At 37.8% G+C, this 144179-nt stretch overlaps 1 protein-coding gene across 1 annotated transcript; it reads left to right on the forward strand.

Moving 5' to 3' along the window:
- The first annotated feature begins 680 nt into the window (after positions 1-680).
- Positions 681-89771, forward strand: PLPP3 (phospholipid phosphatase 3). The gene is made up of 6 exons (XM_039319830.1): positions 681-1534; positions 50198-50355; positions 64273-64556; positions 65723-65780; positions 77988-78164; positions 87809-89771. Exons 1-6 carry the CDS (start codon positions 1396-1398, stop codon positions 87929-87931), a joined length of 939 nt encoding a protein of 312 aa, XP_039175764.1. The 5' UTR covers positions 681-1395; the 3' UTR covers positions 87932-89771.
- Positions 89772-144179: the final 54408 nt, after the last annotated feature.

Raw genomic sequence — 144179 nt, forward strand, 5'->3', positions numbered from 1 at the left:
CCCTTGTTGCTAAATTGCATTTTAATCGGAAGAAAAATGTTATAATCCATTTTTAAAGTTATCGATAGTTTTCAGCCTTCTGCCCCAAAGGCCTTGCTTGGCCCTGATCAGAGACTTTTGATTCTATTAAATTTCCATATAATTTGGGGATGGGAACAGTTTGGGAAGGAGAACATTTAAAATCAAGCAAAGAGGCGTTTCTGAAGATTTGACCCCAGTTTCTTTAGCTTTTTACGAAATAGTGATTCTGAACTCAGTATCCACCAAATATGATGGAACGTATAGGAGCCCCTTACAAACCCAGCCCACGTGTTCCCTGCTGTAAAGTGATCTCCGTCTCCCTCTGGCTGTGGATAATGGGATTTGAAGTCCATTATCTATCCTTCTCGAAGGAACCAGGCTGGGAAAGGCTGCTTTCATAAATGTACGAGATCTCCCCCATTGTTTTTGCCGCTGAGACTTTTACCGAGCGGCGGGACATCCATCAAACTGCGAGAACTTATATCCATTTAGCCGCAGGAGGGTTGCGGGTAAACAGTCCGCTTTAAACCGGCGTGCTGTTACTTTCCGAGTCACCGCTGGGGGCGCTCGCACGCCGGTTTTCTGGGTGGTTTTCGCCTCTTTTCGCTTCGCTTCGAGTGGGGACGGGACGGGGAGGGGGGGACGACCGCGTAGTTAATTATCATATCTGCCCGTTTAAGGAAGGGGGTTGTACTTGGAGAGCGCACAGTGGAAAAGGACCTGACGAAATAAAAGTAGCGATACAACCAGCTCGATCCCACAGTACCGGTGGCGGCGCTAGCAGCAGCAAGCGCAGCTTCGGCATATTTGGGGAAGTTGAGCTCGGCTTGCGGGCGAGGTCCTCCTGGACGCTCGCCCTTCTCTCTCTGCCCGGCCCCCCAGCTCCATTCATTAGCAAACCAGCCTCCTGGCTGAGAAGGACTAAGCTAGTAAACCGAGCTCTGGTCGCCTCTGGTCGGGAATAGCCGGATCACGTAACACGCTGTGTGTGCAAAACTTTTTTTTTTCCTTCCCAACTTTTGGAGACTCATCCTTTCCAAGGAGTTTTCATTAGTTTTCATCAGGACTTCATAAAGATCGAGAGGAGGGGAAGGGAGAGCACCCTTCCTGCGGTCTGGAAACTTAATTCTAAGCAGCAAGTCGACCCAAACAAAGCTTGCGACCCTCTCGCCTCCTCCTCCTCCACCACCATCACCACCACCAAGCGAAGATCCGGACGCAAAAAACCAGCCAGCCAGCAGCATCGTTTCTAACGCCTGGATTTTCCTGCTGTTTTCTTTTTTGCTTTTTCCATCTGCTTCCCGTCTCCATCAGCTCGCCCGAAGACGTTGTTGCTTGGAAAGGCGATTTCGGTTCCCCTCCGCCCACCAAAACATGCAGAATTACAAGTACGACAAGGCGATCGTTCCGGAAAGCAAGAACGGGGGCAGCACTGCCTTGAATAACAATCCGACCAAAAGCTCCAGCAAAAAAGCTTTGTTGGTTTGCCTCGACCTCTTCTGCCTCTTTATGGGTGAGATTTGAAACCAAGCAGATCCTTTCTCCTGGTTTAATTCTCTTTTTTTCCCCCGGATATCTTTCCAAAAAAAAAAAAAAAAAGCCAATCCCAAACTTACAACGTCGGTCTTTTCCACAAACTTTTCTCCTCCTTCCACAACCTCCTTGTGAATACTAACCATTTCTCCTGTTCTCACTCTTCGATCGTTCTGCCTTTTTTTGCAAACTTTCCTCCCACCCCTTTTTCCTGCAGACTTGATGGCTGAACTTTCTCGCGCTGATTTTCTGCAAGAATATCGTTGTTTGAGGCTTGTTTGCACCCTGTTCTCATTGACCCTAGGAGCGGCTCCGCGGGTGGGGGGGGGGGGAATCTCAAACTCTCCATTGTCTTGCCTCAGGTGACTGTGTAAATTATTGGCAAAAGCCCTTCTTCGATTTGAGGCACAAGTCCCTTCTTTGCTCCTCCCCCTTAATGGGCTTGATTTTAACGTAGGAAAACACCTAGCTTAGAGATTGACTCGAAATAAAAATGGATGTCCTACCACTGAGCTGAGCCTCGTGTAAACAAAGCATCACTTCCCGACTCGCAACTTTAAAGGCAACTAAGAAAATGAGGCGCCGTTTCTGTGGGCTAAATTCATTTGGTTGCTCCTGATTGAGTTTCTAAAGTTTTCTGGGGCGAGAGCGGCTGCTTTTCGTGTGTTCCAAATCTGAAGTGTGTGAGTCTGTGTGTCTGTGTGCCTGTGTTTTAATCTCAAGGAAGGATCCTATTTGCAGCCGCTGGAACAAACAAAGGTTGTTAAAGGGGTTGGGGGGTGGGGTATATATACACACACACACCATTATAAATCCACACCGAATGGTGATGCAACAAAGCCATAGTAATCGGTGAGTTGAAAGTTTGTTTTGTGAACTTTTGAGGAAATTGAGAACTTTGAAGTTAGCAATATCCCTTTTAAATAAGAGTTGTCTTCTGCAACATGTGGGAAGGGGCTAACAGTAAATAATCCCCTTCCCCCCTGCAAAGCTCCACTGCTTTAAGCAACTGTGTGACATGCCACAATCTAATAGAAAGCCTGCCTTTGTGCACCTAAAAGTTACACCTTTAGAATTTCATACTACTCAGTAGCTTTTAACGGGACACAGGGACCCTCCCAGACAATATATTGGATCATCATAGTAGGACTCATTATGCTTTATATTTGGTAGCTTCAGTTTTCATGAATGACAGACAAAGTGGTAAATGGACATAAATGCAAGGGAGAGGATGAGACTTGCTCAATACATAAGCAGATATTAAGGGATGTTTAGAAGTTCTGTCTGCCCCTGGTAAACATTGATCCTCATCATTAACACTGCACACTATATGGGATTGAAAGGTGCATCTAACTTCTTTACTAAAAAAAATAGGTAATCCTGCTGATGCTGCAAAGAAATTGAACATATCATGAATGCTATATGACACAAGTACCTAGGCGTTTGTTCAAATAACCCACTGGCGAAAAGAGCAAGAATGCTCTCCAGATTTGTTATGATAACATGATGTAAAAGGTTATTCCTTTCAAACTCCTCCAGCTTCTCCATTTCCAATATATAAGATGTATGGGTGATTTCTTCTTCATTTTGGGGTGTGTGGGTGGAAGGGATTTTACAGCTAGTAAAATAATCAAATCTGTACTGAGATGGGATTATAGTAAGGTCATTTCTAAGTTTATCACTTACCAAGGAGCAGCAACTAATCTTGCCTCTTTTCCCAAAAACTTTATTAAATTTCAAAAAGGTATAAAATACAAAACAAAGAAAAGGTTTAAAAGGAAAAGGGATAGGAAAAAAGTAAATGTCTGCTGTGATCAATTATATGATTTGCTTACATATTCTTATTATGTTGAAAAGATCCCATAAGTGTATTAGCTGTAAACCACAGGAAATTTAGTCATTTATTCTAAGTAAGAATCTGGCTTTGTTGCCCTCTGTAATTGCAGCTGTCCAGCTTACACAGTCTGATGGGTTTATAATAATGATGTATACATATCAGATGGTTGGTTTGAACAATTAAACTTTAATTGGAGAATACTTTGGTGTCCTATGACTTGACACCTTTTAAATGGGATAAGACTATGATTCTAGAATTTCTAGTATTGTGATTGGAAGTTCTGGGATTTGAAAGGCCAGCCCACCAAACTTTTGGGGAACAAATGAAAATGGTCCATTTGAAATGTAACATTGATATGATATCACTCAAAGTATTGCAGTTAAATAAAACTGGCACGAATGTGGCCTTATTCTGTGAAAATAAGACAATATATCATATTGTTAAGTATATTACAATCTACATTAAGCAAGAATTAATGTCTCTAACAGTCTTCATGATTGGTGTTTATATTAAATGCAATGTTAATTCTGTGGTCAGCAAATCAGTGGCCATCTGCTCCTGCATCACTCAATTATAAGGGATTCTGAACATAAATGCCTTTTTTTATTCAAATGGTTTTTATATTCAAATGATTATATATTATTTTCTCATTAACTTCAGAAAATACAGATACACTTAGACTTCTGACATACAAAAATGATGACATTTTGAAGCAAAAGTTTACAATAGTGTGTTTATACATGTGAATTCCTTAGTCTCTTTAAAGTTAAACAAATCTCAGACAAACTTATTTTCCTCTTAGAGTTTGAGGAGAAAACATTGTTTTCCCCTCATCTTCCTTATGCATAATAATCTATGGAGGCTAATACAAACAGGAAAAAGAACATATATGTAAATGAAGACTCAAGGGCACTGTTGTGGCCTGTTGAATAAGGTGCTGTTAAAGGTCTCATCCTGTTTCTTAAACCTAAAATAGACATATATTTTGGGATTACAACTTCCACAGTACTCCACTATTGATACAGGGGAAGCAAATTGATTTTGGCTACTGGATTACACAATTTCCTGTCAGTGGGTAACATTCCTGGAAAAAGTCACAGATTCATGATGCTACCCTTTATATTTCATGAAAGGCACTTTATGTAACTTTATAATTTTACAAAATGTTTTATAATGAAACAAATCTAGAGTAGCATTTAATATGGCACAGATGTTTTATAGGCAATGTTTTCTTATGTCATTCTGCTATTGCACTCTTCCAACCCAAGGAGATTAGAGGCTGATTCTCTTCAGATAAGCACCCTATTATTATTCAGTAATGTGATATGCAGAAATCCTTCTACAAATGATTGCTCAACTCATTATTCTGTACACTTTTCACCAAGTTAGCATTAGATGCAATCCTTTAATGTTTTGCACACTATTAGATTACTAAGCAGGTAAACATACACTTATATTTCTGAAAACTGCAAGACAGTGAACCCTTGCTTTTAACATACTCCTGGAAGTATGTTAAATAAAAAAAATATGTCATCTGGGTGATTTATATCATTTGAGTAGTTAAGTCATTACACAGATTTGTCATGAAATTAAGCTAGATGTAGCTGCCCTGTCTCTTGGTCTTTGGACCCAGTGGATTTCTCTGTTATTTTACTGGGATGTCTGGACACACATTTGGTCCATTGGAGCCACTACATGTAGGTCTGTGAAACTGAGGTTTCACTTTAGCCATTTAATCATAGTTTTCTCTCCTAATACTTCCTTCATTACACTGACATGGTTCATACATCAAACTAAGCCATAATGTGGTTTATTTAACTTTTCCTTGGCATGTTCTGGGAACCCAGCTGCTATGGATTGTAAATTGTAGTCTAATTAACATATATGGACCCAGCCACTTGTGATTTATTTCAGTCCTTCCTAGGAATAATTTCCATTGAATTTCTGATAGTTTCCTTATGAATGAAGTTACATTGTCATTTTAAGCACAGAGTACAGTACAGCTTCTCTGCTTTAGAAAAGACACTTGTAGTGGGAGCTCTTTGGCCAATAAATCAACACTTGTTTAAGAACAGTAATTATCTGCCACTGTGTTCTCTAATGAAACCTCCAGCTAGACACTGTAATATCATTTGCATATTTCCTAAGGTACTTCTTTAAAAAATGGCTTAGCTATTGAAAAATGTAGCAGTTACAATTTTTATTATGATGTTATGGAAACATTAAAAATGCTTTACTTATTCCTCTATATTGCAACTATCAGCTTTCACATAAAAATACAGTACAATAGCATGTCACCTTAATAACCACATTCATAACATAGATGGTTTCTGCTTTGAGCATATTTTTCTTCATTATAACAGTTTGGACTAATTTCTGAAGACTTCTCTTTATCTGGTTCCTATTACTAGGCACTAATATATTAGGCAAAGATAATAGATTCTATCTTTTTTTTGTTATCCCCTACAAATATGGACCTCAAGGAAGAAATAAACTCATAGGTATGCACACACAATTTTTTTAAAGTAGGAACATACAAATACTACACATTAATGAGCTTTTCTAAACTGAAAATTAAATTCCCTACTTTTATCAGCATTTAGAACATTTATATTGTAGAAAATGTGATTCTAAATTCACTTAATGGGAGTAGTTCTCATTGAACAACTTATTATTTTACTTCTGCATAAATATTCATGAGGTTGGTTTATAAGTGTAGTAAAAAGTCCATTTTAATTCTTGAACATCCTTATGATTACCAGCCATCAAACACTTAGATCAGTGTTTCTCAACCTTGACAATTTTAAGGCATGTGGACTTCAACTCCCAGAATTCCACAGCCAGCAATGCTGGCTGTGGAATTCTGGGAGTTGAAGTCCACATGCCTTAAAATTGTCAAGGTTGAGAAACATTGACTTAGATGCTCCATTAAATATATTGGGGCTTGTAAATAGACATGGATAAGATTATTGGGGGGGGGTTCAGTTTTATCCTCCCTTTTTTATTTTTATAAATAACACAAGATGGCAAACATATCTAATGCTGCTTCCTCCAGCTAATTTCCCCATTACAGCAACCCTGTTGATAAGATGGACTAAGTGAGAGTGACTAGCCCAAAGCCACCTAGCCAGTTTTCATGCCTAATATGGGACTAGAACTCAAAGTCTCCTGGATACTCCTGGTGCCTCAATCACTAGACCAGACTGTTTGGTGATTCTGGTAATGACTGGCTAAATACATTATCATAGGATCAGTGACATAACATAATTAACAAAAAGCCTTTGTGTTCCTAGAAGGCCTTTCTGTTTAGTGTCATTTAACATATTGGAATGAAAAGCCACTGCTTAATGTTAGCCATGTCTACTACTGTAAGAAATAAATCCCATTGATTTTAGCGGGACCTACTTAATTCCATTAAATAACCACTTCAGAGTATTATGACACAGCACTACTCATGTACCCTTGGAAACAGTAAGGCTTCTTTCAAGGTAAATATGAATGATCTTAAGATTTATGAGCTGACCTCAGCATGAACTAGCTTCTTGATAAAGGGACAATAGGATTATTGAGTTATCAAGCATCAGTTGAATTTACATCTTCAATGATCTTTATAAATGTAGGAAGAGCAAATGAATGACCTTTTCCTGTGCACACTCAATTAAGGACACTTAAAAGTGGGCTTCTGTGTATCTTACCACATATCCACGGGCTGTCCTTTGCTTGGCTGTGGGCCAGTGTTTTCACTCCATGATGACAATTAAGGAAACAGGTGGTTTTATTGTTATTGGCTTTCCTTTTCTTGTACAGAATATGTAGATTCAGATTATCAGTCCAATTACTGCCAGTTGCTGATTTTCAAGTCACTTTTTGTAAGGGTGTAAATATAAATGTTAATTTTAAATTCATTTCAGATATCTATTCTAAGGCCAAAAATGTTTCTGTAATTAACAATGCAATTATACTCATTAGGATTTCAGTAGAACTTACTGTGCTAAAGATTTACAAATTTACCAACAGGTTAAGTACAAATTAGTGTTTTGCTGAGATATTGGCCCAAGTTTTTTCTTTCCTCCGATGGGTATAAATTAGATGAATCTTCAACCATATTCCTGTGGGATTTTAATTCAATGATAGCTTAACATGGTTTTCAAAACAAGGAAGCTGTAGCTTGTTGGAGAAGAAAGCTTACTTTAAAAGAGTTCTGTTTATTTGTTTCATTTTATTTCTATTCTGCTTTTATTTTTATTACAAATAATTCAAGACAGTGAACATAATCCAACACCCCTTCCTCTACCTGTTTTTCCCAAAACAACAACAACAATCCTGTGAGGTGGGTTAAGTTAACAGCCAGGTTAAGTTAACAGCCAGTGACTGACTCATACTTGCCCAGCTGGTTTCATAGCTAAAGCAGAACTTGAAGTCATGGTTCCCTGCTTTCTAGCCTGGTGCCTTAACACTAGACCAAACTGGGTCTCAAAAAACGGTTCATAAAGAAAACACATATATTAGCTTAGATTCTGTGGACAGTGAAGAGGTTTATTGACATTACAACTGAGTTACAGATGGAGTGGCCTTGGGCAGATTGTTATTTCTCTGGCCTGATTTCTCCAGTCTCCAGATGTGAAGGCAAATGAGGTAGGAATCATAAAATACTTTGAACAGTGGTATGATGCTTTTTATTACTTTCTCTAGAACACATTCTAGTTTTATAATAATAGATGTTGTATAGTATTTAAAGATATTAAAATGCATTTTTGAAATCCCTTCTTATATAAATATATTTAGAATCCTGGACTTAGGTAGCTTCTAGTGAAGTTGTCATGCCAACCCACTGGAAATGGAAACTTGTTTATTTTATTTTTACTGTACAGCAATAGTTTTCTGGGCATTAGGAAACCACCTGAGTACTCCATTTTTTGTTCTTTAAAAATATGAAACAAATCTGTACATAAAAACACATCTGGTATTGGAATAGTAGTAGTTTGCTTAATGTACCAAGTAATAGGAGGAAAAATGATAAATAATTGTCTTAATTGGATGCCAAAAAGAAATACATTTAATTAGTATGTATGAATTCTTCCTTCATCCAGTGTAAATTGTTATGATTCTTTTCATATTCTCACTGCTTAGCATATAGGTGGAAGAATAATAATTAACACTAGAGTTAAATATCTTCTACATTAGAGCAGTTGGCACTGAATTCAGTGGGACTTACTCCTAAAAAGGGGAAGGAGATTGCATATTTAATCAATAAAGATGAATTGAAGCAAAAAAAAGCAATTGGGATCAAAGATATTAATAAACTGTCAGGCAAGGATATTTACCTCGTTTTTGTTGCTTACAAATTATGCAGCCTTTATTTCTGAATGCTATGTTTCCTGCCAGGATTATTCATTAAATAGACTGCATTTTATCTGTTTACTTATTATTTTTGTGAGAATGTACATTCATCATAGATCCTATTTAGAAGTTATTTAGGAAGTGTGATCCAGCTAATGGTTGAAGTTTATAGTTTCAGTACAGTATCCTTCGTAAAATCCTGTACCTGTATTAAATTACTCTAGATATGAAAAATGGCCCTGGAGCAGGAATGAATAACTTCTAGTCTCCCCAGTTGCAATACTGTGCACCTCCAGACAATCAGCAACAACATTATCTGCAATTGCTCAGTTTCAGCTTCCACCAGCTCTAATTTGCATGACAAATGGAAAGATATGATCTTAGGTCCAATCAGTATCAGTTGAAGATCTCCTTTGTGCCTTTTATAACGCTGATCCATGAAATGTTTTAAAATGTTCTGCATCTGCTAGCAAAAAAGCATTAAAACTTGTTTCTCTCTGGAGGATACTATGGATTGGCAGATCAGAACAAGTTCTTATGTTTATGTTGCAACTGATGCCTATATTCAGCTGCCGAAGATCTTTCTATTGCATCAGTCAGTTACTTAAGACCAAGCAGGAGCTGATGAACTGATAATGCCTTTATCACCTCCTTATACTCTGTAAAGTTGATGCAAGTAGGTGGATCCTGTGAACCATTTTTGAGATGGAATTCAAGCACCGTAGTGCTAAAAATAAAAAAGACACTTATTCTATCTGAGAGATTTTTCCAGGGTAAGGGATATTTTAAAAAGATAAGCAAAGTCTAGAAGTATTACTTTGAAATACTCAAAACAATGAAGGTTGCAATTTTAAGAATGTTATTCTGGAATTGAGTCTCATTCAATCAAGAGAAAGGTTGTTTAGCTTATTCAATACTATAAAGCTTAGATAATGGGAAACAAATGCATTTTTTATCAATCAGGAGCAAAGGGTCACTTCTATATTCTATTATTAAATACATTTTCAATAAGAGATTATTTTGTATTAAATATGATCAAAGCTGTTGGGAAATCAACAGCATGCTTTATTCCTAATCTATTAGATTTGAAATACTACTCAGATTTGTTAAGATTGCAGATTACATAATTCCCAACTAGTATTGCTTAAAGTTGTTCATCATTTTTTTTTTCTGCTCCTTCTACATGTTTCACTGAATAATGCATTGCAGGTAAAATCTGTAGCTAGTCCCAAATGCATGTGGTCCAATTTTCCAAGTTCCATCTAAGATACAAAATCATGAGATATGGCATGTAAATGCCCGATTTGAAATACTAATTCCATAACTAGCTCTGATAGAATTTTTACAGGCTAAGTGTTATTAAAGTTTCTCTTTTAAAGACTGGAAGCAGAAACTAAAGAGACAGTTGATAACATTGTATATAAATATACAGTATAGCAAGGTTTAAACCTGGTCGATCTGACTAAACCAGTGGTTCTCAACCTGTGGGTCGAGACCCCATTTGGGGTCGAACGACCATTTCACGGGGGTCGCCAAACAACGCAGTCCGCCATTTTTTCCCCTTTTCCTTAGCTGTGCTACTCCCTTTTATTCTATTGGCTTTTGAAAACCAACAATAGAATAGACTCTCTTGAATAGAGTCTAATTCTATTGGCTTTCAAAAGCCAATAGGAATTGTCCAGGCTGTATCTGCCCTGCTGAACTCACCAAAAGTCCCATTCTGCAAACGGTGCTGCACCCGTTGAGTAGTCCTCGACTTACGACTGGTTGGGGGTCGCAGCATTAAAAAGGTTGAGAACCACTGGACTAAACAGTCTATAAAATTACTAGTTTTGAATCTTGAGCCCAAATCAACATGATTATCAGCATATAAAAATAATTTGCCAGAAAGTAGTTCCCACCATGCAGGAATGGTATTAAAAACTTGGGTTTGCTATCTAGCGTGAGGCCCTGGCAGTAGGAGTGAGCCCATTTCATGGATGTTATTAAAGTTCTTGGCAACTCTTTTATGCTTTTGATTTTTTTTAAAATATGAGCAATTTTATCTTGTTTTTGTTTTGTTTTTCATTATCAGTTTTCCAGAGTCACATATATGTGATGAGCATCCAGGCAAATGTATTAAATAAATATATTTATTTCTTTATGAAATTTATATGCTGCTTATCTCGTGATGCACAGTGACACTGAGTGCCCATACATACAGAGTATATTTCTTAGAAAGAGAATCAATTGCTCTAATGCGTAATATATTCTAGTACTAGACGAATACTAAACATTGATAGTTTCTACCTCCTTATCCAGAAGAACATTATTATCTATAGGTTTGGAGCCCACTTCCTCTTTGTAGAAAGGTCTGGGTTTGAAGCTAGTCTCAGATAATATTAATTAAACTAATCTACTTTGTAGGGATTGGGCAATTTTGTTGTTTTCTGCTTTCCATAAAAAATTGAAAGAATAATCAGTGAAGAACAGTGGGAATCCAAGGCCAGCATAAAATAGCTTTTATCCGCTTGTTTATTATATACATCTATAAACTTATCTACTTTGTAGACTTAAGGTGGTAGCAGGTGGTAAAAGTGAAATGCTAAAGATACAAAATGCTTTCCCACCAAAATAGAAATATACAAAGAAGGTTATAAAGTAATTTACTCCGGAGAATATGACCCTCTCTTCCCAGGTATTATCCATCAGAATTATTATAAGTGGATCCTACACATCTCAAAGGCAGTACATAACAGGAGAGATCAGAAGTCCGTGAATAAGGCTTCTGTATGTGCAGCTTATGTTTTGACAGCTGCTGTAAAATATTGGGAAGGTAGAGATTTTGCTGGATTGATGGTTGGTATAGCTAGTTACAATGTAATGTCTCTAATCAATAAAAGTAGCTTGTGAAATTACTAGGGGTTGTCATCACTTTGAGAAAGGCAGGCAGAGGACAAAATGGAGTGTTCAGCCAAGTTTGTATGGTTTGGGGTGGCAGTTTGCACACCTGTGGTCAAGTACAACATCACCAATTCAAGGCAGATTTATACACTGCTTTCTTAGCTGAACACCATCAAACCTCATCAGATGTCTAGTATGTTCTTAAAAAGTGCAGTATTTGTTGACTATTAAATTTAAATGTGAAAACAGGACAAAATAGCTATATCAGCCTTTACTTAAGGCTGTATTCTTTCTAGCCTTTTTCTTGTTTTTGCTGTTTCCAACTCAATTTGCTTAGTAAGAGGGCTTAGTCGGTGACCAGTGGACTAGATCAGGTCCTGTTTTGCCCTTCCTTGAATCAGTACCCATAGGCATCAAGCTGTTAAAATGTAACAACATCTGCAAAATCGATCATGGGTCTCATGACATTAGAAGTTCCAATACACTGAGGACTATTTTTCGGATTTTTTAAGATGATGGTTTCAGCATCCCAAATCCAGATTTACTGTTTTTTTCCTAGGATTAGGATGTCAATTATTAGGGTCTAATTCCTGTTGGATGACTCTTGCAACTATACACAAATGAAGATAGCACTTTGGGGAAAGCTGCATTTACCTGTCCATCAAACATTCTACTTACATATGCCAAGGAAGGAATTAATTCATTACCAAGTGACACCCTCCTATCTACTACAGGGGCTTCTTCTCTACAGAAGGAAACAGGTCTTTTCAAGGTCTGAGGATCTTCTGCCATGTACTATGACAATAAGTGCTTCTTTTAGATTCCTATCCAGTGTATAGAAAGTTCAGGTTTTCCCCCTGTTTAAAACATTTTGATCTTCCCTGTGATCCACAACCATAATGATAAGTACAGTACTACATAGCTTTTATTCCAGATTTAGATTAGTGGCTGTTATATTCTGGGCAAAAATGGGATCAAGAAATTAAGGCAGATAACCTAGTCCTCTTTTTATCAATCAAACCTTAGGAAAGGCAGATAATTCCTTACTGAGTATTATATTGTATAGATGATATATATTGGATTTGTAAAACACATTTTAATTTGCCCCATTGTCCCAACCTGCTAGAGAAAACCTGCTGCCTTGTGTATTCTTATAGTGTTATGGCATTTACTGCAGTTTAGAAATCAGTAAATTGTTTGTCTCTGCATTTGTTTGTAACAGATTGGTGATAAGGTTAGGTCTGAAAGTAGAATCTTTAGTTGGGAAGAAAAACTTCAGAAAAAGATGGAGAGAAACTAGTAATGGTGGATCCCCTGTTCAATTCAGATTATTTGTGGTTCCTTTTTCCCAATCCTAGAATTTATTGAATGTTCTGAGTAGTTTCATTGTTTTCTTAGAAACAACAGCTTCAGGTGCTAATTCATTAATCACAGAGCTAAGATTCTATGAATGCTACTTTGAATAACTTTTTACTTTTTAACACACTGACTTTTTTAAACAGGCTACTGCAGCTTCCATCAGTTCCTTTTCATGAAAAATGGTAGCAGCATTGCATCCAACCACAAATCCAATGTCTTTTATTTTAAAATGGGCTTCAGGCAATTGTTTTAAATAAACTTTTCTTTAAAAAAGAAGTTAGACTCTGCACAGGTTTGATTGGGAACAAAATAACATCTTCAAAATGGGTATTAATTCCCTTCCCAGAATTCTTTCCTCCCCCCCCCCCCATTGTAGGCTTCCCCAGAGTTTAGACATTCTGCTATAGAGGCAGGCCCACCCTTTCTTTTCATGGGTTTGCTGAAGCATTACATTCAAAAAAGGGGAGAAAAGGAAGAGAACGTGAAGTATGTGTGTCCCAGCTCTTTGAAATCTTTGTCAGCTGTTTCAATTCTTCTGTGTGGGGAAAAGAACAAGGGAGGTAGGGAGGCATTTTCCTGCTAGTTTTTTTTTTTCTTTTTCAGTGCTAAAGCTGCTAGCAGAGGTTAGTTCCTGTGGCACATAATTTGCACAGAAACCTGACTGAGCTGTCTTTCCCACTCTTAGGCTCAGTGTAGGCATTGTACAAGCCTGGTCTCCATGGCAACTGGCCAAGAACACCAAGCTAAAGTCTTCTTAGCAAAAGAGACCCAGTTGCCATGGTTTTGAGGCAAGAATAACACCATCCTAGAAGCCTTTTGAGGTAAACTGGTAATTTTAATGCAGTTAATTGTATTTCTCACCCAAGCAATCTCAAACAGACTCCCAGTGAAAAATTCTTTCTTCCTTGCAAGTCATCGCCTCCCATTGCCCAGGATCTTAATTAGAGACCACTAAGACATCTTACTAAAATTCTTCAGAGTCAATACTTAGCTGATAAATATGACCTTGTTCAGAGTTGAAGTAGCCTTTTTTGTTTCCTGGGACTTTCTTGGCCTTGTTTTCTGGGAATTTTCGGCAACATTTCTAAACATTTTGAAAAGTGAAGTCTCTACATATCTAGAAGAAGACTGCTTTGAACCAAACATTTGACTTTGTAGCCCACCATGGACCCTTCATCTTTCTTCATCTCCTCTACTCATTATTAGAAAGGCTGAATTGTCTCCCTATATCTTATATACCGTAACTTAATCCATATCAAGATACTAAGTGAGAATGCATCTGCATTTACTATTTTAAGCAACAACGCTGCTTTCATCTGAGCATACTAGACTACTCCTTAAGTGGCAAAAAAAGGAGGAAGGCCTAAATTGTGTTTAACCCCTCCTCCCCACTTCTGATTTCTATTTTGCCATGTTGATAAACAAGAAAAAAAAACAGTTTTGTTTCCTGTCCTATTAAGTTTCACTTACTGGCAGGACAATTACCACCAGTCTTTTTCCTTAACAAAGGATGGGTGGCATAGGCCAGGTTTACTCAGATGCTTAGAATGGTGGGTCACTCAACTAAGAAGTAGCACGCACTAAGAGGAATGGTCAGTTCTGCTGTCTGATGGAATTAGTGCTCCCAATATTGCTGCTCAGTACCGGTTTGTCATTTTGAGTGTTTTTTTAACAGGAATGAAGTGCTTCCTAAAGAACAAAAAATTGCTTTTCAGAATTAGTCCAGCTGGCAGGTAACAGAGAGGGTTTGGAGTTGACTGGTAGGTAATATCAGTGATAAGTAGAGCAATGCTTCAAGGGAATGATAGTGCCTGGCACTGAGACCCAAGGTAATTTTGTAGCTAGCCAGATCCAGAAGTAATAACCAAGGAGCATCCATGAATAACAGATGCACAGAATAGACATCTAGAATTGTTACTGCCAAGGCAAAATAGAGCCCCTCTCCTCACCAAGGAAAGTAAAAGTGACTGTGATGTGTTGTACAAGCTATGCAGTTGCCTGGGGCTTGTCCCAGGCATATTGAAGTCAGGGCATAGTCTTGTACGAATCCTCAGCAATAATAAAATATAACAAGTATAGTAAAAAATATAATCACATGAAGCCTCTGATTCATAGTAGGAGCAGAAAACTCATAATGTACCCAGAAATGACATGATAATATGCACCTAGAAGAACTCAGTTTTCTTTGCTGGTTTGAATCAGCTTTGTGTGCAGTGTAGGACTCTCACTGTTTTTAAAAGACTGTTGAATATGCTGAAAACAATACACATATAGGACCTGATAAGCATTACAGAAAACACTAGTTACAAACTATATGCGTAGATGCTTCAACAAAAATCAGATCTGGTGTTTCCTGCAACCTAGGATAAAGTGGTCACAGAAGGCAATTCCCAGTGATCAGATGGAAAAGATATTCCGGCAGCAGTTCAACATGGCCTGTAAGAGCTGGGCTGATGGCCATGGTGAATCAGCCAGCAGATGACCATTGATCATAGCCACAGTGAAAATTTTGCCAGGTGAAGAAGAAGGCTACTTTAAAGCTGGGACAGTTAAAGATGACTTTAAACTGACCCACAAGTGATAGGGGATGAAACAAGGGCAAGATCATGAGGTCATGACAGGAAAATTGATTGCTGGACTATGTTTGTGTCCTGGTTAGGGTAAGCGAGGAGGATCAGAAGAAAACTCATTCAAAGATTAAGTAGATGGGTTATTAAAGGAGAATGATGAATCACAGACACACAGCCTTCTCCTGTGCACCCAAGAATTGTTTATTCAGATAAGGCAAAGAAATAAACCAATGTTATCAAACTTTATCTTCAGAGGGAGATGGATCTTGAATTCTATTTTTATCAGAGGAATAGAGGAACTGAGGTTTTCTGGGGTTCTAAAATTGCCTTTTTCAGATGTCACCAGTTGCTCAGAAAAGGAACACATGACAGCTCTTTTAGTCAAGATTAGTTGATATTAACAAGTCTGTCTCCCATTTTGATGTAATTATTTGACTGTAGCTCATTTATCAGCAGCAATTGTCTGCTCCTGGAATTCCATTGTGTCTCTTTCTGTTTGATTATATCAGTAGTCTGCCTGGTGCTTTGCTTGCATTTTTAAAGGCTTAGATTGTATTGCCAATGGCATATTTATACAAATAAGCTATTTATAGTTTGGGGCAAAAACGAATCAGAAGCAGGTGGGAATCTGAGTTTCATACTAGGATCCCTAAGGCTTTTACCAAATGGGCGTATTCCTTGCATTTATTTTATTGAGATCTTTACGCTGCTGTCAAAGTGGCAGCACTTTTCAGATGCTGGAAAACTGATGCCTAATTACGGAAATCTTGTGAAGTTTACAAGTTCTGGTTTGTTTCTGATACTTGGGTTTCCTTCAAGCAGGTGGAGAAAGGCCCCTAAGACATCAGGCTAATGTTCTCATTAAATGGCTGGGTTGTGAAATCCAAAACCAGAGAGCAAGGGCCAAGTTAGACATGACTAAACATGACATCTCTTGCATCTGCGTAGAGTGGAGCTGAGGCTGATTTTGAGAGCAGGAGGGGCTGGTCGATGAAGAATGGAGAACAATTCCTTGTCCATATTTTTTTCTAGAGCCAACTTTTCAGATCTGTTGCATTATAAATCCTATTATCCCATCAACATATCTCTAATAACCAGGGATGATAGGAATTGTCATTATTGTACAAATCTGACCAGCAGGTAAAAAAGAAAGCTATTGAACCTCTCTTTTTATCCTATGCTACAATCAAAAGGAAACTAATAAAAAGGAATTATACAGTCGTGCAGGATAGCAGCACCTATTCTTCTTTAGACACACTTTTATAAACTTTCACTTTTTGCAGTAAGGCTATATAGGTAGTCCTCAGCTTACACCGTTCATTTAGTTACAGCGGCATTGAAAAAAATGACTTGTGGCCATTTTTCACACGGCGTTTGCAGCATCCCCTTGGTCACGTGATCGAAACTCAGATGCTTGGCAACTGGATAGTATTTATGACAGTTGCAGTGTTCCAGGGTTATGTGATCAGCTTTGGTGACCTTCTGACAAGCAAAATCAATGGAAGCCAGATTCACTTAATAACAATGTTAACAGCTGCAATGATTCACTTAACAACTGTGGCAAGAAAAATGATAAAATGGGGCAAAACTCACTTAACAAATGTTTCACTTAGCAACATAATTTTAGGGTTGGTTGTATTTGTAAATTGAGGACAACCTATATATATAAATAAAATCATATAACCTCATTCATGACCAAAGGTCCATTTTTTCCCCAATAGATTTGTTAAGGAAGAAAATGATGGAATAATCACACATTTTTTCTTCTCATCTATTATCATTAAGCAACTATCTTCTAGGAAACATTCTGTATATTGTACATCTATTCTGTACATCCATTCTGCAGTTTTTCTCAAATCCTCAAAAGGCTTATCCTGATATTTGCATACATGTGGGGCTAAAAGAGGGCATTGCTGCACACAAATTCTGTTCCAATGTCTCATGCATATCTGTCTGAAAAGGTCTTGGACCCCTATTATAGGGAACTCTTTCATATCAGTGTCCCTAGTCACATTTAGGACTGCAAAAGGGTTAAGTCCTATCTATTATATAGCCTCCTTTTGTAGGAGTATCTATGAACAGCTGGGTAAATGCAATTACTTGAAATTGAAGCTTTTGTGCATGCCCATATCTCTCCACCTCTATTTTGCTCCTATTTCATGCTGAGTCTTTCTTGGCCTGGGTCTTTGTGGTAATGTCATTCAAGGTTGCATTAGTTTGTGAGTGAGCTTTTAGAAAATAATACTTTCCAATAGCTTCTGTTCTCCTATAGGACAAGGTTTTTAACACTGTCAATCTTTTCCTTTTTTTTTTTTTTTTAACTTGGCATGAATTATTCATAAACAAATCCATGGAAAAGTCAAATGGAAACGGCCCATTTAAGGGAAGAGAAAGAAACATCCTCACATGCTTAAAGTTACAAAGAAGTTTCCTGAAGGTTTGGCTCTGTCCTTCCTTGGAAAAACATTTCCCACATCTTTCATTTTGCATACACATTGTATACCAGCAACCATAGGCTTTGGCCGATTCTCTGGAGTGGACTTTGCTTGGAATTTAAAAAGTGAACAAACTATGGCTATGTTTGGGATGGTGTTAAATGACTTCTTGCAATCGGTGTGTAATCAAGTCTTTTCTCTGAAACTCCAATTTTCATCCGTGCTGTTTGGCTTGGTCAAAATCCCCCAGTGCCAGTGAGTGAATCCTAACACACATACAAAACTTCATCTAGTGCTAGATATGCCTCTGATGCTCCTACAGTGCTAGCTGTGGCAGAGCATTGGAAGCAGCCAAAAAAGCCTGGTTGCCCAGAACATCTTCAAATTATTATTATTTTTCTCCTGGAGAAAATGTATTTTAAGGAGCATGTCTCCCAATCTTTGCTTCTTGATTACGAAGCTGTCTCCATGCCATCCATTGTCTCTCAGTAATGTGAAACAAAAGTGTCTGGCTTACATTCCATAGAAGACAATTTAGCAGCAATCTAATTGGAAAATCATTTGCTTGTTCTCCCATGAAATAAATGCCAGCATTGGAAGAGATATTTTCCTTAAAACAGAACAATACTGATCCAAATAATTATGAAATTGACCACCATTAGATAGATACTCTACATCAGAGTAGATGTACATTGTATCGGGCTGGTTTTGCCATTGCTGGCAGTGGGATGGGCGCGGTTCTGGATGACACCTCCGGCCCGTGGGCCAGCAGTTTGACACCCCTGCTCTACATTATTAATATTTATTTATATTTGGCCTTTATTATTGTTACAAGTAATTCAAGGCAGCAGGTATATTCAACACACTTTCCTCCTATTTTCCCCATAACAACCTCCCTGTGAGGTAGATTGGATTAAAGAGGAGTGACTGGCTCAAAGTCACCCAAGCTGGCTTTCATGGCTAAGGTGTGACTTGAACTCACAGTTTCCTGCTTTCTAGCCTGGTGCCTTAACCACTAGACCAGGGGTAGGCAACCTTGGCTCTTTTATGACTTGTGGACCAACTCCCAGAATTCCTGAGCCAGCATGGCTCAGCTTGGAGACCTCTCCCTTTCCCCTCAGCATGGCTGGCTCAGGAATTCTAGGAGTTGAAGCCCACAAGTCATAAAAGCCAAGGTTGCCTACCTCTGCACTAGACCAAACTGGCTTTCCAGTCTGACTCTGCTTTGTCCTTGAGGCAAAACCTTTCTGCTGATTTGGATATCACAGTATTAGAAGAGCCTTGCCATCTGCTTCCAAAGTTGTCTTAAACAGAAATAGAACTAAAAGCGCTGTGTGAGAATCAAATTATTTCATACCACTGATTTGGATTTCAGATGCGTTCCACATTGAAAGGTAATGTTCCAACTTTGGGTTTCAAGCAGAGAATCATTGATAGCATGGAAAATAATGGCTCTGCCACCTGCAGTTTTAGAGCAGCGAGATTAGTGTAGGTCGGGGGGGGAGACTATATAAATTTATTCAGGTTGCAATTTGGTATTAATGTAAAGTGCATACTAACTCTTAATACTGTTTTGAGTGACAGAACGGGAGTTTTATGAATGCTTATGCTTAAACCTTTGATTGATCTTTCATAAGCTAACACCAGAGTATCTTAGTATCTTTGTTGGCAGTCAGTGAAAATGATGCATGTAAAATTTTACCTGCTGTAAAATCATATTGCCAAACCCAGCTGTCCTGCTATAAATATTCCTGATGTGAGTCTTCAATGTGTCTCTCTGGAATCTGAATTGAGACTGCCATTTCAGGACCAAGCTGTACGTCACCTTAACTTAATGGCTTTTGTTTGGGATGCATGATTTCTGATCCAGATTCAGGTGGGCAGGGGGGCCTTTTACCTGTTACTTTACATTGAAATCTTGATTCAGTTAACCTTCCCCCCAAATTATATGTTGTATGCCTTCAAGTCAGTGTTGACTCTTGGCGACTGCCTGGACTATGGGTCCCTGCAGTTTTCTTGGGAAAATTTTTCAGAAGTGGTTTGCCATTGCCTGCTTTCCAAGGCTGATAAAGAGTGATGAGCTCAAGAACACACAACTGACTTTATGCTTGATGTGGAGCTAGAATTCACAATCTCCCAGTTCCTAGCCTGATGCACCAAAGTGGCGCTTTCCCCACAAGTTACACAAGAGTTATTTTTTTCACATTCACAGAAACTGTAAATTGCAGGTACAGCAAGGAGATTCTTGATCTCATTTTTGAAAGGAGGGGGCAAAAGGTTAGAAGCCCTGACCTGAATCAGCAATTCCATGCTGGCAATTTGTGTGTGGATGTGGAGGAGGATCTGCACTCCAGGCTGGAGCATGGTGGTATGTATTGGTTCTCAAGTATTGGCTCTCAGTGATGCCAGCACTGAGCTTTCAAGTCTAACCATTGGTATTTATTTAGGAAAATAAATGTTTGGATTTTTCATAAGCATGGAATTGGCAGTTGCCTTTCTGTGTGCTGCCAGATAGTATTGGTTCAGCAGACTATTATGGAAAGAAGCAGATTCATAAATGTAACTTCGAAAAGATACAAGATGGAAATGTATGTTGAGGTCAGGCTTTAATATTAAAAATAAATTTCATACACGTGACCTTTTTTAGAACAAGCTAATAGTGAGAACATTTACATGGTAATTTCATCTACCGCTTTATTTTAAAAACGACAATCAAAAAAAGGGAAAGCGAGAAAAACAGCATCCTTTAGACTCACTTTATAACACAGCATTAAACTACTAAAGCAGTGGTTCTCAACCTGTGGGTGGGGACCCCATTTGGGGTCGAACGACCATTTCACGGGGGTCGCCAAACAACGCAGTCCGCCATTTTTTCCCCTTTTCCTTAGTTGTGCTACTCCCTTTTATTCTATTGGCTTTTGAAAGCCAATAGAATAGACTCTCTTGAATAGAGTCTAATTCTATTGGCTTTCAAAAGCCAATAGGAATTGTCCAGGCTGTCTCTGCCCTGCTGAGCCTGCCAAAAGTCCCATTCTGCAAACGGTGCTGCACCAGTTGAGTAGTCCTCGACTTACGACCGGTTGAGTAGTCCTCGACTTACGACCGATTGGGGGTCGCGGTATTAAAAAGGTTGAGGACCACTGTACTAAAGAATGAAAACAGCCCATTTCAAACTTTTATGATGCTTCTTACCTAGACTTTGCTGGAAAATGGTGCCTTTTCATGATTTAACCTGGAGTGGGATAATTCTAGATCTCTGGCAATAATTAAAGATAAAACTTGCACTTAAAATAATTCTTTGCTATTCTTTCCTTTGCTCGGTTGATTCCCCCATTTTTTTTTATTGGCACTAGAAAGAGCTTCTCGATAATAAATATGTCTTAACACCGATGCTTGAAAATCTGTTAAGGGGAACCATAGACCTGCTAGCAGATCCTTCCAATAGCTAAGGCCCACCAACCATACTACAGGATTAAGGGGTTCGCTTGCAGGGTCTGCTGAATTGGGAGGCGACAGCCAACAAAGAAGCTTTTCAGTGGTCAAGTTGAGGTTTGGCTTTGCTGAAAATTGTCTGGGGTTGGTGAAGCACCCAGAGCAATTGGTGAGGAGCAAAATATATTGGGTATATGCAGTGAAGTAGAAAAACACTCAGCAGAGCATGGTGTTTTTCTGTAAGCTGATGATCTCATTTCTCTACTTTGTTTCTCAGCTTCTCTTCACCCTCCAGGAACAATTCTTCCCTTATTCAAACCGTTCTTGAGTTAGCTACCTAGAACATTATTGATGCGGAGGATGTCTGAATACAGCCTAGTAAAAATCAGGAATTTCTACTGAAATCTTTCATTAAACATAGACTATTAATAATGAGGATTATTTTTCCTCTATGGAGGGAACTTGCTTAGCTTTCCAGTGTAAATTCCATTCTGTTTTTTTGTTCAGTGAGACATAATACACTAATTACTGCTATGTGTACCACATTTGTTCTTCTTTTGCTGACTTGAATCCACATTATAGAAAGTAATTGGAGGAAGATGAGTTGTGTTAGGAAGCAGGGAATAATTAAATTCTTCTGTTATATGACTAAAGCCAATTTACATTTCTATTTTTATTTATAGACACTATTGTTTTACAGGTTTTTTTTTAATATGAGGCAGAATGGTTTGCAGAATATTAATCATTCCGTCTCTCTATTCCACTGATATAGCTGTTCTCTTTCCCATTATGCTTGGCTTCTCCATTAATTTTTCCACTAAGAGACATGTGCTATTAAATGACTGTAATCATTCTGTTTAAAAAAATAAATAATACTGTAATGTAAATTGGAGGGATAGGGAGAAACCAACCATGTCCAAAGCTCAGCTGTGACGTGCCAAATTCATATTTCCCTATTGTTTTCCTAATTTATTTGAACAATTTCTAATGGAAAAAAATGTTTATGAATGGTTAAAACTTGCCACCTTTGACGCATGCTGAGATGTTTAAAACACAAGGGTGGGGGAAGGAAGATTTGGTTACACTAAAGACATTATGATTTCAGCAAACCACACATTACTTTTTCTAATCTGTTTGGTAACATTAAGAACACATGTGGATTTAACCTTATAGGGAGGTCCTTAAATCATTGAAGAGCATTCCAATTTTGTATCTAGTTTCTATCTCACTATTGTGAATATAAGGGACTGCTTCTAAAGAATTCCAGAAAGAGAATTAGGATTTCCTAGTAAGTAAAACATAAAACCTAGAACAAAGGGCAAGCATGTTTCCTGTGGTTTGTGAACCTGAAAACAAACCAACACTGTACCAGTCAAAGTACAAGAAGTCCTTGACTTGTGACCAAAACTGAGTCTAACATTTGCTCCATTTTACAAGTTGTTAAGTGAATCACTGCAGTTAAGTTACAGGTTGTTAAGTGAATCTGGTTTCCACATCAACTTTGTCAGAAAGTCGCAAAGGGTGATTTATATCAGAGGTTCCCAACCTCTGGTCTGTGGATCGGTACCGGCCCGCGGCATGTCAACAACCAGTCCAAACAAGCAAAGCCCCATCCACCCATCCATGGCATGCAGGCAGCATACAAACCCACACACTCTCCGATCCACGGAAAAACTTTTCTCCACGGAACCGGTCCCTGGTGCCCAAAAGGTTGGGGACCTCTGATTTACATGACCTTGGGACCATTATAAATATGAACCAGTTGCCAAGCATCCAGAGTTTGATCACTTGATCATGGGGAGATTGCAACGGTCGTAAGGGTGAAAAATGGTCATAAGTCACTTTTTCAGTGCCATTATAACTTTGAATGATCATTAAACAAATGGTTGCAAATTTTGAACTATCTGTAATCCCCAGTGCCGCCCAGATATTTGATGCCTTTCAAATACACTGTTAGCATCGCCAATAATTCTAATGGGTAGTTTTTTTTTTTATTGAAAAATTTTTAAAAACTTTTACAGAAACAGAAAAAAAACAATAACAACAACAAAAAAAGAAAAAAAAACCCAAACAATACAACCCTCCCCCAAGCCCTCCCAAATCACCCCCTCCCTCCCCCCCGAGCTTCCCAGAGCAGAATATAGGCTTAATTAAAAGAAATTAACGAAATTATAAAATAATTAAGAACGAAATATATATGAATACAGAATTATAAACCTTAAAAAGAAGAAGTATTTAAAAAATAAAAGCAAAGAAAAGAAAAAGAAAAAGTAGAGTTTTTATACAAATTATAAAAAGGCTAAATGGTATTTTTTCATATCCAATTTAAATTGTATAAAATTTATTCATTTTACCCATACAGCAAAAAATTTCTCTTGCGTTTGCTCTTTTAAGAAAGCCGAAATCTTTGCCATTTCCGCCAAATAAGATACTTTAAAAAACCACTCTTGCAAAGTCTAATGGGTAGTCTTGAAGGATTATGTAGAATGTATAACTCGAAATATCTCCACAGTTCCATATTATATATTTAATTAATTAATTAATATATTTTGATTGCCTGAGTCACTGCAGAAAGGCAGTAACTGCTTTAAACCAGATATGAAGAAATCAGTGGGGGAGGTACACTCAAGGTTTTGCGGGTCTGGGTGTAGTGTTGCAGATTGTGCTCTGCTAGTCTACAATATTAGCCTGAGGATTTCTTTTTGTCTTTTAAGTTTTTTTGTGGGACCCTAAATATGAATAGCATCTCTAATTACCAAGAATCCTCACCATTTCATAGAGATTCATAGTCTGGCTTCACTCAGCACACTAAAACCTAGGATAGGAATTGTTTAAAATGCCCAAATTGCCTGGGTTTGCACAGCATGTTGAACCAATGTTAAACCAATTGTATTATGCCTTAGCATGCTATCAGACATCAATTAACCTAGGTTAGCATCAACTACAGACTATTTTAAATAGGGTTAATTACAAGCAGTGTCTTTTAACTTTATAAGTAAATTTGGGGAGGCCAACTCTTATTTAGGATCTTCATCAACTTCTTTCAGAAGAGAGTGATAGAGATGCAGTCTGTACTATGGTATAATCATTTGGCTTCTGTTGCTTGTAGAATATAGAATAAAGGACTCCAGGGTTTGACCTGGATCAAAGACGCAATAGCAGTGCTGTAGGACTTAATATATATTTACCTGTAGTTTAATGGTTGTACATGCCTAGTGCAAGCCAATGGACTTAAGGCACATTTGAAGAAAACAAATCATTGCTATTTACCCAGCTCTGTAAGTATATACAATATGGGTATTACCTTTTGGTAAAATAAAAATATAATTTATTTTTTCTTCTGAAAAAAAAATAAACATGTTTCTTGACTATTTAATATTTGTCATTCCTTTAAAATTAATTGCCTGCCTTTCCAATTCCCTCATTCTGAATCATATGGCCTATTGTTTGAACTATTTGCTTGAGATTAAGGTTAGCAAACAATATAATCTATGTTGCCTGCTAGATGACATCCCAAGACCATTAAGCCCCCAGTCCATCCAAGCTCCTATCTATAGCAGGATCATGCCTTCATTTTCTGATCTCTTAATCTTCAAATGTACGTTTCATTTACAGGTAGTCCTCGACTTAGCGCAATTCGTTTAGCGAGTGTTCAGAGATACAGTGGCACTGAAAAAGTGACTTATGACTGTTTTTCACACAACCATTGCTGCATTCCCATGGTCACATGATCAAAATTAAGACGCTTGGCAACTGGCATGTATCTATTCCATGTGATCACCTTTTGCGAACTTCTGACAAGCAAAGTCAGTGAGGAAACTTAACATAACAACCATGTTACTAACTTAACAATTCACTTAACAACTCTCTTGCTTAGCAGCAGAAATTTTGGACTCGGTTATGGTTGTAAGCTGAGGACTACAGAGTTACAACTCAAAGTACAGATTTTGTGAATAGCTTGGCTCTGAAACAGGGCCATATCCAAGATACTGAAATCCATTGACTTTATTTTTATTTTATTTTTATGAGACTTAAGTGCAAGCACTCTCTAAGCGGTGTACACCAGTAAGCAATGTATATATATATTTACATTGCCCCCAACAATCTGGGTCCTCATTGCAATATTATTACTGATAATGTGCTGCCTACTTGTGTAGATACATACATATCCACACATTCCTTTGGAACATTACCAATTTGTTCCTGAAAGTTTTATATAATATGTTTGTTCTGCAGGCTACTTCATAAGTTTTTAACATTCATGAATCTCTGAATGAGCAGACTTGGCACCTTTTTGTAGATTTTAATCTAGCAACAGCAAAGATGCAGTCTGTTTATACATTCCTGTATAGAGAAATAGATTTTTGATTGGTGTAGTTTGACAAGCCTTTTCAAAGGCCTGTATAAGAAAAGTAGGAAAAGAGAGGAGGAGAGTTTGGACAGGTTTTTTTTTTAACAAAAGCTTCAATTTTTCTCAACACTTAAACCATCAGAACCATTTCTTTGCAGCTTTTAAGCATGCTGTTTCTAAGAAAGATTGGGAATACGGTTTTAATTTTTAAAACCAACCTTTCAAAGAATCTGTGTCATTTAATGGGGGACAGAAAGGAACTGAATTTTCCAGAATGAAATTCTGGGGGTTGAAGGATATACATCTTAAAGTTTCTAAGGTTAAGAAACACTCCACTGTTGTATTATATCTATTGTATAGGTTACATTCATCTTTGATATATTTTATGATTGTGCAAGCTACAACGACATTACAAAAAATGTTTGCTAATGTTGCTGTCTATATAGAGGTCTCCTCTATAGGCAGCAGGAGTGGCCTTACTTTATTAGACTATACTCAATAGAGTACTACCCAATTTAGTTGCTGTTTGGGGGCTGTGTGTGTCGCTCCCTCCTCCATTCCTTTGTGATTGTGGCATTTTCTCATAGCTTTGTTCCCAATCCCAATGATTAGATTTCATCTGGGTGCTTCTCCTTTTCTGCTTTTCCCTTTTCATGTCTAATTTGACAAAGGGGGTTGTTGAGCAAAAGGATTTTCCATGAAAAGCCTACGGTTTTCAGGCAATCATACCAGCCTGCTCTCATGGCAGTGCCATGGTGAAAGGGAATAGCATTATTTGGCACGGAGCCCTTAAGGGGAGGAGAAAGTGCTGAGAACAGAGAGGCCTTTGTCTAACATTTACCGCAATAAGATGCAAAAAAAAAAAAAAAAGTGAGAAAAAGAGGTTGCTATTCCCCAAGTTTTTTTTCCCATTTTTTTTCTCCTCCAATTTATTCACACATTGCCTGACTGCAGGGCACCGCATTGTTACAAGAAGTCTGAACAGGAAAGTTGGACATACATACATACATACATACATACATACATACATACATACAGTGACCCAAGAGGACAAGTGAATTGTAGCTCTGTTACTATTTGTTCCAGTGAGGCTTTAGGACAGTGTTTCTCAACCTTGACAATTTTAAGGCATGTGGACTTCAATTCCCAGAATTACACAGCCAGCAATGCTGGCTGTGGAATTCTGGGAGTTGAAGTCCACATGCCTTAAAATTGTCAAGGTTGAGAAACACTGCTTTAGGAAGAAGCTCCAGATTTTGACTGCAATATATGAGAAGCACATATACAGAATAATTTATTATCTGTGAAGCTGCTCAGCATGTTTTGAAGATTCAGAGCTATCAGTCTTTCCGTCTTCTGAATGCAAGATGTTCAGCAGAGTGAGAACTCAATTAAATCATGAAATCATGATTCTATGTGAAACCAGATTCTATAGTGATTCTATAAAAACCCTACCCTGGAAATACAAGTAGCAATAATTTCAATCTCATATTAATTAAGCTTGTTCTAAAAATCTGAATCAACTAAAAAAATTGCCATTATGCTGGAATCATTGGGGAAATTCCATTTAGACAAAGTTCTTGATCAATACGTTGTACAGGATAAAATGTAATGGCTGAAAGTCAAACCTAAACGTAGATATGAGAGTTGGAGGTTTTGATGTGTTCCAATCTCAGTTCCATCATTCCAGAATGAAAGAAATCCACCAAGAGGAAATGGCCTTTTTAACCATCTTTGTTCAAATGCAGCAAAAGGGATTCATACGTATTAAAAAATCTGGGCCTAATACACTGAATGTCATTGTGTGTCTGTGGATCTGATTCTGTTTAACTGGAAGGATTTTAATATCATAGGTATATCTGGATTTAATCTCAGTTGCTAGTTGCTTTGTAGGACAGTCAAGACTTACTAAGGCATTGTGCTACCAAAACTAAAGCCAAATTTTGCAAAAGGATGTGTTCTTCATTTCCTATACAGAAACTGACCGGTTTGGCAATTGAATCTTATTTTTAAACTCTTGGCAGTGGGTTAACGTTCATCACTGAATCCATGGCAGTAGATGGTTTGAGCAGTAGAACAAGCAATGTTTCCACCAGAAGGAATGACAGTAGGTTTCAAAGTGATCAGAGGATCCCACCTCTGTCACTTAGGGTGACTGCTTTCTTTTGCCTAATGAAGGGTTGGCCTTAATGAAAGCCCCTTGGACAGCTTTCTATACTTTCAGGGTAACAGCTTCCTACAATAAAAGCTAGCAAAACAAGAAAATTGTAATTGGCAGCAAACAGATTAGGGCACATTCCTAATCTAAATGAGCAACATATGCAGAAAACTTTTAATAAAAATGGAAATCTGCTAGAAGGGGAAGTGTGAAACAAGAGCAAAAAAAAAAAAAAAGTCATTTTAGACTTAGAGGGCATTAGAATATTATGTTTAATGAAAAAAAGCAAGAGTACACAAAGGCCTGGTATGTGACTTTTTCAGGCTCACAAGTTTTCATAATTAATTGTAGAATAATTGTAGCTGTCTAAAACCCCCAAAAAATGTAGTTATAAAAGGCAGATGAAGGACCAACATGAAACTATTGGGACTGTACAATATTGTGGATAGTGTGGCTAATGTAAAACCCTCCCAACCCAAAAAAGGCTCATACAGATTTATATAGGTAGTCCTCGACTTACAAACATTCATTTAGTAACTATTCAAGATTTTAGTGGCACGGAAAAAAGTGACATATGATTTGTTTTTACATGACCGTTGTAGCATCCCCATGCTCATGTGATCAAAATTCAGGCACTTGGCAACTGGCATGTACTTATGACGGTTGCAGCATCCTGGGGTCATGTGATCACCATTTGTAACCTTCCCAGCCAGCTTCCAAATAGCAAACTCAGTGGGGCAAGCCAGATTCACTTAAGAAGTGTAGCAAAGAAAGGTCATAAAATTGGGCACACTTAATAACTCTCTTGCTTAGCAACAGAAATGTTGGCCTCAATTTTGCTCATACATCGAGGACTACCTGTTTTAAGATTTACGGAGATATTTCAGATGCAAGTTTCAAGCAGTTCACAACCTACATTACTGCCAATGTTTTTAAAAAATGTGATTCTAAAGGGGGGGGGCGGGAAATCCTTCTATTCATTCGTCCTGGTGTTTAGAATTAGATATATTTTCCTTGTTTTGAATCAACACTAAACCAGAATTTCACAGTTTGGTTGCAATAGGCAGCCTGGTTCCTCCCTTAGATAGTGTGTGTGTGTGTGGAGGGGAGGAGTAGGACAAAACAACACAAGGAAGAGTGTGTGCCAAGTGTACTTTTCCACAGCTTCACAAACCACTGCATATAAATCTGTAGACAGTAATTCTTATGTGATTATTATGTAAGCTTCAATCAGTTAGAATTTCAGAATTATAACTTTCTCATCTCAGCCAGGTCAATCAAGGTCAGCCGCGTGTAATTTGCTTCTGGAGCTTTAGCAGTTTGAAATACTACAGCTTGCTATGGTATGTCTTTTTTTTGGAATTTGATGGAATAGCCCTGTTTTCTAAAATACCATATTTTGATCCCATTTCTTTTTTCTTTTGGCTTCTTCTGGATTGACTCCCTTTAACATACTTAATTATTTCATCAACTATAACATTTCTTATGTTACGCCTTAATGTTGAGTGGATGACAAACCTCATTGGTATGAGAGATACGGAGTTATGTGCTATTAGGAAGAAAGTGAGAAGTTCCTAACTGGCTCTTCCAAAAGGGGTTGTGGTGTTTTAGATTTCGCTCATTAAAATGAGAGTATTCTATAAGGTGAGATTTATTTATATTATTTATAGCCATTCAAAAGTAAGAATGTCTCAGGAGGATGTTAAAGAATCAAATTAGATTATTGAACCAGTTTACGGATAGTTCTCAATTTACAAACCGGTCATTTAGTGACTATTTGAAGTTATAATGGGCTTCCTGAAGGCTACTTGTGATCCAGATTTGAAGTATTGATGACTCTGCCTCCACGATCACATGATTAAATTTTGAGTGCTTGGCAACTAGCCTGCATTTGCAGCCATTTGCAGTATCCCACAATCATGTAACCTCAATTATTTTATTTTTTTTTTGCCAGAAATTGCTGTTTCCTTCCCATTTCCAGCTCAAAACACCCATTGTGGACAATAGATTCACTTCATGACTGTGGCATTCTCTTTATGAATTCCATGCTCCCTTAACAACCACCACAAAAAAGGTCAAAAAATCGGGTATGGTTACATGGTGACCCACTTAACAACCCGCATGATTTATTACTATAATTCCAGGTTGGATTGTGGTTGTAAATCAAGGACCTGTTCAATGTTTCTGCTGAAGCATCATATAAACTTTTGTGTTTGGTAGCTAGAGCAAGCTTTGATACAACAATCCATGTTAGTGAGGACTGTTAGAAGGCCAGTGTAGTTTTGAATAGCTCTTACTACACTGCGCTGCAACTTTTTTTGCTGTGATCCTGTTTCGCCTTTTGACGTAAAGGCTGAAGACAGATAGATAATATGTTCAATAGCAAAAACAACTATTTTCAATCTATGTACAGTAGTAGGGATGCTGAGTAAAGCTATGACACCAAATATATTTGCATGGCAGAAGGTTGCAGAAACCCCACTTTTGGAAATAAAGTACTTTATCCACAAGAATTGAATGATAAACTCATAATTTTATGACCTAAACAAAATTGCACATGTATGTTGGGGGAAAAAAAAGGAAATGTGCCCAATATTGAGAATGTTCTACACCAATAGTTCTCAACTTCTTCTTCACCACAGATCCCCTTTAAATACCTTATGTGGCCATAGACCATGGCTATGGACCCCCAAGACTTAATTCAAGATTTAAATCATAATATTTCTTCAAATCTTTTGGACCCCCTGTGACAACATTGTGTTCCTCCCCCCCCCCATTCTACACCAAATAGTGGTTGTTTCTATCAAACTCCTTGTCAAAATATGGAAATTCTTATAAAAAACAAGGGGAACAACTGTTAAAAGCCCTTTCCCCCCAAATGAATAATATCCAGTCTGAAAAAATATAAAGAAAACATAGTAAAATAAATCTGAGGGACTTCTAAAGTGTTTTGTTAAGTTTAACAGAATAACCCTTTAAAAATACCTGCCCAGTAAACAAATCTGGAAAAGTATGTCACATTTCGAAGAGCCAGTGCTACAGAAATACTTGAAACTGTGAATGTATTAGTGTCCCAATTATTTTTTTTTTCATTCTCCACTGCACCAAAGCATCAACTTGGAAGATCTTTTCTTACTCAACAACTTAACCATGCCACTGAAGTAGAATGATACTGTTGCATCTATTTTATAAAATATAGTGCTTTTCTTGCTTTGTTTATGCTGGACTGTAATTGTAATAAAGATTAATTTGAGGGCGCTGTAGTTAATACTGTACTTCATATTGAAATTGTAACAAGAATGGAATTTGAGATAGGTTCCACCAAATCTATCAGTTGAATCAGTTTGTGGATCTGTAGAGGAAAGAAAGATTCTTTGAAAGTGACTAGGGTAGTACGGAACTGAGAAAAGTTTATTTAATCTTTCTTGCTCTTTAAAATGCCAAGAAATGAAGATGAAAGGAAGGGAAGGTGTGCAATTGGATGAATGACCCAGGTTGCTGTCATTTTTATTTGGGATTTTCCCATCACAGACCAGTGAGAAAGAAATGTTAAATTTTAGCTTTATTTATTTAACAAATCCCAAAGTGGGATCCAGCTGTTCCCCTAAAATCAACATTTTTTTAAAACAAACAAACAAGGTAGAATGTCAAGGAGCCAGCTCCAAAAGCAGTATTATCATCTTTTTGTAATACAGGTAATCCTCAACTTACCACAGTTTATTTAGTGACTGTTCAAGGTTACAACACCACTGAAAAAAGTGACTTATGACCATTTTTCACACTTATGACTGTTGGAGCATCCCCATGGTCATGTGAACAAAATTTGGATGCTTGCAACTGGTTCATACTTACGATAGTTCAGTGTCCCAGGATCATGTGATCCTGTTTTGTGACCTTCTGACAAGCCAAGTCAATGGGGAAGCCAGATTCACTTAAGAGCCTTGTTCCTCATTTAACAACTGCAGTTATTCACTTAACAACTGTGGCAAGAAAGATCATAAAATGGGGCAAAATTCATTTAACAACTGTCGCTTAGCAATAGAAATTTTGGGCTCAATTGTGGTTGTAAGTCAAGGATTACCTGTATAGTATGGTTCTTATCCAATAGCATTTTACAATGACTAGATTAACAAATTGGTAGCTTGGTTTTGACCTAGTATGATGTCAGTGGTTCTCAACCTGTGGGTCGGGACCCCATTTGGGGTTGAACGACCATTTCACGGGGGTCGCCAAACAAGGCTGTCCGCCATTTTTTCCCCCTTTTCTTTGGCCATGCCCCTGGCACATGGTGATGTATAAGTGGTTGGGGGTCACGAGAGCCGAGGTGGCGCAGCAGTTAGAGTGCAGTACTGCAGGCCACTTTAGCTGACTGTGTTCAGCAGGTCAGCGGTTCAAATCTCACCGGCTCAAGGTTGACTCAGCCTTCCATCCTTCCGGGGTAGGTAAAATGAGGACCCAGATTGTTGGAGGCAATGTAAATATATATATACATTGCTTACTGGTGTACACCGCTTAGAGAGTGCTTGCACTTAAAGCGGTATATATATATATAAATAAATAAATAAATAAACAAACAAACAAACGAACATGGGGAACTGTATTATGGGGTCACGGCATTAGAAAGGTTGAGAACCACTGATCTAGATGTTAAAACTTGAAAATCAGAGTTCATTGACCCCACATACAACAGGTATACAAAACACTCCAAAAGATTTTGTTATTGACTTTTATCTTTATCTTGAGTCAAACATAGGAAGAATAGGAATTTTGGCTTCTTATCCCAACTTGAGAGATTTGATAGTGCAAATAAGAGGATTTGTGCAATTTCAGCTGTTTCGGGGTCTATAACTCTATTGGCTCTCTAGTCACTGTAAGCTAAAAACAGAAGGGGGAAATAGTTTTCTATTTTTTGTAGAACTCCTAATCTATTGATTTGTAAACCAAACATAAAACCCTAGTAAGACCACACCTGGAATACTGCAACCAATTTTAATAATAGTAAAGTTGGAAGGTACCTTGGAGGTCATCTAGTCCAACCCCCTGCTCAGGCAGGAAACCCTATACCATTTCAGACAAATGGCTGTCCAGTCTCTTCTTGAAAACTTCCAGTGTTGGACCATTCACTGCTTCTGGAGGCAGGTTGTTCCACTGGTTAATTGTTCTAACTGTCAGGAAGTTTCTCCTTAGTTCTAGATTGCTTTTCTCCTTGCTTAGTTTCCACCCGTTGCTTCTTGTCCTGCCTTCAGGTGCCTTGGAAAATAGCTTGACTTCCTCTTCTTTATGGCAGCCCCTGAGATATTGGAACACTGCTGTCATGTCCCCCCTCGTCCTTCTCTTCATTAAACTTTGTTGTTGTTAATTGCGAAGTCGTGTCCGACCCATCGCGACCCCATGGACAACGTTCCTCCAGGTCTTCCTGTCTTCTACCATCTTCTGGAGTCCATTTAAGTTCACACCTACTGCTTCAGTGACTCTATCCAGCCATCTCATTCTCTGTCGTCCCATTCTTCTATTGCCCTCAATCTTTTCCAGCATTAGGCCCTTCTACAGTGAGTCCTTCCTTCTCATTAGGTGGCCAAAGTATTTGAGTTTCAACTTCAGGATCTGGCCTTCTAAAGAGCAGTCGGGGTTGATCTCTTCTAGGACTGACCAGTTTGAACACCTTACAGTCCAAGGGACTCGCAGGAGTCTTCTACAGCACCACCAGCACCATAGTTCAAAGGCCTCAATTCTTTGGCGCTTCATTAAGCTTCATTAAATTAGACATACCCAATTCCAGCAACCGTTCCTTATATGCTTTAGCCTCCAGTCCCCTAATCATCTTTGTTGCTCTTCTGCATACTCTTTCTAGAGTCTCAGCATCTTTTTTGCATCGCGGTGACCCAAACTGGATGCAGTATTCCAAGTGTGCCCTTACCAAGGCATTGTAAAGTGGTATTAACACTTCACGTGATCTTGATTCTATCCCTCTGTTAATGCAGTCTAGTACTGTGTTGGCCTTTTTGCAGCTGCAGCACACTGCTGGCTCATATTTAGGTGATTGTTCACTAGGACTCCGAAGTCCCTCTCACAGTTACTGCTATTGAGCAAGATAACCCCTATACTATACCTGTGCATTTTTCTTGCCTAAATGTAGAACTTGCTTTTTTCACCATTGAATTTCTTTTTGTTAGATAGTGCCCAGTGTTCAAGTCTGTCCAGATCCTTCTGTATCTTAAGCCTGTCTTCTGGAGTGTTGGCTATTCCTGCCAACTTGGTGTCATCTGCAAATTTGATGAGTTCCCCATCTATCCCCTCGCCCAAATCGTTGATTAAGATGTTGAAGAGCACTGGACCCAGAACAGAGCCCTGGGGCACCCCACTACACACTTCCCTCCATGTAGATGTGGTTCCATTGAGGAGCACACGCTGAGAACGGCTGGTCAGCCAGTTATGGATCCATCTGGTGGTGATGCTGTCTATCCCACATTTTTCTACCTTGTCAAGTAGTCAGTTGTGATCTACTTTATCAAATGCCTTACTGAAGTCCAAGTAAATTATGTCCACAGCATTCCTCTGATCCATTAATTTTGTCACTTGGTCAAAGAATGCAATAAAATTTGTCTGGCATGATCTATTTTTGACAAACCCATATTGGCTTTTAGTAATGACTTTGTTTGCCTCTAGGTGTTCGGTGATTTGTTGTTTGATTATCTTTTCCAGGATCTTCCCAGGTATTGAAGTCAGGCTGATGGGTCTGTAATTTCCTGGGTCCATTTTTTTTCCTTTTTTGAAGATGGGAACTACATCAGCTCTTTTCCAGTCCTCTGGTAGTTCCCCTGTGCTCCAGGAACTTTGAAAAATATAGTTCAGTGGTTCTGAGATCACATCTGCCAGTTCCTTGAGAACCTTGGGGTGTAATCTATCTGGTCCTGGTGATTTGAACTCATCTAGGCTGGACAGGTGCTCACTTACCAGTTTCTTGACTATCTTAACTTGTGTTTCTATTCTGTTTTTTATGGCACTATTTTTGATAGGTTAGTCTGTTTTTTCCCTTTGTGTAAAGACAGATGCAAAAACTGAGTTAAATAGTTCTGCTTTCTCTCTGTTGCTTGTCACCTTCTTGCCACTTTCACCCACTAATGGACCAATCATTTCCTTCACTTTTTTCTTGTTTTTTACATGTTGAAAGAAGCTTTTTTTTTTTTTTTTGTTATCTTTGACTTTGGTCACAAGCCTTAGTTCATTTTGAGCCTTGGCTTTCCTCACTTCATCTTTGGAGGCTCGGGCTATTTTGCTGGTATTCTGCCTTAGTTATGTGCCCCTTGTTCCACTTTCTATACTTGTCCTTTTTATCTTTCAATTTGTCAGAGAGTTTTTTATGCCGCCATGCTGGTTTCTTTTGTGAGCTGTTATTTTTCCTCTTTGTTGGTATTATGCTAGACTGGGCCTTTATTATCTCATTTTTCAAAATTTCCCAAGCTTCTTGAGTTTTCCCCTGGAGGATTCTCATCCATGGAATCTTCCCAAGTCCTCTCTAAGTTTATTGAAATTAGCTATCTTGAAGTCCAAGACTCTAGTTTGACTGTGTTCTATTGCTTGTGCTTCCATAATGTTGAATTCCAATATTGCATGATCACTTCCTCCCAGAGTTCCTATGGCTTCAATACCTTCTATCATTTCATCTCTGTTAGTGAGAATTAGATCCAAAATGGCTAATCCCCTAGTTCCCTTTTCTACTTTTTGGGAGACAAAGTTGTCTGCTAGGTTTGCCAGGAACCTGTTTGATCTTCCACTTGGTGCAGAGCTTGTCTCCCAGTTGATGTCAGGGTAGTTAAAGTCCCCCATTACTATTGTGATGTGCTTCCTACATACCTTAGTTAGCTGACTAGCAAAAAGTTCATCTATTTCCTCTGTTTGGTTGGGTGGCCTGTAGTATACACCTATGGCAATGTCATTTTTTCCTCCTTTTATATTGACCCAAATGCATTCAAGACAGTTTTTATCATTGTTGTGCTCTATTTCTGTAGAGATGTAGTTATTTCTTAAATAGAGAGCAACTCCACCTCCTCTTTTATTTGATCTGTTTCTTTTAAATAATTTAAATCCCTCGAGCTGTGTGTTCCATTTGTGGGTTTCATCCCACCATGTTTCCGTAATGGGAACAATATCATATCTGCCCTCATTAACCTGAATTTCTAGTTCACCCTGTTTGCTGTTCATACTCTGTGCATTGGTGTATAGACATTTGAGTCCTTTATGACAGGCCCTGTGTTTATTTCTACATAACCTATGTGGTGCCTGAGTTCACCATACTACAATAAAGATGTTGAGACTTTGGAAAAAAAAAAGTTCAGAGAAGAGTAACTAAAATGATCAAAGGCCTGGAGACTAAAACATATGAAGAACAGCTGCAGGATTTGGTTTTGGCTAGCAGTATTCCAGTATTTGAGGGGCTGCCACAAAGAAGAGGGCATTAAACTATTCTCCAAAGCACCAGACAAGAAACAATGGTTGGAAACTGACCAAAGAGAGAAGCAACCTGGAATTAAGGAGAAACTTCCTAACAGTGAGGACAATTAACCAATGGAAATTGTGGGCGCTTCATCACTGGAGGTTTTTAAGAAGAGACTGGACCAGTGGTTCTCAACCTTTTTAATGCCGCGACCCCCAAACGGTCGTAAGTCGAGGACTACTCAACCGGTCATAAGTCAAGGACTACTCAACTGGTACAGCACCGTTTGCAGAATGGGACTTTGGGCGGGCTCAGCAGGGCAGAGACAGCCTGGACAATTCCTATTGGCTTTTGAAAGCCAATAGAATTAGACTCTATTCAAGAGAGTCTATTCTATTGGCTTTCAAAAGCCAATAGAATAAAAGGGAGTAGCACAGCTAAGGAAAAAGGGGGGGGGAAATGGCAGACTGCATTGTTTGGTGACCCCCGTGAAATGGTCATTCGACCCCAAATGGGGTCCCGACCCACAGGTTGAGAACCACTGGACTGGACAGTCACTTGTCTGAAATGGTGTAGGTTCTCCTGCTTGAGCAGGAGGCTGGACTAGAAGACTTCCAAGGTCCCTTCCAGCTTCTGCTCTGCTCTGCTCTATTCTATTCTATTCTAAACATAAGACAAAGTAAGGCATCACTATTGTAGATTAAATCATGAATAGGTTACCCAATGATCTCCAGATATTTTGCACAGTACTCAAATTTATTGTATAACTTGGTATGTAATCTCTTAAAGCTGCGGGTGTGGCTTAGCCTTCCAAACGTTGCCATCAAACTAAATTTTTAAAGAAACAGAATTTAAACACATGAGGAGTAATCATGCTAATTGTATTTCATTAATGCTGTTAAATCTGAGTGCATATTTGTATCAAATTTATTAGGCTTTGCCTGTATTTTCATTTTGGACTCCCCCAGCTGTTTGATTGTGGCTTTGTTGGCTACACAAAAACAAAAAATAAAACAATTCCATCTTCTTATCATATTTTCTTAATATTGGCCATATGGCTTAGATCCAATAGGAATTCTAGTCTCAAAGTCTGGAGGGCACAAGGTTGCCTATCCATGAATGAAATGCTTGAGTAAATAAAACTCAAGAGTTTTTAAAAGTATATTCATGGCCTTCTAGAAGATAGTAGGAATTTGATTGTGTATGTGTGCATGTGTGTAATGTATAAGATATCCACATACCATGTCTGTGTGTACTTTTCTTTGATGTTGTTGTTGAAGGTCTTAACATGTAATTTTATTCCTTTTATTCTTTTAATACCTGTAAACTGCCTAGAGTCCACGAAGATTGAGATAGGTTGGTAAGTTGCATGAATAAAAAAGAAATATACTGGACAATAAACTTTTGTAATAGTTACTGGAAATCAACTCACTTGCTTTACCAAACTGGGCTTCTTTCTTTCTTTCTTTCTTTCTTTCTTTCTTTCTTTCTTTCTTTCTTTCTTTCTTTCTTTCTTTCTTTCTTTCTTTCTTTCTTTCTTTCCTATAACATCAACAGGGAACTAATGAGGGTGGTATAAAAACAAAGCAAAGAATTTGAAAGGTGGGGAAAGCAACTGTGTTTAATTTAGTGTAAAGGTGAAATTTCAGCTGGGAAGATCAGAGCTTCCCAGTTGGGTCATCACAGAGAGCCCATCGATGGGGGGGCAGTGAAAGTTTATCCTCTCATGGCCCCCATCCCCTCCCAACCTGCCCAAGTGTTCAGTTTTCAAAGCATTGAATCCAACAGATGAGTCCTTTGATTTTCCTCCCCAGTGCGTGCTGTCCTAAAATGTCATGCTTTTTAAAAAGAAATCACCTCCTGTAGCTCTGAGGTTGTTAGCATTTTCAGAGGTAGAGTAAAAAAATTAATTGGTTGTGGAGCAAAATGTTGATAAAGGGATCCATTTAATGCCTCAAGCCCACCAGGATTCACTCAAACTCTAGTACTTGGTATTAAGAGGTAATATAGAAAGCAGCTTCAACTTTTTATTACTATTATTATTAAAGTCCCTTTGCAAATAGACAGCACCAGCAGAGAGGAGTCAAAAAGTCACTGTGACTTCCCTCCATGCAAAAGGGACATGGATTTTCTTTTTCTTTCATCCTTAATCATTGGAAAACCTCTTCCAGGTCTTAACTAGATCCATGAATGTTCACACTTGTTTCAACCAGCACTACAAGCAGAGAAGGTTCCATTGTATGACAAAAGAAAAATTGGTCTTAGTGATTTGTTATTTAATCATGTTATTTAATATTTTAGGGCCAAATCTCCAATTGAAGAAGGGAAGAATGAAAAATAGATTTCTTAAGCCAATATATTGTCATGAACTCTTGAATTCATGAATTCTTTTGAATTCAAGAGTCTCCCAATGAACTTTCATGGCAGAGGATGAAATAGAAGCTCAGTCTCTCTACTCAGAGTTCAACACCTCACAATGTGAAGATAAAGGGGAAGAACAAGAAAGTGATCTAGACAGTGACTAGCATTAATATTAGTGGCTGACTCAGATGTTGATGCCAAGTTACGTTTGCTGCTCTTTTTTTGCTCTTTCTCTTTCACAAACAGTTCATCAAGGAGTTGGATCTTCTCCAGTTTGGTTTTTTCTATAAATCAAAATTAACATCGTAACTGAGTAATTCAGCTCTTGTTAGTGGATTTCTTTAGCATTATGGAGGTTTAACAAGCCCGTCTCTGCATTGCCCCAGCATGTGGATGGGGCTACCTACCATTTTAGGGAGCAGAGGAACTGGTGATGTCATGTTCAGCACTTCCCCTAGCCTGCTGGAAAATGACCCCTACCTCAGGTACTACCCAGAGTAGTATTTTTTTTCATCTGCTAGTACAAGTTGACCTGCCATACTTCATTCCATTCTACATGAATGCCTCCATTCCTGTTGGTTAGGATGTGCTTTAGCTGGTGCCTCCCTTGTCCCCCATCCTGAAATTAGTTGTTGTGGTTATTCAGTTTTTGTTTGTTTATTTTTGGAAAGGGAAGTGATGGACTTTTCTTTATTTTGTTGTATTTTGTTTTGACTTGGTGAATTAACAAGAGTTCTATCAATTCAAGAGTTCTATTTCTTCTAGTCTAAGTGTCAGGATGAACTCTACAACAGCTGTTTTCTGCAAGTCAGAGAATGGAAAGCAATTGGTGATTGATACTCTGGAATAAGCAAGAAGGGGAAATAAGCAGGGGAGCCCACCAGTTAGGAGCCATATTAACCATGGTCCAAAGAAAATACTTAGCCATTACTGTGGGTAGGATTTCTGAAGCTGGCTTCATTTTAGCTAGTTCACACCCAGAAGACAATCAAGACTGCAGTTCAGGAAACCTTTAAAGTCCAACTGAAAGCCCCATGAATGGAGTCTATTTAGAACAGAGTAGAATATAGAAGTAGCAAAGCTGTTAAAACTCCTGGTTTAACTGAAAGCAGAGATTGGAAGCTTTCCTGTAAACATTCACACTCCAATGTCTTTGTGTTTTTTTTTTTTCTGCGATTTTCATCTGCGGCGACCCCACAATTGCCTCTCCCTAGGGCCCAGGGAGAGTTTCATCTGTACATTTATTTTCAGGGTGGCCTAAATCCATGCTGGAACCTCAATGTTAACTTTTCCCATAAGATGGGGTGGTTGCCAGACATTGTGGGTGGCGACTGACACCCAACTCTTCAAACAATCTGGGCTCCAAAAGATAATCTTTCGAAGCAAGATTACCTTTCCCAGCATATTGGCACTACTGTGTTCTTTCAGAGGGCAATGTGTGGCTAGGCCTAGATGTAACCTTTCTAAACATGGCTTCTGCCCAGGCCTCGGAGTCTGGGCATGTCATGGGTTCTGTGAGCAATATCCGTTCAGCTTCTGTGGGTGTGTTTATGTTTTTCATATGAAAATAGGGAATCTGAGGTTACTGTTGTGCTGGAAAAATGTCAAGACTCAATTGGCAATATCCCACCAAACCACAAGTTTGCAGGAGACAAAAAACAAAACCCTTGAATTTCTAAAACCATGCCTGTATACTTGTATGTATCTCTCTTTCTCTGTGTGTGTGTTTTTGTATATATGTGTATGTATCTGACTGAAAAGACTAAAACATATGAAGAGAATAAATCATATGAAGAATGGTTGCAGGATTTGGGTTTGGCCAGTCTAGAGAAAAGAAGGACTAGAGGTGATATGATAGCAGTATTCCAGTATTTGAGGAGTTGCTACAAAGAGGGGGGGGGGGGGCAAAGCTTATTTTCCAAAGCATCAAAAGGCAGGATAAGAAAGAATGGATGGAAACCAATCAAGGAGAGAAGCAACCTGGGATGAAGCAGAAACTTCTTAACAGTGAGGACAATTAACCAGTGGAACAGCTTGCTGTCAGAAGTTGTGGGTGCTTCATCATTGGAGATTTTTAAGAAGAGACTGGACAGTCATGTGCCTGAAATGGTATAGGTTCTCCTGCTTGAGCAGGGGGCTGGACTAGAAGATCTCCAAGGTCCCTTCCAACTCTATTCTGATTGATTGATTGATTGATTGATAAAGAACACCCCCAAAATTTTTTTCCCTGAATGAAGAGAAGACATAATATAGTGTCCAATATCCTTGAGAAGCTTCTTGCCCTTTTCTTAAAGCCTGGTTTAGCTCTCAGGTTTATTGTTTGATGGAACATATGTTTTACAGATCTGTCATGTGAAAACTATTAAAAAGAGGAATTAGAGCAATAACAATAAGCCACGTAACCATGGTGCATTTAATCCCTGAAGTTTGACTATTAAACTATTGCTTGTGCATATGAAGCCAGATCACATCATGCTGTGTTAGCTTTTCAGCAGTACATTTTCATTTCTTTTTTCTTTTAAAGATTATTAGTATCACATACTTTTGGCTCAGGAGCCCAACTCTGTCTCCACATTGGCTGTCTCCCAACATAATTTAGGTTGTGGAAAGGGGATGTCTGCATACACTAAGTTTTGGGTTGCAAAATGAAGGATCAATTAACAAGAATATTGCTGCTCAGTGATTATGAATGTGCTGTAAGATAGTTTAAAATAGTTAAAAACTGCTTGATTTAATTCCAGGTCAAAAATTACTTTCCTGATTGTAATTTCCACCATCGTTTTTAACATGTTCATTAAACTACAGTAAATCTTCCTGGCAACAAATCACAATTAAAGAGCAAGTACATATTCTTTCTATTTTCATAAACCAGTGGTTTCTCCTGTCCCCAAATTTAACCCAATTTCAGGAAGATAATTCTTCCTTTAAGCTATTTGATTTATATTCTTTGCTTTTGTTAGCCCTTGGGGCAGTTAACTAAATATAGAAGAAAAACAATTTATAAAATAGTGAAATGGTCATATTAAAATTACCGATAAAATAAAGGGATATGGTCATCTTTGTGTCTCAATAAATGATGGGTAACACACTGAAATCCTATTTCTATGGGAATTGGGGATTCAGATTCTACAGTTCTTTTAATCTCACAAGGGCTTTCTTCCAGACATGGGTACCTTCTTCCTGCTTGTATGAGATCACCAACTCTGTAGCCATAGGGCTCAGAAACGTTAAGGGTTAAGAGAATTGTGCCAAACACAAGCAGTGTGCAGCCATTAGAGCAAATCGGCAAAGGTCCATGGACAGTGTTGGCATCTAGAAGCACAGTTGAGAGGCTCTTCCACCAAGTTCATGAAAGAGCTACATGAAGCTGATAGTAAACTATGTAATGTGAGCAAGCTGTCTCCCATCAAAAGCCAAAAGTGTGGCTTTGAAAAAGACCAATTGTCCTGAGAAATCCACATACACACAACCAAGGTGACCAAGTGAGATCTTGGTAAATAAAAGGCCTTGAACTTTTGGTTCCCAAGTAGCCACGATGGCAGTATTCTACCTCTGACCCTATTTAATTCTCCAGCACTGGAGATGGATAATCCACGCAGTGGGTTGAGACTGTATTCCTGGCCAATCAGATCAGTCAGCCAAAGTTGCCACGCCCCGTCTTGGACCATGATCCTTTAGTCTTGACTGATCTGGCCATGCGAGACATCTACAACTTTTGGCTCCTGGGCAGGTATAGTTCCTTTCCATTAGGGGGGATTTTTTCTAGTAGCTGAAATTGCTTAGTTTAAAAGTTAATTAGAGATAATTTAATTCAATTTAATTGACCACTCAAAAATTTCCTTGCTAAATTGTTAAACTCAGGAAGTCAGATTCCTACAGGGGAAACCACCCCCACTTAAAAGGGGGAAATCCCTAACTCCCCTCCCTAACCAACCCCAGCCACCTTCCAGCAGCCGGCAGCCGCCTTAAACAAACGGGGAGGCTCGGGCAACCCCTCGCGTTTAAAACAAACAAACAAAAAAAAAAAAAAAAAGAAAGGCAAGCAGTTAGCAAGGGAAGCGGAGGACAAAGGGGACGCATGCTGGGAGGGAGATTGATTAAGGGAAACAGCTGGCGTGCGAAGGAGCAGTCTTTTCACTCCAGGCTGCTCAGGATTTTTTAAACGAGGCGCCATTGTCTGCACAGCTGGAAGCACGCGCAGCTCTTTGTTACAACCGCACGTGGCATAGGCAGCCTTGTTAACACATGCGCAGTAGTGTCCTGGCAGCGGCGGCCATATTTTTTGTCCAAACAGGGGAGTTAAAGTTCCTTAAGAAAGCTAGGTTCAGCCGCTGGAGTGAATTAATAGGCAAGCAGTACTGGGGTACTAAAGCATCTATTATTCATTCAGAGACAGTCAAATCAGACACATAGCTACTGGTTCCAGGACTTGGTGTCTTCTACCTAAAGTAAATAAGAACCTTTCATAACTAACTGTGTTTAGTTGCCTTTGGCTCCTCCCAGACTTCGGGTCCCCCATTAGTGGCCCGTACGCCTCTGGATTTAGTGGTGGGTTCCAGGCATCCCCAGTCGCGTGCCTGTCCTTACCCACCATAGTCAAGCCGGGTTCCAGGCATTCCCATTAGCGTGCCTGTTCTTATCCGTGCACAGTGACTAACTCTGACAATTTTGCAGAGTCTGCTCCTGAGTTTCAGACGCCCCCAGTAGTGCGCCTGTCCTTACTCAAAGTTGGAGCTCTCCTACTACCTGGGTCCCCCCTATCGCGGCCCAGCGTTAGTGGAGAATGGAGGAAGCAATCATTCCCTCCACGGGAGCCCCGCCTTCATCCTCTGGAGCACCTGCTTCAGAGGATTCGGAATCCTCTGCAGCCCCTAGAAAGGCTGCAAGGAAGTCATCAAAGAAGGCTGACAAACAGGCAATCAGAAGACACCAAGCCCTAAAAAAAGAGTTCGACAGAGCCCAGAAAAGGGCCAGAATTGAAAATAGGCAGAATGGGGGAATAGGTCCTGATCTACCGCTGGGTCTCCCTTCATCCCCACGGGCCATTTGGTCATTAGGGAGCTCATCACAGTCCCAAACAGAGGGTGGGATAGGCGAATTCTCATCGCTCTCCCGATCCCCCTCCCCACGGAGGTTACAGGAAACCCCGAGGACCATGCTAACCACAGCACCTGCAGGGTCGCAGGCAATGGTCACTCCTCCTGCATTGACAGGGGATCTGCTAGCTACCCTAATAGCACAGGCAGTGGACCGTGCATTTGAGGCCAGGGCTCAAACTTCAAAAGCCAAGCCTCTAGGACTTAGAACGAGGCATCGGGAGGAAACGGAGGACCATCAGGACCTCTCCTCCATCTCAGACTCGTCGGTCTCTGAGGAAGCTTACCTGGACCAGCCAGGTACGTCACAAGGGATTCAAATGTCTGAGGAGGTGGAGGACACCTCACCTCAAGGGCCGTCCTTCAGCGGCCTGTTTAACCCTTCTCTTTTTGTTACTATTCTGCGCAAGGCTGAGGCCACAGCCCATCTGGGGCATGGGACACCAGCGGAGCCTGTCACAGTTGACACGGAGGCTGAGCCGACGTTCGCCGAAAAGGTAACCACTCAACACCGCATACCATGCCCGACCATGTTCCTAAACACAATAAGGAACCAGTGGGCAGCGCCAACCTCCCTACCGCTTCCTAGCAATGCGGAGAGGAAGCTATTTAACGTAGCAAGGCAGCTAGAGGGAACATTGGAGGTACCGGTGGTGGACGAACCCATAGGTCCCCTGATATCGGACACGGCCATATCAGGAGATTTTGCTGAGGCTCTTAAAGCCGAGGACCGAAAGAGTGAGTCCAACTACAGGAGAACGCACCAGGCAATAGCTTGGGCTACCAGGGCGTCTACCTCTGCGTCCTTTTTCTCCAGAGCCACACTTTGTTGGCTCCGTGAGTTACAGGGCCGGGTTCCCATGGAGGATATACGCACTCACCAGGAACTCAGCAAAATGGTAGCGGCCACGGAATATGCGTCGGACGCAACACTTTTAGCGACCAAGTTTTCAGCCAAGGCAATAGCGGCAAACAACACGAGCAGGCGCATCCTCTGGCTAAAGAACTGGCAGGCGGATACCAAATCCAAGTGGAAATTGGCTTCGGCTCCGTACCAAGGGGCAAAGCTGTTTGGTGAGGCACTAACGCCATACCTGACAGAGAACAAGGACAAGCGCAAGGTCCTTAAAAACATGCTTAAAAGGCAGGACAAGAGACCCGGCTCCTGGGGAAGGAAACAATCCTTTCGTACGGAAGCCAGGGTCAACTACTTTCAAAATTCCCAACCCTTCCAAGCTAGACAGGATAGGGAAAGACATGGGGACAGACAGAACACAAGACATAGGCAAACACAGGGAAGACGGCCCTTTCGGGGGAACAACCGCCCCTTCCGCCGTACCAGATGACTCCCGCCCAGACCTTCCCATAGGGGGCAGACTAGCAGGGTTTGCTCCCCAGTGGGAAGAGACCACCACGGACGTATGGTCAGGAACACCATACGTCATGGTCTATCTCTAGAATTTCTCTCAAAGCCCCCGAACCGCTTCCGCCCGTGCCCCTGTCCCACAAACCCAACAAAGAGAAGGCTCATGAACGAGGCCGTTCAGCACCTTCTAAACATACGGGCCGTAGAGCCGGTGCCTATGAACCAGAGAGACCAGGGGTTTTATTCTATCCTCTTCGCGGTCCCAAAACCCTCAGGGGGTTGGAGAGCCGTTTTGGATTTGAAAAGGCTAAATTTCTACATAAAATACCGCAAATTCAAAATGCAGACACTACGCTCCATCCTTGGAAGCGTAAGGAAATGGGATTTTCTGGCATCGATCGACCTCACGGAGGCATACTTGCACATCCCTATCTCTCTGGCTCACCGCCGCTTTCTACGGTTTGCCTACAGGGGGCACCATTTTAAATACAGGGCACTTCCATTCGGCCTGTCATCAGCGCCCAGGGTGTTCACCAAGATTCTGGCGGTTCTGGCAGCACAACTAAGAAACGTACCAGTCAGAGTCCAGTGCTACCTGGACGATATTCTAATCCCGTCATCGTCCGCCCAGCAGTCTCGGGCGGACCTAAAGTTAGTGATAAAAATGCTGCAGGACCACGGCTTCTCGGTGAACTTTCCAAAGAGCCATCTAACCCCAACTACGAGAATACTCCACCTGGGAGCGGTCATAGACCCAAAGGAATGCAAGGTGTACCTATCACAGGAACGCCTCAGCAGCATAAAGAAAGCCGTAAAACAGGTAAGCCGCGGTCAGTCAGTGACGCTGGTCTGCCTCACCCAGCTGCTAGGGAAGATGATATCGACCATAGCAATAGTTCCTTGGGCAAGGCTGCACTCAAGAGAACTGCAATGGTTCTTGCTCCCGTTTCAGAGACAACAAATCAGTGCATCCCGGAAGAGGGTAGGCATACCTCTGAGAGCACGACACTCCCTCAGGTGGTGGCTATCTCCAGCTCTCCTCAGGGGTCCCCCTTCAGGGAACCAGACAGAGTAGTAGTCACAACAGATGCGAGCTTATTCGGCTGGGGAGGCCACTTGGGGACCAAGTGGACACAGGGCCGCTGGTCCGCGGTGGATCTCCGACACAACATAAACTGGCTCGAGCTGCGGGCTATTCACCTAGCGTTAAGGCATTTTCACAGCAGCATAAAAGGCAGGCACGTACTGGTCCTGACGGACAACGTGACAGCCAAGGCCCACATAAACCGTCAGAGGGGCACACACGCTCGCTCTCGGCCGAGGCCCTCCTACTGGGGGGCCTGGGCAGAACAAAATCTGGCCTCCATAAAGGCCGACCACATATCGGGGGAGGCAAACATCCAAGCAGATCTGTTGAGCAGATCAACAATAGATCACTCGGAGTGGCAACTACACCCGAGGATCTTCAGGGAGGTCTGTCACCGCTTCGGGCTTCCCCAGGTGGACCTTTTGCCTCTCCTTCCAATGCCCACCTAACTCGCTTCTTCTCCCGATTCCCATCCAAGGGAGCAGAGCAGACGGACGCGTTACGGAGCCCATGGCCAAGGGGGCTCCTGTACGCGTTTCCACCCTTACCTCTCCTTCCGGCGGTAGTACGCAAGATTCTGCGGGAAAGGGCCGAGGTAATCCTTGTGGCCCCTTATTGGCCAAGGAGACCTTGGTTCGCAGACTTGAGGAGTCTCTCCCGCACGAATCCATGGCGGATTCCTCCGGAGAGGATCTCCCTCAAGCAGGGGGAGATCTCCCACCCAGAGCCACAATGGCTACAACTAGCCGTCTGGCTCTTGAACGGTCAATTTTAGCCAAGGGGGCTTGCTCACAGGGTGTAATTAGGGTCATACAGGCATCAAGGCGCCCCTCCACGAACCGTATCTACGAGGCCACGTGGAGAAGCTTCCAATCATGGTGCTCTAAACAGGAATTGTTACTCGAAGGGATCACAATTCCCAAGATCCTAGAATTTTTACTAGATGGCCTAGAGAGGGACCTCTCGCCAAACACACTGCGCAGGCAAATCGCCGCCCTCTCAACTATACTTTCTGCCAGCCCCGGTGAATCCTTGGGCAAGCATCCCTTAATACGATCCTTCCTCAAGGGGGCTGCAAACATCAGACCGCCAACCGTGCACAGGTATCCATCGTGGGAACTACCACGAGTACTACAAGCTCTTACCAGAGCGCCCTTCGAACCACTCAAAACATGTGACTTTCGCTATCTGACCCATAAGGTAGCATTCTTGGTAGCCATCACGTCAGCTCGGCGGATATCCGAGTTAGCTTCTCTCTCAATGAGGAAGGACCTGTGCCATTTTCACAGGGACAAGGTAGTCCTAAGAATAGACCATTCATTCCAAAGGTCAACTCCCTTTTTCACAGATCACAGGAAATAGTCCTACCAGACTTCTGTCCAAACCCAGCTCATCCCCTGGAACAACAATGGCACACCTTGGACGTACGCAGGGCACTAAGACATTACATTTCACGCACAGCGGAATTCCGACGCTCGGAAGCGCTTTTCATATCCTTCCACCCTGCTACTAGGGGCCGGAAGGTCTCGTCCTCTACCATCGGTAGGTGGATTAGGGCATGCATCACGGGGGCATACCAGGCGGAGTCCTTGCAAGTCCCCAAGCATATCACAGCCCATTCCACAAGGAGTGCTGCCACCTCAGCAGCATGGGCCATGCAGGCTTCTATTGAAGAGGTATGCAGGGCAGCCACTTGGGCCTCGCCCTCTCCATTCATTCGTCATTACAAAATCGACAGGTACTCCTCTGCAGAGGCCTCCTTCGGTAGGAGGGTTCTCCAGCAGGTGCTAGACCAAAGTTGCACACGGGACCAGTCTATTCCCCAACCCAAGGGACAATAGGCTTTGGTATGTCCCACTGCGTGGATTATCCATCTCCAGTGCTGGAGAAGGGGCGTTGACTTACCTGAACGCCTTTTCTCAGCACGGAGATGGATAATCCACACCCACCCTTATAGACTAGAATAATAGGGTATATTTAGTGGAGCCAAAATGTCTTACTGTCAGTCAATGGCTGCGCTCGAGTCAAGACTAAAGGATCATGGTCCAAGACGGGGCGTGGCAACTTTGGCTGACTGATCTGATTGGCCAGGAATACAGTCTCAACCCACTGCGTGGATTATCCATCTCCGTGCTGAGAAAAGGCGTTCAGGTAAGTCAACCCCCCTTCTCTGTCGGTGTCAGTCTGGCTCACTGCAAGGTTCAGTAGATGTCAGAATATGTCCCAGTCATATTCCACAATATAGGTGAAATAAATAAGTTGGTAAAATGCTGAACTTGGCAATTGCTAGATCCACAGAGAAGCTGTACCTTTCTTAATGCCAGTTATGTTAGTGGTAGATCTCTCCTTTTGTATCACTCCCTAATGTTGGCCCTGACCCTGGCATGGTAATAGCACCAGCTGCAGCCATTAAGGCTTACCATTAGCAAGTTCCAGGATTATGGGAAGGTTTTTAATTTGCCAATTCTAAGGGAGAGGAGAATTGAGACAATAAATTGGCAAGGCCATTCGAGAGGATGCATATACACTTGCATATGTATAAATGGGATTTATATCCAAATTCGGAGCTGCCTTTCAGCAATTACTATAGTTTCACAATTGTGGACAACTGAACACTCCATGTATTCCCACTTTTCATCCAATAGACATAGTCTAAAAAACCAGAACTCAGTTAATGTTACTTTTAAAAGACAACATTTAACACACAGTCCTTTTGTATATACCTAGACAGTCATTTCCTTGAGGTGTGTGTGTGTGTGTGTGTGTAGTATGCTTGTCAAATCATTGAAATCCAGAGAAAATTCATTTGTGTCACAAGCAGAGACTATTGTGATATAATAGGCAACATGAGATTAGAATCAGGAAACCTGGATATAAATGCTCTCTCATTGTATCAGTACTTGTTAATGGAAGAGAGCTTGCTGGTAGGAAGCGTTGGTAGGAAAAATGACAGTGTCATACATGAATATATAAAAGCCTAAATGCTTTTTGTATATTTTTATTTATGGAGGGCGTTGTATTTTGAACACATTGGTACTCTATCTGCATACTGTTCCTGTTCATAAAACTAATTCTAAGAATAAAGAAATTATTTGAATGAGACTTCAGAGAGAAAACATGTCACTTATCCTGTAATTCTGGAACTATCCCTTTCAACAAGGATGGGTAACTACGATCCCTTTACATCTGTGGACTCCAACTCCCAAAATTCCTGAGCCAGCATGGAATTCTGGGAGTTCACGTCTACAGGTCATGAAGGGGCCATAGTTGCCAACCCCTGCTATTGAGGTTTCGTGTTTTTGAAGCAAAAGAGACAAAACTCTACCCTTTCCCATGAGTTAGAAAAAGTTAATGTTGGGGCACTTTGTATATTGGTTGGCTATCAAGTAAGCTGAAGACTTGTGGGCCCCTATGTTTTGTTAAAGGGGCATTTCCTAAGCACAATGGTTTCTTTCATCAAGCAATCTGTTGTTTATTTCATAGTAATCCATTATAGATGGAATAATAGAGACCATATTTCTGTTTGGCAACTTTCCATGTATGTTTTAGAGATGATTACATTTGTTATTGGTAATGTAAACGTTATTCAAGATCTTCATTTTAGTCTTGTGAACTCACCAAAAAGTTCATTTTGTTTATTTGTGATTGGACAGCACATAATTTCTGTAGCTTTTGCTGAGCAGAAAAAAAAATAATTATCTATGTCCATCTCACCTTTGTATTATTGTATTACTACATAATAGATGAGGCCTGAAATAAAATTGTTTTAAAGATGACAGTTCTGCTGGGCTGGATGACTGTGTTCTTATGGACCTGGCTTAAGATGAAGTTGCAGGTCTTCACTGAATTCTTAATAATGAAGATTTCTTGGTTATTTGGCTGAGTATTCTATGTTCCTTAATAACTTTTTCTTCTCTTGCTTTTCTCCTATTAGCTGGATTGCCGTTTTTGATCATTGAAACAAGCACAATCGCACCCTATCCACGGGGATTTTATTGTAATGATGAAAGCATCCGTTACCCTATGAAAAGTGGAGAGACCATCAATGATGCTGTGCTGTGTGCTGCAGGCATTCTTATTGCCATACTTGCCGTAAGTAAGACAAATACAGAAATCTGCATCTGGTGACCAAATTTGCAACAAAATGTTTTCTGTCTTTAAGCAGAATAATTGGCAAAGCCATAATGTTGGGTTTTTGGTTTGACATGCTTCATGATTTCAGCCATGGTTGGTTTTTTTAAACACCAGGGCTTAAATTAAACTCAGCCACTGGATCGTAAACAAAATACATGTACCTGTCTTTTGGTACTATTCATAAATAGCTAGTCATTAAACTATCTTTTTTGGGGGGGAAGGATGTGGAGTAACTGGCTTTCATATTACAGTTTCAACTGCAAAATATATTTGGCCACTATACAGATCAAAATAATGTAAATGAAGTTAGGGTATCCTATCTCTGAGAATGTGGTATTAGGCAATTAAGAATGTAGCACTTGGAAAACTTTATGAATCAAACCATATAGAAATAATCTCAAAGTAAGGACACGATGGCCTTTCAGAACCATGCAAACAAGATAAATCCCACAAAATTTAGTTCATACCATTTCCCAGTAATGTGCAGCTAAGAGTTTTGAAGGTTCTGGTGCATAGTATCCCTAGATTGATAGGGTTTTTGTATCAATCTATCTATATTTCATGATGAATCATGAAGTATATTCTTTCTTGGAATTAGCCATTATCTGTAAATATTTCTCACATGGTATTGGGTTCAAAGATAAAAAATAAAGAAGTATAATTTGAAACGAAATGTGAAATTGGAAAAATAAAGAGAAGTAGGGTCTATAATACTGTATATAGCAGGGGTCTTCAAACTTGGCCCTTTTATGACTTGTGGACTTCAACTCCCAGAATTCTTCAGCAAGAATGCTTGGCTGAGGAATTCTGGGAGTTGAAGTCCAGAAGTCATAAAAGGGCCAAGTTTGAAGACCCCTGGTATATAGGGTCTATGGGTCTATAAATCTCACCGGCTCAAGGTTGACTCAGCCTTCCATCCTTCCGGGGTAGGTAAAATGAGGACCCAGATTGTTGGGGGCAATGTAAATATATATATACATTGCTTACTGGTGTACACCGCTTAAAGAGTGCTTGCACTTAAAGCGGTATATAAGTCTCATAAATAAATAAATAAATAATTTGCTCGATACTCTTGCTTGGAGACATTTCTGCAAATATTTTTTCATTATCAAGTAAGATTTTTGATCTTGGAAGGAGTGAACTCTGTATATCATAGGCAGTAAAGGGACACTATTTTATGCACAGACACATAAATGGAAATGGTTTTATAATTGAATTTTCTAACCACCAAGAGCCTCAACCCAGATGGGATGTCAAAGTAATTACAATGTGCAAAAAGAATAAATCTTTGGCTATGTTTTTAAACCATAGTTTATTACATGTGATCCCATAAGCTATGATTTACATTTGCTCTGCAAAGTAGATGAAACTTTGGTTTGTTAAAATAAGTAGGAATTAATTCCTTGAATGCATAAAGGAAGAAGAAGGAGACACCCATGAAGTCAAGGGTGATTTTTACAGTAACAAATAATGGTTTGGTATGCTTATGAAGTAAGTTATTCTGATAAATGCTGGAAAGTTGGGTTATGTTTCTGATTAAACTAGGAGATTTACTGTAAGTGCAGGGCTGCACATGATCAGCTACACAAAACTACTGATTTGTAGACAAATGTAATGTCCATATTTCAGAACAATTTCAGTAACTATTTACATAAATAATCTTATGAGAAGAAATTTTTGTTCACATGAATGGCCAACTTTGTTATTTCCTCTCCCAGGCAATTCATTCATTTTTGAATGCCAGCATGATGACTGGACTGGTCGGTCAGATGCCATATTTTTAGTCTTCTCAGATGAGAGGCTGTCCTTTCCCCTCTTTTTCCTTTTTAATTGTTTTTTTTCCCTTCAGAAATAAGGGAAAAATATATATATATATTTAAAAATATGATCTAATTGTCATCAGGTCCCAGTTTTAACAGATTTGGATACCTTATTACCCCACTTGTTTCAGCAGTGGGATAGGGAAGAAAGTCAAAATGGCCACTGAGAAGCAGTGCGTAAAGAAACTCAATCATAAGAATCACAAGCTGATTCTCAGGTAGAAAGTTTGGGAGTAGAAATTGTTTTATGAGAAGTTAGTTTAATAAACTAAATAAGGGCTGCTTCTGATTTCTAGTATGCTTTACAGATAGTACTAGCTTAGCAACACTAACTGGGATTGGAAACTCCATTAAGTGACATGGTGATAAGTTGAAAAATCGCATGATTTAGTGACAGCAGTTTTGGTTGCTGTCATTAAGTAAGGACTGCATGGGTTATTAATATTAAACAAGGACCTTGCGTATCTTTGACTTCTGACTTCCTGCTAGCTTTTTGATTAACTTTATTTGTAGGAAGCCAACAGGGAAGGATGCCAATCATAATCATATGATCGTGGGATTTTGTGGCTGTTTGATTCCTATTGCAAGTTCGAACAATTGCTGAACAAATGCTCATTAAGCAAGGACCACCTGTGTTGTATTGGTCAGTGACGGAAATAAATATGATAAAGTGATAAAGTATGTATTAATAATACTCACGTAACTATTAATCAGCTTTCTTACAACAAAAATGGAAGATTAATTAAAAACTAAAAAGGAAGACACAACCAAACAATTTTAAAAAATGCTTTTGGGTTAGATTTACAGATTTTTAAAAAATTAAATTACAGTAACCAGTACTGGGAAATATAAATGAATTGATACTATTAACATTTTTAAAAAGTGAAGAAAGCTTTATTAGTTACAGTGAAATAGAGCAATACAATTTTGACTCTTCTTTAAAAAAATAGAGATGATAGAGGTAGAGAAGATACAAATAAAATAATTACTGCAAAATTTAAACACAGCATTTCTTATTGGGCACATTCTAGTTGATACAGCTATGTCTAAAGCTTAATGCTCCTTGTACTAGTCTTGTAACCACTTCAGCTAAATAAAGCGTTGCAACATTGCTATTGTGTACATAACCTGTTCATTAGAAAGGCAATGATTGATGAATAACCCAGTGACAGAAAGAAGATAATTGTTTAGATTACCATTTCTATTCTGTACTAATTTTATTTGTGTAATCGTGACCTACATAGCTGAAAGAGCCATAGCAGCTGTAATCCCTGCAGGTTGAAAAATTATATTTCATTGTTTCCAAAATCTTGTAGACTTGCAGATAGCTATCCAAAAAATAAATACATGCTTCCTTTGAAAGATATAATTTATGATCCAGAATTATTTGAAATCTTCAATAATATACAGCATTCCTATTCTTCTCTTATTCTTTTTGATTGTTTTCAAACAGCATAGAAACATTGGGGAAGATTAAGCATTCATTTTTATTGCTAGAACTTTTTAAGGGTGAGGGATTTTTTTTTTGTTGTTGTTATCAACAGAATATCTGTGAAAGGTCTAGGTCATTTTTATGAAGCTTCCAGGATTCACAAGTTCTTGTTAAATAAACTTAAGAGGTTATGACCTTTGTCTCCTATGGTGCATGACAGGATATGAATGCACAAGGCACTTCAGATACTAATTGCCTTAGGGACCATGTTTCCAGACCTCCCCTAAATAATCCCAGAGATTATCCCAGTGTGTATTTCTTTCACCTTAGAAGATGCAGCTTAATTTTTGAGGTTCTCATATTATGCACTAGTCCTGGTCATGATTTATAAAAGTTCCCCTTGCAGGCCAGCTAGTAAGTGTCTCAGTTGTAATAAAAGGCTTTCTCTTTCGTATTTGAGTAACAAGAGTTATTGGTCTTTTGACATCTGTGTCTTACCAGTTTAGAAGAGACACTTGATGTACATAGGTGAAGTAAAGATCAAATGCATACTTATATGGGAATAAATTTAATTGGGCACTGTAGCCTTTGTTTCTAAATAAACATACACAGACATAATTGCGTTGCACGTTCTTGAACAGGATTTAATTTCTGTTTTTATATAGTAGATTATACTGAAGTTCTTAGAGGATAGGGAAGTAGCTCCTCCAATAATTCATATGCTACCTATGTCAGTCATTTAGATATACCCACATTGAGCTACAAAGTCTGACAGAATATAGTATATTTTGGGGAGTAGGGTGAGAGAAACAGTTATGCTTACAAAAAGGTACCACTAAAAATAAGATAAATATGTATGCTGGTAGTCCTTGCTTGCCAACCGTTCAGTCAGTGATAGCTCAGAGTTACAACAGTACTGAAAAAACAGATGTAAGCCTGATCCCCCAACATTTCAGTAGTCCCAGCACTTGGCCCCTGGCTCACACTTATGATGTTTGCAGTATTCCACAGTCACGTGATTGCTATTTGTGACCTTCCCTAATGGCTCCCCACAAAAAAGTAAATGACAAAGTATAAATTGTTTGCACCCTCCCTTTCCCAGTAATAGCCAATCCTGACCCTGCCATGCTCTCATTATGCTTCTGACTTACCTATTTGCCAGTCTCCCTGTGAACTGCCAAGAATGTGCTTAATGACCCACGATTCTTGCTTAGTGATGGCAGTAGGGACTTCATCACTTAGCAACAGAGATTCTGGTCCCAATTATCATTGTCAACTGAGGACTGCTGTATTCAATTGAAATCTTAACAATTTTCCACTTGTTTGGATCCTTAAAAATACAGGTGGTCCTCGACTTACGACCACAGTTGGGATCAGAATTTCTGTTGCTAAGCAAGGAGGCTGTTAAATGAGTCGTGGCTTTTTTTGCTATGGTTGTTAAGCCAAATCCCTGCAGCTGCTAAGTGAATCCAGTTTCCTCCATTGATTTTGCTCATTGGAAACTGGCTGGGAAGGTTGCAAACAGTGATCACAGAACCTCAGGATGCTGCAGTCATCATAAATAAATGCCGGTTGCCAAACAGCTGCATTTTGAATTCATGATCATGTGGTTGCTGCGACCGTCATATGTGCGATGATCATGTATAAGCCTTTTTTTTCCGGTGCCATTGTAACTTTGAATGTTATAAGTTGAGGACTACCTGTACAGTAACTTGAAAATTAAAGAATTCCTATTTGGGAAGGGGCAATTGCAAGGATGACTTGGCAGATTCAGAGAGACAAGTTCTATTAGAGCAGGGATGTCAAACTGCCGGCCCACGGGCCGGTTTCATCATACCGGAGCCGCGTCCACCGCGACGTAATGTGATGTCACGAGTTTGACATGCCTGTATTAGAGGCTTTCCAAGTATTTGCTAAAAACAGTTTTCAGCCCTGTTTTCAGCATAGTGAAAAGCTGTTCCTAACATCACTATTCCCCTTTAAACATTTCCAGCAGCTCACACCGCATGGATCCTCTTTGCTGGAGACACAAGTCAGAAGAAGAGCTTAATATCTTTAAAACTTGTTTATTCAGGATGAAGTTTCAGCTTTTGCACATCTGTACTAAATTAGTTGCCAGAGCATTCTTTCTTTTTCTTCTTACTAAAAAAAAACCCAGGGTTCAGCATTTGCCAAAAGAACAAGATTCTCCTACTTCAACTTATTAAGGGTTTTGCCACAATTTTGGCTATAGGAGGATGGGTCATGGCTGTGTAATGGCATGCTGGTGGGAAGGCAAACTCTCCAGTTTTCAAACTGCTATATTTGTGCAATTATCAAGACCACCAGCAGTAAAAGAAAATATTAATCTTGTCAAATACTCACACATGTCCCTTAGGCAGGTTATTAGTAGTTTTTTAAATGGAGCTTATTTTTGTATATTCCAAAGATAAAATCATTCTGTAGTTTTTGTTGTTTTTTCCCCCTAATTTAGTTATAATCGTATTCCTGGTTACATGAGATTAAGTTTGATTGTGCCCAATCTGTGTTGTAAATTTAGATCTTACAGTGTTTCGCTAGATCAGGCAGAATTTATTCTGTATCTTTGATGGTGTATGCAAAATAATGAAAAATGAAGGTAGAAAGATTCAGTTACTGTTTGTGATTAGAAATTTGAAGGCATCAATATTTGATTTCAACTGATCTCAGAGTCAATTTGCTAAAAAAAAATTAGACCGTAGGCTAATGGAGGCATCAAAATTTCTGCAGCCGCTTTAATTTTTTGGGCAGAGTGAGTTGAAAACAGCAAACATAGAAGAGCTTTTTAATTTTAGAAATTTAAAGCTTAGATACTTTTCAAGGATTTGTTGAAATAATATTTGAACATTCTTCCTAAACCTCTTTTAAGGTAAAGATAGTATATATGAAGAACTGATAGCTCCTTAATTGTGCGGCAAAGGGCATATTAGAAAGTTTTCTTACCAATATAGAAAGTATCCTCCTTCACAATAAAAAATTTCAAAATCAAAACTTTTCCTAAAACTCTTCTACCTTCTAAATCAGGAGTGTCAAACTAAATTTCACTGAGGACCGCATCAGCATTGCGGTTGCCCTGGGGGGGCTGGGTGGGTGTGGCCAGAGTGGGTGCAGCCTACTGGGTGGGCATGGATAGAATGGGTGTGGTGTACTGGGTGGGCTTGGCCAGTTCTACATCATTTGTGTCAAGAGTGCCTACGGGGGCCTGGGCAGGAATGGGACAGGTCTGAGGGTCTCTGGCAGAAGGGAGTGGGACTGGGGCAAGTGCCAAGATGGCCACCATAAAATTGTACATTGGCTCCCGGCTGACCTGGGCCAGGGCCAAGGCAGCAGGGGCCTTTCCCTCACTATTTCCAGGATGGCTTCGTGGGCCACATGAAACCACTATTTCCAGGATGGCTTCGTGGGCCACATGAAACCACTTTGCGGGATGCATCCGGCCCCCGGGCCTTGTGTTTGACATGTCTGTTCTAAATGTTTACTTTTGCCGTGATTAATTGACAAGGTTAACTTTTGGACAGAACAATGTATTACATATACTTTGTGCAAACCTTAAAAATTGCAAATAATATCAGTACTGTTTATTATTATGAAATCTATAATATAAAAATAGTATAGTTCATATATTGTAGGTGAAACAGCAGCTAAGCAATCTCAACTCACTAATGCAGACAAAAAGATGGATTTATTTAATATAATCCAAGAGAAAAAAAGTTGCAGAATGGAAACAAAAATTACTTTTGTTTATTTTTGGAAGAGAGAGGGGGAGAGTAGAATGGAAACTTAGGAACTGCAAACAGTTTGGGCAAAGAGACCGAGATATAGTTTAAGAATTAAGGACAAATAAGCATGAAAGGATTTTCTTGGAGAAAAACGGAAGATGACAGAATAGATTTGGGGAAAGATAAAGTGTCACAAAAGAAAGAGAAGTTAAAAAAATCAAAAAATCTGAGTCCCTATTTCTCTCCTCTTTCCTCACCCACCATATATCAGAATAGTGAGTGTGACAGCAACAGAATGCTTCCATGAGCACTATGAAAAATCAGGTGTTGTGCAAAGATGACTAAATTCATTGGTTGGTGAACTCAACCATTCCTCCTCCTCCCACCCAAACCTGGGTAGAAACCAGCAATAATGTTTTGGATCCTGCCAACCAGAAAACCAATTGAATCTTGAAATTATCTTCAAATTCCTCTGAAGCTACTTGAAAGGTCCTGATTTGATCCAATGTCCTTAATTGATTTGATTATTTGACTAGAGGGGTTGATTCAGTCAGATTTTCTTCAAAGCAGATAACCCCTTCAAAGTTGTGCATAGGACAAGTGGACCTGTGTTAGATGTATTGGGATGGAATTATCAATCTCTGTAAAATCCAAAGAGATTTTTTTGTTTTTCTCTATCATGTTTTTATGCACTAACCATTCATCCATACCCCAGGAAAGGATTTGAAACAGTCAACATTTGAAACAGTCAGATTTGTATATTTTCCTTGTATTTAATCAAATATATTGAATGTAGGTTTACTACAGGCCATATTTGCCTATGCATATCTGGTGGAAATACATTCCAAAGTGTCCACAGAAACCACCGAGGATTTGTTCCAGTAAAGGAACAATATTTCAGTTGCCTGTAAATAACTCCAATAGACCATCTGGCAATTAATTGCATTCTTCCAAAGAAAAAGAGATTGAGACAGAGATGCCTTTATTCATGCCATATGCAAATCTAGTTCTTGGCTTTCTGTCTGCATTTGAACGTAATCCAACAAATAGACAAGCGATCAGCTGGGCAGCACTTGTATCTCAAGGATTTCCAGAAGATTTTGAAACAGGCCAGATCCTAAACCAGGGCTAGGCAACCTTGGCTCTTTTATGACTCGTGGACTTCAAATTCCAGAATTCCTGAGCCAGGAATTCCTGAGTTGAAGTCCATGAGTCATAAAAGAGCCAAGGTTGCCTACCCCTGTCCTAAACCTAGGTAGCTTTAGTGAAGCTCCAGAACTTTCATATCAATTTCCGTTTGAGAAAGTATTGCAATTTTGCAATCCAAATAATTCATGGAGCTTTATTTATAAACTAAAAATACCTTTATGTTTGTCTTAAATTTTATACCATGAAGTAACCACGAATGCTCCATTTTTAAATTAATTCATTTACCTGTCTTTTCCTTCACATCCTTATTCTGGAGTTTACATAATCCATCTCTTCATTCAGCTTCTGTTTTCCACAACCAAGTTTCTCAAACCAAGAAATCTAGATCTTACTTGCATTTTTTATATATATATTTTCATCTTCTCCCCTGCAATCTGGGCTTGCAGGGCAGAATAATCTTCTATGAATTATATCTGTGTATACTAACTGCTATCTTAGAAAGAATCTTCATGGGCTTTGACCCATGGTCGTTTCTTATTAGACACTCTTAACCAACTATCAGTAAGCTTAGTGCCTGCTCAAAACCAGCAATGAATGTTTGAAGCATCTGTAAACCATATTCACATTTTACATTTTTTCTCTTTCTTATGTGAATGTAGATGAAATGTGCTAAGCATTAAAAAGAAAATTTAAGGATTCTATTGAGCAATCTGATGTCCCCACCTGCAGTGATGTGTGTTTTGTGTGTTTATAAAGAAAGACCTTTATTGTGTTGACTCTTCAGCTCTGGACTAAGTCTCCAGTCAAGTTGTTTCCATTTGCCTAACATTTTACATTTGGTTTATTTCCTCTTGTTTCTTTTAGTTGTTTTATGGCTTTGGCATACTGACTTCTTATTTTATCATTCGATGCTACATTGATTTTTCAGATTCTTCTTTCGTGGTGGAATGCTTGGAATTCTGTTAGGATTAAAGACAACTTTAGAAATTAAGACATTGAAGACCAAATCATAGGTTTCCTTCAGAAATAACAGTAAACATAAATACAGTTTCCTAGAAGTAGTGTAATCCATTGATTCTCGCTTTGTATCTATAAAGTAGACTTAATTCTTGAAAAATATCTTTCTCTTTCGCTTGAGACATTGTAAAAGTTTTAGGTTTTTTTTGTTCTATGTTTTAGTTTCACTAGAAGTAATTAGTAAAATTGGAGTTCAGATCACCTATTTTGAAAATACGGCAAAAAGTAATTAAACTTATGTTTCCCTTTCATTGAGAATAAACATTTGGACTTGATTAAACTGTGTATTTTCATTAAACTGTCTTCAGTTTTTGAAATTAAAAGATGCTAGGCAAGCAGGTTTATACAGGCAATTACTACTATTACTATTAAGTCCAAGGCACTTCCTGTAGATGTGGAAATAACCTGGTTAAAGCTTGTGAATTGTGCTAATAAAAGCATGCTACCTATCGGAAGTAACAGAAAAATATGAGCAAGTATGAACTCATCCATGATCGTAAGGACCATTGTACTAATAATTGAATGTAAATACCATCAAGAGGTGAAAACCCTTATTCAAATATGCTTATGCTGATTGCATTTCAAGTTGTAATACAAGTTTATTGTATTATAAAATAAGATATTTTAGCATTGCTTCTAATGCACAATCATTTGCATTGATCATGTCATCTATCTTGAAGCACGTACCCTGACTTAAATATTCCCTTTTCTGTCTCATATACTTCCAATAAATTGCAGATTTGTGACCCTCTTTTCATTTCCAGTCCTCTATCCAAAACTATATAGCAACTGGATGACATAAGCATATAATTGGGAGGCAAGCTATAAATGCTGATTTATAGCGCTCCAAAAATGAAGCCCTTGCCTGATTAATTTCACTATGCTTTCTAAATAATACCACAAAACAAATTTCTTTTTGAAATGGCCTTTCTAAATGTCATGGCTCCATATAATGAGGCTTTTAGTAGAAAATTATTGTTGATGGTTTGAGTAAATACTCATACAGCCTTGCACATTACAGTGTAAGCAAAAGGTCACAGATATTTGACTATATCTTGTTTTAAATGTCCTTAATCTGGTACTCCCAAGACAGCTTGGTGCCTATCCTTTGGAACAAGGTTCTCTCCAAGATGCAGATGGCCTTCACTCTGCCGTTGTTTAGATGAGTTGTGAATACCTAGTTCTTCACCCAGCCCTTCGACGAGGGACAGTGAGATCCTTCAATCTATCATACTTTCCATTTTTTTCTTTATTTTTATGCTTTATTGTAATGTCTTTGATCGTTGGAATAGCCCTATGTTCATTCAGGCCTGAGTGCATACAAATTAGTGCTTATTATTAAATTATTATAATCCCATTATCTCAGCTGGCAGAAAATGATGGAATTTTAGTCCAATACATTAGAATTATAAGCAGAATCAGTATAAACAACACTATTAGTTAAGAACATTTTTAACGATTCAGGATTATTCCCCCTCACACACACACACACACACTATTATGTGGCCTGTGGTATAATAGAAATGAGACTCAACCTTGAAGTCTTTTTCAGGATAGTTTGCGGTTTTGCCTTAGAATAAGTTATATGATAAAATAATCAATTGAAACTAAACCTAAAGATATTTAGGAGCTATAAAGAAAGTGCTTCTTTAAACACTGTAAAATAAAACTGGAGATGAGAGGACAACCACCACTCGTAACAGTCTTAAACAGTCTTAAACCCTAACCCTAACCCTAAATAAGATTTGTTGTGGGCATACGTGGAAGATAAATCTCCCTATGGCTTAGACATGGCATACATTTGTTGTGGGCATACATAGAAGATAAATCTCCCTGTGGCTTAGACCAGCTTGGGTAACTATAGCAACTTTATGATCTGTGGACTTCAATTCCCAAAATTCCTGTGTCAACATGGATGTTTCAAGAATTCTGGGAAGTCCACAGGTCATAAAGTTGCCATAGTTGCCCACCTCTGACTTAGACTGTTGTTTTTCAACCTTGGCATTGTTGAGGAATTTTGGGAGTTGAAGTCCACACATCTTCAAACTGCCAAGGTTGAGAAACACTGGCTTAGACATTTGGGTGCAGTTATAATAGTAGCATTTTAAAAGCTCTCAATCCAGAAGGCAAGCTTGAACTCAGAGGATTAGTTTAGGAACTGTTGTGCCTGTGGAATTACTTGCAATTCTTGACTACACCTGAAGCTTATATTTTGCAATTTCTGAAAAGCAATTGTCCAATAAGTGGTGTAATGATGCCAGAAACGCCCACAGCTTTTTGATTTTATTTTATTTGGTTGCTTTCGGGTAATAGGCAGTACATGGCATGTTCAAATGAAACCAGCTGGACTAGTTTTTCTAATTATGTCTCTCCAGGGTTGTCATTGCCTGTAGGTTAAGACCTGGAACAAAGATATCAGGATAATCCTAAAGCTTGCAACTCTTAAAACAGTAACAAGGTCTTACAGAGCCTTCTGATTTAATATTAAACCCACATTATACTTATAGTTTGGGGATCAATAAATTGCTCTGAAGTATTGTCTGTTTCTATCCTGATATGTATGTTCTTTTTTCAAGATCAGATTCAGTGTCTGGGAAATAACCCAACCACATTTGTGTCATGTGAACTCTTTAATTCATATGTATAAAACACCTGAAATATGAGTATAAAAACAAAACAACACTCTCCCCCAACACACATTTGTAGGTTGCACAGAAATTCTGATTCAGCAAAATGAAATAGATGTAAGAATTCCAGCTATTGGGTGATGTGGACCACAAACCACAGCTGTAGCATCTTTAACCACACTGAGCAGAGTAGAGTTACAGAGGTAGAGTAAAGGATTTCATTTTATTCTTCAGAATAATCACATTGTCATACAGAAAAATGGGTTTAGTAAGTACGAACATGAAGAATATGGAGATTTGTCATTTCACTAGTCAATAGAGCACAGATTTGTTCTTCAAGATGATCTAAAACTAGCATGACAGTGACTCATTTAAGCAAATCTTTATTGCTTGTCCCATACAGACTCATCTGGAAAGCAATAAAATAAATACGTTTTATGAACTACAGTAGCCCCCTGTTAATTTGTTCAGATATATTGAAGCTGAAACAGGCAGCCCAAAGTACTATATACTAGTTCTACTGAATGAGTGGCTCTTTTTCTGATAAATAGAATTGTCTATATATGAGCAGTATTTACAGCAATGGAATTAGAAACAGTTTTTTGATAAATCACATCTTTTTGTCAATATACTGAAAAAGCCATATAAGTTCTTAGCGGGAGAAGCAGAGAGAAAATCTGATTCATAGAAGAGAAAAACAAAACACTGTGTTTATTCATAGAAAGGATGACGTGATAGCTTGGCAGTACATTAATAAACATAAGCTACCTGCTGCAACTAGTTAGATACTAGGGGCATTTAAGAGAAACTAATGCAGTCAAGGTTAACACACAAAATCAGAGGAGCAAACCCATGTGCCAGTAGACACTCCCATCTACAAATTAATATCTGAGAAGTAAACATAAGTATCTCTTAGCTTTCATCTTCTTCTAGGTCAGTACATCCATAACTGTTACTTCACTTCACATCATCTTCCCCTCAATATTAGTAGAAAACACTATCTATAATACACAGGGTGAAGGTCTGGATTTAATTTCAGATGGACTGGTGCTACTATTAGTTGGAATTGAATTGGTTGGTCAGTTAATCAGAATAGATGATTGTCTTATCTGCTGCTGTTCCAAACTACTGCCGAAAACAGCTGCTTCATTATGAAGTTGTAAAATAATGTGGTTAATTTGTTGCTCTGAATACCCTCTTATGTTAGCTGGTAGGCCAGCTGGAAAATTAGTAGTAAGTTCTTATGCCTGAGGCATTGAGTACTCTTGGGTTAGATTTGAGTATTTGGTATGTAAATGAAGATTTGCAAATCATTTCTAAAAATAAAAAGACCATATTAGAAAAACCATCAGATGTTCAGGCAAAGAGATCACTGTCCCACACACTGGCAAAAATATGAAATTGTTTGGTGCACAAGTAGATTTTTGGCCAACCAGTGTGAGTGTATGATTTCAATATCTGCAAGAATAAGGACTCAAAACCATACTGGGAGGCTTGATTGAATTCTGCATGGCTTTGATGGTATATTTCAAAAGCAAACCTATATGGAAAAAAGTGCCTGAGCACATTTAGCATTCTGAAATATACTGCTAGTTGTTAGATGAACAGTTCAAAACTCTTAATTTGAACTAATCTACTTTTACAATCTATTTTTCTGCCTGTAATGATTCTCACTTTATTGGCTATATTTTTCCACTGTTAAATGGAAAATCATGACTTAATAGAGGAGACAAATCATCTTAAAATTTCCTTCAAGTCAACTTCAGTACTGGTGAGGAAAGATAGTCTGTAGTTTTCTTGGCAACAATATGCCATTTCCTTTTTCTGGATGCTTTCTCAACTCCACAGCCTGCTATTTCCATGTGACCTCCCCAAAAATTTATTGAATCCAGTCCAGATTACCTTTTTGCTATCAGCCAAGTTCAACTAGTTGCTGCCAATAATTTGTTACTAACAAATCATTTGGTGAACAAATTTCAGCAGTTACACTGTAATCAGCTATTGTGTTAAAGCTATACAATCTTCAATAAGACTGAATATCCTTTCCAAATGATAGCTTTTTTTAAAAAAAGATACACCTTTCTTTTTTACAGATTATTATAGGAGAGTTCTATCGGATCCACTGCCTGAAGGAGAAATCTCGGTCTTTTATCCAGAACCCATACATTGCAGCATTATACAAGCAAGTGGGCTGCTTTGCATTTGGCTGTGCTATCAGTCAGTCCTTTACTGATATTGCCAAAGTGTCGGTGGGACGCCTGAGACCTAATTTCATTGCAGTGTGTATGCTAGATTTGACAAAAATCAACTGCTCCCTGGGTTATATACAAGAATATCAGTGCCTTAATCCTGATGAAAGCAAAGTCCAGGAAGCAAGGTAAGAGTCTTTTTTTTTTTCAACAGACATCTGTAACTCAACCAAAATTATGTCCTTTTGTCTATGTAGATTTCATAAATCTTGCTAAAAAAAAATAATATGTGGAAGAAGAACGCAAAAGGATATTAACATTGTTGGGAAATCAAAAGTAAAAGTAAAAGTAAAAAAGCAATTAAGAGGTGTGATTGATGTATTGAAAGAAGTTATTTTCATAAAAGCATAGAATATAATTGTCAAAGGTTAGCTTAAAGATCATCTGCCCTCAGTGAGAACACATGACTATATAGGTTTTTTTTTTTTGTTTATCTCTATTAATGCTGTACTGGAAACTGGAGAAAGGGAGTAGTCATACCATGCATAGTCAGGATTGTTTTTAACATTAGATAGGATTACAGATACCAGTTTAATTCAACTGTAAAAATGAATTGGACAGACTCTCTCAGGAAGAAACCATCTGTGAATCTACACAGCATACTAAATTCATATTATACTTTATAAGAGGAAGTGTGCTTCCTCGCACTGGGTACAACGATGATTGCATTGTTTCAATTTTCTACTTCTCAAGAGTACATGAATGGACTTCATAGGAAGACTGGATAGCAATTGCACTTAGACTTATATACCATCCCATTGTGTTTTGCTGCACTCTCTGGGCAGTTTACAGAGCCAGCGTATTTCCCCCAACAATCTGGGTCCTCATTTTACCAACCTTGGAAGGATGGAAGGCTAAGGCAATCTTGAGCCCTGTCAGGATCGAACTCCTGGCAGTGGGCAGTTAGCCTGCAATATTGCATTCTAATCACTGTGCCACCATGGCTCACAATAGTTGTTTAGTAAAACCAAACAGGGATATTCAATCAATTATTGAACGTTACCCAGAGTCACCTAGTTTGTGTGTGGGGGTGTATAAATGGTTGCAATGACAAGTATTTGATGATTAGTTGTCCTTTTGTTTTATACTACACATAAATCAGTTAACAAAATATTTCTGCTGTCTCTGTAACAATTATTCAATCTTGAATTAATAGTTACAAATGAATTTGGGTAGAATAAAGAGAAGTTTTATCTCTGTGGATTTTTCACCCTAAGAGATGATAAAGCAGAGTAACCGACCGTTTATTCAAATAACAGAGTAAATGCAATTCTTCATATCTTTTCCTTTTCAGGAAATCATTTTTCTCTGGACATGCTTCCTTCTCACTCTATACCATGCTTTATTTGGTGGTAAGTCTAAAGTTATTTTACTTAGCAAATCATGTGTAATCTCTCTTTCTCTCTCTCGGGTTTATAATGGGAAATGAATGAATATTATGAACAAGAAAAAGTTAAAAAAAAGTCTCTAGTATATATATTTCATGTAATAGAATCATAGATTAAGGCTTTATTTATTACAACCTAGGATATGACTTCAAAGGGTTGTCTCTTAATCCTAGTTTACATAGTCAAATTCCTAAATGGGGTTGTTTATTCAAGAATAAATCCATGTTTAAAAAAACCCATTATTTATGAAGAAGCATAGCCACAGTAATTCAGATTCTACTAGTTCATAGAATATACCGTATATTCTGGCGTATAAGACGACTTTTGAGAGCGTTGAAACAGCCTCCGAACTCAGGGGTCGTCTTATACGCCGAGTCGTCTTATACACCGGAAATAAGGTAGTTTCTGGCATATAAGACGACTTTCTAGGCATGCGACTCTGCGTCGATCGTCTTATACACTGGAAATACCGGTAGTTTCCGGTGTATAAGACGACTTTCTAGGCATGCGACTCTGCATCGATCGTCTTATACGCCGGAAATACGGGTAGTTTCCAGCATATAAGATGACTTTCTAGGCATGCGACTTGGCGTCGATCGTCTTGCGACTCGGCGTCGATCGTCTTGCGACCCAGCATCGAACTCGGGGGTCGTCTTATATGCCGGATCGCCCTATATGCCGGAATATACGGTATGATTGAAACTAACTTGACTTTTACAAGTTCATGTATCTGCATACAAAATTGCTTGGAAAATGCAGCAGTGTAAACATGAAGAAATGCAGTCATGTGAACAATGTGGCACGGATCCTGCAATATTGGTTTCTCTTTTTACATTTAAGAGTTTCTGATAGTTGTTTTGCATCCAGCCGATGTTAGATTCAAATAAGGGTCATAGAGGTTTTTAAAGTTGTAGGATAGTATTAGGAAGGATTGAAATATTGGAAGATCTCTGAATTTCAGTGATAGACTACCTCTAGTTTGATGATCCAAAAATAATGTTGTTTGTTGATGAATGTGGTACAAGTGCTTGCTGTCAAAGGGGGTAAAAGTGAAGTAGATAAATCACTATGTTTTGAAATTAAAAAATAGCAAAAGCTATATTAAGAATGTATTGGACAGAATGGAATAAGAGTTATCGAAGAAGAATTCAATAACCCTACATAGAATATATCAATTGATTAGCTGGTTGATGCACTTAAAAAAGAACACCACATATCTGTTCAGGAAGAATAATAAAACAAACCCATGTGGCAAAGGTGTATACTCCCTCCCCCATGTGTCAGCCTCACTAGATAGATCAGACCAGAAAATCAACTCCACTGGAAAGATGGCAGAGATTGAGATTAGCTATAGTAACAGGATTTTGTGAGATTGTGCTGCACTTCCTCTTCCTTATAGTCCAGTGAATTCGGAAGGCATCTGCCTGAGATACTTTCAAATGTTATCTCATTCTGGACTTAAAAATGTTTTACCCTTTGTTGCTTTAGCAGTGGTCATCTTCCTTAGGGTGTACAGCCTTGGCAACTTTAAGTTTTATGGACTTCAAGTCTTGGTTGTCTGGGGAATTCTGGGAGTAGAAGTCCACAAGTCTTAAAGTTGTCAGGGTTGGACACCTCTGCTCTATACCGTAACATCTTGGTTAAATGATCAGTAGTGACCTGATTAAAACAATAACTCTGATTAATGGTAAATATATTATTAAAACTTTACCCCCTCTTTCTCCCACCATGGTGTTCTATATAATAACAACATGTTCTCCTTCCCTATAGCTGCTGCAGGACCACTAACCACTTAGAAACAGATTGGCATTAGAACTGTAGTTAGGCCCAGAATCTTCTTCCCATGAGGAGATTAAATAAAAATCCACTCAAAATTGGCATGTTCCGCTTTGAGACCTAGAACTTGGTTAAGTCTCATGCACACCCAAAATTTCACTATGGAACACTATAGAAATTTGCCTTAGATATAAACAATTGTTTAGTAACGTTAGGAACACAAGAAAGGCTGTATGTTTTTTCCCTATACTGTAGAGGAGAATATTTGGATAGAATAAATGAATGAATGAATTTGTTTTCAATTAGAGTTCTCTTTCAATTCTAAAAGAGAGACTCTACTTTTTAATAATTTTAATATATTAACTGGATGCAAGAATGTAATACATTAACTAGATTCTGCTCCTAGTTAAACAGCCTAGTTGGCTATCTAGCCAGCATTAAATCAAATTCAGGTTAACTAATACTACCCATGAACTGTGGTTGGTCAATCTTGATTATCAACTGTCATTTATTAGCTCAGAACAATTGTTAAAGAAGTAGGGATAATTTCAAGCTTACAGGACAAGTAGGGACACTTTAGGGAATAAAAATAACAGCTCTTTATTTTAACTTTAAAAATATAGTTGTAGCCTAGAGGAGCAATTCAGCCTCTTGTCTGCATCAGACAAAATTTGAATCCTCTGAAAGATCACTAAAAATCCTTTGCTTCCAAGAGTGGCTGCACCCACATTTTGTGTCCAACATGGGCCAGAGTGTGAAATGGGTACAGAAGTACAATCCTTGAAATGGGTCCATTGCTTTGAATGTCATGCATTCCTCAGATTTAAAGAAGACTTGGAATGCTTGGAAATCCTTATCTGCCTGCCTATGGTTACAATAGCATCAAGAGCACAGAACACAGCCGGAGCAAAAAAAAAAAAAAAAGCGCAAAATGTACACCCTTGCACATACTTCATTTCATCAGAAAACATAATGAGATGTTAGGCTGCTTATCTGGCATTTGCATACATTGAATGAAAATTATAATTATCTCTCTCATTAGGCGAAAAGGGGGGGGGGAAATAAAAACCTTCCTTTACCCAGAAGCATTCCAGGAAGCAGGGCAGGTGGATTGACTTGCCCACATAGTTTCACTCAAAATTCCTGGGTCTGGCCTTATTTTTCTTTGTCAATGAAAAATGGCTCTGCCCTTCCTTTCCTCTGCTTGTTATGCGAAAGTGCTTCCTGGCTGGAAGTTAGCTGGGTAAAACTCCTGAAAGAAACCTTGCATAGGTCAATTATGGGTGGAGCAGCCCTAATCTCTTGGGAAGGAAGAGGGAGAGATTTAATGAGTGATTTGTGATTAAAATGTAACATGGGAAAGGCCCTTTTTCCCCCCCTTCTGAGACTTTCCAAAGATCTGTAGGCTCCATATCTGTCATATTCTTAGATATGAAATAGGAATGGGGGTACCAAGGAGAGATGCAGACTTGAAGGTATAAAAACATTAAATATTTCTATGTATAGGCCTTTCTTATTACATTTCCTTCTTGTTGCTGCCTGAAAAGATAAATTAAGACAACTCCCTGCTGTTTTTCCTCCTCCTTTCGCCTTTTCTCTTTAAGTTGGTAGTAATCTTGGAAATTTAATTACCATACATCCAGGCTGTTTGATAGTCTATGACTATGTGAATTTATTTGCTCACGTTTTCCTCTCACTTTTTTTCCCCCTGTAAGGATTTCAAAGTTACTCCATAAACATTTATCCCATTTCCTCTTTGCAGTGTTAAAATAACATGGCCAGTGAATTGGAGGGATGAGCATGCAACGCAAAAGCAGTGAAAACTTGATTTTATTCCCAGCAATGCATAGATGGAGTGTTTGTGTTTGGCTTTTAGTTATTAGCAATGAGGCTCATCTCTTGGACATTTGGATAAATGATTTATGTAACTCATCACCACTATCATTGCTGGGACAAGGTGGCACATTTTTTTTTCAACTTAAGATTTTAAAAGGCAGCCTTGCATGTAAAGAATGGTTGGAAGACAAATCTTTATTTAAAGACATTATTTCTTCAAGAAGTAAAGTCTATATTGACCCTCATTTCTAATTTTCTTAACTAGAGTAATGGAGAAGAATCCCGACAGCTTCTGCAATGCCACATTGTATTGAATACTTTTTGTTTAAAGGGTTAGACAATCCAACAGTAGGGTATGTAGAAAAGGCCACCTTAATGTGACATAGCAGAGGCACTCAGGTCACAATCTTCTAGTCAGGAGGGCATGGTGTTTTTCTATTCAAATCATAATAATCTCTGGACATAGATGTGCTGGGGTATGCAGATTTTATGAAAATATAAAATTTATCGTTTACAGTCTTCAGTCCCTTTTTAGTGCAACACTCTATCTTATCCTTAGAATATACTCAGAATTGTTTTGTTTGTTTATTTTTTTCCCACTTGTTTAATCAGAAGAATCTAATGGTCCTTCCTAGAACTGGAGTTTTAGAGAAGAGTTCTTAAAACTTGGCTTCGCGCATCAAATTAAATTATGATTTTTTAAAACAATGCTTTGCTTAAAAAAACCCCCAAAATATTTGGGTGCAAACACAACACTAAGTCATAAACCATGTTTGCAAACCACAGTGCCTAAGTCTAGACATTGTACAAAGTGAAAATCGGTCTATACCTGGTCTGCACAATTCATCAAGGTGAAAGAGCCACACTGATAAACTAAAAACCCTTAAGAGCCAGAAAGAAATACTGGAAATGTCAATCAGCTGTTCTGTGGCTAATGGAGGAGCAGGAACATTGAAGCTAGCAATGGTGGCTCTAAATTTATTACTAAAAAAAAAATTGGTGGGTCGCACAAGGTTGCTTGGCAAGCTGTGTGCAGCCTACAAGACATATGTTGTGAGGCCTCATCTATATTATGGATTGGCACATTGTAGGAACCAAATAACTGTACAGTGGCTATGTGACAATCTCACTGGGGGGAAAAGTCTGATAAAAGTTTAATAAGAGCAAATAGCTATTTGAAGAATTGCATTGGATTTATGAACGTGAGATTGCCATTGCTAGTATATAAAGGGTCCTAGGAGGATGAAGCTTTGATTTGAACTGGTATCAGGCTGTGTGTACCTGACAAGGTTGAAGATCTATAAATTCTTTCACACTGTACTGATCAGTCAAGACAATAGCACATTTCATGGAAGCGTAGCTGTTTGTGAAAAAATGTACCCCTTAATTTAATTCAGGAGTGGAAATCTCCAGAGCAAATCCTGGAATTTCTGCCAGTGGAAATAGATCGGTAAGAAAATAGATGCAAGGAAGTTTTAAGATTCACCTTTGGTTTAAATTGGTTGCTTTCGGTTTGAATTTTTTTTAAAAAAAATATTGGCATGCTCAAACAAGTATTCTTGCTGCTTTACTAGGGTCTGTCTTTGCATGTTTTGTCTCATACAAAAGTGTTGCTAAACGCTTTCCTCCTGCCTCCCTATTATAGTACATACTGTATAATCAAGGCCCTTGCTGGTTTTGAATCTGCTGAGAACTTTCTGGCCCAGCTGATCATACTGTATAATTAAATACAACCTGTTCTGCTACTTTCATTTGTTAGAATTTTGAAAAAAATAAAACTTGGAAGTGCTGATTAAAGGCAAACCTTCCCAAAAGATGCTAATTTTCCTTCATTCTCAAAGTGAGCCACTATTGAGGGCATTTTCTTTAAATAATTATTTTGTCTACATTCTAGACCTCCAGGGGATGGGTCAAGAAATTTGCTAAGGTTGCTGGTTGTGGCTGTTTTTTTTAAATTCCACTAAGTTTAAAACTGTGTTCCCTATAACCTTTGATACATTAGAATTTTTAAAGCTACGTTTATAAACTCATATTTGGTTCCTGTTAAATTTTAAAAATTCAAAGAAATGTTTGCATTTAGTTTGAGGATTCAGATTTTGCCTCTGCTATTCAATCCATGTTTAGAGCAGATGACATGTTATGTGATATATTACATATGTATATATAAAGGTTTAGAGAAAATATGACAGTGGTCTCTAATCCATACTTAATAATATAGAATATATGAAGTGGTCTCAAGAACACTGATTTTTAAAAAGATTTTCCAAATAGCGATGCCATTTTTTTAATAGATATAAGCAAATGTCTGTATATCTGAACACGGTTTGTTGTTGTTATAAGACAGTATCTCAGCATATTTTTAACATGTTGGTCTATTGTTATGTGGAAATAAATTAGCCTTTATTGTCTGTGAATATAGAACCAAGCCCTGATTAATTTATTCTCCTTTGAGCTGCACATCTCCTGACATCCATATGAAAAGAGTTGAGAAATAATGCAGACTAGCAGATAATTCATTCCTTTCTTTGATCAGTGGGGATTTTTTTTTAAAGATACAGTACTGTTGCTAAGGAGACACTGGCATCATGTACTTTTTGCACTTGAACCTTTAAAATACATTTTGGGTGCATGGATTTTGTATTATCATGGTAGAAAAACAATAGTCCAATACTAAAAGGAGACATTATCTGATAAAGTTAGCTATTTTTGCAGAAATTTCATGCCAGAATGTCTATATTAAACTTGTAAATAGGTGCACCAGAAATCTTTGGCTAATAGACTTCTATGTCTGGTGCTTTGAAATTGAAACTATATTTCTAAACTCAAGAGCAGAACAATGATTGAAGAAGCAGGTGTAGTGGTTCCCCATGATGGTTTCAATATAAGCCAACTTTGTTAACCTGATGCCCTTTAGCTCTGTTGGGAATTAGCTCCAGGTTGTAAGCCTTATACTTTTCTTACAGAGAATAATATCTAAATTTCATTTTCAGAGGCATCATTGAATAAATATGATAACTTTATTATGTGACTATTATTTATACACATGAAAGAATGTTACATTGTGCCTTTATATAAATCAGTAGTTCTGCAGTGAGTTCAAAATCTCAACTTCTGTAGATTTACCTCAGAAAGGAGGAAAAAAGTTAGAACAGGGTTGGGTAACCAGAAGTCCCAGGACCACATAACCCTTGATCCCCTCCCCTCTTTTTCACCACCAAGTTCCCCTTGCTGATAATTGCCCCACAGTTAAATGCCCTTTTTTAGTGGAGCAAAAAGAAGAAATTAATATAATCCCCAGTTGGATATAACATAGTTGATAAAATAAAGAGAAAAAAGAAAATCCCCTCAACATTTTAGGTTATGTCCATAGATATAATGAGATCCTACCATTGTGGTATTTAGCATGCTCAACAATTAGAATTGTGACAAATTATCAATAGGTTGCTTACCCCTATGATAGAATTTGTTGGACCAAAGTTTATTTTACTCTTAATGTCCTGCTTGTTCTGATACAACTATGCCAGTCTTCAAACACTACATATTCGCTTTGTCTTCCTTAACATCAATTATTGCCTTAATGTTTGCCAGAGTTTTACTATTTAGTATAACTCAAGTATATAATGTTGCCCACAGAGACCATGCATGCTCCAACAATTTGAAAATAGTCATTGGATTGCTTTCTTATGTAGTCCTGCTGACATATATTTAATTGTGCCATGATGAATTAGGAAATCAACTCTCATATACCTTTAATATTTAATAGTTGAATTTCTAGGATTGTTTGATATTTATTCTTAGCTACCAGAACAGACCTAAACTTATATTTCAGTAGGATAATGGCCAATGTATTATTAATTAGATAAACCTTGGTGACTGATTTCAAAGCACAAATTCAAAAAAGGAAATATTTTAGTCTTCCCCTCTTGCATTTTTCTGACTGATCTGAGCCTGGCCAAATTCCAGTACTCACTCATTTGTAAGATGTTAATCTTTGCTATGATTCATAAAAAGCTATGAATCAATTTTATAACCACATTTCAATTAATCAAGTAGTACTTGATATTTACAAAAACAACATTACCTTGTATGCTAAGCCACCCCATCAGCCTCATCACTAATTGTGTGTGTGTGTGTGTTGTGATGGGATGGTTTAGAATACAATGTAATGTTGTTTTGGGAGATAACTAAAAAGACATATAAAGTACTATTTGATTAACTGAAATGTTGTTATAAGATATATATATATATATATATATATATATATATATATATATATATATATATATATATATATATATATATATATATATTCAGTTATCAAATCAGAGGAGGATGTGCAGTTTGGGCCGAGTCCTTCCATCCCTCCATCCTTCTTAGCGATTCCAATAGCACAAAGTCATCTCCGTTTAGTGATATGAAGTATCTAAAAATGCTTTTGCTCAGCCAAGACAAATAAGCAAAAAGTTAATCTGACGTGCACAAGCTTCAGAACATATGTCTTCATTAATACTACTGTAAATAGCAAAAAATGACATTTAGGTAGTGAATTTAGAAACAGAGTTTGGGTTACAGCCTGGAATGAGCAGCATTTTTTATATACAATTATATTCCGAAAAGTACAAATATAAGGAACTATTAATAACTTGCTGAAGAAACACGGATACCTCATTTTTATTTGCTTAGGATCTTTGGCTGACTACAGTCTATTCCCGCTGACATCACTGGAAGTCCCCTGGCAGTGGTGGTACTGCATATTCCCCCAGAGCTATTGGTTATGTGGTGTTGCAGCTGTTGCCAGAATTTAATACTTATATGGTTTTTCAGCAACTCTTGCACCCGATGGTCACCGGGTCAATGCTTTCTTCCCTCCCTCTTTGGTTTTGTCATACTTTTCTAGTCCACGCTATTGGAGGCTGTTTTTCCCATGGCTGTCTATTGGTCTGTCGCTGTAGTTGTTCAATGTTTTGTTACTATCCAAACACCACCTTGGCGCCTCCATAAACCTCCTATGACTGAGTTGGAGACTTTACTAAAAAGAACATATATAATTCGCTATAAAAACAACTTTAGTATTTTTTTAAAAAAAATAAAGATTTGTTTTCTTTAGCTTGGTTTTACTTTATAATGAGAGCTTTTAAGAAATAATGATAGGATGGCAATGTCAAAATGGATCATGAATGAGATGGGGGAAGATTTGGTTAGCAGGAACCCAATTAATTAACCCTTCATGTTTAGTAAAAGCCTTGGAGAAACCTGCTGTTTTTACAGCATTTCATCACAAGAAAATTAGATACAGATTTTAGCCTGAATTCATCTTTGATAAACCCAGCTTCTGTTTCTGTTTTCCTAGGAGGGCTTTTTGCAAATTTGTTACCATGTCATATTTTAAGACATATCTGAAAAATGATTGGGAATTTGATTCTATGGGTAACCACTCCTATATAATATAACAAAAATATTGGTTACAAGCCAGACATTATCTTTTCATCAGAAAAGGATATGCATATACTTATTAAAATGTTAACATTCATCTTAAAGCTTAATTTTAAAAGACATGTCAAGGGTAAAATTTCACTGGCTTTAGTTTTCTATTTCAGAGCACTTCAGTAGCAAAATTGCCCTTATTGGTGGAATACTGTTGTTCTATTAATCTAAAAAGTAGGTAGGGCTTCCCACCTTAGAACACAATTCTGGGTGGCTCAAATAACAGTAAAACCAAGAATGAGTAAAAACCATTAAAAAAACTCATTTCGGCCATTCTCCTCTGATGCCTCCACCTTCAGTTTTCTATCTTACCCTATCCTAGTGCCAGGGGGCATATCCATCTTTTTACAGCCTTCTCAAAGGAGAAAAGGGTGAAGATCTGAGGGCTCCACAAGGAAAGGAATTTTCTAGCTGCTACAAAAAATCACGCTTCCTAGGTCCCACTAGACAGTAACGTTTCAGGGAAGGGCTTTTAATGAACTATTCCCATTTTCCAGCAATAGTAGGCTGCTCTTCTCTGCTCCAATGCCCCCCCCCCCAAACAGTTGTAACATATCAGGTAAGAATGGGTAAAAATAGGATTCAGACACTGGGCTTCTTCTCAGCCTGGTCAACCTGTCTGACTTTATCAGTCAGACATGTACATCTGATCTGGGTTATTGCTAGAAAAAGTTTCAAACATTTTCTTTATACTCACTTTCTTACAGTGATAATGCACTCGCAATCATACTAACATTATCAAAGAAGAACAAGATCTAATGTAGGGCTGTGCTTACCTTAAATAACTTTTCAGTTTGAGAATGCATGTTACTCATGGGATGCCACACAATTGGACCAATTGTGTTGATAGAAATAATTCAGGGGGAGAGTATTTGGGGGCAATTATGGGCAACTCTGCTCTAAAGATATGGAACACTTTCATTAATCTAGGACAATCCCCGGTCTGTGGACCAATACCGGCCCACGGCATGCCAGCAACTGGTCCGCACAAATAAGCAAAGCCCATGCATGGGATGCAGGCAGCACACAAAACCACGCCCCCTTGGTCCGCAGAAAAACCTCTCTCTCTACGGAACCGGTCCCTGTGGGTATAATTCTTGGGTGTGTGTGGAATTTAAAGCCTTCCCATCTAAGTTTATCTCCTAGATCAGAGGTCCCCAACCTTTTGGGCATCTCTGATCTAGGAGATAAACTTAGATGGAAAGGCTTTAAATTCCACACACACCCAAGAATTATACCCACTGTATTCAACCATAGATACTTTGATCAGGACTGGATATGAGCTAGATTTTACCCACAGAATACAGAAAATTGTATCAAATTAGCATTCTTCTAAGGAAAGTTTGAGAGGCTGGGTTTCAACACGTGTGCTTGGGATTCAGGGAAGGGATCCCTAGTCAAAAAAAGCAAGTGCATCCTCAAAATTTAACCATGCTGTTCAGTAATTATGTCTTGGCAAAGAATCTGATTGCATGTCATGTTTAGGGAATCAGAAACTATTGTTGGATATTTTCTTATTAATCTTAAGCTTCAGCAAATATGCAGGACTTTTTATGCACTCTTGTAAGTGTAATGTAACAGTTCAATTCCTTCAATCAATATTACAGCTCAGATTCTACACAGGACATTTCTGTGACCTTGTCACATCCCATTCCTTGCTTCCTATGCACAGGAAGGCAATAGTTGATGGGGTATTCAGTCAGGCCTACATTCTCCACACCCTGACTTTTGGGTTGGGTCAGCTACCAGCTTCTTTGATTTGTGAGTAGACGTCTATGTGTTTCCTGCAGCCTTTTTCCCTTTTTTTTGCCTCCCTGGTTCCCACAGGAACCTGAGAAATAGGCTGTGCCCTCAGCTTTTGAGAGGAAACTGGAGCAGGATAAGTGGGGAGGGACAAGTCAGGGGACAAGTGCCCATTTGACCTCATTCAGCTACTTCATCTCGGGTCACACCCTCAGTTTTCATCTGAGTATATGTCTGTACATATTTACAAGTTTCTGCTCCACCTCGGCAGCAAAAATGTCATTTTTCACTCTAAATTTTATGTTTAAGAAGCCTTAAAGTCGAATTCACAAAGCAACTCTACAGAACTTGAATTTCAGGCAAAACTAGAAAAGGGGTGAAAATCAAACATATGACTTCACAGTGTTAGAAACTACACAGTGGAAGTATTTTAAGATACCCAGCAGCCAGTTTTGAAAGAGCTTTCTTGATTTTAACAGAGCACAGAAAAAGGGAAGCCAAAAGGATTAGGGCACCTTTCTTATGAAGAAGTTCTTAAGTGTGGGATATTTAATCCAAGAGGAAAAATGACAAAAGGGAAATATTATAATCTGGGAAAAGTGAGATAGTATCCTTGTTAGAATGAGACTCAGGGTTAACCAGTAAAGTTTATTAGAATCGATCCAGGGAAGACAACATAATTTGCTATACACCGTTTGAACTTTCAGATTTTTAATCTAAATTGGAGGCAGATGAAATGTGGCTCTGGAAAACAATTCCCCCCTAAAGAGAAATTAACTTTCATAAAGATTGGGAGAGCCTGTCATCTTCCAGATATTGCTGACTACAGTTCCCAGCAACCATGGCTCACATAACCCAGAACTGAGAACTCCCTGAGTTAAAGAGTTGTTTGCCAGGTGATGTGATACTTAGTGGCATAGATACTCTCACACAGAAAATTAAATATATATATATATATATATATATATATATATATATATATATATATATATATATATATATATATATATATATCAGTCTTGTATTTTTGTTCATCTGTATTGGCTTTCTCCAATATTACACTTGCTGGGTTCAATGAGAGTTGTAGTCTAATATGGCCAAAATGCAATACTGCAGGTCGGGTAATGAAATCAGTAGCAAGATGAAATCAGTACCCCAGTATTTAGTATTAGCTTCTGTACAGAGAGAACTGGCTTAAGTTGAAGAGGGTTGTCCAGAAGTTGACTTGTCCACCGTCATTAGCGTAGCACTGAACCTGGGGAAGGTTGACAATGTCATTTGTTTTGAGAACAGTATCATTGTGCTTTTCTGTTGCTTTCTTTGTTATTACAGTTGTACCTGCAAGCCAGGTTTACTTGGAAAGGAGCCCGCCTGCTGCGCCCCTTGCTGCAGTTCACACTGATCATGATGGCATTTTACACAGGACTTTCTCGTGTGTCGGACCACAAACATCACCCCACAGATGTACTGGCAGGCTTTACACAAGGAGCCCTGGTGGCATATTGTATAGTAAGTGTTCTACATTACCAGCTTATTATTTCAATAAATATCTGTAAATGTTACTTGTAACAAAACTGTACTCTGTTCCATAGCAGAGACTGCAACAGGACTCCATTTAACTTAAAGCAAACATGAATTGTAATATGGCACATAAAACAAACATTACTATTTAAGCACCATATATAAGGATTTTATCTCCATCAACTGGAATATATATCCAACAGGGAGACACTGCTAGCGAGACACTTGGTTTGTTTGTGTATGTAGAAGATTTTTATACTACACTACATCTGAGAATCTCAGTAAAACACTAACAATCTAAGCAGTAAAATAAACTAAACAGTAATAACACTTAGAAACGGAATAGATTAAAATCTGCAAACAAGGAAATGACCAACAAGATTTCTTAAAATATGTCTAAGATAAATACACAAAGCTGGAAGAACTGGGACATTATAACAGGTTTTACATAATAATAAAGTTAGCTCTTGGCAAATGTTCCTAGACAGGATTTTTCCGTCTGCTAGATATTGTCTTTCTTATTTCTGATCATGATGGTACCTGGAAGCGAGCTACAGCATGTGAGCGTATCATTTGAGCATGCTTGTGTAAGGAAAAGTGTTCCTTTTGACACCTACACTGCAAGTTGTTTTATGTTTTTAAAAGTGTCTGCCACCATACACTTAAAGAGATCTTACAAAATAGGCTTTTGTAATATTGCTTTTCTCCGTGTAAATCAAGGATGCATTTTTAAAACATGAAATCTATTTAATTTAAATTAAATTTACTTTATTAATTAAATGCAATTAACATAATTACTTCCCATGAGTTTGACATTAAATTAAAATTGTAATTCCGTTGCAACTTTTGAAGGGCTCAGAGGCACTCTTGTGGCTTTTGGAAGCTTGAAGTGAATTCCAGGTACTACAGCCCTCCTATAAAGAAACTTGAAAGCCTTGAGTTCACATTCTTGCAAAGTGTTGATTAGTTTTTTGCAATTGGTTTACTTAAATTTGTTGAAATGTTATACGTATAGCAGAGTGCATCATTTAAAGTGATGAAATATTGAAATTGGATTTTGTTTTGTCCAGTCTAAATGTTATATGTTCGTGTTAATGTGGGATAAGCCTACTTGTATTATGAAATCAGTCATCATAAAGTATAGAACTTGTTACTGTAAGATGAAAAAAAGGGGCTATAGGATTTTAATACACTGGTTATAGTCTTGAGTGTCAGCCGAGAAGCAAAAGTGATGTTGTGTGCATCAGGATGACATGATGCAGATTATGTACTTACATCATGACACATCCAATGTCAGTTTGTTATTACCGCTTCTACCAGATATCTGTAGTTACAGGGCATTGATATCTGGGACACTGGCACTGCAATATGCTCAGAAATTGTTGTGGCCCACTGGCAGATTTCATACTAGATACCCCTGATTAATATTTCTGCCAACTAAATTTGGAATAATAAACAGCATCCCAGTCTTAGAAGCTCATGATGGATTGCATGGGGAGAGACATCTGGATACTATCAAACAGCAGTTATGTACGTGGAAGTGAAAGAGACTCCGAAGTTTAGCACAGACTGAAAAACAATATACTGTTTTTTGAAGATTGGTATAAATATCATTATAACAATATAACAGAATTGGAACGTCTACTAGTCCAAACCCTGCTCAAGCAGGAGGCCCTATATCATTTCAGGGAAATGGTTGTCCAGTCTCTTTTTCAAAGCCTTCAGTTAATGGAGCATTCACAACATCTGAAGGCAAGCATTGGTTAATTGCTCTCACCATTAGGAAATTTCTCCTTAGTTCTAGGTTGCTTCTCTCCTTGGTTAGTTTCCAGCCATTGTTTCTTGTCTTACCTTTTGGTGCTTTGTAAAATAGTTTGACCCCCTTGTCTTTGTAGAAGCCCTTCAAATATTGGAGCAGTACTATCATGCCCCCCTGGTCCTTTTCATTAGACTAGACATACCTAGTTCCTGTAACCATTCTTCATATGTTTTAGTCTCTAGTCCCTTAAACATCTTTCTTGCTTTTCTCTGCACTCTTTCCAGAGTCTCAATATCTTTTTTTATGTCATTGCGACCAAAACTGGATGCAATTTTTCAAGTGTGGTCTGACCGAGTATTATAAAGTGATATTAGCACTTCACATTGATATTATCCCTTTGTTAATGCAGCCTAGGACTGCATTGGCTTTTTTGACAGTTGCAGCACACTACTGGCTCATATTTAAGTGATTGTCCAGTAAGACTCCAAGATCTCTCTTGCACTTACTGCTTACTGTTGAGCCATTATATTAGCTGAGCACAATAGCAGCCAAAAATGGGCCTGGGGAAAGGGAGGTGGTTTACTTGTCAGTAGATTGGATTACGTTGGCCTAGGTAAAGCCAAGCAAGAAAGGGAAAGGCACTCTTAAACCAAGAAAACAAATGTGGGATTTCTGTATATAATGCTGGGGAAAAGAAAATATATAAATGCCAAGTGACCTCTAGCCTTTCAGGTGTAATGTACAATGCTGAAACTTATGTGAAACAGCTGTTTTCTGCATTTCCCTCCAAAGGCATGTTTAGTGTTTGAAAAAAGAAAAAAAAAAGCTTTATTTGAATTTGGGCCAAACTGGGCATATTACCAGAATAGTTTATTTTATTTATTTATTCATTCATTCATCAAATTAATATCTCATGAAAAAGTGACTCTGAGCAGAGTTGAATAAAAGCCATAAAACAGTATTATATAACAAACAATTATTATCCAAAATTGTGATTATACACTAAGAGAGGACAGGACAGCAGATGTCAACAACAATGGAGCCTTAGTACGTAGCTGGGGCCCCAGGGCTGCTGGCATAATCAGATATTGAGGACCTTCCTTTCGGAAAATCAACAGGGAGCCAGTGTCATTTTGGGGGCAGGATGTTTCATAAAAGGCCCATATCCTGGGTCCCACTCTGTAGCTCCCAGCAGATGGGAACCATAGCATACCTCTTCTGCTGAATCTGATGGGACAGGCAGATGTAATTGGGGAGTAGCATTTTATGCCATGATGTTTTCTAGGTCTGCTGTATAGAAGTCTTCCACTTATTTGATTAATTGGTTTCACTGTTGAACTGCATTTATTATTAAAAAAGCTTCCCCCCAACAATTGAAATTTAACTTCCTGTTACAAAATCAGTTATTCTATATCCTAAGGCAGGAGTGGGGATTCTTCTCAATGTGGGAGTTGAAGTCCCCAATGCGCCATAGTTCCCCACCTCTGTCCTAAGAAGTGAGGAAAGAGAGATATTGCATTTCATGTTTGTATTTGATAACATTGTATATGTCATTGAACTAATTTCAGGCTTTTTTGTTTTTTGTTTTTTGTTTTTTTTAAAGTGAGCCAATATGTGTTCATGTGACACACTTAATCAAGAACTCCGATTAACAAGTGTGTACATCCTCCTCCTCTTTCTGTGTTAATTCTTTCACCTCTGGGGTTTATCATGTTAACTAAGAGCTGAAGAACCACCATTTTGCCTTTATGAATCTGGAATTTGTAACTAGGGGTTGTTATAATCCTAGACTTAATAGATGTAAGGCCACACTTGGAATACTGCATCCAAAAGAGTAACAAAGATGATTAGGGGACTGGAGGCTAAAACATATAAGGAACGGTTGCTGGAATTGGTATGTCTAGTTTAATGAAGAGAAGTACAAGGGGGGACATGATAGCAGTGATAGCAATATTTCAGGGGTTGCCAGAAAGAAGAGGGAGTCAAGCTATTCTCCAAGGCGCCTGAAGGCAGGACAAGAAGCAGCGGATGGAAACTAATCAAGGAGAGAAGCAACCTAGAACTAAGGAGAAACTTCCTGACAGTTAGAACAATTAACCAGTGGAACAACCTGCCTCCAGAAGCGGTGAATGCTCCAACACTGGAAGTTTTTAAGAAGAGACTGGACAGCCATTTGTCCGAAATGGTATAAGGTTACCTGCCTGAGCAGGGGGTTAGACTTGATGACCTCAAAGGTCACTTACAACTTTATTATTATTATTAGATACCCAATTGTCTTATAGATGGGGAACAGAGGCTTAGGACCCTTTATCAGTATCACTGTAGATACCAAATTTGGAGTATCATGAAAAAGCGGCGATTTTTAAAATTTTCTCATAGTTTTGTTCTCTGTCCTAGATGAAGCATAGAATTCAAGATGTATCGAATTATTGATGGTCTCATGGCATAGAAGTGAACCACTTTAGGCGGACAATAGAAGAGATGGACAGTTTCACTGTTTCCTGTGCAGTGACAAGTTACAAATCCAACATACTTTTCCTGAGCAGTTAACAGATGGCCTGGTTTACTGAGGCAGAAGAGGGTTTGGCTGCTTTGCCTTGACTTTCCTGTGATGAGGTAGAGGCGGGAGGAAACAGCTGTCTGCTCAAATATCAAGCACATGGATGGCTCTTTCCTTTTTCACCCCAATCATTTTTACCCTGCCAGCTCCTCTTCTATATGCATAAGGCCTGAGCCAGGATACGGAGAAAGCATTTGTCCCCATTTGCCCAGCCTTGCCACGACAGGACAGGCATGACCAGAGAAAAGGAAACTGAGAAGAGGGATGGTCAGCAATTTTCTAGGGCCTCCCATGATTTCATGGCTACAGAATATGCCAGTCATTCAGTTGTTGCAGGAATAATATTTTATTCATGTATTTATTTGATTTATGTGCCACCTATCTCATCAGTGTTTATGTTTCTTTATTCATGCCTTAAATGAATTTCTCTGGTTTCAGATTGTATCTCTCCCCTTGGTTTGCTTTATCTTCTATATAATAGAATTATACAGAATTATAATTACAATATTTCTAATTCTAACTAAGAGTGAGACCCACGTACAGAACTGGCTGTCATGTTTTTTTCCCCTCTTATTGCTAAAAGTCGCCAAACTACTTCTTGCTTGCCCTGTTTTTATTCTCTTTCTCTCTCCCTGCTCCCAGTCTGAAACTGATACACAAAATGTTTCACAGAAAAAGATTTATGAACTCAGAACTTTCTATTTTTCTGAACCAGTAAAGTAAAATCTGACACTCTTAATTGTCTCATTGCCAATGTTGGACATTGGCAGTCTGGTGTCATCCAGATATATGGGGTTACTATTCCATAACCTTTTGTGATAGGGTGGGTTTGATGGAAAAGAGCTTTTGTGTTGTTTATAATAGATTTGTTCTGGTTGTTGTTGTTCAACAGGATAGAGAATCAGACCCATGCCTTGAACTGGATCTTTCATTGATGATCCCGTCACCTTAAGAATTTTGTTGTTTATGTTACAGTGCCTGGCTGCACTGTGCCCATCTAATTTACTTTTATTTAGCTGCTTTTGCTAAACTAACCCCCTCCCCAAACAGCAAAAACTAAAATTTACATCCAGACTGAATTATTTGAGTTATCTTCATAAACAGAATCTTTCCACTTTGGATTTCTAGCATGTTTTGGAGGAACAAGTCAAGAATCCTGATATAAACAGCTTGGTGATAAACTCTTGGCTTGTGAAGCCATTTTAACAGCAGGAGCTATGAGACAATATGCACTTAAGTCTCTTTTCACCGAAAAGTCAAAGGTCTGATTTGATCATTTATAAGGCTTTAATAGTAGGAAAAATGAAAGGAAAAAGAAAACGATAGCCAGCAGCAAGGAGGATAGATACAATTATAGTAGCAATGAGTAGACTATTGGGAAACCTGAAAGAACAGGTCAGGGACAGACTGTTATGGAGAAAATCTATCTAGGTGATAGGTAAGAATTAAAACAATGATGGCATGTAATCATTCAATCCATCCATCCATCAGTCAATCACATGCAAATCAGTCTCTATGCACCTATTGCTAGGCCAATAAATAGGATACGGGTCTAGTGATTTATTATTTGTTGTATAATGTTTTTCCACAAGAAAGTTGTGATGTCCTAGCATTTGAATTTGGTTCATTGGTATTCCAACACTCTAGTATTAGGTGGAATTGATTGATTAATTTCCCCAACTGAAAAACAAAAACAATATAATATTTGTATTTCAGGAGCTGAAACTTACTTGAATTCTCTGTAACATAAATATGCTGAGAATTGCTAAAATCAAAATACATTTTACATTCAGTTTTAGCAGACGGTATTACTCATGTAGTTACAAAATGAGGAAGGTCAGGCATCTGACCATCTTAGGCTATTTTCAAGTATTGCCTTAAGTATTCTTGACCCAATAAAAGTTTTTGAAATATCTACTTATTTCAAATGACTTTGTACAGCAAATGTTTATGGTGAAGAGCACCTTCCACAAGAAATGGAAGTCCAGTCAAAAGTACCTTGTGGATTTATCTTACGTTCTTTGCATTCCGCATACAAAGCATGACCTTTTCCAACTTTTCCTTGGAAGGTCATGTTTTATGCTTTCTGTATGGGTCTGTATAACCTCAAGTCTTCACTGGAGCGCAAAGTACAGTTTAAAAGAGAATTAATGCTATTGCTACCCAGAATCTAATTTAAAGCCACACAAACCATGAACTGCAGAACAAAGGCTAAGGAAGCCAGGATGATACCCCATCCGTCATTTACTTATTTATAAAATTAGGAACAAATAGAATCTAATCTCTCCTTTGGTCATTTACACTGCATGATCACATTCCTCCTGCCACAGATTGATTTGTCATGGAGTTTTCAATCTATAATGTGGATATACCTGAGATAGAATGAAGTCTTGGCAGGCCTTCAGCTGTTTAGTGCAAAAAAGGTACAGGAACATTTGATCTGGAATATAAATTGCAATAGCAATAGTACTTAGACTTATATGCTACTCCATATTGCTTTACAGACTTTCTGAGCAGTTTACAGTGAAAAGCATATTGCCCCCAACAACCTGACTTTTCATTTTACTGACTTTGGAAAGATGGAAAGCTGAATCAACTTTGAGCTCTGTCAGGATGTGGGCAAAGTTTGCTGCAATACTGCATTCTAACCACTGCCCCACCAGGGCTTTTTCAGTTGTGTACATAACAGTACATACATAAAGTATATTTTTATAATTTGTGTTATAATCTATAATGAAATTTACCTTTTCCAATTACAAATCTAGAGAAAATAAAATATTCCAACAGCAAAAGAAATAAATAGGACAATAAAGAATATTTGGCCTCATTATTACCAAGGTTCTCTTTAGAATTTACCAATAAGTGAGAGTTGCTTACTCTTTGAATATTTGCTTACACCAGTTTCAATTCATGCTCTAACCCAGTGGTGTCAAACTCGCCACGTTACGTGATGTGTTGCGACATATCACGATTTTTTTCCATCGCCGGCAATGGGGTGGACGTGGTTTCGCCATGACGCATCCAGCCTGTGGGCCAGCAGGCCAGCAGTTTGACACCTCTGCTCTAACCGCTTTAGGAAGAAACAGTGCAGATCTAGCAGAGTTCTCTAGCATAAGCAGTGTGAATGAATGGCAGGATATATAAATGCTGTATACATACAGCATAGAAGGATAATGAAAGTAAGTAGGCAGGTGTGGTCATTATTATGTAAGTGCTTTGATTTCAATAGAATTTAGTCAGAGCTAACTTTTGTGAGTAACTATGAGTTGTTCACAGACCTTTTTCTTACAGGGTTTCTCTGCCAGTGAGTAAACTCCTATCCTATCTTTAGTAGCATTTAGAATATTGTGAAAAAACATATTTCTTAAAAGCGAAAGAGAAAAAGTTCTGGAAGGCCAATTTGACTTAATTTCAAACAATTTGACTTAATTTCAAACAAATGAGTTTTAGGGTGACAATGAGGAAGAAAGAACCCCAAAAGATCTTACAATCTAACTATGATTTTTGCTTGTATTACCTCTTTTTCACAACAAAGTTTAATTCCTCAGTAACGTAACTATGCTTCAGTGCAATATTTAGTTGCAGAAATATTACAAGACCATTAGAAGTCTCAATTTAACATCTGTATTCCATAAAATGAATCATTTCTTAAATCTGTAATGTGCTTGGTGACTTCTCACTCTGGGAAGGCATTAAATGATATTTTGCTGGCATACCGAGGATGGCAGAGCTTGGACTTAGTCCTGAAAGAAGTTATATAATCTGAACAAAACTGACTCTTCCTGTCTTATTATATTTCAGTCAATCTTGTGTGCCATTTTTTAATATGTATCGTATAAGTCATCGTCATTTCTCTGATTGTAGTTTCTGTTCCTTTATTAACCTCACAGTATTTGATGAGCAGTATCAGTCTAATTCTCCCACAAATTAGAAAGTAGAAAAAGTCTACTTCCAGCAGAAGTGTATAAATAAGTGCACACGTGCATCCATATGACGAGGATTTTGATAACTGGAATATTACTGTATAAGAGAGATTAACTGCATTCTGCCGTTCGTAGAACCTGGCGCTGTCTGGATCTCTTCCTTTCTGGCCTCAGAATAATATTTTGCAAGAGAAAAAGCACGCCCATTATGTTCGCCTGATAAGATGTTCAACTGCTATATTTGAGGAGGATGTTAAAGTTTCCTCTGTGGGATTTTTCATTGTGTGGCTGGCTCTGTGAATAGCTAAATGAAGACTTTTTCACATCCGTAACAGTGCTTACCTCATTGGCTATTTCAGGGAAAAGTAGCTGGGAATCTCTCTTAATGCTGTGCCATAAATACTGAACAGTCATCCTGAGTAAGAGTTAATATATTAATGGAGAGGAAAAGACGATGAAGAAGAGGAAGGAGAGGGGAGAGGAAAGTGGAGAAATATCAGACTAGTCCCTGACTAATAATTGCAGAGAACTGACTCTTAAGGAAAATTTATTAATAGCAGTTTGGATTACCAGAAGGAGTGCGACGGCATGATTTTGTGTGATGATTTAGAAAAATAAAGCTGAAATTGGACTACTTTGACATTACCAAACCCCTCCCCCCCAAATTCCTTACTTTAGTACATTCTCTGCCTAGGTATTTCAATGCAGCAAAGTAGAATAGTAATTATATTCTGAAAAAAGGCTAATCCAATAAAATAAAAATCAAGAATGAAAATGGATATTCTCGTAAATAAGGGAGCAATGTTGAATTTAGTTGCTAAAATGTATTTTCTGTGTATTTTTGTGTGTAGGTCTCTTGCTTGTTCTCTGTTACACGAATTTAGTTCTCCGATATAACTGGGGATTGTGTCTTCTGAATAGCTATTTTAGCCTCTTCTAACAAGGTTCACTTCGCACAACTGGAATGTACCAGGCTGTGGAATAATAATAATTATTATTATTATTATGGATCATCGCACAGTCAGCCATGTTCAGACTGGATTTGGCATTTTGTCTACTTATCGAGTCCTTACCCAGGACCTGGGATAGGCAGATGTGGATGTTTGATGGTATTACAGATATCGTCACAGGATGGAAGCAGTTCCTAGTAAGGCCGCCTTTTGCAATTGACTAATAGCGAATTTGTCAATGCCAATGGTGTTCAAGTGGTTCTCCAGTTGTTTTGGGATTGCACCCAAGGAGCCTATGACTATTATTATTATTATTATTATTATTATTATTATTATTATTATTATTATTATTTTGCAGTATCATCACTTTAGCAATGAGAGACTTGACCAAAGCCAAATGCTTTAAACCTCATTTAAAATATATTTATTTTTATTGACAGGTATTTTATGTCTCAGACCTCTTCAAGCAGAAAACCAAGGTGTTGCAGTCTCCTCCCATCCGGAGGGAGATATTATCACCTGTGGACATCATTGACAGGAACAACCATCACAACATGGTGTAGACATTTGATGTCTTTTTATTATTATTTTTTATTTTGTTTTTTTTTTTTTTGCAAAATGACTGCTGACAGCAACTACCTGCTGCTCTCAATCTCATCTGACAGTAGAATGTAGGGAGAGACTTTTGCCTGACCGCAAGGTCTTACTCTGTGGCCTTTTTACTCTTTACAACATTTGCATAAAATGGATGTTGTTCAGCCAAGTCAGAGGCAACAATCACAAAACAAGTCAACACATGCAGGAATTTCTAAATGTGCAATTGGCTGAGTGTTCATGTTGTAGTGAATGCTAAATTGTTCATACTGTAATGAACACTAAATAATTGTTAGGAAACTGGCCATCTCTGTTTTCTTTGCTTTTCCATCCTTCCTTCCTTCCTTCCTTCCTATGAAGATTTGTAATTTTCTGTTAGGAAAATGGGACAGGGATGTAGAGAGACAAACCCTCACTAACTAAATTATAGCACTATGTACAAGAAATAAGCACTGACATCGATTGTGGTCACTTTTTAAGGATAATCTCTTATATATATATATATCTATATATTTTGGGTTCCTTCCATTCCATACTGTGACGTACTTTGGTTTAGATGAAGCATGCCCTGTAAAATATTAGAAAATATTTTTTTTCCTATTGTACATTCCCCTGAACAATAATACCACTTTTTATCTGCTAAGACATAAACAAATTGACTTGGTAAACAGAACCCAGCTGATTCCCCTGATTGTAAGATTCATTCAGTATTTGCTCTTGCAAGTGATACATCTCTAAATATTGGACAATAGATAGGATTAATTAAACTATAGGACATTTAAGATATCCAGAATTCTGAAATTTTTAATAGGTATTTTCCATAATCCTGTTTGGTATCTCTGGCCCGCATTTACCCAATGGCCTAATAAATCTTCCATCCACTACCACTAATGGTGGAACTGTATTTTGAACAGTCTCTGCTCATAAAAAATTATTTTGTGTCGACAGTCTTGTTGATGTACGTTAGCACTATGAAGTCTGGGGTTGAAACTCAGAACACTAATCCTCCAAGCGCGTGACGGACTGCTGGGCAGAGCCGTCTTATCCTGATATTCAGTTAAAGCTCGTCTTGAATTTCCCATGCCCTGAAGAAAACTGGAGATTTGTAGCTATTCATTATACTCATTTCCTCCATTGTATTGCTCTTAGGGTGAGCTGGATCACAATTCCCATTATGGCAGAGCTGGATGAAATGGAGGGAGTTGTAAGATATGCATCGAGGGCACCAGGTTGGGGTGCAGCTCTCAAGAAAACCAAGGGCAGGCAATGAGAGAGAGCAGGACTAATTTCTAGCCTTTGGGAGGAAATTCGGAAAGACAGGTGTTTAAATTTTGTTTTAAGAAATAGACTGAGCAGGCTAACTAAGCTGACCGGCCTTTGCACATCTTTGCCATGCAAAATCCGTCCTATCATTTCAATTCTAGCAAGCTATGTTTTTATATATATATAAATATATATAAATATATAAATATTATATAAATAATGTATAAAACATTACAAATTAACTATGTAAAATATTATTTCCAAACAATGTTAGATATATCCACTATGATCATAAACTGTGTTGTGACCTGTGTTTATTTACATGTTGCTGCTTAAAAGGAAAGCATTGGTTTTAATTTTTTTTTATATAGTCAATTAAAATATTGTAGTTCTTTGGTAGCAATATTTTAATGAAAATAACAACTAAAGACAATTATATAAAATTGTATTAAATTGTCTGTATTTTTGTAATGTTTCTTTCTCCTTTTTTGTAAAAAGAATATGCAAGACTTTTTGTAGAGTACAGAATTAAAGTTTGTATTTGCAAAAATATTGCTGTATAAATGTGCTTTATAGAAAGAATAACAATTTCTTGGGAAAATAACTTTTTCCCCTCCTATCAAGGGCTACATACTGAGGAGCTGCTTGCCTTGTGGAGGGGGCAGATGTTGATGGTGGAATTGTCAAGAACTGGGAAAATCAGGAAATTGGCAGTTCAGATGAGTATAAAGATTTATAGCAAGCTTAAGCTCTCTGCAAGAATCTGATCAATTGGCGGTCAAGGGAAATGAGCAAGAGAAAAGAGAGGCATTCAAGGTGGGCTGGACTTAGATTTCTTGCAGGCACACAGGGACTCATGACTTATGATGCGTTTGACCCCTCCTCCAGGCTCAGCTTGGTCATCTACAGGATTAGAGCAGTGGGACATATTACATCCAATGGAGCAGGATCTATTCTGTCTCTTTCTGGCAGAAAAAAAATCTGCTTTTACAGATAAAGCTGTAATCCACCGCTTTATCTCTTCCTTCCTCCCAATCTTGCAGCCAGACAGAAAAGGAATAAGGGTAGGATCATTTATTCTTAACTGAGATTTGAGTTGACCAGCTGGGAAATCATTCTGAGGGTCCCTTAAAGCGTTAGGGCTGCAGATTCTCCACCCTTGCTTTACATTAATCGTGGATCAGAAAAATACAATTACTGGTTAAAATATTTTTTGCTTGTTTGTTTAAATCAAGATACCTATGTCTCAATGCTAATGAAGAGGTATAATGTAATTATTGCCTTTTCCAAAATTATTAACATGTTACTCCTGGTATTATCAAGAAAACACCCCAGCTTTCAACTTACTTCTTCCTGGAATACCTGCATACCAGTCCATTTTTTGGAAGACAAAAGCTTCAGATTACTCTGTGTCCAAATCAAACTTGCATGTTATTTACTTCATGGACAAACCAGCCAAATCCAGTTGGTCTTATGTACAGACACCACTTTGCCCATCCTCTTTCTCTGCATTTTTAGTGTTCTTGCTTGAGTAACAACATTTATGTAGCAAAAGTGGTGTCATTGGGGAAAGCATTGAACAAAAATTAGAAAAACAGAGGCATGGATGTATTTGAAAGAGAGATAGATAGGGTGCCTGTTAGAGAAAAATGAAAAATAAGCGGAGGTCAAACTGGGTAAATTGATGGGAATAGAATAGTATGATTAAAATTCTGAACTGCAGGATTGTGTTATTATTTTTAAAAGTAGTTCAGGGAGCAGAGTGGCTCAAATGTTACCTGAGGATTAAATTAAGACACCTCCAGTAATTTCCATTCTAAAGTCTCATGACAGCAAGAGGGGCAATGAATAAATTAAATAAATAAATACATGAAATGTGAAATACAGTAAATTAAATCTAAGATCACATATATGTGCTAACCAAACATTACATTGGCTGCAGGTCTATACTGTTTGGCTCCAATCTGTGACAATACCATTTTGAATTAACAAATGAAATCAATGGTGTTCTGTAGGACAGGTACTCGATTCAAAGTTACAATGGCCTTAGAAATAGTGACTTTACCTGTACTCACATTGCTGTTGTACCATTCCCATAGTCATGTGATCTCAATATTTGGACATTTGGTAACAGCTCACATTTATGACTAGTCGAAGTATCCTGCAGTTGCGTCACAATTTTCAATCCTTTTTGTCGATTTCCTGCAAAAAACACCCATTGGGGAAGCTGGATTCACTTAATGACTACATGATTCACTTAACAAACATGATTTGCTTAACAGTCCTTAACAACCACTATAAAAATTGTTGTAAAATCAGGTCCAGCTTGATTTTCAACCCCAACAGTTTTATGACAGAGATTTCAATCTCAGTTGTGGTGGTAAATCAAGGACTGCCTTTATTACATTTGAAATAGAAACTATACAATCGTTGGCCAGAAACAGTACAATGAACTCTGTCTAACTCTAAGCTGAAAGCAAATCAAAGTGAATTTCATTTAAGTATTACTACCAGTCATTGGAGTTCACATGAAATTGTTATTTGGTCAGTACAGAGAAGGAGTTTTAAAGAAGAGCACCGACTCTAATCAGTGGCAACTGCCACAAATAATACCAGAAGCTTGATGATTTTCTGGTATCTATTTTACTCAGTTCTAAACATAGTCTGATATTAAGTAATTATATGTTGTTATCAGCATCTAAGAAAATGTCAATTATGATTTTGCAGCCTCCAAATACAGTAAAGCAGTATGTCCAGTTTTTATAATTTGAACATATAAAATGGAAATGGTCATGGGATTATACTATTTTTTTATTTCCCAAAGAATTTGCCACCCAGGAAGATTGGTTTGGCATTAATTTACATGTTAGATTTGTGGCAGCATCTGTATTAAAATTGTAAATTGAAAACTATTTGTGGTTTGAATTGAAATCTGAAAGAAACGGAAGCATGAAGAGCAGACAATACAGAGACCTCCCAATTCCATAAAAGGATGAAGAATAGTTTATAAACGAATAATTCAGAGAATCTCAAATGTTATGATGCCATAACTCCCTAAAATGAAATATGCCTGCCTGAATAAAACTAATTATTTCATAGGGGACAAGGCATGGCCAAAAAAGAAAAAAACCCTAGATTTACAGTTAAAATTTAATCTATGCAGGTAATCCTCAATTTATGGTCCCCACTGAGCCCAAAATTTGTGTTGCTAAGCAAGACAGTTGTTAAATGAGTGTTGTCCCATTTTATGACTTTTCTTGCCATAGTTGTTAAGTAATCATTGCAGTTGTTAAATTAGTAACATGATTGTTAAGTGAATCTGGTTTCCCCATTGGCTTAGCTTGTCAAAAAGTAGCAAAAGGTGATCACGTGACCCTGGGACACTGTAACTGACATAAATACATGCCAGTTGCCAAGCATCTGAATTTTAATCATGACCACGGGGAGGCTGCAACAGTCATGCATGTGAAAAATGATCAGAAATCATTTTTTGTCATTGGTGTTGTAACATTGAATGCTCACTAAACAAATGGTTGTAAGTCAAGACCACCTGTATATCTCAGGGGTTCCCATATTTCACAGAATCGCAGCCATTTGTTTTACATAATGTGAGGAGCAAATCCTGGAGGGATTTTTGTCAATCTGCACATTTTAACTATGCAATCAAAGGAGAAGAGCTGGCTAAACTCACCCCACTTTTGTCAGAACTTGTTTCCATAGCCAAAAACAGGGAGCGAAACTCAGAGCATGTTTTGACAGTAGTCCCATGGGATCAAATTTTAGAAAGTATGAATCCCCTCTAAATTGTCCATAACCCTGATCCACAGTTTGAGAATACCAGATGCATTTGGCTTCATGCTCTGATGCTCAGCTTCCTAAAAGCTTCTCGGTGGTCACCTACTTGAAACCTGACACAGCGGGACTCTTTTTAAATTCTTAGATGCCTCCATTGCCATTCATCCATACATTCTCTTAATAAAAACAGTAAACTGAGGAAAAGCTGAAACCCAAGTTATGAAGTACAATCTGCCAATGGATTTAGAGGGTTGAATAAATTCCATGGATGCTAACTTTTATATAAAATTTCAGCATTACAATCTCTATCACCGCAATGGAGTTACACTTACAGAATGAAATAATAAGCAAGAGTATTCCATACTGAGCTATGGAAATATCAGGGTCCTGGGCTAAGGCGTTACAGAATGGCAGCTGGGTTTATAGGGAAGAACTGTGCTTGCAGTGGGAATGGGTAGAAATTGATATAATTCAGCAGAATTTGGAGTGTCAATACAGGAGAATATTTGTAGCTTGAAATGAGAGCTCCTTGATGCTCTCTGGTATTGGTTGTTTTCTTACAGACATTTCATTACTCAAATTAGCACTGTGGATGTTACATAGTTTAGGTCAGGGGTAGGCAACCTTGGCTCTTTTATGACTCGTGGACATGGCTGGCTCAGGAATTCTGGCAGTTGAAGTCCACAAGTCATAAAAGAGCCAAGGTTGCCTACCCCTGGTTTAGGTAATGAAATGTCTGCAAGAAAACAACAGACTCAGAGAGCACCAAGCACCCTCAGATCTGGAGTGGATTTGATTTTTCCATCCATTTTTTTCATCAGGGACACATACCATGTTTCCCCAATACTGGGTCTTATATTAATTTTTGCTCATAAGAATACATTAGGGCTTATTTTCCAGTTAGGTCTTATTTTGGGGAAAATACGGCACTAAATGCATTTGTCTGGCTGACGATCTTAACTGGGGCTTATTTTGGGGTAGGGTTTATATTACGAGTATCCTGAAAAACATGCTGGGACTTATTTTCCAGTTGAGTCATATTGCACGGTAGTGCAACTTTTTGCATTACAGTACTTGAATTTTATATTGCATTATTGCTAGTAAAACAAGGTGTTTTTGGAGAAACTACTACTAGTAATAGTAATAGTAGTAATAACAGCATTGTTAGTAACTTTAGAGAACAGCCATATTCTTTATGGTGGAGAAAATGTTTCAAATCTGAATATTCCCCAATGGGAACCCAGAAAATTTATCTCTACTTGTGCCAAATTATCCTCCTCCTGGCTTTTAATACATGCATTGTTCATCCCAAAGGTGCTTTTTGACGAGGCAATTGGACTTTGTTTTTTCTTGTGAAAAAGCACCTTTGGGACAACCATGACCTGGATGACTGAGAATCTCCATAGACAGGCATTGTTCATCTGTTCTTCACTGCTTACAATGGACTTCCAGATTTTCACAGTCAAAGCATTTACTTATGTGGAAACATTTATATGATCCCATTTATATGCCCAAAGTTAAAATGCTCTAAACTGGGGGTGTCAAACTGCCGGCCCGCAGGCCAGTTGCATCATCATACAGAGGCCACGCCCACCCCAGCTCCGGCAATGCAAAAAAAGTCACAATACATCGTGACACATTATGTGACATGGCAAGTTTGACACCTGTGCTCTAAACATTGTAGCTGAGCCTCAAAGAGGTGTTCTTTCATTTCCTTGATCATTTTGACTGGCCTTTTCTGTACTTATTCTAATTTTCTAAAAACTGTGCATCTTCTTTTAGTGTGACTCACGAAATTGTTGTCTATAAAGAATTGCAAAATTGACTTGGCTGTATTTTTATCCCTTTTTTTTTTTTTAAATGACCCCAACAGAGAACTCAATTGCACACATGGAGCTGATCTTTTTATTGAGCTGGTATTTTTTACTTAGCTATTTGTGAAATGACTACACCTACTTTTCCCATCACATGATTCCTTGTTGATTTCCTTTTCTATCAATAACCTTGAAAATGTGCTGTGTTCTTAAATAAAAGTAAAGAAGTGAGCATGACGACCAAAGCTGGAGGAAATTAAAATGAACTTTAAAGTACTCTGTAAATACTCCCCAAGAAGCTCCCCAAGAATCAGCAGATCCATTTGGAGACAGAGCTGCTGGCTAATGATAGATTATGCCATTATCACTAAAGAGTTTCATCAATTGTTTACTTTTGCAAACAGGATTGTCACATCCTATACATCAGTCGCAGTTGCTTAAAAGTAAAAAAGAAAAGAAAAGCTAAAGACTTTTAATGCCCTTTTGGCCCTGTTTAGCAGAGCAAAGGCTAACATCTGGCACACTTCTAAGAAGAGAAAAATATTTTTAAGATAGTTTAAAAATAATAATAATAAAAGGACAAAAGGTTAGTTGTAAATAATTCAAAAGGCGAGTTAGTTGTAATATTAAAAAAATAAAAGAAAAACAACAGCCCCCAAAATAATAATAATAGTAATTATTATTATTATTATTATTATTATTATTATTATTATTATTATTATTTATTAAAATTACATTCTGCTCAACTCCCAATGACTCTGGGCAATTTATGATTATGTATGTAAGCATGTAAAAACAGAGAACAAGACAAAAGAACAATGGAAGAAAAAAACCAACCAGAAGAGAATAAGGAAAAAGGCAACAGTCATCTTCCCAAAGATCTACCGTAGGTAAAGAGCTAGGATTTTAAGGTAAGGCCTTTTAAAACAGCAGGGTCTCCAACCTTTCTAGCGTTGCAGACTGGCAGCAGCGGGAGGCAGGGGAGAGAATGGTTCTGTGAACAGCAGACAAGTACGCAAGAGCGCATGCCCACCACTAGCACAAGTAAAGCTGCGTGCACAGATGCGTTCAACAGCCGCTTGCACAGCCCAGTTACAAATGGGCCATGGCCTGGGGGTTGGGGATCCTTGATTTAAAATACAATAGGTTAGGAGCCATCCGAATCTTGGGGGGGGGGGAATCCTCATTCCAAAGGGCAGGCATCCCTCCAGAAAAGATGTGCTTCTGGGATCCAGACGGAAGGCAACGTTTAATTTATGGAATGCAGAGCATGCCATCCCTGTAAGATTGAACCAGCTGGGTAGATACTAAGGGGGGCAGGTGGCCCCTCAAGTAACCAGGCCATATGCCATGCAGGTACATGATTTCTTAAAGTAGGATTATGAAGGATGGAACTATATAACATAGGGAGCTCTTCAGTGGTTTTGATTGTAATTCCCCATCAATGGCAAAGTCTGACTTAGGAAGGAACAACTCTATTTGCATCAAATCCTGATGATGCCAAAAATAATACCTGGGCAGTTATAGCATCTGTGGTGGCACAGTGGTTAGAATGCCATATTGCAAGTTAACTCTGCCGACTGCCAGCAGTTCGATCCTGACCGGCTCAAGGTTGACTTAGCCTTCCATCCTTCCGAGGTTGGTAAAATGAGGACCCAGATTGTTGAGGGCAATAGGCTGATTCTATAAACCACTTAGAGGGGGCTGTAAAGCACTACAAAGTGATACATAAATCTAAGTGCTATTGCTATCATGCAAATCATGCATTATGAATTTGTGTCCCATCGTCTGGTGGAAGTCCCTAAGTTACAGCATTTGTATAAGGAAGTCACGTGTATATCTTGTCATTTTCTCTGTCTTGCTACCCTGCAGATGCCTATGGGAAGGTTGTAGATTTCCTCTATTGTACAATTTTACTTAGGCTACAAAGTCTCCCTTGTCTAAAACTGCACCACTAGCAAAGTTTGAACTGCACTTTCACCAAGGAATCTACAAATGCAAAACAAGATTCTCCTATCACTGTAAACTTAGGATAACATATTACTATATGCAAGAACATTAACCCAGTGAGCGTTCTTGTCTCTTGATGCTGTTGTTTGGGCCTAAATAGCAAATGACGCAGCTGTCTTCAAGTTGCTTTGGCTAAAAAATATTGTTATGCCAACAGCTAAATATTATAAGTGGGCTCTGTTCCATCCCAGATCACAGGGAACTTAGCAATCTTATACAGACATATCATTGCTTCATCTCATTTGAACTGTCTACCTTAATAGACAGCAGTTTTCTAAATTTTCAGACTGTTAACTTTCCCAGACATACTTAAGAGATGCAGACTGAACTGGCTATCTTTTGCATAAAAAACATAGGGATTGTCATTAAGCATATGTTGTCAGCAGCCTGTTTGCCACACAAGTGGTCTGGATGTGCAAGGGATGGGTGGGAGTGGCTGGGTGGATGGATAGACATTTCTGGGAAGGATCAGTGCAATGAAACCTCCATGCATCCCTCGCACACTCCCTCCCCAAAAAGGCACGGGGGGGGGGAGAGGGAAATGTCCATAGGGTGACTGACTTTATTTATTTATTAAATTTCTATGCTGCCATCTCCCCTACAAGGTGACTCTGGGCAGCTTACAAATTATTGAACAAATCATTGACTTACTGAAATTATGCAGCGGTATAGTTTTGATAGTTTGGCAGCCAGCAGTATGCTGCAGCTGCCAAAAAGGCCAACACAGTGCTGGGCTGCATTAACAGAGGGATAGAATCAAGATCACGTGAAGTGTTAATACCACTTTACAATGCCTTCGTAAGGCCACACTTGGAATACTGCATCCAGTTTTGGTCACCATGATGTAAAAAAGAAGTTGAGACTCTAAAAAGAGTACAGAGAAGAGCAGCAAAGATGATTATATACTTAATAGATGTAAGGCCACACTTGGAATACTGCATCCAAAAGAGTAACAAAGATGATTAGGGGACTGGAGGCTAAAACATATAAGGAATGGTTGCTGGAATTGGTATGTCTAGTTTAATGAAGAGAAGTACAAGGGGGGACATGATAGCAGTGATAGCAATATTTCAGGGGTTGCCAGAAAGAAGAGGGAGTCAAGCTATTCTCCAAGACGCCTGAAGGCAGGACAAGAAGCAACGGGTGAAAACTAAGCAAGGAGAGAAGCAATCTAGAACTAAGGAGAAACTTCCTGACAGTTAGAACAATAACCAGTGGAACAACCTGCCTACAGAAGTGATGAATGCTCCAACACTGGAAGTTTTTAAGAAGAAACTGGATAGCCATTTGTCTGAAATGGTACAGGGTTTCCTGCCTGAGCATGGGGTTGGACTAGATGACTTCCAAGGTCCTTCCAACTTTATTATTATTATTATTATTATTATTATTATTATTATTATTATTATTATTATTGCAGAACAATTCCCAGTGATAGTTCAAGACCTTCAGTCTGGCACCCTACATATAAGTTGGACTATAACTCCCAGCACCCAGAACCAGGACCCCATGTGCTGCCCAGCAACAGACCAAGACAAGAACAGTAGTCCTGTGTAAGATTACATTGTAAATTGTACCACATTGTAAACTGTATTGCAACTCACTAAAGTGACTCTTGATGTTACAGGTAGTCCTTGAATTACAACTGTTCATTTAGTGACTGTTCAAAGTTACAACGGCACTGAAAAAAATGACTTATGACTGTTTTTCACTCTTACAACCATTGCAGCATCCTCAGGGTCATATGATCAAAATTCAGATGCTTGGCAACTGACTCATATTTATGATGGTTGCAGTGTCCTGAGGTCATGTGATAATCTTTTGCGACCTTCTGGCAAGCCAAGTCAATGAAGGGAAGCCAGACTCACTTAACAACCACATTACTAATTTAACAATTGCAGTGATTCACTTAACAACTGTGGCAAGAAAGGTTGTAAACTGTGGCAAGAAAGGTCGTAAAGGTCATATTATTCACTTAATAACTGTCTCACTTAGCAACAGAAATGTTGGGCTCAGTTGTGGTCCTAAGCTGAAAACTGCCTGTATTTGAAAAAGCATCTTTATCAAGATGCTATTCAAAAAAAGTTGCAACAAGATCCCTCAGCAATTTCTTTTAACCCCCACTTCAGCTGCTGTTTGGCTGATTTTATGGCCAAATCCTCATTTGCCACATTTTGAATTATTTTCAGGAGCAAGCTCTTTCTGCTTCATTCAATAGAAAAATTAGAAACCATTACTTTGATTTAAAGAATAAACCAGAAAACTTCAGTATGTTTGGGTTCATATTACTATGAAGCAGCACAGAGCGGTCAGTAGCACAAGAGGCTGTATAAATATTTGTGGTATTATTCACAGAGAGCAAAATTAGTGAGCAAAAACACATGTGCAGAAAGGAGAAACAACAATAATGTTAATGAAGTCTATGAAACTGAATGTTGTGTTTCGAGGCATTTCTTTTTCATCAATTCGTATTGTTCCAAGACTTCAACCGTTCATACTACAAAATAATAAAATGTATTCATTATCTTTAAAATAATATCAACAATATGTATTTTATTGAGAAAGTGCTTTCGACTTTGTAAATTGGCTAAAATATTGCCACAGCTATATTAGAAATGAAGGAAATTGGTTTTCTCTTCCCTGTATCATATTTCATTTAAATACAAAATTTAGAGAAAAATACCATAAGAACAAACTTTTAAAGTAGGTAAAAACTGTAGGAAAATATTTGATATATAATTTGGAAGTTTGTATAAATACAGAAGAGGAATATGTTTAATGTTTAAATATTCCTATTCAATATTGTTGAATAAATATTAAAAAATTTAAATGTTAGCTAAATGTTTTAAATATTTCACTTCTGTATTTATACAAACTTCCAAGTTATGTGTCATGTATTTTTCTATAGTTTCTACCTTTTTAAAAGTTTATTCTTATGACATTGTTTTTCATTTCATATTTATAGTTTAATATTTCAATCCAAACAAATATCTATATCTATCTATATCTATATCTGTCTATCTGTCTATGTCTATATCATCTAGAACAGTGGTTCTCAACCTGTGGGTCGGGACCCCATTTGGGGTCAAATGACCATTTCACGGGGGTCACCAAACCAAGCTGTCCGCCATTTTTTTCCCTTTTCCCTAGCTGTCCTACTCCCTCTTATTGGTGGCCACACCCACTTGGGGGTCACCACAACATGGGGAACTGTATTATGGAGTCACAGCATTAGAAAGGTTGAAAATCACTGATCTAGAAGTAATCTGTTAGGAAGTATTTTTGTCGGGTAATTAAAAAGGTAGAGCCCAAAAGTGAGCAGAATTATCTTTGATGCTATGTTCAGTTTTTTTAAAAAAACTATGTTATTTCTAATATGGATGTGCAGCACTTCAGTTCCAAAGCCAAGAAGATCTTTAGGAGCAGAGGTGTGGGCAAACAAACTGTACCTATCAGCACCTTGTTTAAAAAGCTAGGTCTTTTCTTGGACTCACTCAATGGTGTGCAAACCAGGAGAAAAAGTATGCCTGAGTTAAGGAAGTGTCGACAACAGCACACTCATGCCTGCTCCAAGATGTAGCACTTCCTTACCATCTAAATGCCACAAATACACTGAAAGAAAACCTGGATGGGCTTCAGTTCTATGCCCCTGAAGTGAGGTGCATCAGCAGGAGTAAGAGTGGCAGCTCTTCTGCTCACTCTCTTCCTCTAAAGCAGTGGTTCTCAACCTTTTTAATGCTGCGACCCTCAACCGGTCGTAAGTCGAGGACTACTCAACCGGTCGTAAGTCGAGGACTACTCAACTGGTGCAGCACCGTTTGCAGAATGGGACATTTTTTTGCGGGCTCAGCAGGGCAGAGACAGCCTGGACAATTCTTATTGGCTTTTGAAAGCCAATAGAATTAGACTCTATTCAAGAGAGTCTATTCTATTGACTTTCAAAAGCCAATAGAATAAAAGGGAGTAGCACAGCTAAGGAAAAGGGGAAAAAAATGGTGGACTGCGTTGTTTGGCAACCCCCATGAAATGGTTGTTCGACCCCAAATGGGGTCCCAACCCACAGGTTGAGAACCACTGCTCTAAAGGGATGAATATGTCTGAACTCCAAAAATCCAGACCACCGGTAGATATGGCAATAAAGAAACACAGTACATAAAACTCTAACTGATGATGATGATGTTATCCATTCAGTCCTGTGCGACTCTTGGTGATTCTATGGGCCAGGTGTCTCTACATTTTCCGATCTTGCACTACTTCTTTGCATTATTCTATTGTCTGGCTGATGTCAGAGTTGATGGTGAAAACTCTTAACTATTGGCTGCCAACTGCGCCATGCAATCAGACTTGGGGAAGGCATGGGACATGGAGTCAACACCAAAGGTGATCCTGTCAGGCCCTCTGCACTTACAAATGTTACAGTATCTGCCTTGCACCCATAACATTTTTCCACTGATCCTTATCTAATGCTGCTATCTAATGCCTGCAAGCACAGAGTGATTTTAATTCCTCATTGTGCCAAAGAATATAGCAGATTAATTAGAGCAATAAAATTATATCCAAATCCAATTTCCATTAACAAACATTGAAGACATTTGTGCTCTGCTGTGGGAAATATTCATTGGTAATGAGTAGACCTTTAAGATACTTAGCATAGTATAATATATTAGATTTATTATTAATGTACTTTGAGATTTTTGCTATAAGGAAATTTCAGCAGTAGAAAAAAGAGAAAAGGGTAACTAAGAGTGATTCAATATAAGCACAGCTGCACATATAATAAAATGCAAAAAAAAAACCAACAACAACCAAAAACAAAAAACAAAAACCACCAACCCACCTACAAATATCCCAAAGAAACAGCAGTTCAGAAATCCAGCAATATTTGCAATGTAGCAGAGATAGATTTTTCTTGGAGCAATCTTAAATGATGTACTGTAAGGGATACTTAAACTTTGATTATGTTCCAAGCATTGCATTTTGCATTTACCTTCTAAACACACTGGCCTAAAAGTATGTTTAGAAGATAAATCATTTTAGATTAAAGACCAAGATTCAATATTTATTCTGGAAACATTTGTCAGACCCAGGTTCTTCACTAGTTAAGACAAAATTTCTAATAAACCCTGATGGCATTTCTCTCTTTTGCATTATTAACAGGACTAGGCAGATACTGTTCTGGCCTCCTATCCCTATAAAATTTAGCTTTACAAAATGCACTGTTACCTAGTTCCTTGAAGAATTTTGTATATCTCGTAAAATACATGGCAGTCCAGGAAGTTTGAAATTTATCTAGAGATTCCAGAGAAGTCACATTAGTTGCTATGTTTCTGTATGCAGAGACCCTTGACTGTGATAAATTACAGCACAGGTAAATGTAAGAGAGGAATATTTCTGTTTTTTTTTCAAGTGTAAGAATTTTTATTGCCGTAAGAATATCTTTAGTCAGTTTGTTCACATATTTTTATTCCAGGACTAAAGAAGTTAGAACTATTCCTAAATTTAAATCCCAATTTGTTATTTATAAAGTGCCTACATGAACAAGCCACTCTTTGGATTTCTTTCATCCTTTCATGTCTATAAACATGTACTAATTGTGGCCTAAAGATTGGCAACTTTGCTAGACCTAGGGACAATGTTTGGTATTTTTGTAAAGAGCACAAAATACAGAAGACAGGAATGGAAAGCAGGCTAGGCTATGCCATATAGATTAAAATAGAGGGGACTTTTGAACATTGAAAGGAATTTTCTTTTGGGTGAAGGAATCATTTGAAAGATGCTTGACAAAGCTGGTCAAAATCTCAAGGAACAGTACATCAGTGACCATTCCAGAAGAAGTATCTTCTATTAGTGGGCTATACATGGTTTAGATTAGACAATGCAAGAAGGCCGTTGAAATGGCTGCAGAAGCTCTCAAAATGATACACCATCTCAGATCTTCAAGCAAGGAACTCAGTCATATCCCTAAGCAAACTACTTACTGGTTCATAAAGCCCTATAATTTATGGATTACACTACACTTTTTCTCATCCGCTTGCCAATTTTCAATAATCACACTGCTTAAATTTAACAACATATTTGAAGGAGGGTTGGGAGGTATGAATAAGGATTTGGGATCTGCTTGTAGTCCTTAGGATGCAGAGTGTACACTTCTGCTTTAATCTCCATTTAATATCTAGTTTCTCAATAAAATAAAATGCTTTCAAACAAGTTGTTTATTGTGAGATCACTCTTCCCTCTCCCTTAGGATGGATCCAGATAATCCAGGGAACACTTCTATCCTTTCTCCCACCACTTCTCTCTTCTATTTTTTTCTACAAAGGGAGCTTAATATTGGTCAACATCTTTTGACCATTAGATCATTTTGCCATTCTCACCCAATCACAATCAGTAATTGACCAAGATGTAAAAAAGCAAGGGAATCCACCAATCATAGCAACCCCCATCTGGACAGAAAACCCAGCTGGCATCACTATAAAAGTTTGAATCCAGAAAGCAGTTCCGTAAGCTAACTTCAATTCTAGCTAGTGTCAACAGAGGAGACCTAAGGCTGCTGCATGCAGTTGTCTATTGTCTAAGAGCAAGAAACAAAACTGTTATAAAGTGAGATCTAATCATAGAACCTTACTGAGATTATTGGATTTGTAAACAATTGTGGTATATGATAAATGTGAATTATGAAATTACAGATTGTTGCAATGCCTCAGTATTAATATCTATCTGTCTTTAATTGTACCCTGCTTAGAATCACTCTGTGAATAAGATAGATGATCTCTAAATTTGATATATAAATAAAAAATCTCTCTCATCTGTCTGTCTGTCTGTCTGTCTGTCTGTCTATCTATCATCTATAACCATCATCATCTATTTTGAGAGATTCACTGATTTGGAAGTTTATTTTTGCCATATGACATTCTTTCTCTTTTAACTGCTTTTTCACATGCATGGATATATGGACCAATTATTCTATAGTCTTCTATCTTCTATAAACACACCAGATCAGTCCAAAGGAAACTGGGTGTAGCCTGACTTCAGGAAAACAAAAAAAGCCAATCAAGTTAGGCCTGGGAAGATTTCTTTTTCTGTTTCCATTACTGGGAAACACATATGCAAGGAAGCAATATTTATAACAGTTGAGGAAAGAACGTTTCCTGTTGCCATCCAGAAATGCTAGCTATTTTCAGTGACCTGCAGTAAGAGGACAAATTAGATTTTAAAACTCCAATATAGAGTTGATACAGGGAGTTTTATAACCTCCAAGTCAAATTAAACATCTTTTGCAGTAGTGGGGACAGGAGGAATGGGAGGTGGTTTGAAAGAAAATGGGTTACTTGCAAGCTTTAGTGAAGTAACCCATGAAAGATTAGGATTCTTGACGTCAGCTAGAAGAAATCAAGTTTTTGTATGGAATGTGGAGAAGACATCAAGAGCAATCAGATACTAAGAAAAAGTGCATAGTTTGAGTTTCTGGAATAGAATATGCCCCTTCCTCCCTCTTGCACTAAAGGTTACCTCCGCCTCCAAAAGTTATCATTAAATTGTAAGTATCGATGTACCAGTAGGAAAGATCTAACACAAGAACGTTTGCAATCATTTTAATTAGCTTTTAAAATTAAAGTTCTAATTTTAATTACATGTACATCAGTCAAATCAAGTTTTTATTCTAACTCAATCCATGTTTTGAAGCATGTTTCTAGATGTGGCTCTCAGCTTGGATATAAATTGGGATTTATATTTCATGGCATAAGGAAAAGTGGACAATACAGTAGTAGGAGTCAAAATCAGGCCCAAAGAAGAACAAGGGTCAACATGTCAACAGGTGCTATGAACCCTTGCCACTTGGAAATAGCTGTTCATTTATAACTCACAGTTCTCCTAATATCTATTTTGAATGAATTGTTGGTCAGCATTATTGAAGATTGGAAGCCTTCTCTGCATACTTTCCAGGACCTCAACCTCTTTTTTAATCACCAGGATACGAAAAAGATATTGAGACCCTGGAAAGAGTGCAGAGAAGAGCAACAAAGATAAGAAAGGGTCTGGAGGTTAAATCATACAATGAGGGAGCTAGGTATATCTAGTCTATTGAAGAGAAGGACTGATGGACATGATAACTGTTTTCCAGTACTTGAGAGGCTGTCGTAGAGAAGAGGGGATTGACTTATTCTCCAAAACACCAGAAGGAAGAACAAGAAGCAATGGGTGGAAGTTTATTAAGGAGAAATCTAATCTAGAAGTAAGGAGAAATTTTCTGACAATGGAAAAACCTCATGGAGGTTTGAAAACTGAAGGTTTTCAAAAATATATTGGACGACCATTTGACTGGGATGGTATAAATCTCCTGCCTTGAGCAGGGAGTTAGTTTAGAAGATCTCTGCAGTTCCTTCCAGGCCTATGATTCGGTTTTTTATGTTCTAATCCCACTTGGGATTGTTATTTAGTCATGAAGTTAGACACCTAGAATCTGAGAGTTTTAATCCTGCCTTGAGCACACAGTCAGCTGAGAGACCTTGGGTCAATCCTCCATCTCAAACCGGTGAAGCAGGGAATGGTAAACCATTTCTGAAATATTCAGAAGATTAGTTTAGGCAATTGTCAGGAATCAAGACTTACTTGAAGGCACAAACACAATCAGGTATATAAAAATGTTGACGCAAAGAGCCAGAACTGAACGAAATAGAAATAGAATGAAAAACAGTTTCTTCAACAACACATCAGGAATTTGGTAACAAATTTTATTAAAATATATGAGCTTTCATGAGTTGCAGCTCACTTGGTAATTCCTCCTGACAATTCACCAACACAATTATCTATGACAAGCCAATTTTATTCCATCTTTTCTCAGTCAAAAAATGGGGAGTAAACTATGGCAGTATTTTCTCCATTTTCTTCCATTCTGAATGAGATGAATTCTTCATTTAAGCAAAGGGCAAAAAAAAAAAAAAAAAAGAGATGTGCAATGGATGTTCAATTGGTTCTTTTTTTGTACAGTATTGGGATTCCTTGCAAGTTCCTCATGATGCATATGATCCACTTGCTATAAGTAGAGTAAGACGATATGATTAATGCCCAGCCTCTATGTGGGTCAGAAATGCAGTTTACAAATAGGCTGTTAATCTATTTTATTGTTTTACGGTAATAATTTCTTCACAGTGTTAGACTTAAGAAAGTACAAGTAAGTGTAAATTCAACACAATTATTCCTGTATCATTCACGAAAGATCTTTACACACTGCATTTTATATACAGTAGTCCTCTATTTCAGAGAAGATTCTTTAACCTATATCTCTTTCTTAATGTTAGACAACCATTTCCATTTTCTCCCATCAAGCACTATCTCTGTTCTAAGTGGTGTATTGTACATCTCCACTCCTGAAGGATGCTAAATTGGGGAACGTAGCTAAAGATCATGCTAATTATTATATCCCTGATGTACAATCCTAACATGACAGACTGAGCCACAACTTTCAGTCTGCTGCCTATTTTAAACTTTCAGCCCCGAGGTTGTATTAACAAAGAACAGACTTACACTTTTAATTGCCTTGGGAGGAGCAGCTTTCTTAAAATGAAGTAGAAACAATAGAAAAGTCCATTCATACACATATGGATAAAAGTATGGTGAGGAATTCTTTCCATAATTACACAATTTGAAATCCACACGGAATTCCTACCTTCTTTTTAAAAAAGTGAACGTTGGCTTGACAGGAACCATGTTTTCAGCTATTTCCATCTTTCTGAAGTTTTATAATGGAGTGAATTTTTATTTTCTCCATTGCTGATTCCAGTGAACATTCCTTTTCTGTAAATGGTTTGGTATTTGCAGTGTACCAGAACCATTTTAACAAAATGCTACAGGAATCTGAGTTCCTGGTTCTCCTATACTGCCGTAAACTGCTGTGCACCAATAATCACCTTAACAATGTAGGCTGTATAAAATGAAAATGAGCAAATGTGCTACAATACAATGAATATTGCATGCTTTAAGCCTCCTTAAATAGAACCAGCACTAAATCACTTTTTCCAAACTGGCTATACCAAGATATAGGAGGATTAAAAATCCTAGAATTTCCACCATCGTAATCTCTCTGATTGGTCCAGTTGCAACACATCTAGACAGTGCCAGTTGGGGACTGCTGGATTCAATCAGTGTTAAAAGCTGAGAAACAGGCTGTTTTGATAAGAAGCCCTGGTAAAAGCAGTTAAAGAAAGTTTTGGAGCTTTGTGCAAGTTTCTGAGCGTTGGTGTAAAGTGATGGATACCAGCCACAGCTGACTCCAGTGCTGTCTCTGCTCTTGCTTGCTTGCTTAAAAATGCTTGAGAAAAAGATCCAGCTTCTAACAAATCTCTAGAACTTGTAGAGGAAGCTGGTTTGCAGTCATTTCTTTCCCTATCAATAATCTGGGATTGGCATTTTGATGATCGAAAGCAACTCAGTAAACTTTTAAAAGAATCATTGGAAACACTTGAAACCAAAGAACCATGAGGTATAGATAATTTATAGATACTTTTTGTGCAATCTGGGCCCCATGAACAATATGTGTTGGACATCTGTCTACTTTTTGTGCCCCTGTAGACCACCATCCCCCTCTCCCATTTGTTTAACTCTAACTCCTCCAGTTTTGAGTCAAAAACTGTTGATGATATCTCTTTGATGAAACCAAAATCTTATAAATGAATATAGGAAAAACTGTAGTGGAAATTTGGAACTGGAATTCTGTAGAGTTTTTTATTCTTTCACTTTGTAAATTACTTTCAGATACAGAGAGAAAGAGATAAACCTGAACCATAAAGTTGTTCCATACAAATATATTCTACTGTAACATAGTAGCCAGGATTTCTCTTTGAGTTATGTATGAGGAAAAAGGACTACCTGAACACATAATTTTATTTTATTTTTTGTCCCTCAGTCCAGGGAGACCTGAGCTCAACAATCAAAAATTGGCAATGAGTACTTGGTGTCAGAAACCAGGAATCAGGAGGTGGACTATTAAGGGTGCTTATTGCTGAGGTCACTACTAGTGCAAAATAAATTTAACACCCACAACTTTCTTTATATAGTCTGGTAAAAATGCAAGTTGTTCTTGTTTGAGTTGGAAAAGGAAAGATGATTTGACTGAAAAACTGACAGTGTAGAGCGAGGAATGAACTCTTTTCCTTTTATTGTCTTCCCACTGAAATTACAGACACACACAATGTAAATTATTGTAGTGAACCCACAGTTTTTCACATGAGTATGTAATTTCAAGTGCGAAAAAAGTTCATTGGGGAAAGAATTAAACCTTTCAGGGATACTTCCCATATGTACATTCACATGGAGCTAGAAATTTCATATGCCGACCCCAATCTTACTAGATTCACCTTTTTATGCAAGTATTTCCAATTTCCCAAACCTATATGCAAACTAGGAAGCATTGTATGTTGATATCTGTACGTCTCTAAAGTTGCAATGGCCTCTACAATTCAACCATATGTGCACTGAGGAGATCCAGGCACAATGCACGGTTTTTAAGAAATAGCATAAAAATGTGTATCTTTATATGGAAAATATCTACTCCAATGCATATCTTAAGGGAAACACAGAGGTGATTTAAAAAGAAAAACATAATTATGTGTGAAAATGGAATGGGATAGACTGAGGATTACATGAATAATTGAATGAAACAGATCAAAGACTTCACTCATCTCTCCCTGTAGGAGTGAATATATGGCCTATGATCTGCCTCAACAAGATCTTTGTATCAGGGAGTGTATCACTCTGCTGGGACCACATGCCTTCTGAGTGGATATGGTTTTATGGGCACAAAGTCAACGTAGGACTGATCTCCTTTAATTGGCCACTCGTCTTTCTTAACAATGGTTTTTTGAAGTGGCAGGGTTGAATCTTCTTGGCAAGAAGATGGTGGAGGGGCTTCTTCATGCCTATGATTTGAAGGAGTCCATTGATTAAACCAAGTGAAGTGCTGCTTAGATCAACGCTGCTGTCTTATTCATGTTTAGATTTTAGAAAGAGTGAAAAGAAAAATATAAATTATATATAAGCATACAATTAACAACTAAGCAGATCTACACATTAAGAATCTTAGCAGGAGCTTCTGGAAAGAAGGTTTTTGTTTTGTTTTGTTTTAATCCAGAAAATAAATGGCAGATAAACAACAATAATTATAAGAATGTAAGAGAATATTGAAACTGTTTAGGTGACTTTTTAAGAAGAGGGCTGGCTGTAGGAAAGCACACTTGCATTATTTTTCATGAAATATGTGATTTTCATTAACTGACTTGATGTCAGCAACTTCCTTCCATTCGTACATTAAAAAAAAATAACAAACCAAACCTTAGGTAAAAAAGTTATTTCTTCTTTCTTTGTAATGCTGTTTTCATATGATTTGGCATTTTCAGGGAACAGACCTCTGAGAGGGAAGATGTAGAGGATGTGAACTCCCACAACACAAAGAAAAAGAAGGTTGCTATAAAAGTTAAAAATATAACTAAAGGTAGGATGTGAGGAAAAGCCAACACCAAAGCCATAATAAATTGTTGGTGAAGCCTCCTAAGGTAAAGATGGACTGGATTTTAATACAAGCTGAAGTAATTTATGCTTCCTGAATTAACATGCGCACTGGAAAACATGCAGTTGGAAAACCTCTGAAAAAGACATTGGCATTCCTGAATAACATTAAAATTATTATTTTGCACTTAGCAGTTTTACAAATGTCCCAAGTTGCTTATTCAAGCTGAGAAGCTTTATAAAGTGAGGATAAAATTATTACCTAGGATTCTACCTATATTAGGGAAGAATTCTCTATCTAAAGGAGCAACAAGCGGAAATGTTGTCTCATCAGTTAAATTGCCCACCTGGAGGATTAATTTTCTCAATTTTTGTTTTTAATTTTGTTGGTTTCATTTTGATTTTTTTTAAAAAAGAAGTAATTTGCTTTTCTCCTTCTTTTCTCTTTATTTGGTATATATTTTGATGCATTTGTTTTTACCAATAAAGGAGAATATTTGTAGCTCAAAGTTGAAATGGAAGGTTTCCTTGGTGCTGTCTGAGCTTGATTGTTTTCTTGCAGATATTTCATTACCCAAACTAGGTAACATCATCAGTGCTAGTATGGAGTGGGGTTTGCTCCTGGTCTACTAGAATATAAACTGAGAGCACAGCCCACTCTTTACTAGCACTGAGGATGTTACCTAATCTGGGTAATGAAACGGTCTTCGAAAAAACAACAAATCCAGAGAGCAGAATGGCATTTGATTTTACAAATAATCTACTGGCATAGTAAATTGCTGGTGAAAATATATACCACAATGATCATTACAGTGTAATAAAACTCAAAGTTTCATTTTATTTTAATGTACTCTATATTTCAAAAATATGCCAGCAGATCTTTTCCCTGGATTCCTGGATCAAAGAATGTAAATTTAAAAACAACAGTGGAAATGTCTAAATGGAGGTGTCATTGACTGATATAGCACACATAAACTGCCAACAATCTAAAGCCAGCAAACATGTTGTCAAATGACATTTAAGAAATTCAGATTCAGAACTTCATCGAACCATTAAACTCACTGAGTGTTCTTGGTTTAGTCACTAATTCTCCATATAAAATCTTCCTTGTAGAGTTATTAAGTGGGTAAGGTAGTCAGGGAGGATTATACATGATGATTTTAACTCCAGGGATTTACAAATAAACAAACGAAGACAAATTCTGTGTTCCTTAGGTTAGATGTCAGTCAGCAGCAGCAACAGCAAAAGTACATAATTTCAGATGAATGTAAAGAGAAAAATAAACATTGATTTCAGCAAGTAAGTAATTGAAAACTAGAAGGGTGACCACCTCCCCTGGGAGGATCAACTGCATTTGCGAGTATCTGCCTGCCTCTCAAGGACTTCTAGAAAATTCTGTGCATATTAATGAAATTCTAATTAAATATCTCTGCTTTGGTTATTCTTTTCACTAGGTTTCATCTAGCAAAGTGACCCAAATTTTGCTCATGGAAGAAAACAAAACAGGCTTTCTTTTGTTCAACAATCAATGGTATGAGGATCTGTCTGAAGAGTTCTGAATTCATTAACATTGTGAGCTGTTCTTTTTCTTCTGGCTCTGAATATAAAAACGCACTTGTTCTTCAGACAAGTGTACATGCACATATCCATGGAGCTTCATTGACGAGCAAATGAAATGAACAAGAGGGAAAAGAGCCACTGTCATGAAAAGAAAAAGCTGAATTAAAATAATTCACAATACAATAAAACAACATATAGGAAGCCCAGCATCTGGAGAAAAAGAAAGCCAAAAGGCCAAGCCATCCATATCTTTTGGGGAAGCATTTGTTAGCCTTCTTCTATAGACAGGTGAACGAGTATTGCAAAATGACAATACGTGAACAGCAATCATTTGCAAGGAATGTAGGCTACAATCTATAAGCACCATCTATTAGCAACAATTCCTACCAAGTCAATGAAACCTGTAAGTAAACATGCGTGGGATTTTGTGATGTTTTTCTAGGCACCTTCAACTAGCAGTTGAAGTTGGCCAATTGTCTCCTTCGATGCAAAAAGAAAAACCATAAACACCCATTTTAGAAATATCGTGTTACTAATCTTTCTGCCCCAAAAAATGACATATGGGTTTATGTGTAGTACCTTCCAAGAACCTTAAGTTACTCCTTCCTAGAAAAGCTACAACTGATATTTCTGCATTACCCTTCCTCTTTTCCCTGAAGAAGAATTTGAAGGGAAGACCCATCAATTTCTCAAACAAAACTCTAAGAAAAACATTCCAGATTATTCATAGAATTGAACGATTTCACATGTTGAAGAGGGCTGAAAACATTTTATTGATTTGATAGATTATTGAAATTTCAATTGACTTCAGTTTAGTAATCATGAACCACAAACTAAGATTTGGGCCAAAGCTACACATATAAACTAATTTTGAGTTTTGCTAATGTAATACGAGAAATTCTCATTCTATGTAATGGATAAGTCAATGAAATTTTCCACACTCACAAATGAATTATGGTGTCTTGATTTTCTAGATGAAGTAATTACTAGTAAAGCCAGATTCCATTGTAGCATAAACTAGTATATATATACTCCCAGTGACATCCAAGTAGAAGAAAAAGGAGCAAAGCACACATAAAACATATAGAAACTGGTCCAATTTGTTTTGCCACATACTTACCTAAACAAACTATGGCATGCTTCTGCATTTCAGCTCAGCCTATTTATAAAAACAGTCAGCTAGGAGAGGTGGAAAAAGGAACCTAGCTGGATTTAGGTGTTATTTTTCTAAACATTTGCTCCAGTAAGCAGGCAATTTTTCAAAAGCGCATGGCCCCATTGAGATCTTAAACTGCACAGCAAAGAATTTATTAAAACAAGCTTTCTTTTAGCAAGTTCTAGATCTTTGCAGTCAGTCAGTGGAAAAGATGGAATGAGAGCGAAAAACAATATTTTCCGGGGGAAAAATCTGGATACTATAAATGGATGCTCCTTAAAGTTAAGGTCATCTGAAGCAAAATGAAAATATCAGGCTTTCAAAAAACATATGTGCTCAATGGCTTACAGCCCAGTCTTTCATGGCTATGGCTCTGTGTTAAATAACAGATACTGCTACAGATTATGATTGAGAGGCAGGCCATGCAATAAGATTTTGAAACAATTTGAAATTCGAACTCTCCTTATGGCTAAAGCAAATGCTTTCTTCTAATGAAAGAGAGTTGCATAATAGGAAATAATTATGATTAAAAAAGACATTTCTTCAACAGCAATCTAGAAACCCCCTTTGTGCTAGCAAAAAGCTGGTTTTTAAGAAGGCCCTCGACCATTATGGTCTACTTTTTAAAATGAAGATATTAATCAAACGTAAGCTTTTGACAGATGGTTGTATCTAATGCCTATGCTATAAGCCAGTGACAATTATGTCATTTCTCAGTCTGCAGAAGCTATTACTAACATTACTTTTACCATTTATTGCCAACAAGAGAAAAGAGTTTTTCACATGGTGTCGTTTTGTTGGATCAAGTGTATACAAAGCACAGATGGCTTTCTCACTCTGTCTTGCTTCACAGGAATTCAGTTTGTAAGAGATTTCATGAAAACTCAGTATTCCCCCCCCCCTTTCATGTTTGGTGGGATAAGGAAGGAATTTTGAATTTAAGAGTCACACCCACAGTGGGGCTGAACTAAAATACATTCCAGGTCCCTTCCAACTCTATGATTCTACCAATTCCTTAGTCTTGCTTATAGAAAGCAATACTTCCCTTGAAAAGTTAATGGGGTGATGCACAGCAACCTATTGGCAGAGGTTTAGATCACTGTCCACTTGCAAGTGATTGAGTGACTATAGATAAGTCTGTAGCTATTTGAACATTTAGTCTTGAGGCATGAAGGCAGCTTCCTAAAAGCAAATTATTCCTAACCAATTCATAAATATCTTTGCTCATTGTTTATTTTATCATTGATTGATGATATATATAAATCTATAATGAGAAAATACCAAGATAATTAAGAACCAAAGTAAAAGGAAAAAATGAATTGCATAAAGAAGGTTAAGTGCAGTTCTTCAAGAACCAAATATTGAATAAAATAATGAAGGAAATAAGAAATGAACAATAGTAATTGTTCAAGGAAATAAGAAATGAACAATAGTAATTGGTTGTATATTTTGAATTATATTTATTAGTATGTTAGTATGTTTTGTTTTGTTAATATTAGTATGTTAACAAAAATGTTATAAACCATAAGCTTCCAGAAAATTGTAGGTGACAGTGGGCTTCCATAAAATAAAAAAAAAATGTTTAGTGTTGCATGGGAGAGAAACTTAAACATGACTAGTTTAAATTTGAAAGGAATCAAACTCTATTTTAAGCCCAGACTACCAGGAATTGTGGCAGTAATTAAAGATATATAAAAATAAAAGAAGGATTCTCAGTATGTTTACCAATGTCTTTTAATTATTTATTTCTGGATTTTAATAGCTGCTACATGAAATCTAGCAAAGTTATATGCAATAAATAGTTCCTTATTTGAGGAACTTTCTCTCTCTCTCTCTCTCTCTCTCTCTAGTCCATGAAAATTTATACCATAAACAGGTTTGTTTCCAAACACTATAAAACGTTCTTTTTTGAGATGACAGAATAACACAGTGACAAAATGCCTTCAAGTTGTTTGAAATTCCTGCAAGTGCCCTTGAAGCACCATCAAAAGAGTAGTGTGCTGATATGCATATTGCCTCTAAAATATAGATGTCAGCAAGAATCCATGGATGACAACAAACTGTTGAAAGTAATAATCCATCTTAATCTCAACCCCCAAGTTCAAAGAATCATAAAGTATCATAAAATTTTTCTTGATATACACACATATAACCCTGCTTTTTCTGGCCTTTATTATGTAAAATCTACTTAATGTAAGAAACAAATGAGAAAGACCACCTGAAATTTAAACTTCATAAAGACAATTGTACATGTATTTTTCCTGAGATATATCTTATGTTTTATGTTTCTTGGTGAATGAAACACCAGCCATTTGTAAAATCTACTTGCTTTCCCATCTTCAACATCTGTCCACTCTACCAGGTAAGGTAGGAAAGTTAAATCCAAAACTACACCATATAAGAAAGAGAATGTAGGAAAGGGGCAATATGAAAGAAAAAAAAGAGGATACTGGATTCAGCTGTGGCAGCATCCTTTAGGGTGGGGTCACCTGAAAGCTTACTATAGTTACACAAGATGGATAATGTATATTGTGCTATTAAGGTCTTCGGCAAACGGGGGTCATACCTGTGGGCAACTTGGTGTCTCACAGAGAAATGTAGCAAGAACAGACAATGGCTTTGGCTTTTCAATAGCGACCATGTTTAATGTTGGATTAATACTTGGTTTACTATAGGTTTCTGAATGCCCATTAGTGACCAGGTTCCTCCAACAAAGTATGAATGAAAAGGGTTAGATTGCAGTTCCTATCATCCCAAATCATGTGAACATGTTGAGTGGGATAATAGAAGTAGTCTACATCTGATTACCAGGTTGTGAAAGGCTAGTAATTATCATATAATGTGTACTTTTCTTCATTTTTCTGTGGAGGGAGGAAACCATCTTGTTTTTGGTAAAAGGATAATTTCTCCAGAAAGATTTGGAATACGCTTCTTACTGTGATTCAGTTCACAAGCATTACAGTTTACTGTGTTGAATGAACCAAAATGTGTATGTCATAAAGTTTGGGAATGATTCTGTGTAAGGCATAGATACTGTCATGTTTAATATCCTAGGTATTTGGATTTTCATGCAAGGTACATTTTCCCCCCATTTTTTATTTGAAATATTCACTTCCTCTTTTGTGGGAATGAGATATTTTAGTAGGGGAGGAAAAGGATGAGTTTCATCAGGATTCTCTGTCTTGCAATGACAGTAGCATCCATTTGAATCCAGTCATACGGCTTTGTTAAATCACAGATAATTGTGGACTGTCTGTATATTTTATGATTGAGCCAGTGGCACTGAAAATAATTCTAAGCTAAATAGGTTTAACTGTCCTGTCACCTTAAAAGGGAGAGTTGCTACTGTGTTTTAAATAGATATTATTATATTATCTTATAACTACCTCTATTACGTTGGTTCAAAACATGCTTGATTATAATTTTTGAAAGAAGGGATTAATTACTTCTGATTCTCAAGTTATTGCCATATTGCAGTTTCCATTCATCTCTTATTACTGCCATCTTGTTTATACTGGTAGGAACAAGAGTTAACCCACTCTTATTAGTTAATCTGGGATATCAGTATAGGTTTTTTTTTTTTCTCATGTTGTGGGTGCTGGTACAATTCCACTCTATGCACTGGATTGAATAGGTTTATGTTTGAGAAGACATAAAAGGGATTGCACTGTTAGACTTTTAATATATGAAAACCTTATTATATATTTGTAATTATCAAGTAATTGAATCCTTTTATGACGCCTGTGAAACAGGCATAGGATTTCTTGAATATCTCACTCACTAATAATAATAACAGGAATTCTTGCAGTTTCTTTTCTGGGAAACTTAGATTTGGCAGTTTGAATAGCCACACTACATTCTTTTGGTTTTGATTACCTTTAGCAGGTCTTTGTCTTGTCAAGTTAGAGCAGTTGAAGAGGTAGGTGTGGTTGTAATTGGGAAATCTAACAAAGGTGTGTTGTACATTCAGTTGGCCCAAAGCACATTGTGTGGATAGATATAAATCTGGTTTCTGGCTATACAGTATCTATAATTATGGTGCACAATCCATGCTGAAGCAATTCTTTACAAAGTCAACATAAGACAACAAAATAATTTTCAACCACTTAGAATAATTAGAATACTCTTTTATTATAATAATATGATGACACACTAGTAGTTCTCTCTACATTTTTAACAGGATACAAGGTAGAATGACTTCTGGGGAAGAAATGGAGAATTGAAAATGGCTCTGCTAACAGCGAGCTGAAGACTGCAGTGGAATGAAGAACCAACAAGTGGACCAGCTCTTCATAATTCCTCTCCAGACAAGGAGAGGATTTGAGATTGCCCACAAGTACTCCATACAAAATGCTTCCAATGAGAAGACTTCAAGATAGAAGTCTCTGGCAGATTTAATGCTCTGGGAGTTGAAAGAAAGCTCTCTCATTCAAACTGCAGTCAGTATCTTTTGAAAAGACACCGGGTTCTCATACTTCCCTTTCTAATCATTTTCAGAAATTGCTTGTTAAATGCATTTCAGCTATTGGGAACTTTTGGGTTGATAAGTTTTATAGCAGCAGGTAAGTTTTATTCAATCCTTAGTAAAAGAAGTTTTAAAAACAAGTTTAAGGACATAAAAATATTTTGGAATAAACAGCAAAATAGTGATTAGATCTTTGCTTTTGGGTTCAGATGGATTTGGAATAAGACTTTGTAATTAATTATAAGAATTCTTCCTGCGGAAAAATGCTTTTGTTTTAAATTCTTAAAAAGAAACTATGATAGAATGAGACTTAAAATGTTGGACACTAGAGGGAACCAGAAAGAACTAAATTTTAAAATTAAAGGTGAGGAACTCTTAAATCTGACATTAATTAATTAATTTTATATCTTACATACCTTAGCCACCCATCTTCCTCAGAAAGATGGAGAATAATCCATAATGAAGCCTAATACTTTAATTCTGAATTTATTGAAGGACATTTTGGAACAATGTACCAAAAATTAATTTTAAAAGTGTCTGCTCTATAGACCAAATGTGTTTAAAAGATGTTATGGAAGAGGAACAAGTTTTACAGGATAAAACTGAGGCTCATCTGAAATTGGATTTAAAAATGACAGGCTGCAAGAAAGATATGGAAAAAGATGCTATACTAGATATGCAAATGAAACCAGCTTGATAATTAAAAGGGATATACAAAGGACAAACCCAAAGAGTGATCCAAAAAGGTATCTATTTCCTATATTGTATTTACAAAAGCTTGTTATAGCTTTGAAAAACTTTGTGATAAGGGTCAATGAAAAAAATTAAGAGTTATGATATTATAAGACATTATTTAAAAATCTAGATTGTTGAACGTAAAAGGAAGAAAAGTTGGTTTATTTGATCAAGTTTATTATAGATATATTGTTATCTCTGGTAATCCTTGATGGACTTTTGCTGACCAGAATTGAATGACGAGGCTTTAAGAATTTGTTTATAGATAAAGAGATGGGATGGAGGAAGTGTCCCATATTTGTTGTATTTTAAGAGGTGATTAAATTACTAAAATTGTTTATACTTGTGATGAGGGGGAAGTAATTATATATTGATTTTCTTTTGTATATTCTTACTTTTTTTCTTTTCCATTTTTCTTTTTCTTTCTATTTCTATTTTCCATTTTAATTTTTATTCTTTTATTTTATGTAATTTGAATTAGTTTTTTATCTTTTTTAATTGTAATTCTTAATACAATTACTATTTAAAAGGCTAGAAGGAAAGGTGACTTTAATATTCCCTGTGACTTCCAGTAATCCCTATAACTTCTTCAAATCTCTCTGGAGCAGAAATTGAGGAAGAATTAGAGTAGAAAGGGTAATTACCAAAAGTCAGCTTCCTCCTCCTTTATTTCACTGATGGATGACATTTATTGGCAAGTCCTCTGATTATTTGGTTCCCCTCCAGTGTTATAACATAAGCAATAGCCAAGCATCCTGTTTATTACCAATGTATTAGTTAGGTTTCATGCTTAAAACTATTTATTTCATAAATATTGTAGAAGAGGAATGATGTTAATGTTGAACTCTGAAAAAAAGAGGAAATGTTAACTCTCACTCTTGCTTATTATTTGGATCTATTTTTCCATTTGGAGAACATTACTAATAACTTGCTCTTTTCAACCTTTTTCTTTAGAGTTTGAGAGACAGTATGAATGCTTAGAGTATGGCGTGAGAGGAACAAAAGCCATTGAAACAATTCACTGTCTGCATATCCTTATTTTAGAACGTTCATGTACAGTTATGGTGATTTCAAAGGATTTGTCTATGTACTTAATAACCAGATTTTAATTTACTCCCAAGAATAAAATACTACTGATTATTATCTAATTTCATAAAAATTTTAATGCTTTGAAAATCACTATTGAAATTACTTCTGTTTTTTAAGATATATTTTTCTGAAAGGCTTTTACAAGAATATAAGCCATGAACAGTAGAAGACAACAAACAATCTTAGTGACCTATTATATCAGAATCTGAAATAGAACCTACTTTCTAGAAAATTTGAGTTAGTCATTAGAAATTCATGATTTGACACATACATGTGCAAATAACATCACCTCTTATTTGTGAGAATTGGTTATGGTTATTATGGGAGGTAAGTCACATTGTTTACTGCTTAAGGATTTCCAAATACAAATGCAAATACAAATGTTCAGAAGTATTTTCTTTTTTTTAAAAAAAAAAACACCTGTCATCAGTTTTCATTTTTTAAAAAAGTGGGGAAAGACGACAGAAAATTATTATTTTTCTTTGATGAATGGGAATTGTACTGGTTTTTATTAAACAATAAACAAGAAATCAATGGTCATGACAAGGTCATGACACAGCAGATTTGTAAGAGAAGGTGTAATGAGTGCAACAATATAAAAATAATAAAATGTGGTAAAACATTGCAAAATCGCAGAAAAGAAATGGGCACAATTGATGTCTCTGATCTATTTGTTTTATTTATATACAGTTAGATTATTCCCTTTTTATGTTAATAGTGCAATGTTCGTATCAGGATATAGAAGTGGGGTTGACAAATATAGGATATCAAATGGCTATACTGTTTTTTCATCTTTGTACATGGTCGGATACAATCATTACGATGTCCTGCTGAACAGAACGCCCTTTATTCTCTTTGTCTTATTGAACGTCTTGAAAATTAATGAGCTAGCAGTCATTTAGCAGTCTCCACAAACTATTTAAAAAACTTGCCTATCAACTATTTTTGAAACATTCTCTGATTAAAGTTGAAAGTGTGAAAGGAATGTTCACAGTGCCATATAAGAACATTGCTCCTTAATCCATTTTTGCAATTAACCAAGGAATTAAATTTTCAAGCAGTAAAAACATGGGTTAACAACATACTTTTTAGTTCATGAATCCTCAGATGTTTGCGGTTCTCCCTTAAAATGAAAGATCTAAAGATGGTATAAGGCAGTGATGGCGAACCTTTTAGAGAACAAGTGCCCAAAAACTGGCCCCGCCCCTGCTCCACCCCCTGCCCTGCCCCTGCCCTGCCCTGCCCCCCCCATCCCCCAACCCTCCTGCCCGCAGGACCACTCACTACCTTCAGGACCCACCACAGATCGCCCAGGCAGTCCAACAGCGCCATGGCGGCCACACCCTCTGCCCACACCCCGCAGCATCAACTGTGCAGGATGGGGCATGAGGGCAGAGTCTTGTCTACGCTGCCTGGCTGCCATGTCCTTGGCTGCACTGCTCTGTGTGGGCCACGCTCAGGAGTAACTCTCCTCCAGGGGGGCTGCTGGTGAGGAGGGGGTCATGGGGGAGGTGAGGCTGGAGCAACGGCACATGTGCCCACAGAAAGGGCTCCGAGTGCCGCTTCTGGCATGCGTGCCATAAGTTCGCCACCACTGGTATAAGGTAGTTTTTTGTTGTATTAAAGCTGTCAATACTAAAAATAAAACCTAGACTTCAGGAGAGCTACAATTAAATTTCTCATTACCGTAAATGCCGGCGTATAAGGCAACTTCCGCGAGCGCTGAAATCGGCGCCAAAGAGGGGGTTGTCTTATATGCCGAGTCGTCTTATACGCCGGAAATACTGGTAGTTTCCGGCATATAAAACGACGTTCTAGGAATGCGGCCCGGCTATAAAGACGGGGGTCGTCTTATACGCCGGGTCGCCTTGTACGCCGGCATTTACGGTACTTCAATTACCAAACTACAGTATGCCCTGAATTCCAGATACCAAATTATCATGAAAACTGAGTTACCACATTCTGAATTGGGGTTCCCCATTTCTCTGATCAGCCTTATGAAATTGCCACATGCATTGTATACTACTCAAGATAGACCCAAATTATTCCATTGGTTAATATTCTTTGGGTCTATAAAATAGAGGCAAAATAATATAGGTAGACTAGTACTTAGGGAAACCAAAATACCAGGATTTTTCAATGCATTTGTAAAATCAGAGTGGCAGTCTGTTGACACAACTGGGACTTTCCTTTTAAATTCCTCATTTTATATAACAAATGCTAAGTGCAACATCCAAACCTCATGTACCAATATGAGTCAAAGTATTTTATTCTCCCAGCTGTGTAAATCTTAGGGAAAGCAACTGAATATGCATATCAATGAATTTATTAGATAATGTCTGTTCCAGAATAAGAAGCTTGAAAATAATACTTCACTTTCATAAAAGGATATTTTTTACATTTTGACAGCTGCTCATTACTATTCATGTTCATACTATTCGTGTTATGTTCTCTTACAGAGATGGCAAGGAAGGCAAGTCCTCTTAAATCCTGATGATGTTAACAATGAAATAAATGAAGACGTAATTTATCTGACATCTATTTTTTACTATTTAATGTATTTATACTATGCTGAAGCGCATTAAAGTGGTTTACAGTAAAAAAAGAAATAAAATAGATCATACATTTTATAAAATAATATAAAACTGCATTAAGTTCAGACAAAACACATTCATTATAGTACAGATGAAGTGAGAAAAATGTTCTGCTGAAGTGTTGGTTGAATTTAATATGCTTCTAAAAAGTTTTTTAATTCTGACATTCAACCAATAATAATTTCTGATCATTATCTTATTATATTAAGCACAGGCTTGCCTTTCTGCATATTTATATGGATGAACTGAATCCTCTTTTACAATTGTTGTTCATGAACATATTCAAGGAAGTATAATTCATTTCTATAAAAAAAATGTCTCAGTGTCTCTAGGATCATTTGGGGATAGTAAAGTAGCCAAAGTCAGTTTGAAAGGAAGAGTTTAGTACATATAGTGCAAAAAGCAAAGGGATTAAAAGAATAACAAGTCTAATTCAAAATCACCTGAAATTTATTTAAAAAAAACATCCATAACATATTAACAGGATCAAAGAGAGGATGGAATTTTTGATAGATCCTTATTCTCTGCCTACCTCAATCACCATTTTAATATACTTAACAATAACATAAAGACACACAACTTTTAATTCATGTGTTGAAAGATAAGAACTTGGAAACATTAATGTAGTTACAGGAATTTATTTGGGAACCATAAAAGCTTTATTAAAAAAGGAGAAAAAGCAATTGTTTTCACAAAGTACAATAGGTCTTAATGCTTCAAAAATTCATCTGGAATCATTGGGAACTGGGAAGCATATCATCATAATCATCATCATCATCATCCTGATCCAGATTTACATCCTTAAATGTTAATTCAGCAACCTATATTTTCTCTGTTGTTGTTAATTGTGAAGTCGTGTCTGACCCATCGCGACCCCATGGACAACATTCCTCCAGGTCTTCCTGTCCTCTACCATCTTCTGGAATCCATTTAAATTCACACCTACTGCTTCAGTGACTCCATCCAGCCATCTCATTCTCTGTCGTCCCCTTCTTCTATTGCCCTCAATCTTTCCCAGCATTAGGCTCTTCTCCAGTGAATCCTTCCTTCTCAATAGGTGGCCAAAGTACTTGAGTTTCAACTTCAGGATCTGGCCTTCTAAAGAGCAGTCGGGGTTGATCTCTTCTAGGACTGACTGGTTTGAACGCCTTGCAGTCCAAGGGACTCGCAGGAGTCTTCTCCAGCACCATAGTTCAAAGGCCTCAATTCTTTTGCGCTCAGCCTTTCTTATGGTCCAATTTTCACAGCCATACATTGCAACTGGGAAAACCATGGCCTGGACTATACGTACTTTTGTTGGCAGGGTGATGTCTCTGCTTTTTAGAATGCTTTCTAGATTTGCCATAGCTTTCCTCCCCAGGAGCAAGCGTCTTTTAATTTCTTGGCTGCAGTCCCCATCTGAGGTGGAGCCCAGAAAAATAAAATCTGTCACTACCTCCATTTCTTCCCCATCTATTTGCCAGGAATTGAGAGGGCCGGATGCCATGATTTTGGTTTTCTTAATGTTGAGTTTCAAGCCAACTTTTGCACTCTCCTTCTTCACCCGCATCAAGAGGCTCTTTAGTTCCTCTTCACTTTCTGCCATTAGAGTGGTATCATCTGCATATCTTAGGTTGTTGATATTTCTCCCGGCAATCTTAATTCCAACTTTTGATTCATCTAGCCCTGCCTTTCTCATGATGTGCTCTGCATATAAGTTAAATAGGCAGGGCGACAGTATACAGCCTTGCCGGACTCCTTTTCCAATTTTGAACCAATCAGTGGTTCCGTGTTCGGTTCTCACTGTTGCTTCTTGACCCGCATATAGGTTTCTCAAGAGACAAATGAGATGGTCTGGTACTCCCATCTCTTTAAGAACTTGCCACAATTTGTTGTGATCCACACAATCAAAGGCTTTTGCATAGTCAATGAAGCAGAAGTAGATGTTTTTCTGGAACTCCCTAGCTTTCTCCATGATCCAGCGTATGTTGGCAATTTGATCTCTAGTTCCTCTGCCTCTTCGAAATCCTGCCTGTACTTCTGGTAGTTCTCGATCCACATACTGCTGGAGTCTAGCTTGTAGGATTTTAAGCATAACTTTACTAGCATGTGAAATGAGTGCAATGGTGCGATAGTTTGAACATTCTTTGGCATTGCCTTTCTTTGGAATTGGAATGTAAACTGACCTTTTCCAATCCTGTGGCCACTGTTGAGTTTTCCAAATTTGCTGGCAAATTGAGTGTAGCACTTTTACTGCATCGTCTTTTAAGATTTTGAATAGCTCAGCTGGAATACTGTCACCTCCACTAGCTTTGTTGTTGCTCAGATTTTCTAAGGCCCATTTCACTTCACATTCTAGGATGTCTGGTTCGAGGTCAATGACCATCTCATTGTGGTTATCTGGGATGTTAAGCTCATTCTTGTATAGTTCTTCTGTGTAGTTTTGCCATCTCTTCTTAATCTCTTCTGCCTCTGTTAGGTCTCTGCCATTTTGGTCCTTTATCATGCCCATCTTTGCATGAAACGTTCCCTTCATATCTCCAATTTTCTTGAAGAGATCTCTGGTCCTCCCTATTCTGTTGTTTTCTTCTATTTCTTTGCACTGTTCATTTAAGAAGGCATTCTTATCTCTTCTAGCTACTCTCTGGAATTCTGCATTCAATTGGGTGTATCTTTCTCTTTCTCCTTTGCCTTTCGCTTCCCTTCTTTCCTCAGCTATTTGCAAAGCTTCCTCAGACAGCCATTTTGCTTTCTTGCATTTCTTTTTCTTTGGGATGGTTTTAGTTGCTACCTCTTGTACAATGTTGCGAACTTCCATCCATAGTTCTTCAGGCACTCTGTCTATCAGATCCAGTTCCTTAAATCTATTTGTCACCTCTACTGTATATTCATCAGGAATATGATTTAGTTCATACCTGAGTGGCCTAGTGCTTTTCCCTACTTTTTTCAATTTAAGCCTAAATTTTGCAACGAGAAGCTCATGATCTGAGCCACAGTCAGCTCCTGGTCTTGTTTTTACTGACTGTATAGAGCTTCTCCATCTTTGGCTGCAGAGTACATAGTCAATCTGATTTCTATGTTGACCGTCTGGTGATGTCCATGTGTAGAGCCGTCTCTTGGGTTGTTGGAAAAGAGTGTTTGTTATGACCATCGTATTCTCTTGACAAAATTCTATTAGCCTGTGCCCTGCTTCATTTTGTTCTCCAAGGCCAAACTTGCCTGTTATTCCAGTTATCTTTTGGCTTCCTACCTTAGCATTCCAATCCCCCATGATGATAAGGACATCATTTTTTGGTGTTAATTCTATAAGGTGCTGTAGGGCTTCATAGAACCGGTCAATTTCATCCTCTTCAGCACCAGTGGTTGGGGCATAGATTTGGACTATTGTGATATTGAATGGTTTGCCTTGGATTCGAATTGAGATCATTCTGTCATTTTGGGGATTGTATCCCAGTATTGCTTTTCCTATTCTTTTATTGACTATGAAGGCTACTCCATTTCTTCTGAGGGATTCTTGCCCACAGTAGTATACCTGATGGTCATCTGAGTTAAATTCACCCATTCCTGTCCATTTTAGTTCGCTGATTCCTAAGATGTCGATGTTCATTCTTGTCATCTCTTTTTTGACTACGTCTAGCTTGCCTTGATTCATGGATCTTACATTCCAGGTTCCTATGGAGAAAAAATCTTTACAGCATCGGACTTTCCTTTCACCACCAGATATATCCACAGCTGAGCGTCCTTTCGGCTTTGGCCCAGTCGCTTCATTCTTTCTGGCGCTACTAGTACTAGCCCTCTGCTCTTCCCCAGTAGCATATTGGACACCTTCCGACCTGAGGGGCTCATCTTCCAGCGTCATATCTTTTTTCCTTTTAGTACTGTCCATGGGGTTTTCATGGCAAAGATACTGGAGTGGTTTGCCATTTCCTTCTCCAGTGGATCACATTTTGTCAGAACTCTCTGCTATAACCTGTCCGTCTTGGGTGGCCCTGCACGGCATAGCTTATAGCTTCATTGAGTTATGCAAGCCCCTTCGCCACGACAAGGCAGTAATCCATAAAGGGGATTTTCTCTATTTCCCTTCAAATTCTCTCTATGTCAGACACAGAAAACCCTTAAATCAACTGATTGCTGAAGGAATAAATACTGATGCAATCAGAGATTTAGGGATATGGACATTTCTAAATATGAATGAATATAAGGAATTCTATGTATGATTCAGAAATGAATGCATGTAATTTAAAACTCTCTTTGGTGATATGTTGATGTGGGATAGGTTTCTAGTATTTGGGGCATGTATCTGACCCATGATTCCTGAAGGAATGAAATTTAGGAAAGTTGTGACTGTTTCAGTTACTGGCTGCTGCTACATTGCTTGGCTACTGTTGCGGTTATGTAAACTTAATTTTCAATATTCCATGACAGTTTCCCAGCCAGTCTCACAATCCCTCATTCATTCCCCCACTCAGCCTCAGCCACTTCTTGTCTACTGGGAAAGGAAGGGAAGGGAAGGGAAGGGGAGATTTCTGATGCTTCCTGCCAGATTCCCATAAGGAAACTTAATGGGGAAGCTGGCAGGAAGTTTGAAGCTGCTCCTGTTCCCACTGCCTTTTTGCTCTCACCCTCTGGTCATTCTGTTTATCTAACTAAGGAAATATCTCTGAAACCATGACCCATTGGCAGAGGTTTCTAGTCCTTTCTATAATGCTACTCAGTGCAGTAAAAATCTGCACTGAAATCAGTTTATCATTATTTTTTTAATCTCATCTAGGCCATCTTAGACTCCTAAATTTAGTACAAAAATCTGGAAAGGATAAAAAAGGTTGCCAATAATTGATTCAAATACACTTTTCCATTTTAAAAAGAACAGTTTACAACAGTTTATGTAACAGAAACAAATAAACAAAAACATGCATATATGACCTTTTCTAATTTATATATAGCACGAAGTCCAGGAATAGTGTATTTGTGTTTATTTAGATTGACTTATTTGAATAATTTACATTTACATTAATCGTATGTTTATTTAATTGCATGCTTCATTATTGCAAACATATTCCTAATGATCTGTTCTTTTCAGTGGTAATGAGTTTTTTTATTCTTTATTTTATTTTAAAAGTAAAGAAAGGGAAGAGAGGGGAGGGCATATAAAATTCCAACATGAATTCCTAAGAAAAATCCATTATTTTCAATTAGTTCTATTTTACTTTCAGCCCTTTTTAAGAAGTGAAGAAGATTTGTTGGCCAAAGAAGTAATTGAAGAATCAGGATTAGGAGACTCTTTAGCTCACAGAAGAGATCTTTTATTCATGTATTAGGTATGGTGGCCTATAAGATGGCAATTCCAGTACTAGTAGAACTAGTACTGTTTATTTTCTTATTCTTGGTGGCCTGTGTCAGTTTATGCCTGGCTTTGCATCTACAAAGATTGTATTTTTAGGCAATATCTTTATTTTATCAAGTTCTAGAATTTCCCCACTACCATTTTCTCAGTGTTTCATCTTTGCCTCCCGGAGATTATATACAGGACTAACATTTTCATATACACCGGGGGGGGGGGGGGAACGCTAAAATATACCTCGTTTTGTTTCAGTCCTTAACTTTTTTGGGGGGGGAGTATGTTGCCACAGGACATAACTTCATTTCAAATAAGCATTTTATCCTGGATCAATTCCCTCATCCTTGAACTAGACTTCAAACTAAGTTTTGGTTAACAGTGCCAAATACAAAACAAGCATAACTTCTTGATTGGTTTTGGCTCAAGCAGTTGAGGAAAGAAAGGGGGGGGGGGAAGTGAGACTGCTGATCTGTAAAAGATACTCTATGCTATAAGGAAAAGAAAGGAAAAGAACCATTTCCATGAAGAAATGAAGGAAGTGAGGAATGCTGTGGAAGATAACAGGTACCTCTAAACCAGATGAAGAATCTTCTCTTAGCAACCACTGCATACTGTGAGGGTTTTAGGCTAAAAAGGCCCCCTAGTACTTTGACAAAATATACATAAAAATCAAATCTCATACTGTTCAGCACTAGGAGCATTCTCCTCTGAAAAATCCTGATTCTTCATTGCAAACTGGTTTCTAAGATATGTGGTGCAGAGGAAGTAGTATCTCATTTGTGTGACAGACACCAATTCTGCTAGTTTTTAAGAAAGCTGTTAAGACCTGGCTTTTCCTCCTGATATTAGGGGCCAGTTGAGCAAAGAACCCTTTTGGTTCTTCTATTATGGTGCTTGGAAATAATTTTTATATATTTTATTTATATATTAGTGCTATATAGTACAGTTTTTTTTTGGGGGGGAATTGTTTTTGTGTGTGTGTGCGTGTATGTGGTTATACTCCACCCAGAGTTTCATTGTTTGGGTTATGCAGCCTTTTAAATGTAATCGATCAATACATTTATTCATTATATATGACAGGAGATTGGAAACTTTGCTAACATCATTTTTTTCTCATACAAGCAAACTGTGCACGCACAAGTTCCTACCTGTAAATATTAAGAGAAAGAAATGTCTATTCATGTAATAATATGAATTAATGTGAAATCATGAGGACCCCAGAATAAAATAAGTTACTTATTCTAAAAATTATTGTGAGTGGCAATACATTGGAGCCAAGTGGGGGGGAAAAAATCGAAGTATGACAAGATGCAGTTTTAAGATGTGTTGTTCAAAAAGAATCAAAAGAAGAAAAGTCCCAAGGTATCCTTTATATTAGAGATAAAGAGCTCCTACTAGCTTGAAGGAAGACACAACATTTGCTATATTGGATCTTGCTTTTTGAAGTTCGTTTCAATCAAATCTCCTTTAAGGTACAAAACAGCTTAATGCTTAGCAGCACACAGGTACAATGTCTTCTGATGTTGCACCTCTAAAAGACTTCAAAATTTGGAATCTGTCAGATTACACACAGTTTATTTTTAAATCTGTTCTACTGAATGTGTTATGACTGCTTTCCTATTAAGCATGTTTCTAAATATATATACAGTGGGATTTACTGTGGAATAAGTTTGCCTTAATCATTTCTAAAACAAGATTCTTCCTGAATGAAGAATTGTTGATCAAGATGGTTGATTGAGATGGAAAGCTCTTTGTGATAGATCATATAACTCTGCAGAACCTTTTTTAAAAAGTTGAAATAATAAAAAAAAATTCTTTACTCCATGCCTAATTGCAGATTCCCAATGAAATAAATGGGTTTCCATTTTTTTCCCCTAAGAATTTATTTGTTTCCTTCACCCTTTCTTATCCATGTATCCATAAATCAGGATTGTAACAGTCTGAGAAATGAAGAGGCTGGATATGGTTGCCTGGAACACACCAGTCTGTGAAATGTTAAAAAGAAAAAAAAAGAGTTTTAACTACTGCATTTTGGACGGACCTGTCCTTGGGTCTGACCCTAATTCTAAGTCTAAAGAAGACCTCTGCCTTTCACATGCTTTTTTACTTTTTAGTGCAGATATAAACCTAGAGTATTCCACTAACCCGTTCTTAGCTCTTTTTTGTTCCTCTCCTTGGGAATGGCTGAAAAATACTAAGTGCTTTTAAGGTCAACCCACATATATTATTCTTCAACAATAGTTAAATAAATGCCTGCAGAAATATTCCCTCCAAGGCCTCTTGCTTTACATAAGCAAACACAAGAAGGCAGCTGCCACACAGATACCCCTCTGAAAAAGAACCACATGTCAAGTACTTACTTTAGAAATATGAAAGCAAACATAATGTTATCATCACTAAACAGACATCTGCTCAAACACTTTCCAACAATCTCTGCTGTGTTCATATGTGGTGTTTACTATATGCCTCTCTCTATGAAAACAAAGTTAGAATGGTGACCTATGCAGAATTATAATTAAGGAAATGACTGATGAGTGAGATTAGAAATAATTGATTTTCCAAGTATGGGGCACAAAAGGCACAAACTCCTACCTTTCTTCCCCCCCCCCCAATTGGGGAAAGTCAGATGTCAATGTTCAGTATGTATCCCACTGCTGTGCATCTTTCTGTCTGATGTATTAGCATGAGGGATGAATTGAAAGTGGTTGTACTGTAGGTTTGCCTATGTGTTGAAAGACCTTATGCTTCTTCCTACCCTTTGTCGCCATTGGCCTTCAGATCGAGGACAAGAATTTCCAGGTTAATTCTACTGCTAATTCTGCTACATGAAGGTTGCTGAAAAACATTTCCCAGATCAGTAGACGATGGCTGGACTGGGGCAATTTCAGTTCAATTATTGGATTTTTTTTTTTATCAGCATGCTGGCTTTTTTACACCCCCCCCCATTTTAGAAAATCAGACAGGAGCAATGGTATTTACTCTGCTTGTAAATTAGTAAGTTAATACATGTCATCCTGCTGCGATATCACTACTCAAGAGCCTCTGGCTGGGCTCACCAATACCAATTTTGGCTCATGTGTCCATTCCTCTGGCTGTGGGCATACAACATTTGGCTGCAGTAGCTGAGCCCAAGACTCAAACACAATTTTATTTCATGACATTCTAGGAACTGTTAACATTGGGTGATTACTTGGATTCAGTTGTTGCCACCAGATAAATCCATGACAAAGGTAGAGATGGATAGGACTAGGGTTAAGGTTAGGCTATGAGTGTAGGAGAATGCTCTCTAAGATGTTTTCTGTATCTTGTCTTTATTTGACCTAGTTCTAAAATTGCTAAAATTCACTTGCGCCTTATCATGCATGAATACGACTTAAACACTTTGTTTTCTGTCATTTACTGTAATGTATTGTAATGTTGCTTATCTCCTATCTAGGTAGGTTATCTGTCTTGGTGTGCTCTCCCTTAAGCAGCCACAAGCCACTCTTTTATATAGGTAAATTCTAATGCACTTCACTGACCATGACTTTTCAGTCTCAGGTGACCCCTAAAGATGGGATCAGACTAGTTCCTTACTAGCCGCTTTGGCTGGTGCAAGCATCCCGTCCCCTCTGATCCCTGAACTGCCATTTAGGACCACTCTGCTCTGGGCAGCAAAAATCCAAATGAAACTCTACGCAGTATCATCTCAGAGGCCTAGATCAGCCCAAATTTCAGTCAGTTGGCAATCCGACTACATCATAAAATGGGCCAGAAAGAGACGACTCATGCTATTCTCCCCTTACCTATCACTATTTCTTTGCACTATTTTGGAACATATGCTTACTGTTATTCCAGAAGAGCCCTAAAACCATGCTCTAAAGACCACGGGTATAGTCTGATTCCCCACTTCTGTCAGACCCTGTTATGTTGTCAACAACTCAGGTTGATACAGTCTGTCAAGTTGGAGATTAGCCAGAGACAGATGAAGTAAAGAACCTCTCTTCCCCTATCACCTGCCTCCTCTCCCAATTATTCCTGAGGTTGGGAGAGATGGCAGATGAATGGGAAAAGTTCGGACAAGCAGATGAATCCACAGGACTACCGTAATTCTTTGTCAACTTCATTTGCACGTTGTTATTTTGTGGTCAGTAGATTGACGTGGTGGTGTTGAGAAGGTGATGGTGTGGAACATATTGTCATTTGACTAATATGCCATCCTTGCTCTTAACCAAAGGGTAAAAATGTATTAGCCAAGAAAACAAGGGATTGACAAATGTGGACAGTAAAAGCTATGCTAGTTTAGCATTCTCCTGTGACAAGGTGAGACAAGAGCACTTTAACTAAGTATGAGGGAAGTTAAATAATGTGGCACTGATAGATAGAAATCCCCTGAGCTTACAGGCCATCTCCTGCTCAAGAAGAACCAGACCCATTGATTCTCACTGTTTTTAGACTGATATGTTCACTTGGGAATGAAGGGGGCATGACAGGATTCACCCTTCCAAATACACAGAACAGTAGGCAACTGGTCAAATGAACATTCTGCATGTAATAGAGAGTTTCCAGGGCAGCTGGAATTTGGACTGTTTACAACAAATTGGAACTGGATTGTATGTGTGATTGTGCATTTGTCTCTGTGTGTGAGAGAGAATGGAGAGAGAGAGAGAGAAAGAATGAGAGAGGGAGGGAGGGAGGGAGGGAGAGAGAGAGAGAGAGAGAGAGAGAGAGAACAATCTATCCCCAAAAGTGCTAAATTCAGCACTTATCAGTTGAGAATGATTGTGCATAAGAATTGCTTAAGAAACCCTGCATCTCCTACAAACATACCTTGCATATGGAATGTTTTGCCATATCTTTACAAAGATATTCTGAAAATGCCATGCTTCAGAAATTGAGGAAATTGGAACTTCTGAGTGGGTAATGCTATGGAGGAAAAAATATTTCCATTTCTTTCAATCCACACCAAGTGGGAAGGATGTTGGATGCTTATATGAACCAGCTGGCAGCAGTTTCAAACTATTTGTTGTTGTTCATATGAATGTAAGTATGAAACAAGGACCATATAATACTTCATAAATAAATAGAGGCTCGCTAGTCTTTCCTTGGGATTGCTGGGTCCTTTTATTCCTACTTCTAACCGCAGACGTGTGTGGAGTTTGCCAAATTGGGAATATAATATGATCTGAAAGTTTCAACCTAAAGGAACCTCTTTCTTCTTTCTTGGCCACAATGATAAACAGCATTATGGCCAAATTGTGACATGTTGGGCATGACATATAATTTCATTTCAAAACAAAACAATACCAAAGCAAGTTGAAAATTCTGACATTGACAAACATAGGTAAATATGACATTTGGCTGCAGCCTTTAGATGTAATACGGATGCAAATTCTGACAGTCAATGACAGATCAAAGGCAAATTTGGAAGGATGTAGAATTCTTGGAATTTTATTATTGCATACAAGACATTTACTGTATTCTATATACTGTACATTATAAAAGCAGAGGACTTATAAAATGCCCCAGCCTGGCTATATACCATTGGAGCTCTTAATTTTTAAAGGGAAATGAAACTACATACAGTAAGAAAGGAATTACTATATAGGTTGCTTGTTGAAAATGGCAACATACTAATAGATAATCCCACTCCATCTCTACCTCCCCCCCCCAAAAAAAAAGACTATGTCTTGGGTGTCATGAGCCCAAAACTGAAGCCTGAGATTGATAGAAACATGATTAGGGATATCTGTTTACTTTGAATGAGTTCAAGTCTCCATAGCCAGCTTAAACTGCATCCTCCAGTGCTGAATGAATTGATTCTTGATGAAACATTAGGGATAATAATAATAATAATAATAATAATAATAATAATAATAATAGTAAAGTTGGAAGGGACCTTGGAGGTCATCTAGTTCAACCCCCTGCTCAGGCAGGAAATCTTACACCATTTCGGACAAATGGCTGTCCAGTCTCTTCTTAAAAACTTCCAGTGTTGGAGCATTCACCGCTTCTGGAGGCAGGTTGTTTCACTGGTTAATTGTTCTAACTGTCAGGAAGTTTCTCCTTAGTTCTAGGTTGCTTCTCTCCTTGATTAGTTTCCACCCATTGCTTCTTGTCCTGCCTTTAGGCGCCTTGGAATATAGCTTGACACCCTCTTCTTTGTGGCAGCCCCTGAGATATTGGAACACTGCAATTATGTCCCCCCTCATCCTTCTCTTCGTTAACCTGGAAATACCCAATTCCAGCAGCCGTTCCTTATATGCTTTAGCTTCCAGTCCCCTAATCATCTTTGCTGCTCTTTTCTTTACTCTTTCTAGAGTCTCAACATCTTTTTTATATCGTGGTGACCAAAACTGGATGCAGTATTCCAAGGGTGGCCTTACCAAGGCATTGTAAAGTGGTACTAATACCTCACGTGATCTTGATTCTATCCTTCTGTTAATGCAGCCTAGCACTGTGTTGGCCTTTTTGGCAGCTGTGCTGGCTCATATTTAGTTGATCGCCCACTAGGACTCCGAGGTCCCTCTCACATTTACTACTATTGAGCAAGGTACCCCCTATTCTATATCTGCATTTGGTTTTTCTTGCCTAAATGTTATCTTTGAGATATTCTGAAAAAGGTAAATTGCCAGATGATTGAAGACAAGGGTTCCCTATTTTCCTAAAGGGAAAAAAAGAGGGATCCAAGGAATCAGGCAGTGTTTTACATATGCTAAGTCATTATTTTTTAAAGATGATTTGTTGACTAAGCACCAACTGCCTTATCAACTCAGCACCATCCTAAACTACTAAACTCAGTTTATGCTATACATCAACTCCCAGAATTGCTCAGCCAGGTACGCTGGCTGAGGAATTCTGGGAGTTGAAGTCCACAAGTCATAAAAGGGCCATGTTTGAATATCCCTGCTATACATCATACTGACTTAATTCAGTCCTATGCTTACCAATTGAAGAACTCTAAAATGAAAAAAACTATCTTGTTAATAGTTTCATAAAATGACCCAAAGGTCACAGTTTGAATAACATGCTATTAGATTATATTATTGAATCACATTTTGCTGCCTTTCTAAGTAATTATTTCTAGAATTCATGAGCAGCATTTAATTTAAATGAATATTTAAGGACCTATAAATTTGTTACAATGACACTATAGAGATAAAGTGCAGTTGAGGCAAGTTTTCTGCTTGTTATAGTCTACGAGTATATAAAAACTTCAAATTTCAAATAGCCATTTTAGAGGTAGTTATTTTTAAGTAAGTTATTTTATTAGTTGAACAAATTGTCACAACTAACTCGTCATTATTGGGGCCGGTCAGCAGATAACTTTGCTAAATAAATAAAGGTGATAGATTTTAAAAATGTTTCTCATGAATAACCTGAACAGTTACTGTATTTAAAAAAAAGACATATTTTGAATTGAAACATTTTAAAAAACTGGGTGGTGAGGGGTACAAATGGTAGGGTAAGTTAAAGTTGTGGGTTTCTGTTTCTTTTTGCACTTATGATCCACGCCTCCCATGGCCAAACAACACTTTTGAAAACAATGTTGAAAAAAATATAGTCACCTTCTAAATAAGGAAGAGTTCCTTGAAATATGGAACATATATTAGGCTCAAACAATTAAGGTTATGGAATCATAATAACATAGGGGTGGAAGGGACTTTGGAGATCTTTTATTCTAATCCCCTGTCCAAAGCAAGAGAACCTATACCATCCCATACAAATGGATGTCCAATCTTTTCTTGAAAATTCCAGTGAGAAAGCACCCCCAACTCCGCATGATTTCCTTGGAATCAAAGTTTGCATTGTTTAAGTATTCCTACTATGAATGTGAAATAACTAAACAATGCAAACTTTGATTCCAAGGAAATTACATTTTGAGAAAATATATATTGCTTATAACATGTGGAGGTTAATATTAACAAGAACTGTGGTGGCCCAGTGGTTAGAATGCGGTATTACAGGCTATTTCTGCTGACTGCCGGTTGCCAACAGTTCGGCAGTTCAATTTTCACCAGCTCAAGGTTGACTCAGCCTTCCATCCTTATGAGGTCAGTAAAATGAGGACCCAGATTGTTAGGGGCAATATGCTGATTCTGTAAACCACTTATAGAGGGCTGTAAAGCACTATGAAGTGGTATATAAGTCTAAGTGCTATTGCTATTATATAATCTCGTTATAGTTCTGATCGTTAAAATATATTACATGTTAATATAGTTCAATATATTGGTATATAAGTCTAAGTGCTGTTGCTATATTCTTAAACAGGAAATTTCTTAGGCATTTGTGAAGCAATATATGTCATACAGAAATGCAGGGAGAATTGAGAAAGAAGTGGTCTTTTCTTCTTTTTATATGCTTCATTCTCTTTTTTAAATAGATTGTGGAATTGCCAGAATAATTTCCTAGAGAAATTAGTGAAACTCATTGTATGGGGCCGCCAGTTTGGCTCCTGGAGGAATATCAGAAAAGAAAAGGGCCTTTATTTCATTCATTTAATCTACATACATAGAAAAACTACTCTGAAGTTAAAATGGTTATATTTTCAATGATCACAACTGCTTGGCCAGTTGATTAAAGAATAGGAACTGTAAATAAACAATTTGTAAAAAGCTATTGTTAGAATTTAGGAGAACTGAATTGAGAAAATCTGCAAGCTGGCAGTGATGTGTAGAGATTCTGTCTTTATTCACTGATTTTATTAATATATATTTATTTATTTCAGCACTTATAATTGATCAGTTCCTGAATTTACTTCTGTTTAGAGTTTATCTTCTCGACATTTAAATGAGACCATGAAATAATGTTGCTAAACTATACCCAGTAATAGAATCAATGTTTGTTAGATCCATAAAGTTCCCAAGATCCCAAAACAAAATACATAAAATGTCACCATAGGATTTAAACATGGGAAGCCAAAGAGGCTGCATACTGTTGGAAAGTTGATTATAAAATGAAAACATACGCACATCTTCAGCCATGTTGTACCTGTTGGATAAGTCATTCCAGTCCACTAAATAGTCTTAGGTGTAGAATGGGTCTCTTCTGCTGCTATTACGTATATAAAAACAAATGGTTGTTATTAAATCTTCTGCCTCTTTTATATCTTGCGTCTTTCTCATCCATCTGTTTGTCTGTCTGTCTCTTTTTTATCCATATTTTTTGCCAATGAAAAGCTTTTGATCTTTGCTAATGTTTCATAAATCAAGATTATATCATATTATTTGCTAAGTGGCTTGAGTAAAGTGTACAAGTTAAAACAGTGGATGGAAGTACAGGAAAAAAAAACCCCAGCATAGTAGGAAGACTAAGAATGCTAGTTTAAACCAGTTTTGTTTTGTTTTTTCTAACCCAAACTTCTTTGAATTCAGTGAGCTGTATAACACTACAGTGCTGTACAACCTGGAAATAAGCTTCACTGAGGTCAATGGGCTTTATTTTTGACAAGGCACACATAGAATGGACTTATAATGTTGCTTACCTTTATTTTGCATTTAACCACACTGTTATTCCTCATTAAAAGTTGCAATGATCCCCCAGGAAGGGAAGGGTGATGTTATCACTGTTTAATTTCTTATTTTTTATAAACAGAAAGTCCCTGTGTCTTCTCAATATGTATTTTTTTTTCCTGGCAGAGTTTGATCTTTCATAAATATAGGTGAGAATAACCTCTGGATACTAGCCTGCAGCACTGAAGTATGAAATTTTGAATTCTATGGGTCACTGTTTTTGCAGCAGCCATATGTGAATAAAAGGCAATGACTGTTTTATTGTTGTTTTCTTAAGAAACAGAGAAAGGTTTGTTTTTCTATGTGTCAACTAACTCCTTTTTTTGCAAATTGTGGGGAAAAGAAACCAGTAGCCAACATGTGGCTTGGAAATGGCATTTGCCACTTTAATAGACAGAACTAAATAATACAAAACATTCTAAATATTCTTGTCTGCCGCTAATAAAATATGCAGTATTTTGAGTCCAAATTGAGTCCAAAAAGTTTCAGTTAGATTCATGCTAGCTTGAATATTAACATTATGATTGGCATTTGTAATTGTTTCTCAACTGAATTATCAGGCTGATTTTCACTTGTTTAAACCAGGAACCTCCCATTACTTTAGGTCGTGGGAACAATTGGACTGTTTAGAACAGATTGTGACACATAAATAAAATGGCTTCTAGAGTGGCTTGCCCATTCTATCACTCCCCAAAATTAGTCTCTTGAGTTGCAACTAATTACAAAGACTCCGCCTGTCCCTGCTTATCTTTTCCGAACAAGGGAGAACATTTAGAAAAGAAACACTAACTGCAAGAAAGCTTGTGTCACTTTTGCAGCCCAGAGACATACATACTTCGACATAGAGATGGTGAAGTAGGTTGGCCTTCTGTTTCACAACTTCCCTGAGTCTCATTTTTTAAAATTCATTATTTTAAAAAAATTAAGTGGGACAGGGGAAGATTTTGCTTGGGTCTAGTTGCATGATCTTGTTAATATAATGATGGGTGGAATGATGAGAGTGTTTGAGACTTCAGAATTCACAAAATTAATTCCAAAGAGGTTTGTAAGAAAATATATATATGCGCCTCAGTCACTGCATTTTGATACAAGGATTGCAATTGCTGCACCAGTCTTCCAAGTATGCCATTTTCCACACTGAGATTCACTTTTTTTGTGAACAATTTCATTGGTAGTTGCTTTCTATGAGTTGGATAACCATCTATCTAGCTCACTGTTGCCAGTTCAAGAGATTTTAGAATTAGAATAGAATACAGCTGGAAGGGACCTTGGAGGCCTTCTAGTCCAACCCCTTGCTCAAGCAGGAGGACCTATACCATCTCAGACAAGTGACTGTCTAGCCTCTTCTTAAAAATCTCCAGTGATGGAGCGTCCATGATTTCTGGACGCAAAATGTTCCACTGGTTAATTGTCCTCAGTGTCAGGAAGTTTCTTCTTAATTGCAGGTTGTTTCGCTCTTTGATCAGTTTCCAACCATTGTTTCCTTCCCTCTGGGGAAGGCCTCCTCTGCCTTGTGGCAGCCTCTCAGATACTGGAACACTGCTGTCATGTCTCCCTATTTCTTCTTTTCTTTAGACTAGCCATATGCAAGTCCTGCAACCATTCTTCATATGTTTTAGGCCTTTAATCATCTTAGTTGCTCTTCTCTGAATATTTTCCAAACTCTCAACATCTTTTTTGTGATATGGTGACCAAAACTGGTTACAAAATTCCAGATGTAATCTTACTAGGGTTTTATAAAGCGGTACTAATACTTCGCATGATCTTAATTCTATGCCTCTGTTTATATACAGTAACTCAGGATTGTATTAGCTTCTGCTGCTGCACATTGCTGGCTCATAGTCAAGTGATTGTTCACTAGGACTCCAAGGCCCCTCTCATAGTTACTGTTTTTAAGCCAGGTCTCGCCCAATTTGTCGTTATATTTTTGGTTTTTCCTGCCTAAATATAAAACATTGCTTTTCCCCACATTGAAACTAATTTTGTTGAATAGGGCCCATTGTTCAAGTTTGTCTAGATCTTTTTGGATCCTGAGTTTGTCTTCTGAGGTGTTGGCTACTCCTGCTAGTTTGGTGTCATTTGCAAATTTAATGAGTTCCCTCATCTAAGTCATTGATGAAGATATTGAAGAGTACTGGGCCTAAGATGGAACCTTGTGGCACCCCACTGCTTACTTTTCTCCATGTGGATGTAGTGCCATTGAGGACTACTCATTGAGTACTGTTTGCCAGCCAGCTACAGATACATCTGGTGGTGATGTTGTCTATTCCATCTTTTTCTAGCTTACCAAGGAGTAGGTTGTGGTCTACTTTATCAGATTCTTTACTGAAATCTAAGTATACTACGTCCACAGCAGATTATTAGATTTCAGTAAAGCATTTGATAAAGTAGACCACAACTGTTGGTAAGAAGAGAAGATTCCCTATCACTACTCTTTTCTATCTTCTGAGATTTTAGTAATTAATTCATGTGGGATTAAGTATATCTTTGCAGCTACAATGTTGAAATTTATTCTTTGAACAAAAACCCAGTTCTAAGATTCTCAGAAAGGTGTAATCTATTTTAGAATCATGGTTAATACCAAACTAGACAACCAGATCTAACACATATGAAGTAAATCCCAGGTCTTCTCTACAAGTATAACATTTACTTTCATGAAGATGCTTGTAATCCAGCGGCCATTTGCTGCAGACAGCCACGTACTTTAGAATTTTAAAAAAGGTAAGAAATGTAAAAAGAAAATAGTAAAAAAATATTTACTATCCAGACACCTTTGCCTTGTAGGCTGGCAAACCCTCCCCTTTGCATCTCTGTTGAAAGTCTAAGTCCTTGTCAAGTCTCTTCCACCTAAAAGCAATTTTACAATAGATTGATAGTAACCTTCACTTGACAACACCTTGGAATTGATTACAAACATAATGGAGGGCAGAGCATCAGAGCCCCCAGATCTGAAATGAACAACCTGTTTTGCACTGCTATAGCTGAATGGTGTAACAAAAGTAAGAAAAATAAGCAATCTAGCATCTTCAAATGGAAGATTGTAGCAATCTCAAGATTTCTTCACCCCAAAACACAATCTTGTGGTCTTCTGGGGCTGCATGATGGGGGTTTGCAGTATTGAATGAGAACAGAGGGCTTGGGTTTGCTTAGTCTTGACAAAGACCAATATTGGTTACTGTAACTGGCAGGTTTCTCTAAGTTCTTCCTAGAGATGCTGTCAGTTGAATATGGGTTCATCTCCTTCAGAGCAGATGTTTTATAATGGATCCATAAGATCTCCTCTGGTACTAGGTAGAAAATAATAAAAGAATAGGTTTTAGCAGTAAAATAATGTATACATTTAGGGATGTAGAATCAACCAACCAACCAAACAAACAAACAAATCTATATTACACTTAGAAGCTAAGCTGTTCTTAAAAAGCCAATGTTATATACTTTATTAAGTTCCTTAATATAAAAAAAAGGGGTGATCAGTTGAAAGTACCAACTCAGCAGTTTCTCTTAATAATTCCAGGAAATAGGCTTATTGGTTCTATTTGGTTCTGCATTATGGATCCCTTTTTATACTGAATGTGATACCTGAGCATATCTATGAAAATGATGTGTCAAATCCAAATTTAATTTCTGCAGGAACACCACAGTTTAAGAACACAAAGCCTAAGCCAAAGAATTATATATACAATTTACAAAGCCAAGTTGCTGGAATGGTTAAGGGGTTGGCTCAGTGGTGGGATTCAGCCAGTTCTCACCACTTCAGTAGAACCGGTAGCTAATTTTTTGTTACCCAGGCCCAGAATCGACTTCCGGAAGTGGCATCCACAAAGAGAACCAGTTGAATCCCACCTCTCGGTTGCTCAGAAACTAGAATAATGTGAGTTCTTGTTCTACCTTAGCCAAAAAAGCATCTGGGTGACTGGCCAGTAACTCTCTCTCAATCCAATCCCCTTCATAAAGTTATTTTTTGGGAAAATAGGAGGAGGAAGGTGCATTATGTATGTTCACTGCCTTGAGTTATTTATAAAAATAATAAGAGAGGGATTAAAAAAATCTAATTAAAAATGTGATCATTTGTATATTCATAGACTTTAGGAGTTACAAATAAATGTGCTCCTTCACAAATGGAGGGATAATAGCTTTGGATTGCTAATGTGACCGTTTTAAAATTAATTACAGTTAAGTCACTCAGAGGCTAGGCTTAAGGTTAAATGTCTCATTATTAGCTAAGAGAAAGACTTCAAGTGTCCTTTTTTATTTTCATATGACATTTAGCTATCAATGATATGATTGTTTCTGCTAGTGGTTCTTCTTCTGTTACAGGCAGTTTGTGGTGCCAAGTGCTGGATGGGCAAAGAGACTATCTATTTAATTGGGGCAAAGCTGCATTGGGTTGCAATGAGTTTTGCAAACAACATTAGACTGTTTTGTTTCAGCTCAGATTAAGTAATCAAACTGAATATGAAGTGGTTGGATGGTACCATTTACATTATCCTTAAGGATCCGCCCCCCTTTTCAGGCTTTTTTTCAGATATCTACAAATTGTCTTTCTGGATATGTTGAGGCAAAAGTTTTCCTAAGTACTAAGTATTGAATAACTCCAAAAAATATTATTGCATAATTGTTTGGGAACGTGAATAAGACTCCTTTCAAGATTCCTCCTTACTCTGTTAAACATATCTTTCAAGATCAGACCAAGATCCATCTAGTTTTTAAGTGAATTACTGCAGTTAAATTAGTTAACATGGTTTGTTCAGTGAACCTGACTTCCCCATTGACTTTGCCTGTCAGAAGGTCACAAAAGGTGATCGCATAACACTGGACACTGCAACTCTCACAAATACATGCTTGTTGCCACTCATTCAAATTTTGATCTTGGGGATGCTCGCAGCAGTCATAAGTCACTTTTTTCAATGCTGTAACTTCAAATGGTCACTAAATGAATGGTTGTAAGTCAAGAACTACCTGTAGAATGCTAGGCCACCAGGTATACTTTATGTTTGCATGTTTGTTTGGTTATCATAAAGAGATGGCTAGGAGAGGTGTTACCGATGGAGCCTGACAAGATGTTGCAGTGTTAGTAGTTAAAAGTATCAAATGTTGATGGAAAATATATTGAATATTTTCCATCAACATTTGACATTTTCAGCTACTACCACTACTTTCAGCTTACTGAGGGGCGTCCTGAAACCAAAATGTATAGCAATGAATAAAGGTCATAAGTTATGCTCCAAACACAAAATAAAAGTTTTTTTTTAAAATTAAAACATTCTTTACATATTTTATTTCCAATATTTATTTCTTGCCTAGTAGCAAAATCATCTGGGCAATTTCCTGTAAAAGACAAACTGTGCTGTAACAAATTACAGAATGAGACATCTTGACAGTTTCTTCCAAAGCTGGTACCTGAATTGAATGTTTTTGTCCAAAAAACTGAATCAGAGCATAACACCCAATACTTTGTTTTGGAGAAACATATATAAATGTTTTCCTTACCTTCTCTTCAACAGTCTATGTTTCAAAAAAAAAATCCTCTCCCTAATACTGCAGCCTGGTTTAATGAACCAATTTAATGTGGCTACTTCAAATCAAAACCAGGAGTGCTTTTCCTTGGTATGTACCATATAATGTGCCTTGAATACCCAGCGATTCAGAACTATTCAAACAAATCAGTTTCTTTACCAGATGTTAACTTTTCCCCTCTGTCTCCTTTTCTGAACTCAATATGGTGGGTGAGATATGGATCATCTGATCTGTTAAGAAACTGTTGTTGAAAGTTCTGCTTGAAAGAAAAGCATGCCTAAAGGGCATTGAAAACACGGATGACTTTTTTTCCTTCCGAAATTCAAAAGTGTTTTATATTTCTTATCATACACTCCTTGGCACAAATGTAGCACCTTAACAGCACAATTTAACTTGATAACACAACTTAACTTATTTTTGACCACAAAATGCCTCACTGTGTGTATGTTTGTGTTTGTGTGCACATACATTTTCTATCCTAAATCAAGCATATCTGTCTGTCTGTCTGTCTGTATATATAAGTGTGTGTTTGTGTGTGCACACACACACACACATTCATACATATATACACAGTATTCTTGAAGCCCAGCTTGATACATATTTATTTGACTATAAAGTCAACATGACTCTCACCTATATATATATAAATGTATGAATGTTGTTTTTCACTTTCATAGGACAATGCATGTATGGTACATTTGTATGAGATTAATAGATTTTTCTACTAGCTATGGCTGTTCATATGGACAATGACCTGTTATATATAGTCTCAAAGGTGCTTTTCCAAAAGGCAACTGGACTTTCTTGGTTTTTTGAAAATGTTTTGCTTCTCATCCAAGAAGCTTTTTCATTTCTGAAGAACTGACCTTCTGCTATTGAGACTCTTTCTGTGGTATACTGAGTATCTTATCTATTCTAGCTTCATCTTTCTTTCACCAAAATCTCTTACTGCAAGTTGATCCTTGGGTATGGGCAACACAGTGGTTTCTATAACAAATGTTCTGGAGGCCATTTGCAATAGGACCACTACAGAGAACATAAACAAAAAGTACACAAACACATTTATGGTGGTACCTTCTATTGCATTCCTACTTTGAAGGAATCATTTTGTCAGGACAATCCAGTAATTAAAACTAATTTTTTGACAGATACTTTAAATTATAATGATTTCTTCTTTGTCCCTTTAATTTTGTCTCCTTCTTCTCAGTATATATATTGACTGGCTGCAAACCAGCTGAGAGGAAGGAGACAAAGTTAAAGGGACAAAGAAGAAATCATTATACTTTAAAGGAAAAATAGTGCTGTTCAACTTGTGTCTGTCTTCTTGCTCAATAGATGCAGCTCTCTTGAGAAAGACAGAAACAATGCTTTTGAACCATAGTTTTATTCTCATATGAGAAAAATCTGATTTCGTGGGGACATAGTGATTCTTGTGTGTTTTCATGAGACAGATGAATAAATGATGGACGGATGAACAAATGAGAGAGATGGAGGGTAGGTGTAAGTACGCTTTCATGATAATTGATATGCATGTGAATGAATTGATGCATATGTGAATATAATAGAGAGAAAGAGGAAGGAAGGAAGGAAGGAAGGAAGGAAGGAAGGAAGGAAGGAAGGAAGGAAGGAAGGAAGGAAGGAAGGAAGGAAGTTTGGATGGGAAATGTGAGTGAATAAAGTAGAAAGACAAATAGAAGAGAAAAAATAGTATCTCCTAAAATGTAGAATTGTAAATACTGCATTATATTTTACATTGTTCATATGCATTTTATTATAAACTCTCACATACATATAGTGTATAAACTCTCTCATACACATTGTGATCTAAAACAATTCATTTTTTTCCCATTCTATTTCCATTTATATTTCCATTTACATGATCTGTAACATGACCATATTAAAACATTTTAAAATCAGGGTGATAAATGGTTGGAGCATATCAAATCTATTTCAAAATTCAGGCACCTTAAACTTTTTCAGCAAGATGATTTCATTCAAACCAGCATCAAATTTGGAAGCCTTAATTTAATACAAATTTATGGGCCACAAAAGTGGAATCTGAAAGGGATCCACTCAGCCCAACGTGAGCCCTGTGAGCCTATAACAGATAAAGCAGGAGGTGAAGAAATCATATCATACTGGTTTTCCTCTTGTTAAAAATCCACCTACTAACATCTGTGGGAGAAGAAAAATATCAACCTCTTTCTGATACTGCTAATCCTGCAGCCACACAGTTAAAAGGAATTCTTTGTGTGAGTGCATTACCAATGTTTCCACCTAAGACTTGAAAATACAGCCTCCGAAACTTGCATCACCTATTTTGCATGCTAAAAAAATATAGTAAAATCAAACTTCAGAATCCTACATGCCCATCCACCTCTTTTTGGAAATGCCTATAAATTTAAACAGTAAATCCACGCCATGTCTTAAGCTCAATTATGCAACTTTGACTCATTATTTTAACTTTCTTCTTTTTTTTTAACGAAAGAATTTTGCCTGACATCTTCAGCACAAAGGTAATAAATTTCTTTCCAAAGACAGATAAGATACATCTTTAAGCAGTCTCAGACTTAACTTTATTAAGACAGGAAGAAATTTTTATAAAAGCTGGACAAGCTTTTCAAGGATAACTTGAAGAAGGAATGGGGATCTCACTGCTGTCCCTTCCAGCCACACCTTTAGAGGAAAATCTTAATACAGATAGTTCTCAACTTGGAACCGTTTGTTTAGTGACCATTCGGAGTTACAATGGAACTGAAAAAAGTGAATTACAACTATTTCTCACTTTTACAATCATCACAACATCTTCCATGTCATGTGTTTGAAATTTGGGCGCTTGCCAACTGGCATTTATTTTACAATGGTTGCAGCATCCTGTGGTCAGCTGATCACCATTTGTGACTTTCCAACAAG

This window comes from Crotalus tigris, unplaced genomic scaffold, assembly GCF_016545835.1.
Source record: "Crotalus tigris isolate CLP2741 ecotype Arizona unplaced genomic scaffold, ASM1654583v1 scf7180000023617.9722795, whole genome shotgun sequence".
Classification (NCBI taxonomy): domain Eukaryota; kingdom Metazoa; phylum Chordata; class Lepidosauria; order Squamata; family Viperidae; genus Crotalus; species Crotalus tigris.

What these genes read in the sequence shown, in the direction of transcription:
- PLPP3 (XM_039319830.1), top strand. Translation starts at nt 1,396, where the DNA reads ATGCAGAATTACAAGTACGACAAGGCGATCGTTCCGGAAAGCAAGAAC. An exon ending in AGCAAAGTCCAGGAAGCAAG is followed by an intron (nt 64,557 to 65,722) that starts GTAAGAGTCTTT and finishes TTTCCTTTTCAG; the next exon opens with GAAATCATTTTTCTCTGGAC. An exon ending in CCCTGGTGGCATATTGTATA is followed by an intron (nt 78,165 to 87,808) that starts GTAAGTGTTCTA and finishes TTTTATTGACAG; the next exon opens with GTATTTTATGTCTCAGACCT.